Source organism: Macaca fascicularis, chromosome 10 (genome assembly GCF_037993035.2).
Source record: "Macaca fascicularis isolate 582-1 chromosome 10, T2T-MFA8v1.1".
Classification (NCBI taxonomy): domain Eukaryota; kingdom Metazoa; phylum Chordata; class Mammalia; order Primates; family Cercopithecidae; genus Macaca; species Macaca fascicularis.
In genome coordinates, this window is record NC_088384.1 from 5,571,946 (window position 1) to 5,704,675 (window position 132,730).

General features: G+C 58.2%; 1 protein-coding gene and 2 long non-coding RNA genes across 4 annotated transcripts; 2 read left to right on the forward strand and 1 right to left on the reverse strand.

Annotated features, from left to right (window-relative positions):
* Nucleotides 1-7,897: 7,897 nt before the first annotated feature.
* On the reverse strand, nucleotides 7,898-9,982 carry LOC135965400 (uncharacterized). The gene is made up of 2 exons (XR_010578300.2): nucleotides 9,917-9,982; nucleotides 7,898-9,498 (listed from the first exon to the last, which is right to left on the reverse strand). It is a non-coding gene; the product is annotated as an uncharacterized lncRNA (long non-coding RNA).
* LOC135965401 (uncharacterized) lies at nucleotides 9,262-10,222 on the forward strand. Its single transcript, XR_010578301.1, has 2 exons — nucleotides 9,262-9,399; nucleotides 10,063-10,222. It is a non-coding gene; the product is annotated as an uncharacterized lncRNA (long non-coding RNA).
* A 31,682-nt stretch (nucleotides 10,223-41,904) lies between these two features.
* On the forward strand, nucleotides 41,905-96,934 carry WNT7B (Wnt family member 7B). Of its 2 annotated transcripts, none has more exons than XM_005567007.5 (4): nucleotides 41,905-42,377; nucleotides 68,849-69,075; nucleotides 87,518-87,789; nucleotides 95,341-96,934. In XM_005567007.5, the coding sequence occupies exons 1-4, from the start codon at nucleotides 42,307-42,309 to the stop codon at nucleotides 95,818-95,820; spliced, it is 1,050 nt and encodes a 349-aa protein (XP_005567064.1). In that variant the 5' UTR covers nucleotides 41,905-42,306; the 3' UTR covers nucleotides 95,821-96,934. The 2 variants fall into 2 exon arrangements, with proteins under 2 accessions (XP_005567064.1, XP_045219387.1); XM_045363452.3 differs by lacking the exon at nucleotides 41,905-42,377 and adding an exon at nucleotides 46,526-46,912.
* Nucleotides 96,935-132,730: the final 35,796 nt, after the last annotated feature.

Sequence of the window (132,730 nt, forward strand, 5' to 3'; positions counted from 1 at the left end):
TTGTACTCCTACTAGTAAAATATAACTTCTGAAATGAAATTTATGTCACGATGGATGGATCTTCACTCCCAAAGACATGTTTGCAAAACAAACAAAAGCTTTAAAGGCTGCAGTCCCAGGGTGACTGCGGTGCTGTCAACCTCACTGACACATGGGCACCTTGGAGAGTCGGAGCTGGACAGGGCCCTGGTTTCTGGTGGACAGAAGGGGAGACTGAGGCTCTGGGGTTCTGGTCTAAAGTCAGGATGGGCCAGAGTGAGAACCAGTCTCCTGCCTTCTTGATCTTTCCACTACTTCACCGGATTCCTCGGATATTAGCAATGGAAAAGCCATCCCACGTTTGGGAAGGATCGAGTCATACTTTCCATCCTGGCTTCTTGCGAACACCTGGGTCTCGGTGAGTCCCCCACCCATTCCACCCAGAAAAGCTGGGCTGTGTCACCCAGGGGGCAGTTAATGAAGATGCTTTGGTGGTACTGACATCATGGACAGGGCTCCTGCATGGATCGGCCGCCTGGGCTCCAGCTGGCAGCAGTGTGACCTGCCCCCTTGGCTGCCACCGCCCTAGGGTGGGGCCTTGGGCAGAGGGGCTGGCTCAGTGGGCAGCTGCCAGAGCTGGTGAGGGCTGGCCGGAGGGTATTGAAAAAGTCTTAGAGGTTTCTGGGCCCAGGAGAGAAGGAAGGGAGTGTGGACACTGGGCTCCTGTTTCACAGCATCCTCCCACCTTTGACCTCAGTGGTATGAGGGGAAGGAACCAACCCTGGAGCCGCCTGCCTGGCTTGACCCTGGCTCGCTACTCCTGGTCCTGTGTGCCTAGACAAGCTGATTCACCTCTCCGGCCTCAGTTTCCTTCTCTGTGAAATCAGATAACAACCGTAGGGTGTAAAGTGGAAACTGCAGGGAATTAGGAATTAGGATGGTGCCGGGCACATAGTAAGTGTTTAGTAAACACAAGGATCCTGGACTCTCCCTCCCTCCACACCCAGGCTGTTTTGACCTGTACTCTGTACTTCTGTTTGTCAGGCCTGAGGTCCCAAACTGCAAACTGCTCCGTGTGGATGGGCTGGGAGCTTCCTTTCTCCCTTATTCCCTCCCTCCTCCTTTTCTTCCTTTCCTTCCTTCCTTCCTTCCTTCCTTCCTTCCTTCCTTCCTTCCTTCCTTCCTTCCTTCCTTCCTTCCTTCCTTCCTCCCTCCCTCCCTCCCTCTTTCCCTTCCTTCCCTTCCCTTCCTCTCCCTCCTTCCTTCCCTTCCTCCTTTCTTCTCCTCCTTCTTCATCTCTCCCGTCTCTCTCTTCCTCTCTCTCTTCCTTCCTGCCTTCTTTCTGTAAACTTGATTACTGTCTGCTTCTGTGCTGGTCTCTATGCTACTTTCTAGAGACAGAAAGTAAAATTAGACAGATATCGACTCTATTATTCTGTGCTTACATTCTAGTACAAGGCAGCGGGCATTGGCCAAATCAGAGCAGCACTGTCCAACAGACCTTTCTGTGATGCTTGAAATGTTCCGCAACTGGACTTTCCAGTGAGGCAGCTGCCAGACACGTGGGACTGTTGAACACTTGAAAGGTGGCTCGTGTGACCCAGGAGCTGAATTTGGAATTTCATTTAATTTTAATTAATTTGCATTTATATTTATTTATTTTTGAGACAGGGTCTCACTCTGTTGCCCAGACTGGAGTGCAATGGCATGATCTTGGCTCACTGCAACCTCCGCCTCCCAGGCTCAAGTGATTCTCCTGCCTCAACTTCCCAACTGGCTGGGATTACAGGTGTGCACCACTACCGCTCAGCTAATTTTTGTATTTTTAGTAGAGATGAGGTTTCACCATGTTGGCCAGGCTGGTCTTGAACTCCTGAGCTCAAATGATTCACCTACCTTGGCCTCCCAAAGTGTTGGGATTGCAGGTGTGAGCCACCGCCTCACTCGCAGCCTGCATTTATATTTAAATAGTAACACGTGGCTAGTGGCTACCATATTAGATGGCACAGATCCAGAGTTACACTCCCACCACATCACCCTGTATTATTTCTCCATAACACTTATTATACTTATAATAAGTGCTTGTTTGGGTACACATTTTTTTTTTTTTTTTTAAATAAGGGATGGATGGAGCAACAGGCAACCATTGAGAAAGATGAAATGAAATTAGATCCATGTCTCTCTTCTTGTACCAAAATAAATTTGAGATGGGTTAAGAATCTTAAGGTAATAAAAAAAATTTAAAAAAAAAGAATCTTAAGGTTAAAAAAAATGAAACCATAAATACACTAGGATGAAGTATACATACATATTTACCTAATTTTGAGGTTGAGCAATATCTTCCTAAGCAGGGAGACTCAGATCAGGGCCACAAAGAAAAGAATGGAGAACATATATACGGTTTTGTTTCCATGTTGGTAGGAAACAGTATAAGCAGAGTGCAAAGGCAAACAACAAACTGAGAAAAACTATGTGCTGGACAAAATACTTCTGACATAACTGTATTCGTCCGTTTCCACACTGCTATAAAGAAATACCCAAAACTATGTAATATATTCTTTATCTATTTATTTGTTTGAGATGGAGTCTCACTTTTTGCCCAGGCGGGAGTGCAGTGGTGTGATCTCGGCTCACTGCAAACTCCGCCTCCCAGGTTCAAGTGATTCTCCTGCCTCAGTCTCCCGAGTAGCTGGGATTACAGGCACATGCCACCACGCCCAGCTAATTTTTGCATTTTTTAAGTAGAGACAGGGTTTTGCCATGTTGGCCACGCTGGTCTCAAACTCTTGAACTCAACTGATCCACCCGCCTCGGCCTCCCAAAGTGCTGGGATTATAGGCGTGAGCCACTGAGACCGCCCAAGACTAGGTAATTTATAAAGGAAAGAGGTTTAATTGACTCAAGTTCCACATGACTGGGGAGGCCTCGGGAAACTTACAATCATAACTGAAGACAAACCGGAAGCAGAGACCTCCTTCATAATGCAGCGGGAGAGAGAGTGCAGAGTGAAGGGAAAAGAGCCCTTTATAAAACCATCAGATCTCGTGAGAACTCACTCAGTATCATGAGAACAGCACAGGGGAACCACCCCCATGATCCAATCACCTCCCACCAGATTCCTCCCCCCACCACATGGGGATTATACTTCGGATTACAATTCAAGATGAGATCTGGGTGGGGACACAGCACCAGACCTTATCAGTAACATATGAAAGTCTCTTTGTAAGTAAATAGGACAAAATATTTGCAAAGGATATGGGAAGGAGATTTACAGAAGAGAAACTTCAAATTGCCAATATAACTGTGAAAAATGTTCAATTTCAAAGGATCCAAATTAGACTAAGATAAAATTTTCAGCTATTAGATTGGAAAAACTTATAAAAAGATCATTAAAAATACTTATAAAAAATTATAAGTACCAGTAAGTGTTCAGGGAATGAACATACTTATGTGTTGCTGGTGAGACAGCAAATTCTGAAAATGTAACATTCTTACATTTGCTGGTGAGACAGCAAATTCTGAAAATGTCCTCAAGGCAAAGTGGGCAACATTAATTCATTAAACAAATATTTATTGAGCTCCTCTGTGCCTCAGGCATGTGGTAACAACATACAGCCTGTCCTAGCTCTCATTTCCTTTCCAGTGTAGTGCAGGAGATAGACATTAAAGAAGAAACTATACAAACAAGTTCATAATTGATGCAGTTGTAGAAAGTACTTATAAATGTGTTTGATAAGGGGTCCTAACCTGGTCAGGGTCATTGGAAAGACTTCCCTAAGGGGGTGATTCTTAAGCCAAGTCTAGCACAATGAGACAAATTTGGGGAGGAGAATAGTGAGGGAAACTGTCTGGACAGGGAAAGTGGCAGGGTGAAAGCTCTGATGAACTCTGGGATGGTTCATTTGTCTACCCTGCCATACCTGTCATTCCTGGAGTGCTCTGGCCCTGGCTGGTTTTCCCTGATTCCACTCCTGATTCCAAAGCTGCTATGATATATTAGCTACAATACCCAGTTTTCAACGGAAAATTACTAGATGAAGAAACAGGAAAATGCGTTTCATAAAGAAGCTGACAGTTGTAATCTCTGGGCCCAGAATTTAGATTTAGCAGTTACAGACTTCAAAGTACCTGTTATAAATATGTTTGAAGAATTAAAGAAAAATAGGTTCATAGGAAAATATGTTCAAGGAATTAAAGGAAAATATGATACCAATGAGTGAAGAGAGAATTTGCACAGACAAATGGACACATTAGTGAGAATTCTAGAGCTGAAAAGGACAATAACGAAATTTAAAAAATTCATTAGATGGGCTCCAGTTCTGGAGATGGCAGAAAAACAAAGGACCAGTAAACTTGAAGACACATCAGCAGAAAATATTTAACTCGAAGAAAAGAGGGAAATAGAATTGGAGTAAAAAGGCTGGGCATGGTGGCTCATGCCTCACTTTGGGAGGCCAAGGCAGGTGGGCCACCTGAAGTCAGGAGTTCGAGTCCAGCCTGGCCAATATGGTGAAACCCCATCTCTACTAAAAATATAAAAATTAGGCCGGGCGCGGTGGCTCAAGCCTGTAATCCCAGCACTTTGGGAGGCCGAGACGGGTGGATCACGAGGTCAGGAGATCGAGACCATCCTGGCTAACACGGTGAAACCCCGTCTTTACTAAAAAAAAATACAAAAAAATTAGCCCGGCGAGGTGGCGGGCGCCTGTAGTCCCAGCTACTCGGGAGGCTGAGGCAGGAGAATGGCGTGAACCCGGGAGGCGGAGCTTGCAGTGAGCTGAGATCGCGTCACTGCACTCCAGCCTGGGCGACAGAGCGAGACTCCATCTCAAAAAAAAAAAAAAAAAAAAAAAAATATATATATATATATATATAAATTAGCCAAGTGTGGTGGCAGGTGCCTGTAATCCCAGCTACTTGGGAGGCTGAGGCAGGAGAATTGCTTGAACTCAGGAGATGGAGGTTGCAGTGAGCCAAGATTACGCTACTGCACTTCAGTCTGGGTGACAGTGAGACTCTGTCTCGAAAAAAAAAAAAAAGGAGAAAAAAGAAAAGAATGTCAGTGTCCTCTTGGACAGTACCAAGCACCACAAATACATGTAGTTGGAGTCCCAGAAGGAGAAGAGAGAGACATAGGGGCAGAATAAATTTGAGGAAATAATGGTTGAAAACTTCTCAGTATTAATGGAAAGCATTAACTTGCAGATCCAAAAAGCTCAACAAACCCCAAGCAGAGTAAACACAAGTAAAATCACTCCTAGGCCAATCACAGTCAAATTTCTTTTTTTCTTTTTTTTTTTTTTGAGACGGAGTCTCGCTCTGTCGCCCAGGCTGGAGTGCAGTGGCGCGATCTCGGCTCACTGCAAGCTCCGCCTCCCGGGTTCACGCCATTCTCCTGCCTCAGCCTCCCGAGTAGCTGGGACTACAGGCGCCCACAACCGCGCCTGGCTAATTTTTTGTATTTTTAGTAGAGACGGGGTTTCACCGTGGTCTTGATCTCCTGACCTTGTGATCCGCCCGCCTCGGCCTCCCAAAGTGCTGGGATTACAGGCGTGAGCCACCGCGCCCGGCCAAATTTTTTTTTTTTTTTTTTTTTTTTTTTGAGACGGAGTCTCGCTCTGTCGCCCAGGCTGGAGTGCAGTGGCCGGATCTCAGCTCACTGCAAGCTCCGCCTCCCGGGTTCACGCCATTCTCCTGCCTCAGCCTCCCGAGTAGCTGGGACTACAGGCGCCCACCACCTCGCCCGGCTATTTTTTTGTATTTTTTTAGTAGAGACGGGGTTTCACCGTGCTAGCCAGGGTGGTCTCGATCTCCTGACCTCGTGATCCGCCCGTCTCGGCCTCCCAAAGTGCTGGGATTACAGGCTTGAGCCACCGCGCCCGGCCCACAGTCAAATTTCTAAAAGTCAAGGGCTAAGGAAAAATTTAGAAAGGTTTGGAAGATAAAAAAAAAATGACTTGTCCAATAAAGGGGAATTATGACATAACAGCAAGTAGCTTCCTAAAAAAGAGGGAGTGCAAATTCAGAGGCTGCCTCGTTTATCTAATCAGAGGCCCAAGAGTAGACATTAGTGAGAAGGAAAGATAATTAATATTTAGTGATATATTACACACGAATCCCCTAGAACTGAAGGAAGAGGTGAATCCCTCAGATTGGAAGAGATCAGTGAATGCCAAGTAGGACAAATGAAAGAACAAAAATTAAAATCTCAACATTCCACTAGAAGGTACCTCATAATGGAATTTCAGAACATCTAGGAAAGAGAGAAAAGAAATCTAAAGCTACTAGTAAAAAAAAAAAAAAATCATAAATCTACTAATAAATAAAAGCTACTGCTTCTAGAGAAAATTCATCAGATTGACATCAGATCCTCATCAGTCATAAGCAGTGTTCCTGTTTACCAGCAATTGCAAGTTAGAAGATGTAACAAAACTTAAATCTCCCATTTATGGTAATGCTAAAACATACAAGAAGCCTGACACGAAATCTCTCAAGGAATATGTTAAAAAAAAAAAAAAAAAAAAAAAGATGGGATTTCTGTGACAAGCTGATTCTGTAATTCATATGGGAATGGAAATGTCCAAGAATAGCCGGGGAAAGCAGAAGAAGAACTAGATGGTGAGAACTTGCCCTACTAGATTATAAGATGTACACAGGAATTAGGCCGGGTGCAGTGGCTCATGCCTGTAATGCCAGCACTTTAGGAGGCTGAGGCGGATCACCTGAGGTCTGGAGTTTGAGACCAGCCTTGCCAACACAGTGAAACTCTGTCTCTACTAAAAATACAAAAATTGGCCAGGCGTGGTGGCAGGCACCTGTAATCCCAGCTACTCAGGAGGCTGTGGCAGGAGAATCACTGGAACCTGGGAGGCAGAGGCTGCAGTGAGCCGAGACCATACCACTGCACTCCAGCCTAGTTGACTCCACTTCAAAACAAAACAAAACAAAACAAAACAAAAACATAAGAAAAGCAATACTTTTTTCTCTTTGTTTTTTTCCTTTTTTTTTTTTTTTTTGACACGGAGTCACACTGTGTCGTCAGGCTGGAGTGCAGTGGTGCAATCTCAGCTCACTGCAACCTCTGCCTCCCGGGTTCCAGCAATTCTCCTAACTCAGCCTCCTGAGTAGTTGGGATTACAGGCGCCTACCACCATGCCTGGCTAAATTTTATATTTTTAGTAGAGACAGGGTTTCACCTTGTTGGCCAGGCTGGTCTCAAACTCCCGACTTCAGGTGATCCGCCTGCCTTAGCCTCCCAAAGTGCTGGGATTATAGGCATGAGCCACCGCACCCGTGCAAAAAGCAATACTTTAAGTCAACTTGCAAAAAATTGAGTGTGTTTCTATATGGGTTGCGAAGATGCCTTCTACAAGGTACAGAAAACACAAATCACAGATGAAACCATTGGTTAATGATAACATCACTTCATGACAAAATATAGCAAAGTGAAAAGGTAAGTGACATAGAGGAAAAAAATGTCATAGGCTTGGAAATGGGTTTACGGGGGGTGTCCTTTCAGTGGTGTGCTGAGTGGCTGAGTGGTATCTGTCTAGTGACCCCGCTGGGAATGATCTGATTCCATGGGGTCCTTCTTCAACTGCTATGCTATGGACTAAGCTATTTTACAGCTCTGTCAGGGGAGAAGTTAACTTATAGAAAACCAATTATAAGGCCAATGATCCAGCCCATAGAATGCAAATGAATTTTGCTCCATAGAGATTGAATTGAATTCTGTCCCATGGAAAAGATAATCCCAAACAGTACACTTTATTGCCCTCTACGATATTAAGCACTTTGCACCAATAAGCCAATCTGTTTCGGCTTTCCTCGTTGCCTACACAGCTGTCTTTCCGATTCTCCTTTGAACTGGTTTTAACATCTTACTGGTTCCCTTATTAATGAGTTAAATAAAATCTTAGGTGTGTTCAATTTTTATTTTGTATGAGAACCATGATTTTGCCTCTAAACATTAATCTTTATCTACAAGAGTTTGAATTCATAATATATGTAAGAACAAAAGGAGGTCCTATACATTAACAAAAAGACAAAAATCCAATTAAACACGAATGAAGTTTTTATGCAGAGAAGAAATAACCTCATTAGTAATCAGAGAAAGTAAAATTAAAACAACAGCTTCTCATTTTTCACTCACAGCAGGTTTCAGCTGCTCTGAAGTGGTGGCCATTGTCAGGATAGGGCCTGGGAACTGGGGAGCGGCTGGCCAGGGCAGACTTATCTGTGAGGTCTGAATATCTTTAAAAAGAAAGATCCCCTGGGCTCCTGGAGGCGGGGTGTAGGGCCGTAGGGGACATTGGCAGTCGCCCAGGTGAGAGGGTTCAGATCTGTGTACATTTTATTGTAGCAGAGATACTGCAAGGGGGAGGGGGGGTCCGGGTGGCTTGGGGCATCTGGGGCTCTGGCAGTGACATCCCTGGGGGCTGACATCTGCCTCTGCCCTGAGGCCTGCAGAAGGAGTCCAGTCTTCTCTTGCCAACCAGCGAGACAGAGGTCAGAAGTCATGAGGAGCCCCCATCCAGAAGTGGCGGGTGCCCTGGCTCAGCTCCAAGAAGCCCTCATGGGTTGGGACATTGGAGGAGGCATTCTTGATCTCAACAGGGTGACCCAGTGGAGATGTGGGGCTGCTGCAGGTGGCTGGGGGTTGGAGGTCTTTCCGCTGTGTGGACATAGACAAGCCAGAGACCGCGGAGGTGTGTGCCTGTCTCCTGGCCCAGGCCTGCTGCTGCTGGCCCCGTCCTCTCCACCCAACCCCCCTTTGGGCAGGTGGCCTCAGAAATATTGGAGGGGATGGCCAGGCGCAGTGGCTCACGCCTGTAATCCCAGTACTTTGGGAGGCTAAGGCGGATGGTTCACTTGAGGTCAGGAGTTCGAGACCAGCCTGACCAACATGCTGAAACCCCGTAAAAAATACAAAATTAGCCAAGCGTGGTAGCACACGCCTGTAATCCCAGCTACTTGGGAGGCTGAGGCAGGAGAATCGCTTGAACTGGGGAGACGGAGGTTGCGGTGAGCAGAGATCGCGCCACTGCACTCCAGCCTGGGCGACAAGAGCGAAACTCTCTCAAAAAAAAAAAAAAAAAAAGAAAAAAAAGAAAAGAAAAGAAAGGAAAAAGAAATACTGGAGGGGACTTGGGGTCCAGGGCTGGGCAGGGCTGAAGGCGTAAACATGTGAGAGTCTGGAGCCGGGTGAGGTCACGATAAGACAGGCGGGACAGGAACAGCGCAGTGGGTGCCACGCGAGACACAGGGTGGGCGGGGCCAGCCAGGCCCGGAGCTGGCTGCCACCGGCTGCGGCAGGAGGGAGCTGGCTGCCGCCATTTCAGTGCAGGGTGGCGACAACCCCAGTCTGGAGGGGGCTGAGACCCGTGCTGGGGGCCGCCCGGGGTAGATCCTGTCTTGAAGGTCCGGCGGTGGGAGGGAGGGAAGGTGGCCGCGGGTGGAGGTGGGCGTGGCGCCAAGGGCGGTGTTCGCTGAAGAGCGAGAGTCGGAGCCCGCTGGCTGCTGCAGGGAAGGGAGCGGCGGAAGATGCGGAGATAGAGGGAGGTTCCCAGGAAGGCAGAGGGAACGGGCAGGCCCGGAGGAGCAGGCAGGAATGTGGAGGGGGGTTGGAACCGCAGCACAGAGGGTTTGGGCTCACAAAGGTGAAGGATGTCCCCCGGGAAGCCAGCGGGCACGGCAGCGACTTGCCCGGGTCCCGGGCCTGACTTTCACACACCCCCACCCTGCACCTGGACGGTGACGATCTGCTGGGCCCGGTGGCGCCTGGGAAGGCAGCCGGGGGGAGGTCCGAGTTACTGGAAAGTGCAAGTTCCAACCCAGAGCTGCGCTGAGCAGGGCCGGGCTGCTGGGGCGCCCAGGGCTGCAGGTCCTGGCGGGGCCTCTGGGAACGCGGAGGGCGCTGACTCAGGCCCTGACTCACCAGGGGCTGCCCTGCGGGGGATCTGGGTCCGCCGGGTCCGCCGGGTCCGCTTAGCCACTCAGGTCTGCCCCCCAGCGACCTTTCTTGGGAATGTTCCAGAGCGGTTCTTACTCCTTTCTGGAGGGTGGCTTCCTTCCTCCTCCCAGAGTTCAAAGCCATTTTCTGCACTTCGCCCCATGGCCTCTGAGCTCAGAGTTCACCCCTCATGGAGCTGGAAGGGACGGTTTCTAGAGAGGCCTCCGTGCTTGGACCGGGATGAAAATCCTTCACCGTCTTCAATGCAACAAAGCTGTTCACGGACCCCCAGTGCCATTCTCTCATTCATGTGTTCATTCGTCCCTCATACAGTCACTCATTTATTCAGCCCATGTGTTCGCTGAGGGCCCCGTGCAGGGCTGGGGATGCTGCCATGGAGGAGGCGGAGGCACCCTTGCCCCGGAGGGAGCTCCTGTGAATTTCACTGCCAGCAGCCAGGAGGGTGGTGAAAGGCTATGGAGCCTGAGTCGGGCCAGGCTGGGGAAGGCCTCCTGGGTGATGAGGGCGGAGGTGGGTGCAGCGCGGCGGAGTCCAGGAAGCCCCGAGAGGAGGCCGCCAAGGTGTGGTGGGTCAGGACAGGTGAGGGCAAGGGAGTGGAGATGGGCACAAGGCCTGGCTGGCGCCGTGGAAGGTGCAGCCACCCAGACCCCCAGAAGGAGGCTGTGTGGGGCCGCAGGACACCTGGGGGCCATGGGACAGGAGGGAGACCCTGATGCAGTGCCTGCCTGTGGGTTCCCTGCCCCTACACACCCCCGTCTTGGAACTCCCTCCAGGGCACACAGTCCTCAGCTGTGGTCCCTTCAGGGTTGGCCCGAAGGTCCTGGCTTCCCTGGGTCAGCCCCATCGATCCTTAGCGTAAGGTCCAGCCCATTCTGCCCAACTCAGGCCAGCTCTGGTCCCTTCCAGCTGCAGAGCTTGCACAGGGTCAGGCACGCACAGGGTCCAAGTGCTGCCCCTGCCCACCCGTGTCCTTCCCCTCAGTCCCCAGTGTTGACTCCAGGGCGGCCCTGACTTCCTGCTGGTGCGAGCTTGCCTCGGAGGCAGCTTTCGGGGGCCCATGTGGCTGCCGGTCATCAGAGCATGCTGCTGCCTGCCCCTGGGCTCTGGGCTATGGGGCTGAGACCCCACAAGCTCCCCTGCGTGGTCGGGTGGTCCAGCCCCAAGTGGGGAAGTGGCACGGGGAGAGGGGCTGGGAATGCCACTGCCAGGGAGCCCACAGGGACACAGACAAGGGAGCTTCTGCAGGCCTGGGAGCTGCTCTGTAGACAGCACCCCTTGCCCTGGGCCCCATCCTTATCTCCTTTCTCCTTAAAATCAGAGCCTCTCTCCGGCAGGCCTGCCCAGTGTCCCTCAGCTCTGGGTCCTTCTAGCCTCAGTGCCCCTCGGCTTCCCATGCTGCTGAGTCACAATGATTGGGATGACAGGGTCCCGCCTCCTCTGCCTCTGAGTTCCAGGACCGCAGACGCCATTGTAACCCACGCACCCACAGAGGCCTCTCTGTGAGCTCCTGTCCTGCTCTGGGTCTCCCCAGAAGCCGGTCCTGAAGCAAAGATTCATGTGAGTGCCCCAGTCCAGGGCACTCTGCTAGTGGAGCCAGCACCGCCTGGCCCTGGGCTCTGTCTCAGGAGCCTGAGCTGGGAGGGCAGGCCTCCGAGTTGCCCCTGTGGAGGGCTTTTGTCTCCAGCCCCATTCCTCCCCCGGGGAGGGCCGCCTCCTGCACTGCACTCTGGCATTCTGGGTTTGCCTGGCTTGGGGCCAAAGACAGCATCTGCCCACAGCAGCAGCAAAAATATCCTTCACACATGGGCCCAGGACTGGTCACTCTTTGGGGGTGCCCCTTGGGAGGGTGGAAGGCCTACGGGATATGATGCTGCTGAGCCCCAGTCACTGTGGCTGGACAGAGAAACCCTATTCCTTTATCCACTGAGATTCTGCTGTCTTCATTCTCCTGAATGGCTGGGCAAGGGAACTGCGTGCCCAGAGGGCAGAACTGGGGTAGTGCCTGCCCGGGCCCTCCCAGCCTCTCCCCTCAACTCCCTGTCCCCACCACCAGCCCCAGCTTGTTCCCCAAGACCCAAGGGACAGGCTGTGGGGCCTGGCAGCTCAGCCCTGACGGGCCTAGTCTAAACCGATGTTCCGCCAGGGAGGCCCATTTGGCCGCCCGGTTGCCTAAACAGCCCAGCCTTTGTCCGGGGCGGTCACAGGCGCTGTTTGCTCAGTGCCCGGCTTGTTTTTCCCAGGCCAGTGAGGCAGGCAGAGGCACCGGAACCATGGAAACAGCACAGACCACCTGTCCTGCCCCAGCTCCGCTCCCGCCCGGTTGCTTTCTCTGTCTCTGTGGACCTCCTGGTGCGCTGGCCCTACCCCAGCTGGGCCCTAGGCGGAGCAGGACTCGTTGCCTTGCCCCCGCCCGCCCTGGAACTTCAGCTGGGCCCAGCACAGAGAGAGCCAAGGGGTTTCTGGAGCTCTGGAGTCCCTCCACCTGCTCTCAGCACTCACCAAACACAAGCTCTGCGAACCCCGGGGACTGAAGGCTCCTTCCTCTGCCACCCCCTCACTCCTTCCCCCAGCCACTCTCCTGGGGAGGGGCCAGGGATGAGGTCAGCTCAGGGAAATACTCTCTGACCAGAGTTGCCCCAACAGGAAATAGGCTATATTGAAAGGTGGTGAGTTCCCCATCATGTGAGGCATGCAAGGGTAGACTCCTAGGGCTGCTATAAGGGAATCCTTATTGTATGGGGGGACATTAATGGATCAAGTAAGTATAGAAAGAGTTCTTTCTTTTGTTCATTCATTCACTCCATTTATTGACTGACTCATTGATTCATTCAGAAAACACCAGTGGTGTGGCATCCATCCTCCAGCCTAGAACATTCAACCGTGAGACTGTAGTCATGACTCCTGCTTTCATGGCAGGCAGAGTCATGTGGGTAAGAGGATGTGGGGGAGACACACATGAGAATGAACAAGGCCTTCAGGAAGGTGGGGTGGGAGCCGAGAGGGATCAGAGAGATTATGAGTTTTGTGCCGTATTCCATGGGTAGGGAAGCTGCGGCACAGAAGGATCCTCATGCCACACAGAACCTGGATAACTCCCCAGAGCTTCTGGGTCCACAGTCATCCAAGCTGCAAAGGCCTCTGAGAGGAGGGGAGGCTCCTTCCAGGTGCTGGGAGTGGCTCGGGAGTGCTCCAGCAACTCACATGCCCCAAGCACTGCTTATGGGCCAGGTTGGGCTGGGGAATGCAGAGAACACTGGGGAGAACCTGTTCTTGGGACTGACTTCCAGGTTAAGACAATCTTGCTTCGAGGGGTTGTGTGGCTGGCTTTAAGTACCAGGAAGTTCTGATCTTCTCACCTGTTCTAGTTAATTAGTGCTGCATAATTATCTCCTTTCTTATCCTTATCCTTAACAGACCCAAAACAGGAACTAAAACTACAGCCACTTTATTACGCTTAGGAATTCTGACCCGAAAGGGCACAGTAGGGACAACTCCACTCTACTCTGTGTGGTTCAGTGGCCCACCTGAGACAACTCAACTGGCTGGGGGCCGGGACACCTGCCGCTGGCAGATCCACTTCCAAGATGGCTTCTGCATTCGCATGGCTGGTGCCTGGGCTGGGCTGGCCAGAAGGCTGGAACTGTCAACCAGCACACCCCCATGTGACTCCTCATGGTGCTTGGGCTTCCTCACAGCATGGAGGTCTCAGGCTTTTGAACTTCCTTCTTAGATGGCAACTTAGGACTCCAAGTTATAAGCCATATGGCCTTTTATGAGTGAGCCTTGGAAATTACCCAGCAATACTTCTGCCACATTGTCTTGGTTGAAGTAGTCACAAGCCCACCTGGATTCAAGAGGAGAGGCCATAGGGCCCACCCTTCAATGGGAGAAGGACCAAGGACTTTGCAGCCGTATTTAACACTGCCACACTAGCCTCCAATTTCCTCCTTTCCTCTCTGAAAATTCTACCTTCTGCCAAGGTTGGGCTTAAGTTCCAGCCAGAAAAACTTCCTGCTAATTCCTATCCCCAGTAATACTTCCTGCCCACTGCTGCATTCTTGGTTAATGGTTGCTCTAATAAGTAATGGGGACAGTCATGAGTGTGATGCCCCACACTTGGCAACCATGCCCATGCGTTCACACATGTATGTTCTTCTTTGGTTCTTAGAGCAATCCTGTGAGGCATTTTAGATGGGAGAGTGGGCATCTCACATGGAGTTTTGCGGGGTGAGTAGGAGTTTTCCTGATGGACAGGGTTTGGGAAAGGGTATGATGAGCTTGGGCACATGTACAGTCGGGTGGGGCTGCAGGACAGTGTCACTGACTTGCGGCAAGGGGCTTCTCAGTGGAGAAGTGTTCCACACAGTCCTCTGTTTTAGGAAGACTCCTCTGGCCCAGACAGTATGAAGACTGGAGGATGACCTGGGAGAGCTGGCACTGAGGCTCACTCATGGACCCCCACAAGTGCCTGTCTGCCTGTGCCTCCTATGTGGTTTCATGAGTCCTTTCAAGCATTATCTGGGGTGGGTATTATCAACCCATTTTATAGATGAGAAAGCTGGGCTGGGCGCAGTGGCTCACGCCTGTGATCCCAGCACTTTGGGAGGCTGAGGCAGGTGGATCGCTTGAGCTGAGGAATTTGAGACCAGTCTGGGCAACACAGGGAGATCCTGTCTCTACAAAAACGAACCAACAAACAAAAATTAGCCAGGCATGGTGGTGTGCACCTGTGGGCCCAGCTACTCGAGAGACTGAGCGGGGAGGATTGCTTGAGCCCAGGAGGTAGAGGTTGCAGTGAGCCATGATCTCACCACAGCACTCCAGCCTGGGTGACAGAGAAAGACCCTATCTACAAAACACACACACACACACACACACACACACACACACACACACACACACTCTGCAGATGAGAAAACTGAGGCACCAAGAGGTGTTTCTGGAATCCAAACTGGGCAGAGCAGGGTTGGGAGCAGCCCTTGTCTCCTCCACAGGCAGGAAGCTCGTCCTCCCTCCCCAGCACCTCAGCTGCCCCTGCCGCCTCCACCCCTCTCAGCCCTGACCCTGTGATCCAGAAAGGCCTCTGGAGGCTGGCTGCAGGTGGCAGGGCCTCTGGCTTACACCAGTGGGCAGCAGGGAGTGTAGTCACCTGCTCACTCGTGTCTGGTGCTCTTTGTGGCTATAGGAGGCAGAGGACAGGTGCTGGGGCGAAGAGGGCTGGCCTGAGGGGAAACTGAGGCCTGGGACTGTGGGGTCAGGGCTTAGTCTCTGCCACTGAGTGTGCACCTGGCTCCCTTCATGCCTGGCTATTTGGTTCTGGCTCTTGAAACAGATCCTTTGCCCACCTGGTAGCTGGCCGGCCACGGGCCGTGCCACGCCACCTGCCTGCTGCAGCCCGGCCCGGTCACCCCGAAATGCTGACAAAAGCCAGCTGCTCTCCCAGCAGTCGCTCAGCAGGCAGACACCCGGAGGCGTGATGCCTGCCCTCGTCTGGCACCGAGGCTGCCAGGAGGGCGCTGACGCAGCTCTCCCCACTCCCACTCCCAGGGGCTCCGCAGCTCCTTTCTGGAATGGCTTCCCGATGAGGTAATGCAGCTCGGAGCGCAGGAGGAGGCCACTGGGAAGCGCTGCTGGCCAGGCCCCAGCTCCCCGGGAAGATGGCTGCCGCGGCCTCCCTGCCCTGCTGCCCGACGCCACCGCACAGGGGCCGGGCAGGCTGAGAGTGGGAGCCGGACTTCAGGCCGGATGCTTGGCAGCCTCACTCTGGCGTGGCTGGGGGACCCAGACATTTACTCATCTCCCGGCCGAGGGGGTGCAGGCCTCAGCCTGGGCCTGCGGCCTCGCTCTGTTCCTTAGAGGCCCCTGCCCTGAGAACACGCCGCCCCCATGCACACGCGGAGAAACAGAGGCCGTGCCCGTGGTCATAGCAGGAATCAACGTCTGTTCTCGCCCGCGGCCCTGGGGGCAAGGGCAGGCCTCCCCCCACACGCCTCGCATCGGGTCTGGGAACAGCACCATGAGCTTGCTCCGACCTGCCAAGCAGCTTTTTCCTGGAACATGAGTCTTTTCCGGGCACAGAGCAGAGCACTCAGGCCACCGGCCCTCCTATGCTGGTACCAGGGGGAGATGCCAGGTGGCCGAGCAAGGAGGCCCCTGGGGCTGTCCACCCAGTGTCCCTCTCAGTGCCTCTCTTGGCCCCATGAAAAGGTGGCACTCCCACCCCTTGTCTCTCCTAGCGCTGCCGGGCCCCCCCTGCAGGTGTGACCTGCCTGGTAGAAGCTGCTGAGAGGCAGGAACTGAGTAGGGAAGTGTCTCAAAGGGTGAGTCACTTCCCTCACCCACGTTTCCCCCCTCCCTGCCAGGCCCTGTGCTGGGCGGGCCCTAGGGCCACAGGAACCAGCATGGCCCGGCAGCCCTGGACCTCCCAGGTGAAAGGAAGGACCCGGAGAACTGGAAACATCCTTGCACAGCAGCCTCTGAGTCGGAGGCAGCCACTCGGCACCTGGCGCCCTGCCCAGGGGGGCCTCCTGCGGACTTACGTGGGCTCTGGGAGGTGGAGGAGGGTCACCTCCCCCAGGGGAGGGCGGAGGGGGCTGGCAGGACCCCGCTGTGGGTGAGACTGGGACTGTGCTGGGGCCTGCGTTGGCCAGCAGTGTCCTGAGTGGGCCTCGGCGCCAGCGGGCCCAGCTGGGCCTATTTCTGACTCGAATTTGTTGCGAAACGTCGGCCAATCCCCTGCCCTGGCTGGGCCTCAATTTCCCCATCTGCAGACAGGAGGCGCGCAGGAGGGCCTCATGGACTCCAGGGCTGCAGCTGAATCTCCGGGTTGGAGATGGCTGGTCCGGGGCAGCACGCCCTGCGTGCACAGAGGGCCGCGCTGGCTGGCTCGAGGCATGCGGGAGGCAGCAGTGGAGCTGGGATCAGAGTCCGGACTCCTCTGCTGGCCTCGAGTGACCCCGTGGGCCTCCTTGTCCCCCCTCCTTGCAGGAAGCACAGGCTCCAGCTCCTGAGAGCGGAACGGCTCCCCTCTGCTGCCCCCTAGTGGCTGCACTGACACATGGCGGCCCAGTCCAGAGCCGAGGCAGCCCCAGGGCCACCCTCAAAGCCGTGAGCTCCCGGGGGCAATGGGTGTCGTAGGGCTGGGGCCACCCTATCTGGGAGCCCTGGGTGAGAGTGTCACTTGTGATATTTCACTGAATCTTCACCCCTCCCACACACAAGAGAGGGATGGTCATGACTGCCACTTCATAGCTGGGTTGTCAGTTTCAGGGGGCAGGGTCTAAAGGAAGCAGGGGCTGGAGAGGTTTGAAGTCAGACTTCCAGTGGACAGTGTCCCCTCCCCTCCAGTCAACAGTCACCTGGGGCTTCAGGCTGTAGGAGGGGAGGAGTGGGTGGGGAAGGGCGAGGCGTATTATTCTTTGGGGTGTGGGGGGTGGTCACTAAAATGGGACCTGGCAGCTGGGCACGGTGGTTCACGCCTGAAATCGCACACTTTGGGAGGCCGAGGCAGGCAGATTACTTGAGGTCAGGAGTTCTAGACCAGCCTGGCCAACATGGTCAAACCCTGTCTCTACTAAATATACAAAAATTATCTGGGCGTGGTGGCACACATATGTAATCCCAGCTACTTGGGAGGCTGAGGCAGGAGAATTGCTTGAGCTCAGGGGATGGAGGTTGCAATGAGCTGAGATCGTGCCACTGCACTCCAGCCTGGCTGACAGAGCCAGACTCTGTCTCAAAAAAAAAAAAAAAAAAAAAAAAAAGTTGGGACCTGGCTTCCTAACTGAGGGAAACTGAAGAGAAGGGCCCAGTTCACGGGAACGAGGTGCCAGTTTGGGATGCCCCTGCAGGGCCCTAGGTGCAGGGGACAGGGCTGAGGGGGCGGGGGGAGGCGCCAAGATGGCCAGACCCCCAGCCGTTCTCCTGGGGCAGAGGGCCAGTGCCCACGCCCACACCTTGGGTCCCCAGGGCAGCCAGGTGGAGCCATACCACCTCCTTGGGCTTCGCCTGCGGGCCTAGGCCCTGTGCTCACTGAGCCCCTATGCCCGGCAGGCCACTTCCAGAGGCCATGCATGCCCTCTGCCCGGATCTAGGAGAGGGGCTTTCACACAAGGAGGGAGAGGCTCAGAGCCCTGGCAACCTACCCAAGGCATAGCACATGGGGCTACACGGGTGGACTGGAAGCTGGGTTGGCCACCTGAACCCCTGGGGTCCTGGTATTTCCAATGTCACCATCAGAATGGAGGATGGGGGCCAGGCGTGGTGGCTCATGGCTATAATCCCAGCGTTTTGGGAGGCTGAGGTGGGTGGATCACCTGAGGTCAGGAGTTGGAGGCCAGCCTGGCCAATATGGTGAAATCCCGTCTCTCCTAAAAACACAAAAATTATCTGGGCATGGTGGCGGGCGCCTGTAATCCCAGCTACTTGGGAGAATGAGGTAGAAGAATCACTTGAACTCAGGAGGCAGAGGTTGCAGTGAGCCAAATCATACCACTGTACTCCAACCTGGGCAACAGGGTGAGACTCTGTCTCAAAAAAAAAAAATAAATAAATAAAAAGATAAAAGAATGGAGGATGGGAGGGCCGCACCATACGGGTCCTGGGGTCCTGGCATTTCATTTTCAATGTCACCATCAGAATGGAGGATGGGAGGCCACCCTGTGAATGGAGGGTGGGAGAGCCATGCCATGCCAGTGCTGCCTGCGTGGGTTCCCGTGCTGGGACTTCCTCTCTCATCTATCACCTCGCACCTCCATCGCTGTGACACCCTTCACCCGCCCGCTGGGCCTCCACAAAGCATGTTTGGGCTCTGCAGCCAGACTATCCTCCCCCACCCACTGTCCGACTCCTGGAGCCCTTTCCTGGACCCCCAGCGCAGTGCGTGCGTGACAGGACCCCGCAGAGCCACTTCCTGTTAGAATCAGAAGGGCCGTCAGCCACTAAACCCAAGTGTCAACTTTTGGTGATGGAGAAACAGATCCAGATAGAGGGAGGACTTGACCAGGCCCAGGGTGGCCAGAGACCCTTTGGACCGGGAGCGGAATCCCAGTGGCCTGTCGCCGGCCTAGCATCTGAGGTCCTGAATCCCTGGAAATCAATGAAGGCAGACAGGTGGGAGGCTGGAGGCCTCGCAGCCCACTGAACCCACATCCACCAACATCTCATGGAGCCTCCCCAACCTGGGAAGGGGAGTGAATGACCCCAGCACACTGGTCTGAGGGATGAGTGAGCGGCACCTGGGAGGCCGGAGGTGGGAGGCTTGGCCTGGCCAGCAGGGAGTGGGCACCTTGGGCTGGGACCCGGTTTCCTGCTCCACTCTGTCTAGGCTTTTCCTGGGGGATTTGGCCTTGGAGGCCAGCGCCTGAGGGCCTGGCAAGGCAGTCAGTCTTGCTGTCACTCCCAATGCCATCTTGTGTCCCCTCTCCCCAGCCCCCTCTGCTGAATGACTCGAATGAACAAGAACCTGGTAAGTGAGCACCTCGGGAGGTGCATCCTGTGTGGGCAGGATTCTGACCATGGAAGGAAAGAATGCACACTCAGGCAATCTGGGTGTGACCACCTTGCTGTCCTGTGATCTAGGGGATGCGAAGAGGTGACAAGGCCCAAGGGGGTTGTGCTGCAGACATGCCCAGGCTCGGCCTGCGTGGTCAGCCGAGGGTCCGTTAGCTGCCGATCTAGTGTCCTCGGGTAGGATGCCTCGTGCCGGGAGCCCGGCCACCCAGCACCCCTCCAGCCTCTGCTGACTCCAGCTGTGTGTCGTCAGGCAGCTTACTCAACCTGTTTCTTGTCCTTCTGTGCCTAGGGTCATGACAGACCTTGCTTCCCAGCATGCATGGAAGAGGCTGCGAAGAACAGCTGGTGCCCAGGAAACTGGAAAGCACTGGTAGGTCTCAGTGCTGTGGCTGTTGGTGTTCACACCATTGGCCAAGGCGAGGGATTCACAGAGACATGGGATGGGGGCCCTGCTCCAGGGGCCTCCCAGTCTGAGGGCAGACATGTGGCTGATGTCAACTTTCCTGGGTGGCCTGGGGTGAGAGTGACTCATCCCTGGTGGTCTTGGGGACGGCAGCCCTAGGAGGGGACTCCCCTGGCCCTGAAGAGGTGCGTGGCATCCCAGGTAGAAGGGCTGGAGGGGTACAACCCACTGCCATGCTCCGAGCATGCTGACGGCTTGGTGTGGGGGTGTGGTCTGAGTTTACCCTGTGGGTGGCCTGAGGCCCGAGGACTAGGAAGGACCATTTATCTGTCCCTTGGCAGATGGCTATGGTGCCCAGGGCAACAACAGGGTGAGCTCTGCTTACATGGGTCCTGATGCAGATAGGGGGTGTCTGGGCCCCTGTCACCCCTGTGGAGTCTTCCTTGCCTTCCTCTGGGCCAGTCTTCTCAGGTCTAGTTCGGGGGCATCTGGGAGGGGAGGTGGCCTGAAAGCTCGGAGGCCCTACAAAGCTGGCTGCAGTTAGGAAAGCTACTAAGTCATTATTTTGGGGTTAAATCAGAACTAATCTACCCAAGCCAATGGCCGGGTCCCCTCAAGGGAGGACACCCATGACTCAGCTGCTTGAGCCTGGGGAAGTTGTGTCCCTGAGGTCCAGGAATGTGAGGGAGGATGACACCATCCACCAGGCCTGGCCCTGCGGGAGCAGCTGGTGTGGCTGCCTCTCACTGTGCCCACCCCACCCTCAACAGCCACCGCCGTCCACCTCTGGCCGAGGCCCACTCTGGGCTGCACTGCTGTCCCGAAGCCCTCCACGCCCCAGCGAGAGCCTCCCGCCCTGGCCTCTGTCCCTCCATTTCTCCATCAGCGGCCACCACGGCAGTTTTCTTTTTCTTTTCTTTTCTTTTCTTTTTTCTCACTCGCCCAGGCTGGAGTGCGGTGGCACAATCTTGGCTCACTGCTGTGTTTAAGCAATTCTCCTGCCTCAGCCGCCCGAGTAGCTGGGACTACAGGCGAACGCCACCATGCCTGACTAACTTTTTGTACTTTTAGTATAGATAGGGTTTCACCATGCTGGTCAGGCTGGTCTCGAACTCCTAACCTTGTGCTCCGCCTGCCTCAGCCTCCCAAAGTGCTGGGATCATAGGCATGAGCCACTGCGCCCGACCCACCAGGGCAGTTTTCCTAAAAGGGGACCATGCCGGGTCATGGTAATGGCTCTCCTGCTGCCCCTGGGGGCGGTTCAAGCCTTCAGGGCAACTCTCAGGGCTCCCAAAGCGCAGCCCCAACCCTCGTTTCTCCCCCCACTGCCCGTTCCCCTTTGACATTCCTTGCTGTGCTGGGCTGGGGATGTAGGATCTGAATGTGCCATCTGGACCTGCCAATCCCTCGCCCAGGCTGTGCACCCGAGAGGCCGCACTGTGGGACACAGGAGCCAGGGTGAGGAACGGGGTCGGGGGCTGCAGCCATCTCCACTGAGGAGTACGGCCCCACCCTTGGCCTTGAGCAGCCCCCAGTCCGGCGTGTGGGACAGCCAGGCTGCAGGGGGCCTGGACCCATGGCGGTGGCTGTTGATTCAGCTGTCTGGTTGGTGCCGGCTCCCCCGCTGGGGCCGAGTCTTTCTGGAGTTAGAGCCTGCAGCCCTGTCCCCACTGAGCCAGTGCAAGGGCAGTGACCGTCTCAGAGCAGCTCTTCTCTGTGGAAGTCTTACGCGGCCCCTTGGCCGGAGACCCACGAGTGACAGCTGGTGGCCCTCTCGGCTCCCGGGGAAGCAGACGGTGTGGCCCCTCAGTTTGGGCCACTTGAGGAGCGTTTAAAAACAGGACAAAGGCGTGGGCCCAGCTCAGGAAAAGCTAGGAGGGAAGGAGCCATTCTCCGGGGCTGGTGGCCAAACGGGGAGGGAGCTGCAGCCGCTGGTGGCAGGGACCCTTAGGCTTCCTACCAGCGCCTCGAACTGGCAGAGGCCATGGGCAAGTCCCAGCACAGGGAGCTGGCGAACGTGCCCACAGGGTCGGCCTCTGGGCCGGCTGGAGCAGGTGCAGTGAGGGTCTGGGAAGGCATAGAGAAAAGCGGCAGCGCGGCTCCGAAGATGCAAGCCTGGTGGCTGCAGCATATTCCAGCGAGGGACAGGCAAAGTGGCCAGGGCAAAGGGCAGATTTCTTGTTACAGAAGGAGTGGAGGATGCTTCAGAAGTGCTGGCTCTCCCATCCGACGCGTCTCCTAGAGTCTCACCATGCCCCATCCAGGGCGGTGCTAATGCTTCTCCCCTGGGTCGGCTGGGCCTGGGACCACCCTGTGAGTGGGTGGTGGAGGTGCCATGTGAGCCCTGGACTGGGCTGGGAAAGCCCCTGCTTCTGCCTGGCTCTCCAGGGGTGCTGGCTGGTGGAGCCCAGCTGATACCAAGTGAGGAAATCTTGATTCTAGCCCAGCCCTGGGGCTTCCTCCAGCCGAGGCCCCCACTGGGGGGAACAGAAACCCCACTATGACACATGGAGCATAAGAAAGTGACTGTTGTCAGCGTCTATGTTTTGGGGTAACTGGAGCAAGCGCCAAGTCTTCTCTGGTCTCCCTGGATACTCTTGCACCTTCTGGCCCATGTGGCTCGGGGCTCTAGAGGCCACAGTAGGTCAAATGAATGCCACCATCTGTGCTCACTCCAGAGGACCCCGTGTCTTCGGCCTCGATCCACCTGCATCCAGGCTTGGCCTGTATGGAGCCATCATCCGCCCAGGTTGGAAGGGGCAGGGGACGTCGAGGGGTGGGGTGGGGTGGAGGAACTTTCTCTTACAGCCATGTGAGAGGCCTGGTCTGCCCAGCGGGTTCCTGAGCTATTGGTTCTCCAGGCACCTTCAGAGCCACTGGGCTGGGGGTTGACCAGACTGAAGCGACTGGATGCTCAGGACTGTGCTCCCTCCGCACCTGCCCGACCTGCAGGGAGGCAGGAGCCCCGCTGGCCAGTGGTCGGGTGAGGACAGAGGTGAGGGTGCTAGAAGCAGCCACCAGACACAAAACCAAGTCCCTCAGCATAGGCCCCTCATCCAGGAGGCACCTGGATGGGAGGACAGGTCTGGTCAAAGAGGCGCACACACGTGGGGCTGTGGAATGGGGTCCCCGCACAAAGCCAGCGTCTGCATCACAGGGGCAGACGGACCACCACATCCTCATGGAGGGCTGACTTCTTTCCTTCCACCTCCTTATTTATAGGGTTAGAAGAGTGACAGCTGAGACCCCGACCTCAAGTGCCCAGCCTCTTGTGAGGAAGAAGCAGGGGCTGTCACAGGTACGGGCTGAGGGCCTGGCAAGTAGGGGCTGTTAGACCTGGAAGCCCCAGAGCCCAGGACAGTGCGATGCTCTGAATCTGTACAGGATGGGAAGGAATTCCACACGCTCTTTTCCTGTGGCATCCCCAGTCCACCATGGAAGGGAAGCGTCAGGAGTAGGATGTGGTGCCTTTAATTGTACCCATAGAATAGTAATTTGTGTAAACTGCCCCTTTCCCTTTCAGCCTCTGTTGCTGGGAAACTTGGAGCCAAAGCAGTAGGCCCATCTCTGGCTCCACTTAGACCTACCTTCTCTCTCCCTTCCCTTCATCTTTCACTTCTACTTTTAAATACATGTTCTCTGGCATCTTTGTTGCACCCCCAAATCCCTTCTGGACAAGATGACCCCTGGCTCCTTCCTTTGAGCTCCTTGGTTTCTACAACAAGATGATGCCCCCACCCCACAATGGAGAATTTCACTGTCTAGGAAGCGTGGCAGCAGGTGTCTGGGACGCACCCACCCGAGCCTAGGCTTCGAATCCCTGCCCCCTACTCCACGCTGGGTCAATGTCGCCTGGCCGCCTGCACGTCTATTTCCTTTGTGCTCAATGCATTTTCTAAGGCAGGTGCCAGGTGGTAGCTGTCCGTGTCGTTTCTATTTCTGCTGCTGATTTGCTTGTCTGCTTCTCCGACTGCCTGGCCCCCAGGCTCCTGAGCTCAGCAGGCTGGAAGTGCATACAGAACATCCCCCGCCTCTGAGCTGTCCCCTCTCATTGGACAATGCCCCTAGATGGCACCTCAGGCCTCTGTCCTGGGGGCTGTGGGAGTCTGGGGGCTGGTGGAGGCTGTCGGGAGAGGCTGCCCGGGGGAGATGGTGAGACCTGAAGGCTGAGTCGGGTTAGCCAAGGCAAGGAAGGCAGAGGAGAGCAGATGGAAAGGTGGCTGTGAGGAGCGGTTTGGCCAGGTGGGTGGATAGCCCCTCTGAAGCCAAAGAGTCTAGAAGGTCCTTTGAACCTGTCCCTGTGAGCCTGTGCTGATCGGGCAGAGGGGACCGCATGAGCAAAGGCACAAGGAAGGACTCCTATGTGTGCCTGAGGAAGGGGAACAGGGGAGAAATAAGACCCAGAGGCTCAAGTGTGCTGTGCTGAAGAGCAAGGCCTGCAGGGAGGCGATGGGGAGCCACAGAAGGTTATGGGGGGAGGGTGCACAGCAGGCTTTCCGATGCTTACACTGAACACACAATTCCAACGTGATTATTTACTTGAATCCAGTGACTCTTCTGGCAATGGGCTTGGCTGTCCTTGCCTGGTGCGGGGGATGTGACTTTCTCCCCAAGGTTGTACCTCCTCCAGCCCCAGGCAGCTGCATGGTCGAGGGCAGTACCCAGCAAGGGACGATGGAGATGCCGGCCAGGGTCTGAGGTTAAAGTATACTTTGAAAAGCGTGGCGGCCGGGCGCGGTGGCTCAAGCCTGTAATCCCAGCACTTTGGGAGGCCGAGGCGGGCGGATCACAAGGTCAGGAGATCGAGACCACAGTGAAACCCCGTCTCTACTAAAAATACAAAAAAAAATTAGCCGGGCGCGGTGGCGGGCGCCTGTAGTCCCAGCTACTCAGGAGGCTGAGGCAGGAGAATGGCGGGAACCCGGGAGGCGGAGCTTGCAGTGAGCCGAGATCGCGCCACTGCACTCCAGCCTGGGCAACAGTGTGAGACTCCGTCTCAAAAAAAAAAAAAAAGAAAAGCGTGGCTAATGTTTGAAGGAAAACAGCAAAAGAAGATTCTAGAAACCAGATCCCTGGCCAACAGGAGTCTACGTTCCAGTGTCCCTGAGGAGACAAACAGCCAGGGCCCCTGGGTGGGTACTGCTGCCAGCCTTAGGGAAGGGACCAGGCTAAAAGGGCTCTCAGACCCTCAGGACAGGACAGGGTGGGCTCTGCGGGCTGGGCAGGGCTGGCCTGTGCCCACCACCTGGGGGAACTCAGCCCGTGGGAGCCGTGTACAGGTACACAGCTGGGCCCTGGTGAGGGGTGGGGACGAGAAGTGGCAGGTCCAGGAGTGGCCGCAGAAGCAGTGACCCAGGCATGGGTGACCCAGAGGGGCTTGGCCCATTAAAGGGCCTTGGCAGGCCTGCCAGCCTGGAACAAGAATCCCCAGAGGACACCTGCCTTGACAGATGGTGTCTAAGGTGGGCACCCGACAGGGATGCTGTGAACGTCAGTTGCCACTGAGCACTGAACTGACTCAGTTTTCACACCTGAGCAGGATCATACACGTTCAGCTGTGGACAACGGAATCCGTTTCCCACCTTGAGGTTTCACCATCTTTCCTCAAAGGATGAGGGAAGTGTCTGGTGACCCTGGCCTCGTGGGTGGGGTTAGGGAGGGGTAGGGGGTACAGGGTGGTGACTGTAGAGTCAGGCTCAGGGCCCAGCCCAGGGAGGCTGCCGTGGGGACCAGGGGACACTTATGGGTTCCCAGGTCTGACCTCTGCATTCCCCCAGTCCCTGCACCTGAGGTCTGGGGTCCAGATTCCCACAGGGCTAGTGGTGGAATTCTTTTTCTTTGGGGAGGAGTAGGCAGCCAGGCATGGAGTCATTTCCCTTGTAAACTAGGCCTTGGCTTCTCTCTCCTGCCCTCCCTCTGGGCGGAGAGGTGGCCGACATCTAGTCAGGGCAACTGTGGGTCACACACTCACAAGCTGGATAACCAGATGGTCCTGAGAGTCTGCAGGGGACAGGGCTGAGTTGGGTGGGTGGAAGGACAGGGAGGGTTCTGGCCGGGGTTGGGGGACCCGTGCTGGAGGCAGGGTGGGTCTCCATGCCCAGCCTCTGCCCCCCAGGTTCCAGCGGTGGAGGGGGTGGGGCAAGTGGAGACTGGGCGAAGGGCGGGGGTTGGGGGGGCCCAGGCTTCCTCCAGCAGGCTCCGCCTGCCCCGGCAGCTGCTGCTTCCGCCGCTGGCCTGGCAGACAATGCGCTGGCGGGGAGCAGTGGCCCGGGGCCAGGGCCGTCCATCCCCCTAGCTACACAGGAAGACAGAACTCAGAAGACCAGTGTGTCCTGGAGTGAACCCGCTGCCCAGGCGCTGTGATTTAGGCCACAGATTCCCAGAGGAGGTGCCTCCAGTTTGAGTCAAACTGGTTTCTTTCAGCCTTAAAACGGCAGGGCCCTGGGACCCTGTGGTAGAGGGGTCGAGTTGGGAGGGATGGCCCTGGGAAAATCTCTGCCTCATCTCTCCCCTCTCCTGCAGCTCTTGCCTTCGGGCTGTGTGGGTGGCACCTCAGCCCTCCCACTGCAGGGCCTTTGCATGGCTGGGCCCCCGCCTGCAGTTCCGTCTCTTGAGGTCCCTCAAGCCTGCTACATCTGGGGCTCAGCTCCTGTGGTCCCTAGGCACGCTTTCCCCCAGCCCCTGTCTGTTCACGTGGCTCATGCCCCTCCATTGCCTGCACACCACGTCGCAACGCGCCTGTGTGCTTGCCAGTCTCCCTGGCCCTGGAAACACCCTGGAGGGGCGGGGCCACTGCAGGAGCCCACCCCTGATGCCAGACCTGGGCTAAGAGAAGAGGAAGGCTCTGCAGAGAGGTCCTGGGCAGGCAGCATGGGACCCGGGCTTCCCCTTCCTCAGCACAGACCACAGTCAGCCACCAGGCCGTGGACCAGGAGCGCGGCCCCACTGAGCTCCACAAAGTGGAACTGGCCCTCTGAGTCAGTGCAGGGAGCAGAGTCCAGAGTCAAGCAGCCCTCCTTGGAGGGGGGCGGCCTGGAGCTCCCCTCCCTGGACTGGGATGGCCTGGAGGCCCCTCCCTGGGCCTGGGCACCCTGGAGGTCCTGGTGCCTGCCCTGGCCCCACTGCCACAGGCCAGGACTGAGCTCTGTCCCAGGCCTCAGGCCCAGCCCTGCCTGCTGCTGACCTCCTTTTGGCCCGAGTGTCACCCCCGGGGCCTTACATGGAACTTACCCTGTGCCTGCAGGTGGTTCCCAGGGCCCAGCTATCCCCTCCTCACCTCTCAGACTCAGCCAAGTGGCCCCGCTTCAGGAAAGCCCTCCCTGATCTGACTTTGGAGCTCCCTGTTGCATCGGGCGCCTTCCAGCTCGGAGGAGGATGGTCTGTCTGTCTGTCTGGCCGACTGGTCTATCTCTCCTGCTAGACTCTGAGCTTGATTTAGCAATTCATGGACTGAGGGGAACTGCTACACTTTGGTGCTGATTTTGGTATCTTCAGAGCCTCTCAGCACAGGCCTGGCACATAAGGCCCGCAGGGAGCTGCTTGTTGGTTGACACTTGCAGAATGAGTGAGCTCTGGAACCTTCCTTGATGCACCGAGCTCGCCCCTGCCTGCCGACCCACCGCCCCCTCGCCCTGGCCACTCACAGTGCAGGGCTGGCTTCCAGAGCCCTCTCCTTCCTGAGCATGAGCTCCCAGTGGGGGAAGAGCACAGGGTGGGAATCAGCCATGAGAAGGAACGGATCACAGTGCAGTACCGATTCACTGTCCCTGATGCTGCGACAGCAACCGCAGTGAAGAATCATCCAACCGGAGGAAGCAGGGGAGGGCGTGGAGAGATTGGAGCCTGTGCACACGCTTGCGGGTGGGAAGGTGAAATGATGCAGCCACTGTGGACACCAGAGAGAAAGCCAGAGCTACCGTGGCATGAACAGGTTCCCTCCTGCGTGTAAGTCGGGAGAAGCAGCCACAGGGACTCACCAGACACTTGCACCTTGAGGTTCGCAGCCGCACCACTCACGGAAGCTGAGGAGAAACAGCCCCGGCGTGCTCCCAGGGGGATGGAGGAACAGAACGGGGCCTGTCCACACCTCCTCTCTTGACACCTCAGGGCTGGGCCTGGCCCCTTTGGTGTGCTGTGTGTTCTGGGCGGCCAATGGGGTGCTTCTGGGACCTGCAGACCCCTCAGCCCCCTGGGGACTGCAGATTCAAAAACTCACCCGACTTCTCATGGGGACAGCAAGGGCCTCAGGTGTCATGTCCCCACCTGGTCTCAGTCTCCCAACATGGGATAGGGGTGCAGCCAAGTGTCCCCCGGTCCTACCGGGCCCTCCTTGAAGCCCCCCAGGCAGGCAGTACTACGGAGGGACTTGCCAGAATCATATGGCCCAGCGGCCTGGAAGCTGGATCTTTGGAAATCCAGACCCCGCACTCTCCGGCCCTGTGTCTCCCACGGGCGGGTGGGACAGCCTCCCCTTGTCCGCGGAGTCCCGGCTCCTGCGCCCAGGCCTGACGCCGACCAGGTCCTTTCCCTGCCCTTGAGTGCCCTCTGGTGGGCCTGCTGGGCATTGTCAGGAATGAGGCGGAGGAACCAGGGCCACACCAAAGTTAAGGACAGGGTGAAGGGTCAGAGGCCAGGGACTGGCTGGGGATGAAGAGCTGCATGAATCCTGGGGTCCTGGGGGAAAGACCTCCGCTTTCTCAGGAAGCGCTGGTGTCACTGCCCCATTGTGCAAATGGAGCCTGGGACCAGGAGGCCCCGCGTTCAGGCTCGATGTTCGGGGTCTGGTCAGGAGGTGGAAATGGGGTCGGTGGGGTCCCAGGAAGGAGCTTTCAGTGCCCTGAGGCGCTGGATATCACCAGTCTCACCTCAGAGCTGCCCCTGGGTCCTCGTCTTACAGGGAGCCAGGCCATCCTTTGCAGGGGACATGTGGACTCCGGTCCGGGACAGGCCACTTGCTGGCTTGCAGGCTCAGGCAGCCGTGAGAGCACAGGCTGACCTCTCCCACCTTTACTGCCCAGCTGTTGATCTGCAACCCTGGTCCTGACTCTACCCACTAAGGAGAGAATGACCTCTCCCCTCCCCCCACAGAAAAGAGATCCTGGGACTCCAGGACTGAGAAGAGTGCCCTGAGGTCACCTAGCACCCCACTCCCCCACCCCATCACTTCCATGGAAAACTGATGGGCAAGAGGGCAGCTCATGTCCAGAGACTGTAACATGATGAGGGCACGTCCAGATTCCAAACTGGACCCAGTGGGTGGAGAAGAGATTTTCCTCTTTTTAATTCTCTAAAACAGCACCACTACCAACAAAACACCACCATTACTATCACTCTCTCCACCATCAGCCCCCCACCTCCATCACCACCTCCATCACAATCATAACCACCACCTCCACCACCACCACCACCATCACCTCCACCACCATCATTACTATCACCTCCACCATCACCTCCATCACCACCGTCATCACCATCACCACCACCATCATTACTATCACCTCCACCACCATCACCATCACCACAATCATCACCATCACCTCCACCGTCACCTCCACCACCACCATCATCACCATCACCACAATTATCACCGTCATCTCTGCCATCACCTCCACCACCATCATCACCACCACCATGACCACCACCACTACCAGTTCCTCCACCATTAACCCCCTTACCTCCATGACCACCTCCATCACAATCATAACCATCACAACCACCACCACCATCACCACCATCACCCCATCATCATAATCATTACATCACCTCTACCATCACCTCCACCACCACTACTACCACTTTCTCCACCATCAAGCCCCCTACCTCCATCACCACTTCCACCACAATCATAACCACCACTTATGCCATCTCCACCATCATCATTATCACCTCCATCACCTCCACCATCACCTCCACTACCACCACCGCCATCACCATCATCACCATCACCACCACCATTACCACTTCCTCCACCATCAACCCCCTTACCTCCATCACCACCTGCATTACAATCATAACCATCACCACCACCACCACCATCATCATCACCATCACAGCCACCACCATCACCACTACCATTATGACCATCACCACCATCATTACCATCACCTCCACCCCTACCACTACCACTTCCTCCACCATTAACCCACTTACTACCATTATCACCACCACCATTATCACTATCACCTCCATCACCATCACCTCCACCACCACCACCATCATCACCATCACCCCCATCATTACCATCACCACCATCATTACCATCACCTCCACACCTACCACTACCACTTCCTCCATTAACCCACTTACTTTCAGCACCACCTCCATCACAATCATAACCACCACCTCCACCACCACTACCATCATCACCATCATTACCATCACCTCCACCATCACCTTCACTACCACCACCACCATCATCATTGCAACAAGAACAACATTTGCCGAAAAAAGCCCTCTCAATGGTCATCACTGGGTAGCCCATGGCAGCCGTGGCCATGCTTGTGTGTCTCCCACATGTACCTCAGGCACCTCTCTGCACTCGAGGTGTTGGGGGAAGGTAGAGTGCAACAGCACTGGCCCAAGACCTTCCCGGAAGCTGTGCCTGAAGAGACAGAGACAGGCACCGTGCAGTGGGTCCAGGCTGAGATGGGAAGGCAGAGAGCATGTGGAGGCAAGGGAAGGGAGCATCTAAGGTTACCTTGAACAACCAGGAGGGCTCCTTGGAGGAGGTGTCAGCCACCTCAGTAGGCTGAAGAGGAGTCTCCTGGTGAGAAGGTTGGAGGAGGGTGCTCTAGGCACTGTGCCCTAAAGAGAGCATGAGGGGTCACTAGGGACAAAGAGTGGTGGGAATCAGGGCTGGAGCTCAGTGCGGGTGGGTTTGATGAGGGTGGGTGCAGGGGCTGTGCTCCTGGGAGCCCCAGAGAAGTGCCTGTAGGGGCCCTATGGGGGCAAGGCAGGCCCTGTCACGCCATTTTAGAGCAAAAGACTGAAACTTCTGGGAGAAGGCCACTCACCCAATGCTGGTTTGAAGCCGATGCCTGTGTGGCCCCACGCGTGGCTCCGCAGGCTTTGCTCTGCTCACCTCAGTGCTATCCCTCAGCCAGGAAGACGGTTTCTTGGACTGTCTGCCTGGCTCACCCTTCAGGGCTCAGTAATGGCTGTCCTCCTCCAGGAAGCCCTCCCTGAAGACCCCTGTCTGCTGCATGTTTCCTTGGGGCTCTCATGGCACTGGGCTCTTGTTAGTGTCTATGGCATCTTCCTTCGAAGGCAGAGCCACCTCTGATTTCTCCCCAAGTCCCTGGGGCCCGGCCAGCGTGGCCTGCCCAGGGAACATAGTTGATGCCACCCCTCCCTCTCCTGCTGCCACCAGTCCTGTTGAATGAGCCCCTGGCCCAAATGAGTGAGGATTCTGCCTCGACAGGCTAGAAGCTTGCCCATGCTCTCCCCACTGGGATGGAACTGCAGGCCCCTCTGCGTGTCCCCCATCTGGCCTTTTCCATGCTTGCCTGGCCTGTGCCGCAGGTCCCGGTGGGAGTGGAGGAAATCTCAGCATCTCCTGAGTCTGCAGCTCTTTCTCTGGGCTTTTATTTTATCTTGTTTTTTAAAGACAGAGTCTCACTGTGTCACCCATGCTGGAGTGCAGTGGCATGATCTCGGCTCATGGCAACCTCTGCCTCCCGGATTCAAGCAATTCTCCTGCCTCAGCCTCTGCAGTAGTTGGGATTACAGGTGCCTGCCACCATGCCCGGCTAATTTTTGTATTTTTAGTAGAGATGGGGTTTCACCATATAGGCCAGGCTGTTCTCAAACTCCTGACCTCAGGTGATCCACATGCCTCCGCCTCCTAAAGTACTGGGGGTACAGGCATGAGCCACTGCTCCTGGACCTGGTGGAACTTTTAAAAGCCCAGAGAAAGACTGGGCGTGGTGGCTCATGCCTGTAATCCCAGCACTTTGGGAGGCCAAGGCAGGTGGATCACCTGAAGTTAGGCATTTGAGACCAGCTGGCCAACATGGTGAAACCCCGTCTCTACTAAAAATACAAAAATTAGCTGGGTGTGATGGCATGTGCCTGTAATCCCAGCTAGTGAGGAGGCTGAGGCACTAGAATTGGTTGAACCTGGGAGGCGGAAGTTGCCATGAGCCGAGATCACGCCACTGCATTCCAGCCTAGACGACAGAGTGAGACTCAGTCTCAAAAAAAAGTTTCCATCACCAGAAACAGTCCTGCTGGATGGATCCTGTGCAGTAATATATCTGTTTTAATAACTCAGTGGTCCGTGGTGCCCTACGACTACAGCACCAGCTGTAGGCAACGTCATTCAATTCAGTGCCCAGCCAGCGCCCTCTGAGCTTTCAGTTTGACTTGCACGTGTTTTAATCTCCTGGGATCCGGATCAATTTCCTCCTGGCCTGGCTCAATGAGAAGACCACATTTCAGCCACGTTAACCGGTGAGGAAATTAGTTTGATGTGTATGTTTGAGGCATGTTGATTTGTGTCAGGATTCCCACCCCTCGAAATCTTTGCTATATTGGCTCCAGTTCCTGAAAAGTGTTATAAAAGCCCCAACCCCTGCTTTTGCCAGGGACTTACATGTCCCCATTTCCCACCAGGCAGGGAGGGCAAAGGCACCTCGAGCGCTGAAGGGTGGCCCAAGATGCCGCACTCAGGGTGATGTGAAATGCAGCTCAGAGTGCGTGAAAAGTGGGGAGGGTTCGGGAGCTGCAGCTCTTTGTGGTCTCAGGGGGCCAGGAAATAGGGTGCATGGGCAGGACCCCACTGTCCCAGAGGCTAGGCCCTGTCCCTGGCCTTGGCCTGGACTTTCTTACTGCCCACTTCCACAGGGTGTCTCACCTATGCCCTCCACCCAGCGCCCCCCCAGGGACCCTGGGTGCCCACCTGAGGGGGGCGACGGCTGGGCTGCCTCCCCTATGTGCCATCTACTCCCTCCTTTGGCCACAGCAACTCTGAAGAGCAATCAGCCCCAGCCCAGGTGGGATCACTGCAAATGCGGCGTTCAAACTCCAATAACCCTGGCAATGCCCTGGTCTCTACAGTTAGTGTGACTCGCTGGTTTAGCTGAACACTCAGTGTGTGCCAGGCCCTCACTTAGGGCTTCATGTGCTCGAAGATCAAGGTGCCGGGTGCCCTTTCACAGATGGGGAAGCTGAGGCTCAGGGTTACAGAGCCTGGTGCCCCACTGTCCCCGTCTCCAGACTCTGCCCCCAACACCCACTTTCTGTTCACCATGGACCCAGGATCAGCTGTCACAGCTCCCGAGGAGGACCCCAGCACCCTGCTGGGTAGATGGTGTTACCTCCTTAAACCTCCTGGTGATGTGGACATTCACACCTTTGGTTGAGGTGTCCTGGAGAGGAGTGACTTGCCCGAATCCCACGGCGTGTACACAGAGGGCCGGAGTTCGAATTGGACTCAGTCTGAGCGGTTGCCTGAAGCCTTCCGCAGCTGTATAGCCTTACAGCTATGAAGCCATTTTCTGGGCCTGGGTTGGAGCCCGCCCTCACACCCTGGCCACTGCCTGCTGATGGCCTGTGTGCATTCAGGCTGAACTGGGGACCCCTGTGGAGAGGGGCTAAGGAGTCCAGGTCTGTGTGCCAACCTCCCTAGGCCCCTGCAGGGAAGGAAGATGGTGTGGTCCAGCCAGGGACCCCAGGTCATGGGTCTGCTTTTTCTAGCTGCATTGGCAGCCCATTGGATGGTATCCACCCACAGTGTGGGTGGGTCTTCCTGAGGGTGGGTGCTCCCCTCTGTCCACTGACTCAAATGTTAATCTCCTCTGGCAACACCCAGAAAGAATACTTTGCATCCTTCAATCCAATCAAGTTGACACTTAACCATCACAGCAACTGATCAGCAACCTTCATTACATCTTTTGTCACGGACCATAACAAAACCATGGGTGTGACGTCTGTTCATACTCATGGTCCTGGGACTAGGACATGACATCTTGGGATGGTTTAGGATTCTGTCCACCATACCTTGATTCCCTTCCAGGCCCCCTGCACCTGCCTTGGTCCCGCTGGAGTGTGCCCAGTAATGTCATGGGCTCCTCATGGCCTCATGTCCTCTTGCCATAGGACTGGTGGTCCTGGCAGCAGATTGTGAACACTTTACCCCATAGTCCCCATTCCAGGAGGCGGGCCACGCAGTGGAAGGAGCTCAAGCTCTGAGCCTGACAAGCATGGGTTCAAATCCCAGCTCCACCAGCTGTGTGACTTCAAGCACTTCCTTCTCTACCTCAGTTTCCTCATCTGCACAATGAGTCCAGTAGCACTATTTCACAAGACTGTGCCAGGTCCAACAAACAAGCACCTGCTCTTTACCTAGAGGAACCAACATATGCCCAGTGTCACATAAGCAGGAGTTGCTGGGGTTCAGGAAATGCCTGTCAGTCACACCAGTCATAAGATGCAAGAAGGTAGCTGGGGCAGGGCAGCAAGGATGGGGTGACACTGGTGATGCTGGGTTGGGCTCAAAGTGAAGTTCCAAAAAGTCCAGGTCAGGTCTCTGCCCTCTCCAGCTTATAACAATGCTGGTTATGTATGCCAGCTGCTTCCTAGAAAATCGTTCGTTCATTCATTCATTCATTCGTTCATTCATTCATTCATTCATTCATTCATTCATTCATTCATTGCTTCATTGAGTACTGACTATATGCCAGGTTCTGTCTTATGTCTTGGGGATAGAGCAGTAACCAAAGCAGGTGTTGCTATGCCCCCTGTGGAGCTCATGTACTGGTGGGAGACTGACAGGAAAAAATAATGACATAGTGTCCTCAGTGTCACAAAGGAAGCAGCAAGTGTTATGGTAGCAAATATCAGAGAGCGTGTTTGTAGGGAGGAGTGTGGGCCCCCTCTGACGTGGGACATTTAAGCTGAGGCCACATAAAACCAGGGGAAGAGCCCTGTGCTAGAAGGGAGAGCACATACAGAAGTCCTGGGGCAGGAACCACCCTGGACTCGTTCAAGTAACAGAAGAAACAACATGGACAATGAGAGGAGAGAAGAAGCGGGCTCATTTACATGATGAGGCTGGGGGAAAGGCGGGGGCCGGAAGATGCCAGGCTGCAGGCCAGAACAGGACTTTGATTTTATTCAGAGAGCAATGGGGAGCCATAGAAGGTTGAAGCAGGAGAAATGGCCTGATTTGGCTTGCATTTATGGAACACTCCTCCGGCTGCCGGCTGGAAGATGCGCTGCAGAAGGTCAGGAGAGGAAGCAGAGGAGCAGTTGGGGCCTATTTCATCTTCTGGGTGGACTCAGACCAGTAGGCAGCAGCGGTGGAGGTGGGAGGGTAGGAGCACGATCCGTTTTGGAATGAGGGTCAAAGGCCTTGTAAGTGGATTTGGTGTGGGTGGTGGAAAGGATGAGGAAGTGAGGGCAGCTCCTCGAATTCCATCTTGAGAAACTGGGATGAGGCTTTGGAGTGGAGGAATCAAGCTTCCAGCTCCAGTGACAGTGACACAAACGCACCCTGCAGGCAGCTCCTGGGGAGGAGGCTGGGCTACATATGCACTCACCGGTGTGAGTGTGGGCTCGGGTCCCAGGCCCTAGTGACCTCTGTGTCCTCACCTCCCCCTCCAGCCTGCCAGCCCCCAAAGGCGGGGACATGTTCTCTCCACATCCCAGGACCTCACTCCAGACTGGAACATCATGAGTGCTCAGGAATGCCTGTCCAGTGGGAGGACAAATGAACCCAGAGCACGAAGGTGCGGACGGGTCCTGCTTTGCAAGCTCACAAGGACTCAGGGGGATCCAGCAGCGGGGACAGGCCTGGCACAGCAGCTGTTCACTAAATAGGAGCTGTTATTATTATTTAAATCACTTTTAATTGTCCCGTTCCCACACAAAACACATCCCAGTGTGACCAGTCCAGAAGCCCCTTGCCAGGGCACCAGAGAAACTGTCTGTACCCAGGAAAATACTAAAGATGAAGTCATCTTTCCTTTTATAATCTTAGATCTAGGGTGCCCAACCATCCCTGTTCTCCCAGTACTGAGGGGTTCCTGAGATGCGGAACTTTCAATGCTAAAACCGTAAACATCTCAGGCAAACTACACCTAGACCTGATTCCATCATTACAGCCCACACTCGTCCACACCGAGCAGAGTGAGGGTAGGGGGGTGTGCTGTCTCCTCCCTACATCCATCCTGTATTAAACATCCATCCGTCCATCCATCCATCCATCCATCCATCCATCCATCCATCCTGTATTAGATGTCCATCTGTCCATCCATCCATCCATCCTGTATTAGACGTCCATCTGTCCATCCATCCATCCATCCATCCATCCATCCATCCATCCCTCCATCCATCCTGTATTAAACATCCATCCATCCATCCATCCTCCCAGTATTACACATATTCATCCATCCTTCCATCCATCTTTTTTTTTTTTTTTTTTTTGAGACGGAGTCTCGCTTTGTGGCCCAGGCTGGAGTGCAGTGGCCGGATCTCAGCTCACTGCAAGCTCCGCCTCCTGGGTTTATGCCATTCTCCTGCCTCAGCCTCCCGAGTAGCTGGGACTACAGTTGCCCGCCACCTCGCCCGGCTAGTTTTTTGTATTTTTTAGTAGAGACGGGGTTTCACCGTGTTAGCCAAGATGGTCTCGATCTCCTGACCTCGTGATCCGCCCGTCTCGGCCTCCCAAAGTGCTGGGATTACAGGCTTGAGCCACCGCGCCCGGCCCCATCCATCTTTTACTCTCACCAAACCCTCACCTCTGTTCTAGATGCTGGGAACGTGGGGCTAAGTCAGATGTGGCACTGACCTTGAGACGTCTAGCCCGGAAAACACAGATGAGGGCCCTGGCCAAGGGCCAATGTGGTGTCATGGGCCTGACCCCGTTGCTCCCCTGTATGGAATCAGTTCATGGCTCACACCGTGCTCAAGGTCCAGCCCAGGATCCTTGGGTGGGCAATCAAGGCTCTGCCTCCACTCCAGCCACACGGAACTCGCCTCTCCCCACAGGGGCCATGCTCTTCCGGATCTCAGCTTCTTGCAAGTCACCTCCTCCAGAAACCCTCCATGTTCGGAGAAGGCAGACCCCATAGAGGCAGCTGCTTAAAAAGAGAGTCTGGAGCTGGGTGCTGTGGCTCACGCCTGTAATCCTAGCACTTTGGGAGGCTGAGACAGAAGGATCACGAGGTCAGGAGATCAAGACCATCCTGGTTAACACGGTGAAATCCCGTCTCTACTAAAAACACACAAAAAATTAGCCGGGCGTGGTGGCGGGCGCCTGTAGTCCCAGCTACTTGGGAGGCTGAGGCGGGAGAGTGGCGTGAACCCGGGAGGCGGAGCTTGCAGTGAGCCGAGGTTGCACCACAGCACTCCAGCCTGGGCGACAGAGCGAGACTCTGTCAAAAAAAAAAAAAAAAAAAAAAAAAAAAAAAAAAAAAAGAGAGAGAGAGAGAGTCCGGCTGGAGTCCTTGCTTCCCAGAGAAAAGAAAGCGGCCCCGGGGCGCCCGTGAGTCCACCATGGGCCTGGCAGAGGGAGGTGTGGTGGGCTCCTCCCCTACACTCTGTACTTCAAGGAGACCTGGGCAGGACACATGGATGCCTGCCCCAACGCCCCATGCAATTAGGGACTGGTCCGGCTTACGGCCACCCCACAGTCGGCTCCTCTCAGCCCTCTCTGGGAACTGTGGGACTGGCGGAGGGAGGTGGTCTGGCAATGGGATCCAGCACCTGGCTTGCCCTGCTGGGCCAAACCCTACGCTCTGCCTGGCACAGGCCTGTAGGGTCAGGACATAGAACATTGATTGATTGCCCGTGTGCGCTGGGCACTGTACTCGTTTTTAGGTTAATTGTTCGTTTTTTTTCTTTTTTTTTTGAGACGGAGTTTTGCTCTTGTTGCCCAGGCTGGAGCGCAGTGGTGCCATCTCAGCTCACTGCAACCTCTGCCTCCCAGGTTCAAGGGATTCTCCTGCCTCAGACTCCCAAGTAGCTGTGATTACAGGCATGTTCCACCATGCCCAGCTAATCTTGTATTTTTAGTAGAGACTGGTCTCTACTAAAGACCATGTTGGTCAGGCTGGTCTTGAACTCCCGACCTCAGGTGATCTGCCCGCCTGGTCTTCCCAAAGTGCTGGGATTACAGGCGTGAGCCACCGCACTCGGCCAGGTGAATCATTTCTGAGTTAACTCATTCCCCCGTCGGAAGAACCCCATGGGGTGTGGACTCATGATTACTATGCCAGGGCTGGGGACATTGACACTTCTACCTGCGGTCACACACAAACATACATCACACACAACACACACCACACACAAACACACCCCCCACACATCACACACACACACACACACACACACTACACACAACACATACGCAGTACACAAACTTACAGCACACTCACACCACAAACACACCACACAAACACAACAAACAACACACAACACACACATACAACACACATATGCACACACACCCCACACACAAACATATAACACACAACACACAAACACATACACAACACACAAACACACCACACAAGCAACACACACCACGCACAACACCACACACAACACACACAACACAGAAACACACAGTACACACAGGTAAGAAGTAGCTGAGTTCCATGGAGCCCAAAGGTGACCATCCAGGGCCCCAGGCTGTCCTGACTTTGGAGACATCAGGCCTTGGTGGGTCTCGGTGCTGGCTGGGAACCAGAGAGGCTTACACTCCCAGCAGAAGCACAGGCTCCACCTCCCCTCACTCAATCACCCCCTACCCACAACAGGCGTGGGGGCCCTTGGGCCTGGATCCTGGCCACCCTCACATTCGAGATGATCAGAGCTATGATCCCATATAGGGGGACAGTGGACCTGCCTGCCTGTGGTCACACAGACCTCAGAGGCCTGGGACCAGCCTTCAGAGCCCCAGCTGGATGGAGGCTCAGGCACAGCCGCCCTGTTGCCCTGGGGATTCCTGCTGCCTGTGTGTGGTGTGTGTGTGGTGTGGTATGGGTGCATGGTGTATGAATGTGGCATGTGTGTGTTGTGTTGTGTGTGTGGTGTTCATGTGTTGTGTATTGTGTGTGAGTTGTGTTGTGTGTGTATTTGTGTTGTGTATGTGTGGTGTGTCTGTATGGTGTGTGTGTGTTGTGTATGTGTTGTGTGTGGTGTGTTATGTGTGGTGTGTGTGTGGTGTGTTTATATGTTATGTCTAATGTGTGTGTGATGTGTTATGTATGTTGTGTGAGTTGTGTGTTTTCCGTGTTTGTGATGTGTGTGGTGTGTAGTGTGTGGTATGTAGTGTGTGTGCATGGTGTGTTGTATGTATTGCACTGCATGTGTGTATTGTGCGTGTGTGTATGGTGTATGGTGTGTTTTGTGTTGTGTGTGTGGTGTGTATTGTATTGTTTGTGTGTGCTGTGTGTGGTGTATGTGTTGTGTGGTGGCTGTGTGGTATGTGTTGTGTTGTTTGTGTGTTGTGTGTGTTGTGTATTGGGTATGTATTGTGTTGTGTATGTGTTGTGTGCCTGTTGTGTGGTGGCTGTGTGGTGTGTGTTTGTGTGTGGTGTGGGGTGTGTGTGTGTGTCTAATGTGTGGTGTGTGTTGTGTGTGTGGCGTGGTATGTGTTGTGTTTTGTGTGTTGTGTGTTGTGTGCATGCGTGTGTGTGTTGTGTGTGCTGTTGTGCGTGTGCGTATGTGTGTTGTGTGTGGTGTATGTTGTGTTTGTGTGTGGTGTGTGTTTGTGTGTTGTGTGTGTGGTGTGTGTTTGTGTGTTGTGTGTGTGGTGTGGTGTATGTGTGTTGTGTGTGTGGTGTGGTGTATGTGTGCTGTGCGCACGTGGGCTGTGAGCGCCTCCCACCCCACATTTCCCCAACCTTGGAGTCATTCAAAGACCTTCGGAGACCACCCGGTGTTGGAAGCGACTCGCTGGGGTCGCGAGCCGCCGGGACCCCGCTCAGTCCCGCCCTTCTCCGCGCGCCGCCTCTCCCCGCGGCCGGCAGGGGGCAGCACCACGCCGCGGTCCCTCTGCGCTCCAAGGCGCGGCTCCGCCTTCCGCTCTCCCGGGGAAACCGAGGCACTGAGACGCAGCCGAGGCGGCGAACGAACCCGGGCATCCCGCTCGCCCACCGTCACCCCCTCCTCTCCCGGATGAACCCCGCCCGGCCGGTCCCAGAGCCGTCCCCACCTCGGGCCGGAAGCAGATCCGGTGGGGGTCGGCGCGGCCGGGTCGGGGGTCGAGCGCCCAGACCCGCAGCGGGGAGGCCGCCGGTGCAGTTCTTGTGGTTCCAACTCCGCCACAGCCCGACAGCTCCTGGCGATCCGCCCCATTAACGGGCGCCGAGACCGAGGCTGGCGGCAGTGGGGGCAGGAGTCCCGGGCTCCGGGAGGGGATGGGGTTCCTGCCCGCCTCGTGGCCGTGGGCCCAGCGTGGCTCCGCCGCCCGCCACCTCCAGCCCCTGCGCGCCTGAGTCCGAGAGCCCTCAGTGCCGCCGCCGGGTGGCAGCATCTGCCCGCGCCCGAGCTGCGCGCGCGCCCGTCACTGCCTGCGAGAGCCAGGCCAGACTCTCCTGCTCCCCGCGTCCAGCTTCCAGGCCGTGAAATGGGGGTGGCTGCCCTACAGTGGGGCTCTGGGGAGCAGGGGTCACCCAGCGGGTGGAGCTGCTATTGCCATTTCACTTATTCCTGTGCCTCGGTTCCCCTGTCTGTGCTGATCGCCAACGTACGCCCTTTATCTGGGAACCCTCCCCATCGGCGCACGGGGCTCGGGGGCACCGGGGGCCTCAGATCCGGGGGCCCAGGAATGACCTGCATCGGGGTCGTGGCAAAGGTTCAGGGATTTGGAGGGATTAAGAAGGGATCAGAGGCAGGGGGTCTGGCGGGACTGCGGGAGGGGCAGGGGAGGCAGGCTCTGAGCTCGAGGTCCCTACCCAGGCTTGGCCAGGTGGGAGAGGGCAGCCGGATGCACACACAGACTCTCCCCTTGGTGGCCTCAGTCCCTGCTGGTCCTCGGGGACTGAGCTCTTCCCTGTCCCGTGTGCCTGCAGCACCGGGAGCCATCCAGGGTTAAGAAATCACAGAACAGGCGGGGAGCCTGGCCTGGACAGCGATCTGGTCATGGGTCTGGGTCCTGCCCCCTGAGGGAAGACCAGGCTTGGCGCAGCAGGGTCTGCGGGACTCTGGCGCTCGTTCGCCCCGGGCTAAATCAGGCTAGATGGGCTCTGGGTGTGCGAGGCACAGAGTCAATCTGACTTCGGGCTCTCCTCAGGGAATCTGAACACAACTAGGCGCTGCAGAGGAGTCCACGAAAACCGTGGCGCAGGGGCAGGGATTCTGGGGGCCAGTAGCCTCCCAGTGCCCGGGAAGCCCCTCAGCCTCCTTCCACAGGCCTCCATCACGGTGCTTGGCCAATGGGTTCTGCAGGAGGTCACGCATGCCATCTCCCGGCATGTGGCCAGGCTAGCCTGTCTGTCATCGGTCAGGTCCCAAAGCTGGACTAGCGCAGGTGGCAGCAGTGCTGGGACCTGGGGTTGTGGGAATCTCCCATTGAGGTTTGCTGGAGTGGCAGCGTTGCCTGGACTAAGAGTACGGCCCCAGAGTATCCCATTGATGCGGATAATTTTTGGGGGTCTGGAAAGTGCACTCGGAGAGGCAATGGGAGTGGGTGGTCTCTCCTTCCCTCACCGGAAACTGGAAGCCAAGTGGCCACTGCGACCTGTACCGGTCGTTTCCCGCCCCCACCTGTACCCCCGCCCCTACCCCCGCGTGCGCGGAGGAGCGCAGGTGTCTCTTCCGAGCCGCACCCTCCCCACACCCCCACCACCCGTCACCCAAGCCCGCTTCCCCCGCCCAGTCCCCGGAGGGCAATCGGAAGGGAGCTGGCCTGGGGAGGGGGGGCCCAGGGGGTAGATGCGTTTGTGTGTCACGGGGGAGGGAGGAGAAAAGGGAGGGGAGAGCCAGGGAGCGAGGGAGAGAGAGCGCTGCGAGCGAGGAGGGCGGGCGGGAGGCGGATCCTCCTACCTGGGGCGCGCTCGCTCGCTCGCGGCTCGCTTGCCGGGGCCGCGAGTCACCTGGGGAGGCCGACAAGTGCGGACACATTGGCCGTCGCTGCGCTCGGCGAGGCGCGCACGGCCTCAGGCGGCTGCGCCCAGTGGAGGCTGCACCCGCCCGCCAGCCGCGCCCGGGCCCCCGGCCCGCGCTTGCAGAGGCCCACGGTCGCTCAACCGGGCTTCGAGGTCGCGGCCCCCAGCCTGGGTCATTTCCCCGGGTGCACGCGGCGGCGGCGGCATCCCGGGCTCACCATGGTGGCAGCGCGCGCCGAGTGCCCGCGCGTCGCCGGCCGCCCGAGCCGCAGCGCCGGCTGAGCGCGCTCTGCCCGCAGCCCCCTGGCCCCTGCCCGGCCCTGCCGGGCCCGCGCGTCCCCTCCGGCCGCCGCTGTCTATGGCGCAGCCCCCCTCCCTGGATCATGCACAGAAACTTTCGCAAGTGGATTTTCTACGTGTTTCTCTGCTTTGGCGTCCTGTACGTGAAGCTCGGGTGAGTATCCCGTGGGCGGGGGCGGCAGCCGGGGGCCAAGACAGCACGAAGGGGCTGCCTCCAGGGCGTCCCCACGGGGACGTGGGGACGGGAGGGGGCCACGGCAGTTCTCTGGGCTCCGGGGCTGGCCCGTGTGTCAGACCCTCGCCCCACGCCAGCAGAGACGCAGCCCAGCCCCCTGAGCTCCCGAGGGGCGCTGAGCCCAGCGCGGGAGGAGAGAGAGCGGGGCGCGCGGGCGGCCCGGCCGGGCTCGCGGGTAGCGGCGAGCGTGCCCGGCGCGTACTTTCACCTGTTTGGGCTCCAGGCCCCGGGGGTGGGACGCGCCTTCCCTCCCCCGGGCTGCGCTGGGCGCCGAGCCCGGGCCGAGCGCTCGCCGCCTGGAGGGTGCGCCGGGGCGGGGTCGGGGGGCGTCCGGCGCCTGGGGAGGCCCGGGAGGGCGGGGGGGCGCGCACCCGGCCGCGAGCGCGCAGGCCGGGGCACCCGCCGCGGCCCTTCGTCTCTATCCATCACCCAGACGTGTTGAAATTACCTTGACAACTCGTCCGGCTGGCTCGGGATGGGCCGTGGGGCCTGCCGGGCCGCCTCGGGCTCGGTCCGGGGCCTGCGCCCCGCCCGCCCGGGGCCCTGGGCCCTGGGCCCGGCCCCCTCTCGCCGCGCTCCCCCTGGCGCGGCCCGGCGGGCGGGCGCCCGGCGAGCCGCGCTAGCTGCTCTCTGCGGTAGCTGCTCCGAGTCGTATTTCCACATTCCTGAACCCAGCCGAGTCCTTACCTGTTGAGCCGCGATCTCCTTTAGACAGAATCTGTCTCGGCCTCGCTCGAAGTGGGGGTGGAGAAACGGCATGACGGAGAGGGGGTGCGGTGCACCTCGCCGGGGGCGCCCACCGCCAGTTGCCTGCCCCGCGCTTATCGCACCTGCGGGGACCCGCGCCCCGCCGCGCCCTGCACGCCTACTGTGCGCCGCCCGCTGCCCCGAGGCAAGCCCCGTCCAGGCCACGGGCAAGGCTGTGAACAGACCCGCGGGAAGTGCAGGTCCCGGTACCACTGCGGGGAGACGCGGGCTACCAGGCGGAGAGGTGGAAGAAGGCGCTGGAAATCGTCTCTCCATCACCCTCCATCCCATCTCTACTCCGCCATTTCACAGGTGGAGAAAGTGAGGCCCAAGGCCTGCAGAGACTAAAGCCAGTGGCCTCAGAGGCAGGAATGGAAGCCCCCGTCCTAGCCTGAGCCCTGCGGGTCTGGGCGGGCGTGCCTGCGGCTGCCGGTAGCCAGTAGCCCCGGTTATCATAGGTCTGTGGGTAGGCTGTGTCCCAGGGTGTTTGTTTATGGAGGTGAGGGGTGCGGGGCATTGAGCCTGCTGGGCTGGGGGTGGAGTGGGCAGGCTGCTCTTTTCCTGCATCTCCAGCAGTCCTGCAATGACTCCCGCTGGGCCCCTCAAAGTGATGGCAACCCTTAATGAGACTTTGTCCCTGCAGCCTGATTCTCAGCGCTGAGGCCTTTCCCCTCCTGGCACCCCTAGGGTTAGGCGCTTTTACTGTCTCGGCTTCAAGGATTAGGAAACTGGGCACAGGACCTAAGTCACTGTCCTCAGGATTCAGTGACAGAGCTGGAACTGCAGTTGGTTGTGGCCCCTGCCCCTCCCCCCCCCCCCCCCCCCCCCCGCCGCAGGCCGCTTTTCCTAGTGTCCATTCTTCTGAATCAGTCATCAGAAAGCAGCCCTTACTCCCACGAGTGAGCCGGTGGGAAGAGCTCTAGGAACCCCCTTAGGCAGCAGCAGGAGCCGAGGGTCCACCCCAGCCCTGCTCCCGGGGCTGCTTCCAGGGCTTGAGGTTTGTGTGCTCTTCCCAAGCCTCCTGGTCCCTTCTGTAAACAGGGATTGCAGCTCTGGCCATCCTGAACAGGATGGTGGCCAGTGTCTGAGAGGGGTCTGAGTGAGCAAGACCCCACCGGGCCTCCCTGTAGCCCAGCCTGAGCCCCAGGCACCTGTGTCAGCCTCCCTCTGGGGGCGGGGGTAAGAGCCAGGCAGTGGCTGAGCTTCCTTCTGTGTGGCCCTGGCTCTGCCCTCAGGTCCCACCCAGGACCCCTGGAGGGGAAACTCCTCCCCCTGGTGTGCCAATCTAAAACACACGCTCCTCACCTCCAGGATTTCCACAATGTGACCTCCCAACACCCTGTGGAATGGCAAGCAGGAAAGCCAGAGATCTACCCTGGGATCTGCTAAGGGAAGGAGAGCCAATCCCTCCCCCGAGGCTCAGCCCCTGCTCCCAGGATTGGAGAGAAGGGCCCTGCTTTCTTGGCGAGCCATCTTGGCTACATGCAGAGGTCGAAGGGGGAAGCTGGGCCCAGGTGTATCCTAAGGGGTTAAATGACCTGGAAGCCCATTACATTAAGGAGGAGGTTTGGGAGTCTGGGACCAATGGGCTGTGTGTTCTGTCCTCTTGTCACTCCTAGCCTGTGGCCTTGAGTGAGCCCTTTAACCTCAGCCTCCCTTTCTTCATCCAAAATATGGGGTCACAACACCCCCTTCACTTCATGCTGCCTGTGTTAGTCCTGGGGGCCTTTGCCCTGCGGGTGGTGGAGATATGTGTCCCAATGAACACCTGTAGACACCAGGAGAATCTTTCTTATTGTTAATGACTATGATGTCACCGGGACTGACACCCTGGGGACTTCTCCAGATGGTGTATTCCAGGGTGTCTGCATCTCAGGAGTTGGGATTTTCAGGGTCATAAAGTTCTGACCAAAGATCAGAGGTTGTATATGCATGGGGGGGATATTCCAGGATCACTCCCCTGCCTGCTGCCTGTGTTTCATTACACAGGGGGCCACCTGGGCACGTGCGGCCATCACACACATGTGCCCCTAAGCCTGGTGCAACTCACAGGTACAACCTCTGGAGGAATCCAGTACCAGCAGGAACCAGAACTCAGCCCTCACAATCCCCTTAGGGGTCACGGCCTTAAGAACAGATGCACCTGGGATTTGGAGCAATTTGAAAACCTGATGGCTTCAGGGAGTCACAGTTCCTCACCCAGGGCCCTTTTTGGACTGAGCGGCCTTCACCTCCAGCCCCGGAGGAGGCCAAAGCAGAGCTCAGAGGAGCCCGTCTGAAGTCTGGACACCCTCTGCTCACTGGAACTGGAGTCACTGCAGTTCTAGGACAAGCCCCGTTGCAAGCCTATCCCTGCCTTTGGGGCCAGAAGCAGAGGGGCCTGAGAGCCCTGGACTGGGAGGGATGAAGATGGAGGAAGTGGCTGCTTTCTCCTGGGTGATGAGCCTCCCTACTGGGTCTAGAAGTTAGAAAATCCTCTTCCTCAGGACAACGGGCCAGACCACCCAGCCCTCGCTTGTCTTGCCTTCTTCCTGCTTTGCACTGTGATTCAGATGTAGAGGGATGGTCAAGTGGAACCAGGATTGGCTAACAACAGGAGGTGGGACACTAGACCTATGTGTCCGGGCTTAAAAATAAATAAATAAAACGAACTCTAAGAGGGAGAATGTCCTTGTAGGTCTACTTCTCCCCAAACCCATCCCCGCCAACCGGGATGGGGAAGCCAGAGTGGGGACGCCTCTGTGTGAGGAGAGCAGCACCTGCCGGCGATGCCTTCCCACTGGCGGCCTCTTCAAAGAGGTGCCCAGGCAGGGTCCTGCCGTCTCAGCATCAGCTCAAGGCTGGGCTTGGTTAACCATGGCAGTGCCTGTGTGCGACCCACAGCCAGCCTCACTAGACCCAGGGCACACGGGGCCAGAGGCTCAGGACACTCAGTGCATCTGTGCACACACACCTGTCCTCACAGACCGCCCATGCTCCTGCAGGCACACGCAGGCACATGCAGGTACATGCATGCACACACGCGCATACGTTGCTGAGCACAGCCCCCAAGCACACACCTCCGCGCAGTTCCCCCGCGGAGGCGCCCCCAGGTGCACCTTCCGGAGCCAGGCCAGAGCTGTGTGGCTCCCTAAAGATGGGGGTGCGGGTGTCCCGGCCAAGGCAACTTGGGCAAGCCCTGGAGGCGGCTCCCACCGCACGCTCCGGTCAGCCTCCCCTTTAAAAAAACCCGCCGGGGGAGGAGGCGGATGTAGGGACTGCCCGTCCAATGGCAGCTGCGTGCCTCGGGAGACTTGGAGACGTGAGCCAGTGCGAGCGACAGAGCCGGTTCGCACCGACAGACGGACGGAGGTCCAGACCGCAGCCAAGGCGCGCCCGCTGCCCCCGGCCGGGTCCCCGCCCCGCACTCCAGCCCCAGCTCCCGCCGCTGCCCCAGATCCAGCGCCATGCACGGCCCTGGCGGCGGGGCACGGGCGACAACTGCGCCCGGGTCCACGAGACCCAGCCCCTAGCGCCTGGCGCCGCCGCCCTGCATCGGGGAGCTCTGCGGGGACCCCGGCCTCAGCTGGCCCAGGCGCCCTGCCCGTGGAGCCTGCCCAGCCCCGCCAGGCGCGCCGGCCCACCATGCTCCTACTGTCGCCGCGCAGCGCGCTCGTCTCCGTCTATTGCCCGCAGATCTTTCTCCTCCTGTCCAGCGGCAGCTACCTGTGAGTGCCGCGGGCGGCGTGCGGGGTGGGCGGGTGGGCTCCCCTCGGGCCTCCAGCGCTGGAACAGGGTGGGCAGGGAACGCGGCAGCGAGGCCCCTGGGCGGGGCACCGGGTGACCATCGCGCGCGGGAGCCGGGACTTTAGGTCGCCTCGCTAGCGTAAGCTGCCGAGGTGGAGCACTTGGCGGCCAGCGACGTCAGTGAGAAGTCCTGGCTCTGGGGTCAAAGAAAGGATGGCCTGAGAGCGGCTCGACTGCCGGAGTAGAGCAGGCTGTGCACGCCCAGCGCTAGGGCTCGCGGGCAGCAGGCGGTGCCGAGAATCCCTGCGCGTCCCAGCAGAGTCCTGGACCAGTGGAGGACCCCTCCCCATATTAGCCCACGAGGCGCGCAAGACCATGCCACACTTGGGATAGCCGCACGCACACACCGGCTCCCTCGTGCAAACACCGGCACGCACGTGCACGCCACGCTCCACCGTACAGCGTCCGCACTGCACCCCGAAGTCGCTGCGGCTTCTTGCGCCTTCCTGCAGCACTGGGTGACCTGATCCCTGCCCCTGCCGAGTCCTCACCTAGGGGCGAGGTGGACGCGCTTTGCGCGCTGGCGACCGCGTTCGCCCAGGTGTCTCGGCCGAGGGAGAGCACGGAGCGTGGGTCCTCCTGTGTGCGTCCAGCAGGGCAGAGCCCACTGGGCTCTGAGAAGCTCCGGGCAGGGCCGAGTCCAGCCCAGTGAGCCCAGGGGGGGCGCAGTGGTGGCTTCGCTCGATTCCTAATGGGACTCATATGCTCTGGCCTCTGACTCAAAAAGAAGTTTGATTTATGGAACCGCCGTTTGGGGGAATTTAAGCTGGATGCTACTGATTAAACCTCAGCGCCTGCTCTCCCTCTCCTTCTCTTCCCTTCCCCCTCCCCGTCCTTTACACGCGGGCCACGTCCGGGGTCGCCTGACGCGGCCAGAGGGGGCAGCCGCTGCCTTCCCGCTCCCTGCGCCACCCCCTCCCCCCATGCGGTCGCAGTCCTAATACAGCGCCGCGCCCCCACCCCCATTTAATAAAGACGCAGCCAATTTCTCCTCTTGCTCCTAGGAAATTACTATCCTACCAGTTTTCCTTCTATAAATAGTCGCGCATCTTGAAACAAAAGTTCGCAACCGCAGCCAGATGCTGCGAGGCCCGCGGTTTCCCGGGCTGTGGGACATAATTACAAGGTCCGGGCACAGAGAGCGCTCCAGGCCCGGCGGGCAGCCCCGGCTGCGGAGGCATCGCCTGAGGGGGGCGGGGTAGCAGGGCGCATGCGGGTGGGGACCGCCTGAGCAGTGGGGACCCAGGCTATCAAAGTGCCAGGGTCCCTGGGTCCTGCTTCTGGTGTCCTTCCCAGGAACTGCATCAACAGGGGGCCTTGGAATTTCAGCCTCTGGCGGTTGGAGGTCAGGAAGCCTCCTCCTCCCCAGAATCCTGGCATTTCAGCCTTAAGCCTTGCTAGAGAATTGGCAGCTCTGGTGCTTGGGAAATCATTTTTGGAGCTGGCTGGCTAAGGTTCGGTGTTCATGGAGAGGTGTCCGGGGTGGGAAACCAGGAGTCCTGGGGAGGTGGGGGCGAGGGAAGGGGGGATTGGAGGGTTGGCGTTAGGGTCTGAGAGAGGGAGGTGCACAGGGGCCCCAGAAGCCTGGTGGGAGTTGATGCCAAGGCAGCAGTGAGGGGCCTCTGGGGCAAGGTGGTGCCCAGTGTACCTCTGCAGACCCCAGGTTTATCTCAGGGCTGTCCTCCTCATCTGGGTCTGCAATGACTACAGCCGCCAGGCTTGTTCCTGGAGTGTGCACTGCCAGCTGTGTTGGCAGAAATTCTCCTAAGGAAACAGCTTTTCCAGACATCCCTGGGCCAGTGCTGGGGTCCGGCCTGGGTCGTGGGGGACAGGAAGGCAGGCTGCATCGCTGACTTGCCCTCAGCAGCTCCTGCGCCACAGGGAGGAAAACGCTGACGCCAGCCTTCCCCAAGCAGAGAGGAACCCAGACACGTTCCAGGATCGAGGGGGGGCGGGTCTCAGGTTTCCCCTGCCCCGTTTGTTTGGTGGGCACAAGGCTGACCCTAGGTGGGAGTAGGGCCTGCGCAGTTCAATTTGAATGAAAGCATGCAAAGGGAGAAGACCTTGGTTTCGGTGTTTCCGACCCAATGGCTGCACTTGGGGGAGGCAGCCAGGACGCAAGTCCTTGGAGAGCTGTGAGAGGTGGGGGTCAGTGTCAGCCCACCCTCAGCACTGCAGGCACAATTGATGGCGTTGGCCTTTGGATCTGAGGATGCCTGGGCTAGGAGGGTCGCTGGGTGGAGGCTTCATTCTGCTCCAGAGAACTTTCAGGAACTTTCCAGATCCCATTGCTGGGATCTCAGACACTGGCCGACTCCTCCTTTCATCTGGGCTGCTCCCCTAGCTCCCTGTCCTGGGCTGTGGTCTGTGCACACCAAATCCCAGACGCATGCCTGGGCCCCTGCCGCTGATCAGGTTGGACGGGTGTGTTGGCCTGGAAGCGCCCTGCGCCCCTGCTACAATGCTGACTTGCAGCGGTGCTAGGCGGCTCTGGCCAGCCCTCACCTTCTCTGTGCAGAGCTCTGTTGTCAGTGCAGGAGCTCCCAGGGCCAGCGGGGATCAGTCAGGGCCCAAGGGAGGGCAGGTGGGGGACCGCAGGCCAAGAGGAAGGCTTGTGGTGTTGGGTCAGCTGGAACGGGGGCCTGGCTGAGGCCTTGACCAGGACCAGGCTCAGCTTCTGTCCCAGGCAGGTCTCTTCCGGTCTCAGCCTTCCTCTCCCAGATGTGGGGGTTGGCTCTGACGACCCCCCCAGGTCTTCCGGTAGGAGCCTCTCATGGTGACCGCCCGCTCTGGGGAGCCAAGTGAGTCATGGGTGACGGGGCGGTTACTCACCGACCACCTGGCTGTGGTAGGATGGGGGGGCGCTTACCGCTGTCCTGCCAGGCCAGGCCTCTTCCCGGCTTTGTCAGCGGTGCCAGCCACAGTCCCAGAAGTGCTGTGGCCATGACCCTCGGTGGGGAGGAGATGAACCAGGCCCAGTCCCATGGTACCATGGCCTGTGTGGGGACAGGATGCGCCCCTTGGCTCAGGTGTGTTAAGGTTGCCCTTGGGGGAAGGGCAACTCCCAGCCTGGAGGGTCTGCGTCTATCCAAGTCTGGGAGGGGCTCTGCTGTGTGCCCTGAGCAGGTCCATGGACTTCTCTGGGCCTCAGTCTCCTCATGGGTCACTTGGGATGGTGATCCCTCCCCCAAGGCTCAGACCAGGCCATGTGTAGTTGGAACTTGAAAGTGTAGAACGTTCCAGAGAGGGAGTACATGTGGAATTCGAGCTGGGAAATCTGGTGAGATCTCATCTGGGGACCCTCCACTGGAGTGGACAAGTGGAGACCCCCTAATCACAAGAAACTCCCCAGAACTCATCATCATGTGGACGAGACCCACCAACCATTGGCTAAAGGGGAGAATGTGCATCGTGGACTGTCTGTCTGCGGAGGGAGGACGGGAGGTGCTGGGATGGCACTGGGTGCCACAGTTGTGTGCAGAGGCCTGTAGGATAATGTGCCATTTTCTAATACGGTTTCCCTTGAGTCTTCGTGAAGCCAAGGGGCATGATAGTGACTCAGATCTGGGTCCTCATCCTGACTCCACAGGGCCCTCACTGCCTGGCTGTGTCCCCAGGCCCAGCTCTTCCCTCTCCAGTGCAGATGATGGGAGCACAAACCTCACTGGGTGGCTGTGGGAAGCTCTAGCTTGATGTCTGGTGCGGTCAGTGCACGGGAGACTGGCCATTCTCAGCTATCAGGAATAGGGAGGTTGGCCACAGGCAGCACAGAGGGAGGCCCAGTGGCTGTGTTCATTCAGGAAGGAGTGATGGACGCCCTAGGGCATCTCAGAGGGCTTCCAGAGGAGATGACTCTCAGACAGGGTTTTGAAGGATGGATAGGAGTTGGCCAGACGAAACAGGCACGTGAAAGAGACCCCTAGACGAGGGAACAATACTGTCAAACACATTCACCAGGGGTTCCACTCCAGGGAGCCTCAGAGCATCTTGCTGAGGTAGATCAATGGGATGCCAGGATCCAGAGAAGACGCTGTTTCCCAAGGTCACCTTGGAGCCCAGGGGTTCAGCCTTCCTAGTTCCAGCTCCTCACGTGGTGCCAGCACTGCTTCTGAAGGGAAGTTCCGCCTATGCAGTCCCACAGGGAGAGGAATCGGGGTCTCCCAGCGCCTCAGGCTCCAGCCAGTGGTTGGAGGTGCTGATGGGAGGCGAGGTGATGATCATGAAGTTGGTGATTTTTGAGGCGCCAACAGCACATTATTGTTCCCTCATTCACACACTTCCGTGAACTCCTCTGGGGACAATGGCCAAGCAAGTCACACTCCCGCCCCTTCCCCTCCCACCCACCTGGAGCCTTGAGTCACCCTGGCAGGGCAGGTGGATGCCTGTGGGGAACCCAGGGACCCTGCTTGGGTGTGGACCAAGGCTCTGTTCTCGGAGCACCCTGACAGACTCTGGGGTGTGGCGGTGTTGGATGAGGTAGAGGGCTCAGTTGTGGGCATCCAGGCCATCAGCCCAGGGCCAGGGTGCAGAGCCCCTGGAACTGAGAGCCACATGCAGCAGAAGCTCGAGCCCTCACTGCTCACACCGCTCCCTGTCATCCCGGGCAGATGGAGCGGCTGTAGCAGGCTCCTAAGGCTGCCGCCCTACACGGCCCTGGGTCCAGCTCAGATGGGGCTCAGCTCCCCTCCCAAAGGGACAGGAGGCCAGGCGCCCTCCCTTGTCAGATGAAACCCCGGCCCAGGGCTCCTTCAGCCTGATGAAAGGGTCATTGTGTGGTACGGGCCGCCCGCTGGCCAAGGACAAAACCACCGTTTGTCCTCCGTCCCTGGCGCGGGGCTGGGGGCCTCACCTCAGGCTGGCCGGCAGGGTGGGGGTGGGTACAGGTGCGCTCCCTCCTCCCTTCCTTGTCTTCCCACTCAGCCCTCCTGGGGCCCCTCCCCCATCCCTGCCCCTCACCCAGGGCATTCTCGTCCTCTGAAGGTGGGTCCTGAGGCTTGGGTCAGTTCCGCTGTTGGCAGAGAGGCAGTGAGTTCTCCAGCCCCAGAGGCATACAAGCAGATGCAGTAGGAGTGAGGGCCGGGGATGCTGGGGAGGGTCCCTGCCTGGGCAGAGAAGCCGCGCTCACAGTTTCTCTGTGCAGGCAGCCAGTGGAGTGGTTGGCCTTTCCACTGAGGCCATCCCACAGTCTCAGTGGTAGAGTGGCAGGTGAGGCTTGGCACAGGGCCATCAACACTTCCTCCATCCCCAGGCTGGAGCAGGTGGCAGCTGAGGTGCTGGGGCTGCTACGAGGCTGGGTCTGAGGCTGTGTGCAGACGACACTAATGTCCTACTCCCCCAAGTGGCCTTTGCAGATTTAGTATGTGAAGCCTGCAGGTGCCCGGAGATGGGCCTGGGAGGAAGTCACCCACCCGCAGAGCAGCTCACTGGGTGTCAGCAGTAACGGAGAAGAGCCTGAGTGAGCATGCCCTGGAGTCCCACCCCATGACCCCTGCGGGCCTCCATCGCTTTCTGGAACCCTCCCGCACTGTGATCCCTGCTCCAAGCCTTCCGTACCCAGTTGGAGCTTTGAATGGACCAGGCCCCCTGGAGGGAGCGAGCCCGGCCACAAGGACTGGTGGTGTCTCAGCCGGCCTCCGCGCAGTGGGTATTGCTGTGGCCAGGGTGAGGAGGTGTCCAGAGCTGAGACTTAGGCCTGTGCAGTCCCAAGCGGTGAGACAGATGGCAAAGCCCCATTCCAATGGGAAGTCCTCCAGAATGCACTGCCTGCCCCGCAGACCCCCGCTTAGGGAACACAGGATGAGGCATTCCCACTTCTGGAGGACTTGGGTTCCCCGAGAAGGCCCTCCCTGGCAGGACTGACGTGTGCACAGTGCCCAGGGTCTGCTTGGGGATCTGTGTCCCCCTCGGGCTCCCAGAGAAGGGGAGCTAGGAGAGGCCTGTCTGCCGTGCTAGGTGGTGGAGTGAGGAAGACAAGGTCAGGGTGCAGAGTCACTCACCCAGGTCAAGCAGCTGAGCCCAGATTTGAGCCTGGGGCCTCCTGGCTGTCGGGTCCATGCCACTTGTCATGGTGTCTTACCAAGGCGAGTTTTCAGCCTTGGGTGAGCCCTGTTGCCTGTCCCGTTTCCCGCCTGTCCTCTCCAGGCAGAAACCAATGCCTCCAGTTGCTTAGAACTGTGTATTGACCAGGAGTCCCCGGGGCCCTGAGCGAGGGTCTCAAGGTTGCAGGGGCTGCCTCCAAGGTTAGCTTTGGGACCAGAGGTGCAGCTCTCCTGTGGGTACGGGAAGCCCAGAGACCTTCTGTTCTGGGCCTTGTCCTGCTTCGGTCCCTGAGCCGGGAGCTCTGAGACCAGCCTGGCCAGCGTTGTTGGGTCAGTGTGAGTGTGGTCCCAGATGCCCAGGCCCTGTTGCTGCCTCAGCTATGGGCTTGCGGCAACCTTGAGGCATCCCTCCACTTCTCTGGGTCTCAGTTTCCCCATCTGGGTGGTAGGTCTGGATGCTTCCCCAGATCCTCCTCCTCCCTCCTCCCCCTCCTGCTGGCCCCACCACCACCCTGAACTTTCCCTTCATGCCCACAGAGTGATGGCAGCCCCCATGGGTGGGTGATCAGGGCTGGCCGGGTGTGCAGGTGTGGCTGGAAAGGAAAGCCCCTGCCTCCCTCCCTTCCAGTGTCGTTTACGCAAAGCCCTGTGGGACCCACAGCAGGAGCTCTAAGCTCCTGGTCGAGGGCGGTCTGGGGAAGACATCTCAAGGAAGGCAGCCTCTGACCTTGGCCCTGAAGGACCTGCTGGAGGGAAGGAAGGTGGGTTCCTGGGAAAGGGACAGACGTGGGCAAAGGCCTGGAGGTGTGAAGAGGATGTGGCGACTGGGCATCAGAAGTGGGGAGCAGCAGGTTAGAGTGGGCTGGGGCAGGGGAAGATGAGGTGGGGGTGGTGCCAGAGGCAGTGATCTCAGGTCTGGGGACCCCAGGGCAGGGAGGAGTGGCTTCAGCAGAGCTTTAGAAAGACCCTTCTGGGCAATGAGGTGGAAGATGGGGAAGCAGGGAGGAGGCTGGTCCTGCCCACCAGCCGCAGATGCAGGACCCGGGCCACTCCGGGGCTGAGGAGAGGGGATGACTGAGTCTGCAGGACTGTCTGGTGGCAGGCGTGCCAGGGGAGTGTGCTTGGCCAGGTCTGGGGTTGCAGGGTCGCCTGCCTCCTCCCCAGCACTCAGGGCAGTACCAGGCACTCACTCAGTCGGTACCCAGCACATCTGTCAGAGGGTCTGATGGCTGCTTCTGGGTCTGGGGCCCCACGAACTCCCAGGTCAGGGCCCATCGCCCAGGGGTGGCAGAGCCTGTGGTGGCCCCAGGTGTGCTTGGCCCCCAGCGGCACAGGTGGGAAGGGGGATTGGGTGACCGGGGGCTGGATGACTTCCCGGCTCCCCTGACTCAGGTCTTCCCAGGATGACTTCACCGCTGGCGGGGAAGTGCTGGGAATTTCCAGGTATGGCCGACACTGCCCCCCCAAGGAAGGCAGATCCATCCTGGGACTCCTCCTGTGTGCCCCATGGCTCCCCTCAGCCTGGGGAGGGCTGGCCTTCAGAGGCCACACTCCTGTGGGCTGAAGCACTTGCTCAGCCCCATCACTGCCCCAGCAGGGTTGTCACCTGCCTTGGTGGCACTGCCCTGGGGATGGAGTCGCACGTCGGGCATGCCTTCCTGAGCCTCAGGGTGTTCAGGGAGTGTTCCTGGGGGTGACAGGCCCAGGATCCCTGGATGCCAGGCAGGCTGGTATTGTGGACAGAGCACTGGATGGGGAGTCAGTGACTCTGGACTCCAGTCACTCCATGTCTGCAGTAGTCCAGAGTGCACAGGGACGCAGGGCCTGAAGACCTGCGGGACATAGCCCCTGAAGTGGCCAGCCTGGGATGCTGTGGACCTGCACCTGGGGAGGGGCACTGGGCTGAGGGCTGCCGACTGCACATCCCCATCTGCTCTCTCTCAAAACCTGCCTTCCCAGCGTGTGGCCTGTGGGCTCCCCTCCAGGCTGCAGCTCCTGGAGGTATGGGGGATCACCTGGTACCCTATCGTGCTCTTGTATTTCCTTCTGGCATCTTTAGGAGTCAGGCAGTGTGTGCGGTGTGATGCTTCCCTCTCCTGCAGGAGACCTCCTGTGGTCTATCGCTGCTTTGGAGCAGCCTCGAAGATGTGGCTGGGGCTGGTCCCCTACCTTCAGAGGCTGGGGAGAGCCCGGCTTTGCAGTCAGCTCTGACTGTGAGCCCAGAGCCCAGCCCGGCTTCCCCTTACCGCCTTCCTCGGTGGAGATTCCTGTGGCACGCAGGACGGGAGGGTGGGAAGAGGCAGAGCTCAAATGTGGGGGAAAAGCCACGGGGTCTGGTCTTGCTCTTGTCTCTGATACCAGATCACTGCCACATTGCTGTGTGGCCTGGCCCGAGATGTTGCTCCTCTCTAAGCCGCCTCTGTAAAATGGGAATGACGAACTCCAACTGCGGGCTCACCGTGGGGAAGGCAGGGATGGCGCTCAGGACCTCGGGCCACTTCAGTCAAGGGCCCTGGAGTTCTGAAGGCTCCATAAACACTCACTCAGCCAGGCTGATGAGAGGCGGAGGAGGCCGCCCCTGGGGAAATGGGCACTCTGGGCCACGAAGCATCCAAGCTGCGCAGTTGGCTAGGAGGCCGTGGCAGCCTAGGAATTCTTGGAGGGAGCATTCCAGAAAAGTGGGCTGCTTGAAAGGTGAGGGGGATGTGGAATTATGCAGAGGGGGCTTGTGGCCCAGAATGGGTCCCCTGCTTTGGAGAATGCAGATGGCCTATGCAGGGCTGGCCTGGCTCGGGCTCACCCTCTGTCTGAGACGCTGTGTGGCCCAGGCATGGACTGGGTGTGGCTCCCATCTGTTCCTAGAAGGAGGACCCTTCAGGACTATGGCCTGAGGCTCAGTCTCAGGGCCGGGAGCTCAGTCCTATCTTGCAGTCTGCAGAGAAGTGATGGCTCGGCCCCCAGACTTGCCATTCAGCCAAGTTCAGAGCAGCCAGGAAGGCCAAGGTGCTGGCCCAGCCACAAAGTGTCCAGACTCCTATCCTGGCCATGGGCCAATGGGGCCTGCCAGCTCCCTCCAACTTGTTCCACTTGTCTGTCCACCCACCCATCTGTCCTGAGGTTTCAGGTTGGCATCCTGGTCACCCAGGCCTGCAAGGCGCCCCTGCGTCCAACAGATCTGTGGCATCAGGGCCAGGGCTGGGGCTGGGAGTCCCATCCTTGCTAGGATCTTAGCTAGCTGTGTGGTCTCAGGTGCTGTGGCATCTCTGGGTGTTTCTGTCCCCATCTGTACTGTGGGAAGCAAAGAGAAAGGCCAGGATAAGACCTAGGGAAGGGTATAGCTGAATTTCAGTCCCAACGGCTTCCTCAGGAGCCCAGTACAGATGTGATCCTGTAGGGAGTGGAGAGGGGAGAATGGAGAGAGATGCTAGTGGACTTCTTGGAGGAGGAGGCACTAAGCTGGGTCTGGAATCTTGCCTGGCTGCTGGAGGGGGCAAGCTGCCTGCCCCTGGATGGGGAGGAGCTAGCCCAGTGTGGCCAGCACCTGGTGCATCGTGATGGGCCCTGGGTGCCGGTACAGATCTGGAAGGTTCTGAAGTCAGAGGTCAGTGTCCTGTGGTTTGGGGATCACAGTGAGTGGGTGAGGCTCTCATTTCACAGATTTAGCAGATATGGTGGCTGGGAGTGTCTGCCCTTGACCTCATTAGCTGTGGGCTCCTTGTGTTGGCCAGGGGTGCAATGGATCCCCTGGCTGTGGCTCATCCACCTGCAGCAGCCTCAGCCCTGCCTGGGGCCCCCAGCTCTTCGCCAGCTTTTTCCCAGGCGGTCTGGTTCTTCTCCAGGGTGGGGTCCCAGGCTGCCAGGCCAGGAATGCCAGCTATGTGGGGAGGGTGGGGGGGCAGCCGCCCGCCGGGGGCGTGAGGGAGCAAGTGGACGCTCTGATCCCTTCCCTGGGAACACTGTGAGCTGAGAGCTGAGCAGAGCAGTGGCGTGGAAAGAGTGGCAGGTGGGACCGCAGTGGAGGCAGCCTGCAGGATGCCCCACCCACCAGCAGGGCGTTTCTCCCCATTGGACAGACAGGCAAACTGAGGCTCAGGGAGGCCAGCGAGAGCCAGCAGCTGAGCAGAACTCGAACACAGGACCCCAAACCCAAGCAAACGAGCAAACCTCTTTAGTACACAGCTGCAGGTACCCAGATTGTCACCTCAGCCCCTCACTACACAGATGGGAAACTGAGGCCAGGAAGGGCAGGGAGGGGCAGAGGGATGGCCTCATTCCTGAGCTGGGCCCTGGGGGTGTCAGCCCTCTGCTCTCCCCAGCCCCTTCCTTGCCCACCCCCCACCCGCCCAGCTCCCTTTGCCTCCTCTAAGGATGCACTGTCCCAGCCCCCACCCACACTGCTTTCTTCTGGCTATTGTCTCTCAGCCTCAGTTTCCTCATCTGTAAGGTCAGGCTGGCAAGGACCAGCCAGGGGAACCAGAGTGGGGAGAGGGTGGGAAAGGGTGGGAAGCGGTTCCAGGGCCCCACATACCATGAACCCTGCTTGGAAAGGGGAGCGCTTTGGGCCTGTCCCTTCCCCACAGGTGTAAGGCCCCTTCCAGGCCTCACCTGCCACTTGCCAAAGGAGGGCTGATTGTCCCTTGCTCTCAGATGAGAAAACTGAGACTCAGAACAGCCTTGGGGTGGCTGGGAAAACCCCTGACCCAAGCCCCCCGACCCCCATCCCACGGAGCGGGGCCCTCCTCCAGGAAGGATGGGGCACCAGCTGTTGAGCCCAGACCTGTCCTATTCATTCTCTCTGGCTCCTTCCCACCGGCACGCCCAGCTCTGGGCTGCAATGCATCCCCTCCAGCTTCCTCTGAGGGCAGCGCTGGAGCTGCTGTGGGGTCCAGGCATTACGGGGCAGGTGCAGGTGGAGCTGTGTTCTAGGTGAGTGGGGGTGTCTGACCAGTCTGCAGCCTGTGGTTCATGGGGTCTGCTGAATGACCCCAGACCTGGCCCACATTCTTATCCCCATTTGACAGGCGGGAACACTGAGGCCACCACCAGCCCCTGCCCCATACTCAGCCCCAAGGAACCCTGCTGGGCTCCAAAGCCATAGACGAGCCCCTATATGGATGGAAAGTTCCGGGCCAACCCTCTGCCCACCTGAGGAAGAGGCTGGCGAGGACTCGGCCCTGGGTGGGCACAGGGGCCAGGCGCTGTCCTTCTGGGTATCTGCTGAGTTACTTCCTGGATGGGTGGATCCAGACCCGCCTCCCTGGCTGATCACAGATAATTGGAGCATTCTTCAAATATTTTTGCCAGAAGATGCCTGAGAAGGAAGAATTACAAAGCGCCCCGGGCCAGGAGCGTGGGCTGTAGGAGCCCGGGGCAGCCCAGCAGCCAGGGCCAGGGGCCGGGAGGGAGGCCGGAGATCAGGCCCAGGCTCAGCCGGCCTGTCCCTGCCACCCAGAGAGCTGGGGAGGGGGCTGCCCATGCTCCCTCAGCTGGGGGGGTGGGGTGGCTCATGCCCATGTTGAGCTTAGGGCCTGGCCAGGTGCTGGGCAATGCTGGGGACCCCTGCCCTGGGGAGTCTGCCGCTGACACAGTGGCTTTAGGACAGCCTGAGAGGTCAAGCATAGAGTCTGGGCGCTCCCAGAGGGGGCTGGTGGGTGGGAATGACTCCCCAAGGAGGGGTCTCTGCAGTGGAGAGCTCAGCAGGTCAGGCGCCAGCATGCTAGGAAGGAGTGTGGGCAAGAGTGAGGACTGAGGGGGCAGGCCTGGGGCCACCTGGCCAAAGCGGCCAAGGAGGAGCAGCCTGGGCTGGGGCCGGGAGGTGGCTCAGGCAGGCCCTAAGGCCACGATCCTGCTGGTGTCAAGGTGGGGCGTGGACCCATGCCAGGGGTAGGATGGTGGGTGCCCTGGGGGCAGAGCAGGGCGTGCTGGGGAAAGGCTTTCTGACCTCCATGAGCTGTTTGAAAGAGGTGCATGTTATCTGCGGGGGAGGGCAGGCAGCCCCAGCGTCCGCTTCTGGTTCCTGTAGCTCTGGGGGGTCTGGGATGCTGAGTCCCGGGCGGGCTCCAGCTGGGTTCCAGGAAGAAGTCAGATCTCGTGTCTCCCCGACGGAGCGCTGCCCCGTCCTTCCCGGGGATGCTTTCAGCGGCGGGGTGGGGGCTGCTTCCACCCTGAAACTGGGTGGGATGGGCAGCACTAGGACTGCTTGGGTGCCGTGCTGGGAGCTGGTGTCCAGTCCAGAGCGAGGTGGGAGAGCAGGGGTCCAGCCAGGCTGCTGTGGGGCCATTTGCGCCCCCCCACCCACTGGCAAAATGGAGCTGGGCTGTGGTTTGTGGGGTTGGTTTTTGGGAATTTGGAGGAGAAATGGGATACTGAGGTGGAGGTGCCTGGCTCCCAGGCCTCCTCAGGACACGAGCCCACATCTGTGTCATAGCATAGCCGATTTCTCCCAGGCCTCATCACCAGAAAGACACAGCTTGTCCTGTTGCTGGCGGGGAGCTGTGCCCTCTCGAGGGGTACTTTGGGTGGTTTCACCCCCATACTCCTCACCACCCCATCCCCCAGTTTTAAACGCTGGGCCCTGACATGGACTGTGGGCATTTTCTCAACCCTATGTGAAGTGGGGGTACAAGCTGGTTTCAACTGACCTGTAACACAGTCTGAGTGACAAGGGGACGCCCCACGGCAGCCTTGCTGCCCACCCAGCCTGCAGCCCTAGCCCCTGCCTGCACAGGCAGGGCCTGCTGTCGGGGAAGAGTGTCTCCTGCAAGTGTCTATCAGCCACTCGTCACCCACCATTCATTCACTCATTCTGCGGTGACAGCTGAGGCTCTGCCATGCCTGGCCTTGCACCAGGCCCAGCATATCGTGGGGAGTAAGACAGGGTTCTGCCATCCTGGACCCAGCTACGGGGGCTCAGACCTGTTTGGGGAGGGCCCATGACTCAGTCTGGAGCCTGAGAGAATACTTGCAGCTTGGTGCATGTCGGGGGGCTTCCTTCTCCCAGAGCTCCTCAGGGAAGGCCCAACCCCACACAGCCTGCCCCCAGATGCAGCCTCCTGCCCCTAGAGACTTGCATGGGAGGGTGGCTCTCCAGGAGGACAAGTGACCACACTCTGCCCATCCTGCCCCCGCTGTCTTTGAGGGTCAGGGATGGGGTATGTCCCAGGGGAAGGGTTGATGACAGGGCACTGGGATGGGAGGGGTGAGTCCCTCAGCTACCAGGAAGGCTGCTGAAGCTTTCTGGACCTCCGATTCCTGTTCTGAGGGAAGAGTAATCATGATTATTGTCACCATTCTAGCCCTTGGCCCCCCGAACTTTGAAATAGCAGCCCTGAGGGGACTCTGAGGCCAGTCAGGCACGCAGTGGGTGTTCACTCTGCCTCAACCACTGAAAACCCTGACAGCACGCGGGATTTAGGTTAGACGCCTACCTGCTGGGGGAGGCGTGGAAGCAGGGGTTACTCCTGACCACAGCAGGGGTGTCAGGGAGAGGACAGCATGGCTCGAATTCCGGGCACAGGTGAGATGCTGCCCACCCCCTGCCACCTGGGCTCAGGGTACCCAAGAGTGAGATGATAGGTTACCCCAAAGCTCCTAAGAATGTTGGAGGAGGGAGCCCCCAGGCTGGGTCTTGGCAGAGATGGCGCCGCCCAAATGAGGGTCTTGGCCAGAGGGGCCACGTCCCACAACCCTGTTCCTCCCCATCACTGCTGATGGCCCTGCTCCTTTGGGAGGAAGGATGGTCGCTATGTGGCAGCTCTGTCTACTGCCTGAGTGCCAGGCTGGGCATAGGCAGAGCAGGAGGGCACTCCACCAAGGGCTATGAGCCCCCACAACTCCCTGGGGTCTCCTGCACTTAACCTTCTCACTGCCTGGGAGCTGCTGCGGTGGGCTGTTGTCCACATTCAGGGTCCATAGAGGCTGAGGGCCTGGTGGGGACAGGCTGGCTGATGGGCACAGGCTGAGGCAGAGGAGCCCTGGCAGGGCATTCTGGCTCAGCCCAGCTCTGCCTTAGGTCGGTGGCTGGCCCAGCCCAGCGGCCCCATGGAGCATGTGTGCAGGAAACGCTAGCACCCGCAAGGCGGGCCAGGCACACACAAAGCACACGGGCATGATTTTTGATGTTGGCATTTGAATTTTGAAGTGTGTTTTCTGGGTTTTTTTTGTTTGTTTTTTTGAGATGGAGTCTTGCTCCCTCACGCAGGCTGGAGTGTAGTGACGTGATCTCGGTTGACTGCAACTTCCGCCTCCTGGTTCAAGCAATTTCCTTCTTCAGCCTCCCAAGTAGCTGGGATCACAGGCGTGTGCCACCATGCCTGGCTAATCCTTGTATTTTTAGTAGAGATAGGGTTTCACCATGTTGGCCAGGCCAGTCTCAAACTCCTGACCTTAGGTGATCCACTCGCCTCGGCCTCCCAAAGTGCTGGGATTACAGGTGTGAACCACCGTGCCCGGCCTGTTTTCTGTATTTTAATTATTGTAAGAAGCCTGGAGTTTCCATTCCTGCTTTGTTATTGCCCTATTTCAATAAAGTCACATACTGTAATACTTTCCTTTTATGCTGAGATATAATTTACGTAAAATGCGGAAATCTCTAGTGCACACCTTGATGCATTTTTACATATGCGTGCACTCATGCGACCACCACCCAGCTGGGGACAAAGAACATTCTGGTATATCTGCAGGCTCCCTCTGCTCACTCCCAGTTGGTGCCACCCACCCAAGGGTAACTATTCTGACTTCTCTCTCCAAGATGAGGTGGGCTTGTTCTGGGTATTTTTTTTTTGAGATGGAGTCTCACTCTGTCACCAGGCTGGGGTGCAGTGGTGCGAACTTGGCTCACTGCAACCTCCAACTCCCTGGTTCAAGCGATTCTCCTGCCTCAGCTTCCTGAGTAGCTGGGATTACAGCCTCATGCCACCACACCCAGCTAATTTTTGTATTTTTAGTAGAGATGGGATTTCACCATGTTGGCCAGGATGGTCTCGATCTCCTGCCTTCGTGATCCACCCACCTCAGCCTCCCAAAGTGCTGGGATTACAGGTGTGAGCCATGGCGCCTGGCCGGAGATTCTTAGAAGTGGTGGAATCCACACACCCTCTTTCCTGGCTTCTTTCACGCACCGTGATGTCTGTGAGGCCCATCCGTGTTGACGCGGGTCGGCAGTTTCTTTGCCGTGTAGTCACGCTGCATGAATGGACCACACTTAATTTCTCCATCCTCCTGTTGACAGACGCCTGGGTTGTTCCCCATTTATGCGATAGACCCATGTGCGTATCCTTGGGTGATCACAAGCACAGGTTTGGGTACAGGAGAGAGATTGCTGGGCCACAGGGAAGGGCTGATCTGGGCATGGACCCACTGGTGGTAGGTGCAGTGGCTGATGTGGATACCCAGTGGCTTCACAGTTGCTGGTCTCGGGCTTGGGGCCACATAGACGCTGGTCCCTGATCTCCAGGGGGAGGCTAGATCCTGGGGGTCAGACATTGTGCGTCCAGTGAATGAGTCAGTAATGAACTTTGCAGTCTCAAGCTTCAAGGGTTAATGATGAGGGCTCTCACTGCAGACCAGCGGCCCGTGCTGTGGACGTCACAGGATGGGCCCTCCCAGCGGCCCTGAGATGGATATGGGCTGTTATCACTCCCATTTTACAGAAGAGAAAACGGAGGCACAGTTAAGAAACTTGCCTGAGTCTCACAGCTAGGAATTTGCAGACTCAGGCGCCCCAGGGTTGTGGGGCTGGCCTGGCACCTGGCTAACACTGCCGCCAAGGACCCGTCTTCTGTCCAATTCTGCTCTCATCTGTCACCTGGCAGTGGTTGAAGGGGCTGGAGTGTCCTTACCTTCCCCTCACCCCCACTGCAGCCACCTCCTCCTGAAGGCAGCCCCACTCCCTTGGGGAGACTCTGCCAAAGAGCAAGGTCGTCCCGCTACCCGGCGGCAGCCCCTCCTTGTACACGGGGCTGGCTCAAAACCTGCACCGGGATGCATCTCAGGAAGCTCCTGAGCCTCTGCTGGCCCCTGGCCTGAGACTGCAGGGCCTTGTCCACAGTCCCTGGGGAATGAGGAGGAGGCTTCTCGTCTGCAGGGCTAAACTCTTCTCCCATAAGCGCCTTCCCTGCAGCGGGCTGGCCCAGGCTGGGGTAAGGAAACTTTCCCAACTTGCAACCTGCCCATCCCACCTGGCATCTCGCCTGTGTCCCGAGGCCCCATTCAGTGCAGGGGGATGAGCCGGGGGCAGAATTTTTCCATGGAAAATGTCAGCGACTGAAACATGAACGCCCCCGCTCCCAGCATCTCTGCACTCACAGCCGCTCAGAGCTTCCCTGGCCAACCTTCCCTGGGCACCCAGGAGAGCAGCCGAGGACGAGGGAGCCACCCCTGAGAGTTTTCACACTTGGAGCGAAGCTGGGTCTGCTCCACAGGGTTTGCTGAGGGTGCCCATGGCCAGCCCACGCTTCCCAGTGGCCCCATACCCCGCAGTGATCCTGTGCTTCCCAGTGGCCCCATGCTCCCCAGTGCCCCCACGCTCCCCAGTGCCCCCACGCTCCCCAGTGACCCCATGCTCCCCAGTGGCCCCAGGCTCCCCAGTGCCCCCATGCTCCTCAGTGATCCTGTGCTTCCCAGTGCCCCCACGCTCCCCAGTGCCCCCACGCTCCCCAGTGACCCCACGCTCCCCAGTGGCCCCAGGCTCCCCAGTGCCCCCATGCTCCTCAGTGATCCTGTGCTTCCCAGTGCCCCCACGCTCCCCAGTGGCCCTGGGGAGAGCACGCTACCCGCATGGCTCTCTGGCCTCCTCTAAATCGCTGGCTATTTAGTTGGTAGATATTTTTCCCCCACTTCCCACGCCAACCATTCTCTAAGGAGGGCCAGTCCCAGTCACCCCTCTCCCCAACCCCTCCCCTCCAGGTGGAAGGAATGGCATGGGCCAGGTCTGGGGTGTGGCAGGGCCAGGCCAGCTCCGGGAGGGCAGGGGTCAGACTGGACAGTGCCTGGGGCAGCAGTGGGAGGGCAGGGATGGCAGCTGCATGGGAGCCGCCTGTGCACCTGGAGTGAATTGCTGTACGGCCTGAAGGATTTTAAGCAAAGGAAGAACTCAAGCTGTTTTGAGAGTGAAAAGCCGACCCAGTGCCTGCTCCAGGCCACATTCCAGCGTATGTCCCATACTTACTACATGGCACTCCTTCTTCTACCCGAGTTCTGGACTCAGAGACTGGGCTCCAAGCCTGGCTGTGCAGCCCCAGGCAGGTCCCCTAGCCTCTCTGAGCTCCAGTCTGCACACCTGCAAAATGAGGATGGCACCACTCACCTAGCAAGGTGAGGATTAAGTGATACACCGGTGAGGTCGGAGGTCCCAACGGCCCAGAGTCGACCCTCAGAATGGGAGCACCTGGTATTGTTAGTGGAAACACAGACACCCCCACTTAGTAAGGGGGACAATTTTGAAATTATTTCTGAATTATCAACCACATCTAATTATTTATACTCCTGGCACAAAATACAGTGCAGGAGCCTGTATTCTATTCCCCGATGCCTTTACTTCCCCTTTCACCTGTGCATGGGCACACAGGGGGCTACTGGGGGCTCTAGTCCCCCTGCTCCATGAGCCCCACACACCCCGGGTAAGTGTGCAAGGCAGCAAGCAGGGCGTCGGCTGGGTGGGCCTCTCACTTCCCCTTCAATTGGGACCTAATCTTCACTGGGGTGCAGAAGTCCTGTGTAAAGATAGAGTTTTTAAAATCGTGGTTAAAATACGTAAAATAAAATTTACCACTTTAACCATTTTTAAATGAACAATTCAGTGGCATTTAGTCCATTCACAATGTGGTGCAATCACTACCCCCAGTTCCAGAACTTTCCATCACCCCAGATGGAAATTCCATACCCCTTAGGCAGCCACTCCCCATTCCCCGTTTCTCTACCCAGCCCTGGCAATCACCTTTCTACTTTCTGTCTCAATGGATTTGCCTATTCTGGACATTTCATATCCCTGGAACCACACAATATGTGGTTTTGGAGTCTAGCTTCCTTTATGTAGCATTGTATTGTTGAGGTTCCTCCACACTGTGGCATAACCCAGTGCTTCGCTTGTTTTTATGGCCACATAATGTTCCACTGTATAGATAGATCCCATTTGATTTATCCACTCAGCTGTTGACAGGCATTTGAATTTGTTTCCACTGTTTGGCTATTGTGAGTAGTGCTACTGTGATAATTTGTGTACAAGCTTTAGTCTAAACACCTGTCTTCAGTTCATTTGAATATATACCAAGGGGTGGAATCACTGGGTAACTCCAGGTTGAACTTACTGAGGAACTGCCAAACCATTCTCTACAGTGGCGATACCATTGCATGCTCCTATCGCCAATGTATGAGGGTTTCAATTTCTCCACATCCTTGGCAACACTTGTTTCTTTCTTTCTCTTTCTTTCTTTCTTTCTTTCTTTCTTTCTTTCTTTCTTTCTTTCTTTCTTTCTTTCTTTCTTTCTTTCTTTCTTTCTTTCTTTCTTTCTTTCTTATCATGGTCATCCTAGTGGGTGTGAGGTGGCATCTCATTTTGGTTTTGGTTTGCACTTCCCCAGTGATTACCGAGGCTGAGCATCTTCTCCAGCTTGTTGGCCATGTGTATATCTTCTTTGGAGAAATGTCTACAAGTGCTTTGCTCACTGTCACACTGGGTTATTTGTCTTTTTGTTGTTGAGTTGTAGGAGTTCTTTCAGATGTGGTTCTTAAGTATTGACTTGTTCATGTATTCATTTATCTATATCACAAACACTCGAGATGGCTACACCTGGCAGCCCCGAGACCTGACTGAGCAGACTTGACACTGTCCTGGAGGGGCCCACCGTCTGGTGGGGAAGCCGGGCATGGACACAGTGACTGTGAGACTGGAGAATGGGCTGTACACCTACAAAACCAGCGGCCACTGTGCTCCCCCTCAGTGCCAGGGAATAAGGAGCTTGAGCACAGTGGGGCTTTCACTTGGGCCCTGAAAGGGAAATGGAATATGTCAGACAGGAAAAACAGAGAAGGAGCAGCACCCAGGGGAGGGACCAGCAGACACAGCTGGGAGGCGGGGTCACCCGAGGCCAGACCCCAAGAGGCCTCTAGTTCTAGGCACAGAGGCTTGGATAGTCCCCTGGGCAACGGGGACCTAGGGACGGGCTTTGAGCAGAGGATTGACATGGTCAGATCTGGGTGCTGGCAGGGCTGGTGGTGGACAGCTGCCTGGAGGTGGGAGGCCAGGGCTTTGGCCATCGCAATGATCCATTGCTGCCCCAGGGTCCACACTAAGTCCTATCAGGGTCCCCCCAGCAAGGGCATCTACTGCAGATAATGGGGGTTTCTCAGCCCTGAGGCTGCGGGGAGAATTTGGGACTGGAGAGTGTCCCTCAGGCCAGGACTGAGGCGGGCTCTGTCCCCCGGCAAGCAGGGTGCCCGGCAGGGTTCCCATCCATCTCATTTTCCCAGCTCGGTTTTCCGAGGATCTACAATTACTTTGGGCTGAATTCCCCGGATTCCAGCCCGCTCCCAGCCCCACCCATCCAGATGCTCTTCCTCCATGCCAGCCTGGGGCTTTTCTGCCCATTGTGCCCGTGGGAGACCCAGGAAGGTCTTGGCCAGATTAGTGGGCGGGCCGGGCGGGCCTCGGGGATTGAGTGTCGCCCTGGCGGCCCGGCTGCAGCACGTGCTGTGGGCTCAGGCCACACGGGGACTTTCCAGCTGGCTGTGGGTGCTCGGCTGCCCTGGAAAATCACTGACTTGTTTCCCTCAAGAAAAGGGCGGGCGGGCAGTAGGTAGAAGGGTCCCCAGCACACTAGGAGCCCAGGGCCATGGGCATCAGCTTCGGGGGCCCCTGGCGGTCCCCCCAACTCCCACATCTTTCCCCCTCATTAAACAGGCCCGATCTGTTGTTTTGAAGCCAAGCACTGTGCTGAAACCCGCTGTTGCCTAAAGGTCGGCCTGAATCCAGCCGCCCCACTCCTTCCAGCTTACTGCCCCTTCCATGGGTGCTTCAAGCCAGATGACTGGGGCAGCCGCTGTGGAAGGCGGTCCGGCAAGTCCTCAGAAAGCGAAGGGACCACCTGACCCAGCAACTCCTAGGTCCGTGCCCCAGAGACTGAAAACAGAGGCTCAAACACAAACCTTACCCGCACGTTCATGGCGGTATTACTCACAGTAGTCCAAAGATGGAAACAGCCCAAATGTCCACCAGCCATGAACAGATACACAAAATGTGGTCTATCCACACAATGGAATGTCATCAGCCCCTTGACCTGTGACCACGCAAATGACCCTTGAAAACATGACGCTAAGTGAAAGAAGTCAGACACCAAAGGTCACGTGATGAATGATTCCACCCGTAGGAAACGTTCAGAATGGGCAGATCCATGGGAACAGAAAGCAGACTGGTGGTTGCCGGGGTCGGGGAGGGGAGGACGGGGAGTGACTGATGGGTGTGGTTTCCTTTTGGGGTGGTGGAAATATCTGGGAACCTGATGGTGCTGGAGGTTGCACAACATTGAATGTATTAGATGCCACAGAACTGTACGCTTCAAAGTGGTTCATTTTATATTATGGGAATTTCACCTCATTAAAAAAACACACAAGGCCAGGTGCGGTGGCTCACACCTGTAATCCCAGCACTTTGGGAGCCCGAGGCAGGTGGATCACCTGAGGTCAGGAGTTCGAGACCAGCCTGGCCAACACGGTGACATCCCGTCTCTACGAAAAATACAAAAATTAGCCTGGTGTGGTGGTGGGCACCTGTAGTACAGCTACTCGGGAGGCTAAGGCAAAAGGATGGCTTGAATGCGGAATGTGGAGGTTGCAGTGAGCTGAGATCATACCACTGCATTCCAGCCTGGGCAACAGAGTAAGATTCTGAAACTCTGTCTCAAAACAAACAAACAAACAACGACAATCCCTCTTATAACACTTGAAGTAGAGTGAGTGGGACCTGCAGATTCCTGTCTAGGGCTTCAGGTCCTGAGAGTTGCTAGGAGATTAGTGACAAAGGACCCCTGGGGGACCACTGCGAAGCTGCAATATTGCAATAAGGCCCCTGCTGAGCCCAGTACACAGTAAGTGCTCAATTTGCTGCAGGCCTAATTTCTTCCTCTGCATGCACCCAGTCACCCCAACAGGAGAGAAAACAGCCACAGCTGCCATTCCCGGTGCAGCCTTTCTCCCTGTGGTCGTCTGAGCCTGGGGATGGGTGGTTTATACCCCCATTTCATGGGTGTGGAAACTGAGGCTCAGACAGGGAGTGCCTTCTCAAAGGTACACACAGGTCAGAGCTGGAGTCAGTACTGGGTGGGCTTGGCTGCTGTTCTGCTCAGCAGCCCACCTGGCCCAGGTGCCACGGAGGGGCCATCAGGGAATTTATAAATGAGGGGGAAGCCCCGTTGGTCGGGGAGTTGGGGTCTGCCGCTTGGAGACAGCTGCAGACAGTCCCGAGTGGGCGGCTGCCACATCCCAAGCATGATCCTGTCTAATCTGAAGGGGCTGTGTATCTGATTCAGCGGCCTGGAGAGCTGTAGGACTTGCGGTTACGTGATTCTTGTATTCTGAGGCTCAGAGGCCTGGGTGTATGTGGCTGGGGTTGCGCGTGTGAGTTGGGGTGACACGTGTGGTCACCTGGGGTCATGCGTGTGAGTTGATGGGAAATGGCCCCTCTGATGGCAGGGATCTGCTTGTGCCCTGGTGGGCGGAGCTAGTGCAGGGCTTGCGACTGAGAGGCCGAGTGGGGGAAAGGTGGTGGGGGTGAGGAGGGGCGCTGGCCGCCGCTGTCTCACAGCCTCTGTCTCCTCCCCTCTGCAGAGCACTGTCATCAGTGGTGGCCCTGGGAGCCAACATCATCTGCAACAAGATTCCTGGCCTAGCCCCGCGGCAGCGTGCCATCTGCCAGAGCCGGCCCGATGCCATCATTGTGATCGGGGAGGGGGCGCAGATGGGCATCAACGAGTGCCAGTACCAGTTCCGCTTTGGACGCTGGAACTGCTCTGCCCTCGGCGAGAAGACTGTCTTTGGGCAAGAGCTCCGAGTAGGTAAGGGCGCCTCTGGGCTCAAGGGGCCCAGCCATCGCGGCCGGGGCAGTGGGCCAGGCCACCCACTGAAGGCCAGCCCAGGCCACTGTTCCGCACACGCCTCCCGGGGGGTCGATTTCTTTGCCTTCCTGTGAGCCCTTCCGCGTGCCTGGCCTGGCCCTAGGGGGCGCTGCCGCGTCTGAGGCCTCGATGGGAGCCAGGCTGTGTGCAGATGAGGGTCCTTGCTCAGGGCTGGAGGACACTGTCGTGACGTGGCCGTGGGTCCATAGGCTGGCGGCGTGGCGGTGCTGGCGGTGCTGGCGGTGTTGTGCAGTGGTTGGGACGCACTGTGATGCTGCCTAGCAGCTGTGTAGAGGGAAGCACATTGCCTCTTCTGGCAGCACCTCCATTCCTCTTATCTGGAGAATAGCGAATAGTAATGCTTACTGCAGGGGGTAGCTGGGGCACAGGAAGTGCTGCGTGAATGCCGTGGATTCTGAGAGTGGAGGGGCTTCCAGGTAGAGGGAGCCAAGTGAACTGTGCAGGATGATGCTCCAGCATGACACATGGAGCACGGAGAATCCGATGGCCGGAGGGCAGGGCGGGTGGGCGGATGTGCGGAGTGCGTGGGCCTCTGGTTTGATGGACACCAAGAGATCACTGAAACCTGCCAGGTGGGCTGGCAAGAACCCTGCCGACTATGCACAGCCCCTGAGGCCACAACCCCTCCCTTTCCTCACAGCCTTGGGGATAAGGCTTCATCATACCCATTTTACAGATAAGGAGACTGAGGCCCAGAGAGAGGCTTTAAAAAGTGACTTTTGGACTGGACCTGGTGGCTCATGCCTGTAATCCCAGCACTTTGGGAGGCCGAAGTGGGTGGATCACCTGAGGTCAAGAGATTGAGACCATCCTGGCCAACGTGGTGAAACTCCATCTCTACTAAAAATACAAAAATTAGCCAGACATGGTGGCATATGCCTGTAATCCCAGCTACTTGGGAGGCTGAGGCAGGAGAATTGCTTGAACCCGGGAGGCGGAGGGAGGTGGCAGTGAGCCGAGATCGCACCATTGCACTCTAGTCTGGGTGAAAGAACAAGACTCTGTCTCAGAAAAAAAAAAGGAAAAGGGATCTTTGGAGCCTGACCTGGGTTTGAATCCAGCTGTGTGACCTTGAGCACGTCACTCGGGGCTGCTCAGGGCCTCAACTTCCCCACGGGTGACGTGAGCTCCAAGCCAGTAGGCCCTTGTGTGGGTCCCCGTGGCTCTCCCAGGTGCTCAATAAATTGCTGTTCTGTGCATGAGAGTGGGGCTAGTGATGTGCCCTGCCCTCCAGGCTGTGGCGAGAGGCAGAGGAGGGGGGATAACTCGGGCACAGTGCCAGGCTTGCAGGGATGCCCAGCCCATGGGCATAACATGTCCTTCTGATGCTGGAGCTGAGCAGAGCCGCAGCTGCCGGGACACAGGCCAGAGCTAGGTTCTGCAGGGCTTGGAACGCTGGTGTGGGGCTGGGGGTGGCGCAGGGGAAAAGCCCCTGGGGGCCCCTTTGTGGTGAGCAGCCTGTGGGTGGCGCCTGGCACAGAGAGGAGGGTGGCACCGCCCGCTCCCTGGGGCCCCACCACCCAAGTGCAGTTCCCTCCTTCCAGGTGCCAGCTGTGGCAGGCAGGGCTGCCCATCCACCCCGGTGGGGAGGGTGTCGGCACGAGTACTCACTCATGCTAGGGCCCATCTGCCTGCCTGGCCCCTCAGCGCTGAGCTGGCGGGCTCGGAGGCAGCTGTGGGTGCCCCTGCCTCCCGGCCGAGCCCCCGGGGAGTTGTGGTGGAGCTGAGCGTGGATCAGGTGTCCCTCACCGCTCCTGCTAATCCTCGCTGCCTCACCGCGCCAGGAGAGGGGCAGACGTGGAAATTGTCCTGCTGCTCGACAGAGGGCTGGGAGCTTGAACTTTATTTGGGACCGTGAGACATGGGGTGAGGGACATGTGGGCCGCCCTGGGCATCTCTGTGGGATCCCTGAGCTCGCCTGGGAATCAGGCTGTGTGGCCATGCGGCTGTGTGTGCTGTCCTGTTCCTCGATCCTGGAAGTGCTGCATCCCGTCCGAGTCTCTTCTGCTGGGGAACTCACCTAAGACACCCCCCTTGCTTTCCCAAGTGTTTCAGAAGCAAACTTTTTGGCAGAGCTGTCCACACCCACCATCCTCATTTCACACCCTTGATCGGGGGCCCCCACTGCTCTCGGTCTGGACCTCTCGTGGCCTTCCTGGTATCAACTGTTCCCCCTTCTTCCCTGGCTTCTGGGCCCTGGCTTGTAGCCTGGACTTCTCTGCCCAGTCCCAGCTGGGAAGTGCCGGCTCTTCCAGGTGCCCCTTGGCCCCCTTGCCCTGCTCTGCCCTGTCAACTGCAGGCTCACTCCTGCCCACGGCTTCCGTTCCCCGCGACCCATGCGAACATCTGGCCCCACACACTCAGCACCCTGTTACTTAAATCTCCTGTCCCCAGCTTCCCCCAGGCCATTTGTCTCAGCAGAAAGCTGGTATCATTTCCCCCCACACCTCAGGGCTCTGCCCCATGGCCACAGCACGGTCTGCTTTTCTGGCCCTCCTCTGGCAGCTGTCACTGCCTCCTGCCCACACCAGCCCTAGTTGTTGAGTTAAACAGAAGCCCTTCCTCCAAAACCTGCAGTAGCTCCCTATGGCCTCAGGATAAAGTGAACTTCTTAGCCTGGAATCTGAGTAGCTGCCTCTCATATTCACCCTGGTTCCCCACATCCCTTCTGAAAACCAGAGCTTCAGGCATATCTGGCTCCTCTCTCCTCCCCAAGCACGCCAGGCCCTGTTCCCCTTCCAGGGCTCAGCTGTGGGGAGTCATGAGCAGGAAGAGAGGCCGACCAGGGAGACTAGCCATGTCCGAGGCCAGCTGGGTGCCCTGGCATGGGCTGGGAGCTGGGCCATCGGTTGGCAGGCTGCTGGGACACTTGTGGGAACAGCCACTCAAGCAGTGCCAATTAATGATTGGCCCTGAGAAGGGGCTTGGCCTGTGTGGGTGGGACAGCCCCTTTCAGGCCTTGACCTCAGGCTGTGCCTAAATCTTGAGGGCTAAAAGGGTACCCCTTAAAAGGGCAAATCAACCCGCTGTGCAAAGTTCCAATCCCTTTTCCATCACCCGGTGTGGGTGCTTGTATGCCTCTGGGGATGGAGCGCTCCCTTCTCCCCATTAGACAGGTGTTTCTTCTAATGACCCTGTGCCGGCTTTGCCCTGGGCCCCTGGGTTCCAGTTGCTCTGCTCCCCTCAGAGGGTCAAGGCTCACACTAGGCCCCCCTCCACTGCTGTGGTCCCCCTCATGCCTGGAGGCCTCCTGAGCCCATCCCAGGCCTATTCCTCATGCGTCGAGAGAGGCTTGTCTCTTGTCTCTTCTGTTGACTAGAAATGAGCTTAGAGGTGACTGTCCCCAGCTGAGCAGTCTTCTGCCACGGTTGGGGGAGGAGAATAAAGGGGCGGCGTGAGCATCAGGAGAACCTCGTATCCCAGGAAAGTCTGCTGGAAACCTGGGGCCCCCCAGTAAGGCAGGGAGTTTCAGACCCGCACTATCATCAAATCAGGGTTGTCAGCAAGGGCTTCCCGGAGGAGGTGACCCAGGCCAGCCTGGAGGTGAGCGCAGGGAAGGGGGCGCCAGGTGGATGGAACAGCATCTGCTGAGGCTCCAGGACCAGAAAGCCGAAAGCACTTTTCCAGGAATGACAGGAGCTTCCAGGGCCAACAGGAGAGGCTGGAGGGTGAGGGCAGGGCTGGAGCACCAGTGAAGCTCTGGAGGGCCCAGAAGGCATAGGAGATTCTGAGCAGGGGAGGGCCTTCCCTCTGCGGGCCGCTTCCTTCCAACTACGGCGCCGCCCCCACACCCCCGGAGCCCGGAGTCCCCCAGGACCACAGGCCTGGGCCTGGGGCAGCGGCTGAGTGCTCTCGGGCCCCTAGCCCCACCCTTGAGCTGCCAGGGAATGCGGAGTCCTGCCCATCATGTGCTGGCTTCAGACATGACCAGGCATAGGGACTGCCCCTAATCCACGCTCACATGAGCGGCCGGGGACACCAGCACAGCTGTCGCCTGCTCCTGTTTGCTTTGGGGGCGAGCTCTGCATGGGGAGTGTCTTCCTGGGCTGCACATAGCGGGGGCTCAGCAAGGGCTGTCGGCTGCTGGACAGTCTGAGGGGCCAAGAGACCCATCTCGGGGTATCTGAGAGGCCGGGGTTGTGGGGTGAGAGGGTGACTTCCAGGCCAGGTGCATCTACTGCCCTGCAGGGCTTTGCAGGCCAGGCCCAGTGACCCCCAGCAGGGACGAGGTCTCGAGGGCTGGACTCTTCACCTGTTCACTCTGATGGCCCCAGGCCACCTCTGGCAGGGAAGCGTTCATAATATGGTATGGGCCAACTGAAATGTGCTGTAAGTGTAAGATACACATGGATTTTGAAGACTCAAACCCCAAAAGCAAATACAGTATCTCTTGAATAACTCTTCTACTGATTACATATTGAGATGGTAAGATTTTGGATATATTGGCTAAATAAAATATACTATCAAAATTAAGTTCACCAGCCAGTCACAGTGGCTCACACCTGTAATTCCAGCACTTTGGGAGGCTGAGGTGGGTGGTTCACTTGAGGTCAGGAGTTTGAGACCAGCCTGAGCAACATGGTGAAACCCCATCTCTACTAAAAACACAAAATTAGCTGAGTGTGGTGGCACATGCCTGTAATCCCAGGTACTCGGGAGGCTGAGGCAGGAGAATCACTTGAACCTCGGAGGAGATTTCAGTGAGCCAAGATCATGCCACTGCACTCCAGCCTGGGCAACAAGAGTGAAACTCCATCTCAAAAAAAAAAAAAAAATAAGTTCACCAAAATTATTTTCACTTTTCTTAATGTGGCTACTAGAAAATTTCAGCTGACACCTACAGCTTGCCTGAGACTTCCATTGAGTGGTGCTGCACCCATAGGGGACAGGAGGGAGTGGCCCCAAGTCATCTTGTCAGAGACAGACGGGACATTTGAACCTGGATCTGTCACTCCCGGGACATTGTCCTCCAGCGTGGGGTGGGGCAGTCTGAGGGCAGAGGGTCACTGAGCAGCCGTTTTTGGAGGAGAGTCAGCTTGAGGGCAGGAGGGCAGCCCCCTTTATCAGGCCTGGTTGTTCTTCAGCCTGCATTCATTGAGTGCCTGCTGTATGCCAGGCCAGGGCTTGCACCCAGGACACAATGGGTGAGCACAGGCCAATGGGGCCAGGCCGGGAGGCAATGCTTGCTGGGCCCAGTCTCATGCTGGCTGCACCTTGGTGGTCTGCAGGCCTCAGGCTGACAACCCCGGTCACTCCCACCTCCACCCTCATCCGGGGGGCCCAGCCCAAGGCAGCTCAGTGGACGTTTCTGAGGCTCAGGGGCCGGGCAGCCAGGACTGTAGGGGCTACTGGGGCCTTGACGGTCAGGGTCAGAAAGACTTTCCCGGAGGCGAGGCTGCCCGAGCCCACTCCTGGCTCGGGGTGGGATGAGGCCGGGGCTGCCCCACCCCAGGAAGGCAGCTCACAGGCACCTGGGAGGATAGAGCCCGAGGGGCTGTGGCAGTGGTGGGGCTGTGGCCTTTCCTGGGGGTGGCATGGAGGCCCTGTGAGCTGGGTGGTGGCTGGTCCTCCGGTCCCAATCCTTCCACACAGCCCCTCCAAGGCCACCTGGAACTCATCCAAGTTGGGAATTTTCCATCCTCCCGGGCAGGGCCCTGACAGACAGGACAAGAGTGGAGTGGGGATGGGGTCTGGCTGTGGAGAGGCCACTGCCAAGGACACAGGCCCTACCTGCCCGGGTCCCGCTGTGTGACCCTGGGTGCAGCCCGGTGCCCTGGGGGCCTTGGTGCCCCACCTGCCTCAGGAGGGGCCGAGGCGGGGGCTGGGACTCTGCCAGGATTTGGGGTCTCTCCTCAGAATAAGGACATGGAGGTCCCCACAGAGCTTCCCACATGAGTTCCATGGGCAAAGCCTCCAGAGCCCCGGGCCACTGAAGCAGGACGCAGACCCCAGGGTGGGTAGGGCCCCTCCCTCAGCTTCATAGGGGCACAGCAGCCTGGCCCTCAGCCATCACTCAGCCCAACTCCTGCCACCTTTTTAGGAGGGTCATTTCTTTCATGATTGTAGCCCCCGCCTGGGCTGGGCCCTGTCACATGACCACCTCAGGTCCTGTCGTCCACACGTCACAGATGGGGAGACTGAGGCTCACAAGGAGACCGTGTGACTCACCCAAGGCCACGTGGCCCCCAAGGGCCAGAGAAGCCCGCAGGCTCTCAGGGAACCACCCGCCAGGATCCAGGTGCTGAGAGGCCCTGGGGCAGCCCCGGGGAGGAAGGGGTGTCTGTGCCACCTCACACAGGCGGTTGCTGGCTTTGCCAGAGCGCTCCCGAGGGCAGGCCACCTGGGCTGGATGCAGGAGGGGCCTCCTGGGCATCCCTGGCACCTCAGGGCTGGGGAAAAGCTCCCGGAAGGCCAGGTCCTTCCCACTCGGAGCCTGCTGTCCCCACCTGGGGGGCTGCCGCTTGGCGTGTGAGGGCCTCCGCTGGGTCGGAACAAAGGCCTCAGGCGCATGGGCGCCAGCGTGTTTGGTCCTGGCATGACTTTTTCCAATGATCTGTTTATGACAACGGCAGGGAAGAGCTTAGTGTGGAGACGCTGACTCAGCCCGAGCCTGGGCGGGGGCCGGGCGGGGCTGGAGAGAGATAGAGGGACAGAGAGGGACAGAGAGGGACAGAGGGACCCAGAGGGAGAGGGAGAAACAGAGAGGGAAGGACAGAGACGTGTGGAGAGACATACAGCAGTACACCTGGCACACACACACGTACACACATAAACACATGCACACACATGCACACACGTGCACATTGCACACACGTGCACATTGCACACACGCACACACACACATGCACACATACATGCACACACATGCAGCACCCACTCAGGCTGCACCCAGGCCAGGACCATCGGGCCTAGGGTCCAGGCCTGCTCAGAGATGGGTAATATTAATCAAAGCGGCCCACACGCATCTGGCACTTTTATGTTCCTACCCGTCCTGAGCCCTCCACTGCCTCACCTCTCCCACGTGGGACCCCACAAGGTGTGTGCTGCTATCACCTTCGTTTAAGGTGCAGAATTAGGAGCAGGGTGTGAGGCAGCCTGCCCAGCCCTCCCTGGCCAGAGCGTGCCTTGGCCCCGGGTGGTCCAGGCCAGGATTGCAGCACGGCCAGGCAGGCCAGGGCTCTGGGCTTCTGATCCTTCAACTGCACAAGCAGGGATTGGGGCCAAGCTGTGGCCTGGAGGCCTCTCTGCCCATGCCTTGGTCCCTGCCTCCACCCCGATGTCCCCAGCCTGAGCTCTGTGTGTGTCAGGGATGCAGATCCCAGACTAGCTCAAGCGGTGACTTGTCCCCCTGTGACTGAGCCCCGGCTGGGGTCAAAGGGCAGGCTGGGGCGTGGACAGCCACAGGGGGCCATTGTGGGGCCCCACCTGGGGCCTGAGCTTCTCTTCCAGCTTCTGTGCCCAACAGCCACTTTGAGCCCTGTCTAGACCAAGACCCCCAGCCTGGACACGGGCACCACACCAGCTGGGCCGAGTAACACCAGGAGCTGTGGGTGTGGCCCAGGGGTGTCTCCTCACCTCCCTCAGTCTCAATCTCTACACCAGTAAACTGGGGAGGAGGGACAGTACTCCACCGTGCAGCTCAGGGCTGTGAAGAGCCTGGGAATCAGGTGGGGTAGGGGGCAGACGGGGGCTCAGATGACCAAAGAGCTCGCCAGCCAGCTATGTCCCAGGGACCCCTCCCCAGCCCGGCCTCAGGGACCCCACCCCACCCTGCATCCCTAGTCTACCTCAGCCCCAGCAGCCCTCCCCTGACCCATTCTTCAGGAAAGTCTATCTCACAAAAGCTCCCCTGCTAAAGGAATTTTAAAGAACCCACAACACCAGGCCTCATCCCATGGTAATGGGGAAGCTGAGGCTCGAGGAGTGAGGGCCTTGGCCAGGGTCACGGAGCCCAAGCCCCAGTTCCATGGGGGGTTGGCCCCAGGAAGTAGGGGCTGGGCAATGCTGGGACATCTTCTCAGTGCCAGGCTTGAGTTCCCACCTGCCCCTCGCCTCCCTCCTGCCATCCCTGGGCACCTTAAACCACCCGTGGCCGAGGCAACTCCTTCCGCCTGATCCTGTCCTGCTTCCTAGTAAGCAGCACCCACCAGCTGCCCTCACTTGCACTGGGGCCCCTTCGGCGCCCTTTTTTTTTTTTTGAGACAAAGGCTGGAGTGTCGCCCAGGCTGGAGTGCAGTGGCGCGATCTCAGCTCACTGCAACCTTCACCTCCCAGGTTCGAGTGATTCTCCTGGCTCAGCTTCCCAAGTGGCTGAGATTACAGGCCCCCGCCACCACACCAGACTAATTTTTGTATTTTTAGTACAGACAGGGTTTTGCCATGTTGGCCAGACTGCTCTCAAACCCCTGATCTCAGGTGATCCGCCTGCCTTGGCCTCCCAAGGTGCTGGGATTACAGGCGTGAGCCACCGTGCCTGACACTTCTGCACTCCTTTCTCTCTAAACCGCCTCACCCGGTCCACTTGCTAATCCCGTTAGCTCTACCCCAAGACTCTGTCCCATTAGCTGGACCCTGAGACTCTGAGCCCTGGCTACTTTTCACCTCCTCTGCCTGGCGGGTCATCAGCATTTCTTACCCAAACCCTTGCACAGGCCTCCCAGTGGGTGGGGTGGACGGTCCCTTTCAATGTAAGTCAAAGTGACACCTTCCAGGGCCTTCCATCTTTTCAGAACAAAGTCCAAAGTCTTCTCCGAGGGCCACATGGTACAGCCCCCAAGGGCCGTCCCCCACTTCATCCTCACTGATCTCTGCTGGGACAAACCGCTCGTGCTCAGCTCATTCTCACCTCGGGGTCTTAGCATTGCTGTTCCCTCTGCCTGGAACACTGTTCCCTGCACCTCTGTGTTCCTCACCTCTCCCATCCTTTGGGACCCACCTTCAGCATCCCTTCCTGAGAGAAGCCCTCACTGGCCACTCTGCACCCCAGTCCCTCCAGCCACTCTGCCCTGCCGGCTCCTCTGTGGCTGTGATCCCTGGTCTCTGGCTGCACTGTCTGTGAGCAGCTCCCGGCCTGTCTGCCCCCCAGGTTCGGTGTGTTGGTCCTGCCCTGCTGTGTGCTAGGCCTTGCACTTGACCTTGGGCAAGTACTTGATGGATGGGAGGCTGAGAGCCTCACCCCTGGGATTCTGGGAGGTCCAGCCAGGAGGGAGGCTGTCCTTGGTGCCGGGGACACACAGGTGGCAACAATGTGAGTGTTACAGGCAGTGTCGCACGTGTGTAGAGTGTCAGAGGCTGGCACAGGTGAGTGTGGTGTCCAGCTCAGTGAGGTGCAAAGCAGACTTTGCAGGTTTCCCTGTCCTGGTGGGTGGGGAGTGGGCTGAGCACGAACTCTGGGGTCCCATCAGATCCCAGCTCAGTGTCTCACTTGCTGTGCCACCTTGGGCCAGTCGCCTGCCTCTCCTGAGCCCAGTGTCCTAATTGTGAGGTGGGGGGATCTTAGTTCATACCCATGGGGCCTCAGGGAGGGTGTAAATTGAGTAGGACATGGGTCTGAAGCCCTCTGAAAGCCACCCAGTGTCCTATGTGTCCATCACAGCTTCACTGAGATCTAATTCACATACTTTACAATTCATCCATTTAATGTATACAAGCCCATGGTTTTTAGTATATCCTGAGTTGTGTAGCTATCCCTGCAGTTGATTTTAGAACATTTTCATCACCCCAGAAAGATACCCTGTGGCTTAATCAGTCCCAGTCCTCTTGCCCCTGGCAGTACTGAGCCCAGTCCTCTTGCCTCTGGCAGTACTGAGGTACTGTCTGTCTCTCCAAGTCCACCTCCTCTGGGCATTTAATAGAAATGGAATCACACTATATGTGGCCTTTGGTATCTGGCTTCTTTCACTTAGCATGATGTTTTGGGGTTTTTGAGGTGGGGGTTGAGATAGGGTCTCACTTTGTTGCCCAGGCTGGAGTGCAGTGGTGTGAACATGGCTCACTGCAGCCTTGACCTCCTGGGCACAAGTGGCCCTCCTACCTCAGCCTCTTGAGGAGCTGGGACCACAGGCATGTGCACCACCACACCTGGCTATTTGTGTGTGTGTGTGCGTGTGTATTTTTTTTTTTTCTTTTTGTAGAGACAGGGTTTTGCCATGTTGCCCGGACTGGTCTCAAATTCCTGGGCTTAAGGGATCCACCCGTCTCGGCTTCCCAAAGCGTTGGGACTACAGGCGTGAGCCACCGTGCCCAGCCGATATGTTCGAGTTTTATCCACACTGGAGCGTGTAGCAATACTTCATTCCTTTTTAAGGCTGAATGATATTCTGTCGCATGGATAGAACACATTTTCCTTATCCTTTCGTCCATGGATGGACACCTGGGCTGTTTCTACCTTGGGCTGTTACAAATAAGGCTACTATGAGTACTTCTGCACAAGTTTGTAAGTGGGCGCCTGTTTCATTTCTCTGAAGTGCATGCATAGGAGTGGCGATGCTGGGTCTCATGGTGACCCTACATTTAAGTTTTTGAGGAGCTGCCCAACTTTGCCACAGAGGCTACAGTGTCTCACACTGCCACCCGCACACCGGGGTTCCCATTTCTCTGCATCCTCACCAGCACTTGTTATTGTCAGTCTTTTTTACCTTTTATTCCTAGTGCGTGTGAAATGGCATCTCATTGTGGGTTGGATCTGCATTTCCTTGACAGCCAATAATGCTGAGAAGCTTTTTGTCTGCTTATTGGATGTTTTTATACCTTCTTTGGACAAATGTCTGTTCAGGTCCTTGGCCTATTATTTTTTAGCTTTTATTTTTTGATTGGAAATTAATACATAATATTACACATATTTATGGGGTCCATGTGATATGTGGATATATGTACACAATGTGTAACAATCAAGTCAGGGTATTTAAGATTTCCTTCCTTTAGAATATTTCTGTGTGTTTCTGTGTGTTAGGAACATTTCCAGTTCTCTCTTCTAGCTGTTCTGAATACACAATATATTGTTGTTAACTCTAGTCACCCCACTGTGCTGTCAGGCACTACACCTCACTCCTTCCACCTGTGTGTATTTGTACCTCTGTTTTTTGTTTTTTTTTTCAAGATGGATTCTTGCTTTGTCGCCCAGGTTGGAGTACAGTGGTTTGACCTTGGCTCACTGCAACCTCCACCTCCCAGGTTCAAGCAATTCTCCTGCCTCAGCCTCCCGAGTAGCTGGTATTACAGGTTTCCACCACCACGCCTGGCTAATTTTTGTATTTTTAGTAGAGACGGGGTTTCACCATGTTGGTCAGGCTGGTCTTGAACTCCTGACCTCAGGTGGTCTACCCGCCTCAGCCTCCCAACATGCGGGGATTACAGGTGTGAGCCACTGTGCCCGGCCATCTTTGTACCTCTTAACCCACCTCTCTTCATGCTCCGACACCCTCCCCAGCCGTTGGCATCTGTCATTCCATTCCCTACCTCAATAACATCAACTTTTTTAGCTCCTCCATGTGAGTGAGAATACGCGATATTTGTCTCTCTGTGCCTGGCTTCTTTCACTTAACACGATGACCCGCGTGCCACTGCAGCAATGACAGGGTTTCATTCTTTTTTATGGCTGAGTAATATTGCATTGTGTATCTATACCACCTTTTCTTTACCCATTCATCCGTTGGTCTTTGTCCTTTTTAATCGAGTTGTTAACCATTTTATTATTGAGTTGTAGAAAATGTCATTTTTTTTTAAGACGGATTCTTGCTCTATTGCCCAGAATGGAGTGCAATGGTATGATCTCGGCTCACTGCAACCTCTACCTCCCAAGGTTCAAGCGATTCTCCTGCCTCAACCTCTCAAGTAGCTGGGATTACAGGTGCCTGCCACCATGCCTGACTAATTTTGTATTTTTAGTAGAGATGGGGTTTCACCATGTTGGCCAGGCTGGACTCAAACTCCTGACCTCAGGTGATCCGCCTGCTTCAGCCTCCCAAAGTGCTGCTGGGATTACAGGCGTGAGCCACCATGCCTGGCCCAAAACGTCCCTTTTTTTAAAAAAAAAAGAGGGACAAGTACAGGTTGTCAGGGAGGAGGAGAATTGAACTGTGTGGGCCGGAAGCACAGATCCATGAGCACAGGTTCACACGGCCGCTCCCAGGCACTGCCTCCAAGGGTCAGCCCAGGTGTACGCCCAGGGACACGTGCAGAGGTGCACACCTGCTGCCCAGAGATGCCCAAATGTGTGTCCGCCCACGAAGATCCCAAATGTGTCGTATGTCACACCTGTAGGCATGAAGCTTAGGTCAACCTGTCCCCAGGACTGTATGTGCCCTTCTGACTGGATTGGAGCAGTTCTCTCATTTTGCAGGTAGGGAGGCGGGGACACAGAAAGGCCCCTTCACCGGTCTGAGGTCACTCAGCTGGCAAATTTCAGAGTCTAGACTTGAAGGCAGGGTGTCAGACTCTGAGCCGCCCCCTTGCTTCCAGAAAGCTCCGGGACCATGTGTGGCCCCCAGACCTTTGCCTTCACCTCATTCACTTGAGAACCTCAGATCCCGGATCCCCCATTTCCTGAGCTGCTGTGTGACTTTGGGGAGCATGCTGCCCGTCTCTGGGCCTCAGGCTCCTTGCTGGGATGGAGCCGCACTGGATGGTCCCCGAGGGCCTTCTCAGCACTGAGGCTGCAGACTCCTGGCTCTCCTCCTAAGAGGGCACCAAGCACCTCTCCCACCTCTGCCTCCATGCAGTTAATCAGGTCACTAGGAGCTCAGCCACGGCTTGCTAGTAAAAGTGCCCTGGCCCCTGTGGACGCTAGGAAGTGGCAGGGAGCGTGAGTGGATGGTGAGGAGTGGCAGCTGTGGCTGGGAGGGTGGACTCAGCCCTCAGCTCTGCCCTGAGGAGGGGAGTGGGAAGCCCCGTCCTGCCCAAGCCCCAGCTTTGTTCAGGAGACACGTCTGTTCTTTCTAGAAGCTACTCACAAAGATCTGCCAGGGTCCCCAGCGTCCTCCTCATGGTCAGAGTGAGATGACTGTGGATGAGGGCCCGGCTCTGCCCTAGCACACCCCCTTTCCCTGGACATCAGGGTCTGGCTGGCACCGCAGGGGCAGGGCAGGGGGCTGCGTCTCCTCCCTCTCAGGCTGTCCTGGGCCCAGCCAGGGGGTCTAGTGAGGGCTCGAGTTCAAATAACTTATGGAAAAGAGAGCAGAGCTGGATGGCCCTTGTGTAGCCAGACCATTCCTGCCCCAGCAGCCTCCGTTTACCCACATGCCTCTGAGGACTCTGCTGCTCTGATACTCTGGATTTGAGGGGACAGCTGGGCAGGGCTGAGGGGGCTGGCCCTGGGGAGGAGGCTGTTTCCAGCCCAGTCTGCATGGAGCACAGAGAGACACCTGGGCCTGTCCTGGAGTCCTTTGCTGCATCTGGTCCACCCTCAGCCGGCCCTGGACTGCCCACCATCTTGGTGATGTGGGTACCGTGCCCTCTTGTCCTGTTTGCTCTGAGCTGGCAACTAGGGCTGTGCAGCAAGGTGAGGACTTTGAGTTCCATGTGGCAAATGGGAACACAGGCTCAGAGAGGGTTGGTGACTTGCCGAGGCACCAGAGATAGATTGCACTGGAAACAGTGAATCCTGCAGCGGGGCTGGAAGCTTCGGGACCATTACTCAGAAACCCGCCCAGTGCTCTTGAGGGCTGTGGGTTGAGGGGTGGCCAGAATATAGCCTGCTCTGGCATTTTCTAGGGATACGGCTGGCTGCTGCTGCTGGCTCTAGAGTTTGAGGGTACAGACCTGTGCTTGGGTAAGCTGTGGGTCTTCAGAGAGGCCCCTAGGCCTCCCGAGCCCCAAGTGTATCAGCAGGACAGCTGCCGGCCCCAAACAGAGCATCCATGCTGCCCTCATCCAGCTTCCCCATCACCACACACATCTAGGGCAGCTGCTGAGCTCAGATGACTGTGGTCCCTGCCATGGGTCTATTGCAAATCACTTCCTGCTTTGAAGGCTCAGTTTTCCCATCTGTGAAATGGGTCTGATCAGAACGGGGCTGTCTTGGAGACAAGGTGGTGGTAGGGAGGTGACCAGCCCAGACCTGCTCATGCATGGGATTTGGGAAACAGCAGTGGGTGGGTGGGGGGTACACAAAAGAATCTGACGTGGATCCTGCCCACCATCCCTGCAGCCTGAGGAGCACCTAGTGAGAGCCCAGAGGAGGGCGTGCCCACCACAGTGGGAATTCGGGGAGCAGGGAGCAGCCCTGCCTGCGTCCAGAGCCTGAGTAGTGCATGGATATGTGGGAGAGCGGGCAGGTATTCCAGGAAGAGAAGGGGCTGCTGTCCCCAGGGCAGGCGGCAGGAAGCCAGCAGGTCCTTTATTCAGGAGTAGTTACTGTGCGCCGGAGGTGGCTGCCCAACCTGCAGGCGGGCCACACTGGGCTGCAGACGATGGTGGGCGAGGACTGGTGGGATCAGGCCTCTGGGACCTTGGGGGCCAGGCCAAGTCACTGGAAGTCATCTCAGAGGCCTTGGGGGCTACTAACAGCTGCTGAGCAAGGCGCATGGGTCCAGTCTGTCTGCGCCCGCTTAGAGGACCGGCTTCTAAGTCTAAGCGCTAGCTCGCTGTCAGCCTGGAGGAAGCATGGTGTGTGCATGGACTGGCAAGGTGCCCCAGTCACGGCTCCAGGGGTGACTTGGGGAGAGACACGGGGGAAGCCTGCAGCCCTTCTGCCCTTCTCACTACACACCCAGGCACTCCATGACAAAGCCCTTGGAGTGGGCGTCTAGGTCAGTAACATCGGGTAACGGGCCCTCCCCTGTGGGCTGCTGCGAGAATTTAACCGGACAACACAGGCAACGTGCCAGGCGCACGGGAGCGACTCTTGCTGGACCTAACGTCATTCTTATTGATTCTCCCAAAACTACGACTCTCTGCAGCTCACCTCCTGCTTGTCTCCATGGGAGACCAGAGAGTTTGGCTCATTAAAAGCAAATAAAAAAGGAATTAGCGGGAGCGGCAGGCGATGAGTAACTGGTGAGTAACTGAGTCTAAGCCTGGGGCGGGCATAGCCGGGTGAGAGCAGGCGCTTGCGGGAGGCTGGAAGGGAGGCTTGTAGGAAGCGTCCTCCAAGTGTGCAGACTCCACTGTGGACCTGCCAGCCTGCTCAGGCACTTCAGGACAGTGGCATCCTCTGACCCGCTCTGCAGCCTTGCCATGGGGGAGGAAGAGGAGGATCACAGGCTGTTGTTCCAGGACCTCTGAGGGGACATCCACATCTGTCCTCAAACTCCACCGGCTGGGCCCACACAATCGTTTGGGGTTCCTAGACCCCCTCCGTCAGGTGACACGTGCCCACTCCGAAGCCAGCTCAGGCTCCCTAGAGCTTCCCACCCAGAGCCTGCCTGCAGCTGCCCCTGCCCCCCAGGTCCACAGACTGTTCACAGGCAGCATCTTCCCTGGGGGCTGCACAGCCCACATTCGCCCTCTCCTGCTGTCCCAGGTCACCTTAGACTCAGACAGGCCAAGGTGGGGGCAGAAGAGCTTCCAGCGCCCCCGACCCTAGGCGCTTTGCTCCTCCGTCAGCCTTCCTGGTCTTTGAATTCATTCCCTGGGTCTGAATCTTGCTCCAGCCACTCTCTGTGCCTTTGCTTCCTCCTCTGTAAACTGGGACTCATGGCTGGACGCACCTCACCCTAACGTCCAGGTGAAATGGGAGCGCGTGTGAGGGCTGGGTGCGCACCCCGTGCACGGGGAGAGCCCTGAGGATGGGCTACACTGGTGCTGGTGTCAACCGGCCTCTGAGTGTTCCAGAATCCACACCTGTGTGGCCAGGCAAGCGCCCTGACATCCAGCCCTCCCTAGCAGCTGGCCCTGGCACCTGGACAGAAAGTGCCACCTGCTTGCAAGACATGCTCCCCCTCCTCTATGGCCACTCATGACCTCACCATACCCTTCCACAGCTCAGCATCTTTGCCTCTGTGTGACCATGCTGGGAGTACATGCCTACCACAGCCACACATACACATCACACACACACACACACACACACACACACACACACGTGAATCCATGCTTCTTGTTAAGACTGTACCTACTTAAAATGTCACCTCCTCCAGGAAGCCTTCCTTGACTCCACTCCACAGAGGCAGGCAGTGAATCCTTTGAGGTGCCGTGACCCTTCTGTGGCCCTTCTCGACCCTTTACTGGGATCCTCCTCTTGGTTTATTGCCCCCTACCCCTACCCCCATGAGATATTTCCGAGGCTTTCTTGCCAGCAGGCCCTGCTGTGCTTGGGTAATGCAGACAGGATGGGGCGTTTAATACCCCACTTCACACATCATGCAAGGGCTTCCCTTTGGGTCATCTTGACCTAATTTAGACTTGGGGAGGTGAATTCCTAAATCTTCCTGGCCCTGGCCCAGGCAGAGAGTGGGCAGTGTGGGTGGACAGCGGCCAGAGGAGGAGAGGCTGGCAGGATGAGGCCCTTCGAAGGCAGGGGCCGTGCTGCCTGCAGCTCAGAGGAGGCTGATCATTGCAGTCTCGAACCTTGCTGGGGAGGGAGGGATGCTGGACACTACCCTCCCCTTAGTTCTTCTCAGGAAGGAAGTTCCTAGGAAGCCGTGGCTCCCTCCATGACAGCAGACAGACAGCCCACCAAGGTCTTCTCCTAACGCTGGTGGGTCCCACCCCAGTTCTCACCCTGATGGAAGATACCCTAGGGAAGAGGGACCCCACCTGGCTGAGCCCCCAGCTGGCTGCGGGCAACGAAGTGGCCCCAGAGCACACACATAGCCCCTAGCACAAGGCTGGGCATGCCGTTGGTGCTCAATGGTTGTTCATAGAACAGACCTGACTTGACTGTGTCTCAATCTGTGGGCTGTCACCTCAGCCCCAATAACAGGCACAGCAGTGGGCAACTGAGGGCTGTGCGGGTGCTCGCGGGTGCTGGGCAGGGGACTGTGCCATGCCAGCAGTGTGAGTCTCCAGCTGCCCTCTCCTGGGCTGAGCACCGGCCCTGTTCTGCCTGTTGCTGAGATGGGCAGGGAGGTTCCCGCTCGCTGGAGTTTGGGTCTTGGTCCTCCAGCTGGCGCAGTTGAGCCTGCTCGGTGTCCACATGGGCCAGGTGCTGGGGACATAGGAATGACACAGACCCAGGCAGGGGCAGGTTGAGAGGGACCCAAGAGTCCAGGGTCGGGATGGAAGGATGCACAGGGCCTGGCCTGGGGCTGGGGAAAACAAAGAGGAAATGAGAGCTGAACCTGCCCACCTCAGGGGCCTTCGGACGCATATGGAAGTCCCCACCTGTAAGACTCAGCAGGGAGAGGGTGTCCGGATCTGGGTCAGATTTGGAACTGAGGGGTCAGGCACCAAGTGCTCCCTTCTGTCCGGGGGTCTGGGAAGGCTGCCTGGACGGGGAGGCCTCAGACCTGGGCCTTGGAAGGTCCTTGGTATTTGGGTATGAAGCAGGAGGGAATTCCACCAAAAGACCACATAATCCCCAGGGGATGTGGGCAGCGCCTGGAAAGACTGAGTCATTGTTCTGGGCAGAGGATGGGGAGAGAGGGCTGGGGCAGCCAGCGGGCATTGACCTGGGACCCTCCCTTCCCAGCTCAGCCGTGGGCTTGGCTCTACCAGCAGAGGGAATCAGTGAAGGTGCCAGCGAGGGCCCTGGCCAGACAGCCCTTGGAGTGAACCAGCTGGTGGCTGGGGGGATGAGGGAGGCAGGGAGGACTGTTGCCCAGGTCCAGGCAGTTCTGGGGCCCCTGGGTCAGGCAGGGGTATTAGGAGGAGGTGAGGAAAAGGGGCCCAGGATCTGGAGATGGACTGAAGGTGGGTGGACCAAGAAGGGAGATGGCAACAAAGGGCTTCTGAGCTGTGTGACTTCTACCTGGGTTCCTGGCTTGGGGTGGGGGTGAGGCCCCCCATGCTCCCCGTGGCCCCAGCTTCCATTGGCCATGCATAGCTGGTCCCTACGGGGTCAGTGCAAATGCCCGTTCATGAGAAGGGGCTCCTGGGAGGCTGGCAGAGGGGAGGGGCAGAGGCAGGGATACCCATCCCCTCCACGGGTCCCCACCGCTCACTCTCAGGGCTGGGGAAACTAGGCCTCTCCCGCCCAGTCTTGGGAACAGGGAGAGAAGCTGTCGGCAGTGCTGCATGCTGGAGGGCGGGTCTCAGGGTGCACTGGGGCCTGCTGTATTCCAGGCACTGCCCTCACCATAGCCCTGAGAGGTGGCTCCCATCAGCCCTGCTTTGGTGAGTCAGAGGCTCAGAGGGGCAAGCAATGAGCCCAGGGTCACACAACTGGCCAACAGCAGGTGGATCGAGGCCCGGCACTTCATCCCCTGAGCCCACCTGGCCCAGGGCCTGGGGCCTCACCTTGTGCACCTGTCTGTCCCCGCAGGGAGCCGTGAGGCTGCCTTCACGTATGCCATCACCGCGGCTGGCGTAGCACACGCCGTCACTGCTGCCTGCAGCCAAGGCAACCTGAGCAACTGCGGCTGTGACCGAGAGAAGCAGGGCTACTACAACCAGGCCGAGGGCTGGAAGTGGGGTGGCTGCTCGGCTGACGTGCGTTACGGCATCGACTTCTCCCGGCGCTTCGTGGACGCTCGGGAGATCAAGAAGAACGCGCGGCGCCTCATGAACCTGCACAACAATGAGGCCGGCAGGAAGGTAGGGTGCGGGTGCGGCTGGTGGGGGCATTAGCTGGGACTGGTATGTCACCCGCTGACCTCTCGGAGCCTCAGGCTCCTCTTCTAGCAGAAGCAGTTGAGTCTCCATAGGTGTGCAGCAGGTGGGGCTGTCTGGGTCCTCCATGTGCATGGCTCTGAGCCTCCTAATACCTGGAGGAGGCTGTCCCCATCCAGAGACGTGAGAGCTGAGGCTCTGAGTGCTGACGTGATGCGCACAGCCCCCAGCTAAGACGGGGACCCTATTTCCATGCAGGGTGTGAGCTGGGCTTGGCTGGGGACCTGGTGAGGGGAGGTCCCAGGCCACAGCCCCTGTCCCTGCCCTTGGCGTTCCTGGTCCCAGAGGTCACATCAGCACACCAGGAAAGAATTCCTGACAGAGGCAGCCTTTTTACTCAGCAAGGAAGGGATGCCCCCAGGAGGCAGGAGCAGCCTGAGGAAGGTGGACGCTGTGAGCCAGGGTCTGCTGGGGAGCAGGCTGCTCCTGCACAGGGCGGGACGGAGTGTGGTGGGTGGCAATGGAGGAAATTCAGGCAGGGACACACTGGGGAAGAAGTCAGAGCAAGCCGGGCTCCGCCCGCTGGAGATGAGGGCCCCAGATACTGGGCTGGGAGGAGCAGCCGCACGGCGGCAAGATGGCCTGAGATAGGGTGGCCAGCCAAGTGGAACACCCAGCCGGCTCTGGCTCTGAGGCCTGGGGGCTGCACCCAGGGCAGCAGAGCCTAGGGGGCTCCTCAGGTGTGGGACAGACTTGCCATTCCAGGCAAAGAGGAGTTGAAGAATCCCTCGGGCCCAGGGACTATAGCTGAGACCACTGGTCACTCACTGCCCTTTTCTGTGCCAGGTGCTAGGCTGGGCACAGGGCAGAAAGGAATCAGACAAGGCCTTGGCTATGGGAACCGCGTCCACAAGAGGGGTGCAGGGGTCACACCCAGGATGGTGGGGGCCTGGTTGTGTAGGAGAGTGTCAGAGTGAAGGCTTGATGGCCACAGGACTTGGGAAGCAAGTAGGGCCTGGCACAAGAAGTAGGGCCTGTTCAAGAAGAGATCTTGAACACCAGGCCAACGACTTGACTTTCTCTTGTAGATGTGGAGGTTATTATACAGGTGGTTATTAAGTTATTGTTAGATGGATGGATGGGTGGATGGATGAATGGCAGGGTGGATGGGTGAATGGATAGGTGGGTGGATGGATGAGCGGATTGATGGGTGAATGGATGGATGAATGGATGGATGGGTAGATGGGTGGATTGATAGATGGATGGGTGGATAGATGGGTGGATGGATGGGTGAGTAGATGGATGACTGGATGCATGGATGGATGAAAGGATGGATGGGTGGATGTATGAGTGGATGAATGGGTGGGTGGATGTATGAGTGGATGGATGGATGGAAGAATGGGTATATGGGTGGGTGGATGGATGGATGGAAGGATGGATGGATGGATGAGTGGATGGATGAGTGGATGCATGAATGGATGGAAGTATGGATGAATGAGGGGATGGATGGATGGAAGGATGGGTGAGTGTGTGGAAGGATGGATGGAAGGATGAGTGGGTGGGTGGAAGGATGGATGGAAGTATTGGTGGGTGGGTGGATGGATAGATGAGTGGATGGGAGGATAGATGGATGGGTAGATAGATGGGTGGATGAGTGGGTAGATGGTTGAGTGGATGTGTGGATGGGATGCATGGGCGGATGGAATGATTGATGGATAAGTAGATGGATGGATGAAAGGATGGATCGGTGGGTGGATGGTTGGGTGGATGGATGGGTGGATGGATGAATGGATGGATGAGTGGATGGATGAGTGGATGGATGGATGGATGGAAGGATGGGTAGATGAATGGATGGATGGATGGGGATGGATGGATGGATGGATGGATGGATGGATGGATGGATGGAAAGATGGGTGGAAGGATGGGTGGATGGGTAGGTGGATGAATGGGTGGATGGATGGGGATGGATAGATGGAAGGATGGGTGGGTGGATGGGTGGATGGATGGGAGGATGGAGGGATGGGTGGATAGATGGATGGATGAAGGAATCAGTGACACAGCCTTTGCCTCCAAGGAACTCACAGACAGCATGTGAACACTAGTCTCCAGCTACAGGCAGATCACAGTCCATGCCATAAATGGAGGTTCATGAACCTTGAGAGGCCAGAGGAAAGTGTGGGTCACTTACCTGGACTTCCTGGGGGAGTCCCTGGAGGAGGAGGAGAAGTAGGAGGAGAAGGCGAGGCTGAACCCTCATGGGAACCACCACCACCCTTGAGCCTGTGCAGCTGCTTAGGTTCTGAGCAGAGCCTTTCTCACACCCCCGGGGAAGAAGTTCTCACTGTCCCCATTTTAAAGATAAGGAGAATGAGGCCCAGAGTGAGCAGCAGACCTGACTGAGTGGCTCAGGTCCCTGCTCGTGGGGAAGTGTACACAGCAGAGAAGCGGGGAAGGACGCTCCAGGCAGAGGGAATAGCACAGGTAGAGGCATGGGGGACCCAGGTCGTGGTATGCAGTGTGGTGAGACCAGGGCGGGGATGGCCGGGTAGGGTGTTGTTGGTCTCTGGGCTACAGGTGTCATTGCAGGGCAGTGACACTGACCAACTCAAGGGCCAGAGTTGTGTCTGATTTAGCTCTAGGGTGCCGTGTGAACCCCAGGGCTGACTTGGTATGGGACTTGGAGGTGTCTGGTGACTCACAAGTGATGGAAAGGCAGAAGGGAAATGGAGGCAGGTAGGACTGGCCCCTGGGGAGACAGGAGGTGGGAAAACAAGAAGGCTGGTGATGGTCCCCACAGGTGGGCAGGGGACAAAGAGGACAGCCACAGGAAAGGGCTCTGACAATGCCACCAGTGGCCAACTCTCCTACCAGCCTTGTCTCGGATAGTCGGTGAGGCCCTGGTTGACCCATGCTTCTGCGGAGCCTTGGCCTTCTTATCTGCATAGCAGGTGCAATGCACTTTGTCCCCCCGACTCCTCACTGCCCCTCCAACAGCCCCCACCCTGTGCACCTGTGGGGCACAAGTGTGGCCTGAGCCCTTGGAAAAGGCCAAGGGTGGTGGTGTCATGGTGACCCTCAGGACAGGGTCCTTTTAAAAGAGCACGGTGCTCATCACGGCGGTGGGGGGTGAGTGTAGGGTAGGGCTTCTGGAAATTTCCATAAGCACTGAGTCCAGCCCTTCCTGGGTTGATGCTAGGACCCTGGCCCCATCACAGAGTACCAGGCCCACCTCTGCCCCCCCACTTCCTCAGGACCCCACTGCGCAGTGAGGTGGGTGGAGAGCAGCTGACTTGCTGCCACAGACAAGTGGCGCAAGTGGGGCCTTACGGCAAAGGACATCTGTTCTCTCTCAGCGCTGGGGCCCCAAGTCCAAAATTGAGGTGCTGGTTGGCAGGGCTGCACTCCCTCTAGGCACCAGGGGAGGATGCTTCCTGGCTCTCCCAGCATTCCTCAGCTCCCAGTGTTCCTCCGCTGCGGCCACCTCCCTCCAGCCCCTGCCTCTGTCTTCACCAGGTCTCCTCTGAGTCTGAGTCTTCTTCTCTTCCATCTCTTTTTTGTTTGTTTGTTTGTTTGTTTGTTTGTTTTGAGACGGAGTCTTGCTTGGAGGCTGGAATGCAGTGGCCTGACCTCTGCTCACTGCAACCTCTGCCTTCCAGGTTCAAGCAATCCTCCTGCCTCAGCTTCCCGAGTAGCTGGGATTACAGGTGTGTGCCACTGTGCCCAGCTAATTTTTGTATTTTTAGTAGAGATGGGGCTTCACCATGTTGGCCAGGCTGGTCTTGGACCTCCTGACCTCAGGTGATCCGCCCCTCTTGGCCTCCCAAGGTGCCAGGATTACAGGCGTGAGCCACTGCGCCTGGCCCTCTCCATCTCTTGTATAGACCCTCTCATTGGATTTAGGGCCCACTTGGACAACCCAGGGTGACCTCCTCTCCATCCTTTCCTTAATCATATCTGTAAAGACCTCACTTCCAAATAAAGTCACTTGCCAAGGCTCTGAGCAAACGTGAATTTGGGGGGTTACTGTGCCATTCCCCAAGCTGGCATGTGGCCCAGGCTGGTGTCCCTGGTGGGCAAGAGTGAGATGGGCAGAGTCTGAAGGCCCGCCCCCGCCCTGCCCCCACTTCTACCAGACCAAGGCCCTGACTGCCCTTCCCCAAGCTCCCTGGTGGGCTAGAGTGGCCTTTAATGGGCTGCCACAGGGTGCCTGTGCAGAAAGCTCTGAGCAGCCCCTGAGGTTTTGGAGACCTGAGTGCCCAGTGCCCGGCGCTGGCTCTGCCCCTGGTGCATGGTCCCCACTGCTGTGTGGGGCAGGTCAGCAGGGCAGACAGAGGCCATGCCCCCAAGACCAACCCAGTGAAGGCAGGAGATTGTCCATCTGCAGAGGCCTGGGGGCTGGTGTCAGGACAGCTGAGGGCACCTCTCTTGGTGACATGAGGTTAGAAGCCATCGCTGTGGAGTGCCACTAGCTCCTGGAACTGGGGGCTGGGAACCCCATTAGCTGGCCGTGTCCCACATCTTGGCACAGCTCTTCCCTGACTGAGGGTCCACAGCGTCCTGCTGGGTGGCCATATCATTCACACCATCCTAATGGGAGTGCCGGATCCTGGGAGGGGCACACCCTCCACACTCTCTCCTCGGCCAGTGGCTCACGACATAACTTCACTTGAGGCCACACTCAATCCACTCTGTGGGCTCGTGGTCAGAGGGTGAAGCAGACATGGGCTATGTCCCTGAGGGGCTCACAGGTCAGGGCCACACTTAGGGGCAGGGACCAGCAGGCATGGGAGGTGCTGTGGAAGTGGGTGTGAGGCACCTCGTTCCACAGCCCCAGGCCATCGCCAGGATCCGGGGTGAGATGCCTTTTGTCGGCCCCAGTGGCTGGAATATCGGACGCCAGGCTCCTGGGCTGGTCAGCCTCCCTCTAGAAGGGCTTTAGTCCCCCAACCCCATGACGCCCCTGCCTGGCTATACCTGAGCACTGCTTCCAGGCTACACCCTTATTCGGGAAAGAACATTGAATCGGCCCTTTCCTGGAGCCCCTTCAGTCCACCACCCCACCACCCAACCAGGCCCCCAGGGTCAAGGAGGAACCAAGGCCTGGAGGAGCGGCCCCTGCTGCAGCCTGCAGCTCCTCTGAGCGAGATGAGCTCACTCTGCGCCCTGCCAGGTGGTCTCCTGGGGCAGGGGGCAGGTCTCAGCGCTGGCACCACCGTTGCTGTGGCTCGAATAGCCAGGGCACTGGTGAAGGAAATGGCACATTCTTGAACCCTGTGATCACTTCCTGGGAGAGGCTCTGACCCAAGGGACCCAGCCAAGCGAGGATGTGGCCCCTCACTCTGCAAACAGCGGCCCATTAGGCTTTATCTGCGGATGGTCACCGGCCTGGCCCTGCAGGGGCCGATTGTCCCCAGGCGGGCAGTAGCATACAACTGGGCTCCCTGGCCTTGATAAAGACTGGGAGACGGGTAGGCGAGGGAGGAGGGGGAGGGATGCCTAGCACAGTACCAGGGGCAGCCATCCTGGGCTACAGCGGGAGCACTAGAGGGCAGCTTGAGCCTGGACCACGTGGCCTGCACACCCTCTAGTCTGGACAGGCCTGCCAGGTCTCCAGGCCATCCAGGCCCATCTGAGGAGGGTGAACAGCCAGGGGTGGGGTGAACTTCTCCCAGCTGGGAACTCCGAGAGGGGCCACCATCAGGGCAGCTCCTGGAGTGGCGCCCGGCCTGGGGAGCATCCGGGCAGGCCGTGTGGCCAGGGCCAGCAATGCTTCCAGGCTTGAGGGGCAGGTTAGTGGAGGGAGGGGCTTTTCCGGGAGGGGACAGATCCCAGCAGAGATGAACAGGGAGCTGGGGTGATGGACAGGATGGGAGAGGGGCAGGAGACAGGGAGGAGGTCCCAATATACTCTCTGGGGGTTGCCCAGACACCCAGTCCAGGCTCTGGCCCACGACCTTGGCCCAGACGCCCCTCAGCCCAGCCTCTGAGCCCTGCAATTCCCCAAAGCTGCCCCACCCTCTTCTCAGGACTCCTGGACTCCTCCCACCCTCAGCCATCCTGGGGGGGGCATCAGCCTCGCTCTGCCACCTCTCCCCAGTCTCCCCAGTCTCCCCAGTCTCCCCAGTCTCCCCAGTCTTTGCCCAAGGGCATCACTGATGCAGAGCAGAGGACACCCCAGCTCCAGGCTGCCAGCCTAGGGCCCACCCAGCACCCACCTGCTGAGCCTTTGGGCCCAGTCTTTTCCTTCATGCTTGGTGATCTCCAGACCTTTGCTCATGTTGAACCCCTTCTGGAATGCTGTCCCCTTTTCTATGAGCTCCGACACATCCATCAATACCCACATCTCCTCCAGGAAGCCCCTACCTCGAGCACCCTGACTCCAACAGGATTAGACTCTCCTGGGTTCCTGCAGCACCTTCGCTGTGTCCCATGCTGAACTGCGAGCCCCAGAGGACCTCATGCAGCCAGGCCAGGGAAGCTGCTCGGGGCAGTAGCCATCTCTGTGGAGTTGTTTCTCTCCCTCTTTTTCTTGTACTCATTCATTCATTCGTTTCCTGGGGGACTTCTCCACTGGGGAGAGCTGGGGGCCAACAGCAGGTGCCCCATGACTGTGAGTTCTGGCCCGAGGGACAGGGGGTGGCCAAGCCCCGGCAGGGCTGGGCTGCCGAGCGAGGCCAGCAGAGCTCTGACAGCTGACAAATGGCCCCTCTGCAGCTGCGGGGCGCCAGCTAATAATTCCCCATCTTCAATCAGGCCCGGCTGGCAGGGCCCTTTCGATCCGGGTAAATGAGTACCTGGGGTCAGGGCTGGCTCTGGGAATTAGCCTTCTGGGGCCATGGAGGGAGGCCCAAGGAAAACACTGCACCCGTGGAGGGCCCTTGTGGAGCTGAGGAGGAAGAACAACAGCGGGCGGGCCGGGGCTGTTGGCTTCTCAGCACGCCCGGGCCTCACTGACCTGTGTACTCGCCTCCCCTGCTCACCCTCCAGCCTTGGGCAAATGTGCACCGAGGGCCACCGGCACTTCAGGCTTCCATTAAACAGCCATTTGTTAAGCACCAACTGCATGCCAGACCCTACGCCAAGCCCGAGGGTGGGGAGCAGGAGAGATGGCAGGGTGGGGTAATGAGCATTTATTAAGTACCTACTGTTGCTGGGCGAACCCCACCTGTGACCTGCAGCAGGTCCCACAGCCCCAAGCCTCAGTTTCCTCACCAGTGCATGACCAGGACATAGCATCTCCTTGAAGGGCTGTGAGAGTCTAACAAAATACCTTCGATAAATGTACAGCAGGCTCTGCCAAGTCCCAAATATTCTCACTGCACCCTTACACCCTCCTATGCAGTGGAGACCTATTGTTAGCAGCTCCAAGTAATGGGTGAGGAGGCTGAGGCTCAGAGAGGGAGAGACACTTACCCGTGGTCACACAGCTGCAAGTGAAGGAGCGGGCTCCAGGGGTGGGCTGGAGGCAGGGGTAGGGGAACTTGGAGGGGCCCAGCTTGGGCCGTGCCGTGCCAAGCAGCTTCCCTGTCGCCCTCAGGTTCTGGAGGACCGAATGCAGCTGGAGTGCAAGTGTCACGGCGTGTCTGGCTCCTGCACCACCAAGACCTGCTGGACCACGCTGCCCAAGTTCCGAGAGGTGGGCCACCTGCTGAAGGAGAAGTACAACGCGGCCGTGCAGGTGGAGGTGGTGCGGGCCAGCCGCCTGCGGCAGCCCACCTTCCTGCGCATCAAACAGCTGCGCAGCTATCAGAAGCCCATGGAGACGGACCTGGTGTACATCGAGAAGTCACCCAACTACTGCGAGGAGGACGCGGCCACGGGCAGCGTGGGCACGCAGGGCCGCCTCTGCAACCGCACGTCGCCCGGTGCGGACGGCTGTGACACCATGTGCTGTGGCCGAGGCTACAACACCCACCAGTACACCAAGGTGTGGCAGTGCAACTGCAAATTCCACTGGTGCTGCTTCGTCAAGTGCAACACCTGCAGCGAGCGCACCGAGGTCTTCACCTGCAAGTGAGGCCGGGCCCAGAGGCGGCCGCGGGCACCCCAGACACCCAGCGGCATTTTGCACATCCATCCTCGCCTTCCCTGCCTTGGTGCTGCCAGCGGCAGGCAGAGGCGGGTGCAGAAGCGGGGAGCTCCACGTGCAGGAGGACACCGGCCGGGGCCCACGCCCTCTACCCACCTCCCTGGGGCTCCTTCCTGCCACCTCCTCCCATCACCTCCTGCGGCAGAACAGCCCCCGTGACCCACCGAGAGAGCAAGGCCAGGGGCCTTGTGCTCCCCGACGCGGCCCAGCAAGTTCCCTTTCTTCTCTCTGGGAAAATGAACCTCCAGGACACACGTGTATCCCAGAGAGCAAAGTGACGACGAGACTGAGCGTCCCCTGCCCCACCTGGCAACATGGACACAGAAAAGCTACGCCGGCTGGCCCCTCAAGACCGATTCCCAGGCTGGGTCTGCTGCTGGGCCCTGGGGCGGTGGGGACAGATGTTGACACAAATTATTTATGTTTTCTTAGTATCAGAAGAGGATTCTCAGCACTAATGCGTAGCCAGTCGTAACTCCGTACTTTGTGTCAGCCCATCCCCTCAACACCCTTTCTGTTTCCTTTCCCAGCCCCACCTGGCTGGCCCTCTGCCCCTGCAGAGCGGAGGCAGCCTGGGGTTGATGGGGACCACGCAGTGCCTGCGGGTTCTAGAAGTAAGCTGTGCAGGGGCGCGTCGGACCACACAGCCCTGACCAGGCCTTGGAGGAGAGCCATGGACAGGCGCCTCCAGGCCATCTTTCCTTCTTTTGAAAATCCTATCAATGGCTGGGCGCAGTGGCTCATGCCTGTAATCCCAGCACTTTGGGAGACCGAGGCGGGTGGATCACCTGATGTCAGGAGTTTGAGACCAGCCTGGCCAACATGGTGAAACCCTGTCTCTGCTAAAAGTACAAAAATTTGCTGGGCATTGTGGCGCGCACCTGTAATCCCAGCTACTTGGGAGGCTGAGGCAGGAAAATTGTTTGAACCCAGGAGGTGGAGGTTGCAGTGAGCTGAGATTGCGCCACTGCACTCAAGCCTGGGTGACAGAGCGAGACTGTCTCAAAAACAAACAAACAAACAAAAAAATGAAAAAAGAAAAGAATATCGAGCAAATCAAAATGTCACCCACATCAGGTTCCAGGAGTGTGTCGTTCCCTCCCTCATCCTGTCGCCCTCCTGGCCTGGCACCTCCAGTTTACAGAGCCCCCCTTCCCCCTGGAGCCAGCCTGACCCCTGGGACAGTGCCGCTGCGGGGTGGGCAGGCAGGTGGTGAGTGGTTAGGGATGTTTGTCCCATTTGACAGATGGGGACTCTGAGGCCCAGAGTGGCACAAGGACCTGCCAGAGACCCTGCAGCTGTGAGTGGAGGCTTACACCTTTCTCCTGCCCAGCCTGGGGCTCTGGACCCAGGAGAACACATCAGGATGCCCAGGGTGGCAAGAGGTGGCTCCCATGCCTTGAGGCACTCGGCTGCTCCCTCCCCGCCATGACAGCCTCACTGGGGCTTGCACTCCCCTCGGTGCCTTTGAGGGTTTGTCTGGCCCTGTCCTAGTCCTTTCACCTTGACTGCAATGTTGAGAAAATCTGTATCCAGAGCTGGACGTGTCCTTTCTGGACGCTCCCACCCTTGTCTCTGAGGAGCGTGAGTGACAGAGGGAGGAACTCATCCGAGGCCAGAGGGGATGGTCTGCCGCTGGCTCCTGGTGCACCCTCCACTGCCCACGGCCTGGCCCCCATTTAGGGTGTGTTCTCTTGGAAGCCTGTGGGAATGTGTTCTTGAGCAGCCGACAAGCCAAGGGCCTGGGCCCAGCCTGGGGCAAGTGAGTCCCTCCTGGGCTCTGACCCTGTGGTCCAGCCCATGTGCCCCTAACCATGCCTGGATGCTGTGAGTCTCTGGGCCACCATGAATACCCCACCCTCAGCCTGGCGCCATCCCCTCACCTTCCCCAAGTCCCAGAACACCCCTGAGTCCATAGGCCCGGCAGCCTCTGCAAGGAACCTGGTTAACTTATGATGTTATATAGCGTGGAAATGTCTATAGTGTCTTTAAATTATTGTGACCTACACTGGGTACTGGAGTGGGGGATGGCTGCGGCCCCATCCCCCATCCCCCATCCCATCCCCCATCCCTATCCCCCATCCCTATTTCCCATCCCTATTCCCCATCCCATCCCCCATCCCATCCCCCATCTCCCGAACCAGGCTCCTCCTTCTGCTTGAACAGACCCTCGGGGCCCCTGATGCCACCGAGCCACTCGCACTGTCCCTTGGCTGCTGGGCACCCCACTGAGCCCCTGCCCACCCCGAAGTCTGTCAGCAACAGGCCCTTTGCCTGGGTGAGACGGGGTCAGGGTGGCCCAGATGGGGGTGATGGCGACCAAGGTGCTGCGTCCCGCCCTTCTGACGGCAGCCTCCCCTGGAGGGGAGCGCTCAGCCCAATAAAAGCTGGAATCAGAAAAGTGAGTGTGTGTGGAGTCCCCATGCGATGCGCCTGCAGCTGCGGCCCCACCAGTGGGGACACATGCTCTGCCCACCAAGGACGAGCCCCTGAGGCCCTCATGTGCCCCCAGCTATCTGGCTTCCCCGTGCCCCTCTGTGGGCCGTCCTTCCCATCCTCACACCAGAGAACCTTGCCCAGAGCCCACCCTGGAGCTCGAGTCATGCCTACCTGCCTCCAGGCACCTTTGGGCTGGCCCCACCCAGCCAGGGGCACTGGGGCACTGGACACAGACCCTGAGGCCTTGCTGGACAGCACCAGGCTCAGGCTGCAGGGACAGGAGGGCTGTGGGCCTGGCACCTGGTTACCGGGGGCTGGGCCGGAGCTACTGTAAGAAGAAGGGACAGCAGGCCCCATAGGCCCCTGTGCCTCTGCTCCACTCTGACCAGGGTGGCGTCTGGCTTTCAGGGTCCCTGTAGGTCCATCCAGCTGAGTCTGGTGGATTTTGGCTCCACAGCCCTGGGGCCTGCCTTGATCTCACCAGGCCTGGGAAGGTGACATGAGGCCCCCAGAAACTCAACAGCCTGCGGCTGGCCACAGGCTCCACTGCTCCTCCCCAGAGCCCAGCTGTGGCAGGGCCTCCCAGCCTGCAGCCTGCGAGAGCCGTGCACACGGCAATGCACAGTGCTCCCCCGAGGGGCGGAGGCATGTGGCAGGGCCGGTCTGGCCACTGCCTGCTGTCCCAGCAGCCTGGCATTGGGCGAAACTGCTGATCAAACAGACCCCATCCTTGCTGTGCCCAGCCTGGGCACCCACGGAACTGGCCCCAGACCCAGATCCCAGTGGAGGGGCTTCTCAAGGGGAATGGATCCCTCCAGGGTGCGGAGAAGGGGCGACAGCCAGAAGAGTGTTGGACTCACAGCCCCAGCCCTGTTCCTTCCTGATGCATATGGGCAGCCTCTGGGGCGACCCTCCTGGATGTACAGCCTCAGTCTCCCCATCTAAGAGCAGGGGGTAGCCTGGGGCCAGGACTTGGTGGTCAGTAGGGCCCATGGGGCTGGCGTGCATGGGGCCTGGGCTGGGCAGTTTGGCAGGAGGCCCTGGTTCCCCGTGAGACAGTAAGTGAATCGGCGGCGGCAGCGGCACGCTGGGGTCCGGCTACTCCCACAGGGCCAGGAATGAGGAAGCCTCTGAGATGCCCGGCCCTGGTGCCCAGACTGTACTGATTTCTTGGCTCTGGTTCAATCCCCGCCCAGTCCCCTCGGGCTGCCCTGCACATCCTCCCAGGGGGCCCGCTGGAGGCCTCGCCCTTGCCGCTAGCCTGGCCTGGGGGCCCACCTGACCCCAGCCCCAGGCTCCCCCGCTAAGGCTTATATTTTGGGAACATTTCCACCTGGCCAGCCCCTCGCACCCCCACTCAGTGGCTCACTGCTACATGGGGTGGTGACCCCACGTGCTTAGCCCTGGCCAGCCCTGCCCTGCAGGTGTCGCCCACACCAGGCCTGCCACCCGGCTGCTCCCACACATAGGCCATTCCTGTGGGCTTTGCTGGGTAAGGTGTGGGGACCGATGGCTAGAAGGGCCAGAGTTCTGGCAGCCCACCTCTACCCAGGCTCGCTGGCCAGTTCCTTTGCAACTTCAGTGCTGCCCTGGGCTGGCCCCAACTTCTGACCCCTCACCCTTCTCCCCACTTCCCCTGCGGTGCCTGTGCCCACAGCTGCCAGTGAGGCTGGCGGCCCATCTCAGGGTATGCAACAGCTGACGACCGAGGCAGCAGCCTCTGGGAGCGAGGAAAGGACTTTCTCTGCACTCACACCTCCGGGCCTCTGAGCCTGGGCTTCCCGCTCTGTAGAATGGACGTAAGGGAACAGAGCCTCTGCCCTGCTGCCACCTGGTCCCCTCCGTCCCCTCCTCCTCTCTTGGAGGATCCACGTCCCTCCCTGGCTCACAGCTGAGCTGCCGCCCTGGCTCCCACCCTGCCCTGCCCCACAGGGCTGCCTGCACCCTTCACTCGGCACTGTCTGGTGGCCAGAGCACACAGGGGCCCTTTGGCCCTCGAGGGCAGAGGATGTCTCACTGGTGTACCCTTAGAGTCCTTCCTGACCCACTGTGGTGCCCACAGCACATTCCCTCCCTGCCCCCCTGCAGAGTGAGCCCCAGTCCTGCCTTTGCTCCCACTGGCTTTTCCCAGGATGCACCTCACACCCTTCCTTCCCTGATGCCGGCTTGCACCAAGCTGGCTATAGTCTAACTCTCTCCTCCGCTGCCTCAGCTCCCACCCTTAGGGGCAGGAGTCCTGTTTCTGTGATGGCCCCTGTCTCCCAAGCTGGCTGAGGACCAGCACACCCCTGTGCCAGACTTTGGGCCTATTCCACACGTGTCCACAACCTTCACAACACCCCTTCCCCAAATAGGTCAGCGCTAGTTCCATTTTACAGATGGTGAAACTGAGGCACAGAGAGTAAGGGGACCTGTCCAAGCTCAACAGCCAGTGAAAGGCAGAATCAAGATTTGAACCCAGGCCCTCTGGTGTCTTCCTTCTACCCAACTCATATGCCTCCGCCCACGAGGGGACACAGAGGCCCAGGGACCTTGTCCAAGTTCACAGAGAGATGAAGGAGAAAAGAACGGCTACGGCTGGTCTCAGAGAGATGACAAGCAACACTGTATCTTCACCAACAGAACAAGAAAGACCCAGTTAAAAAAGCAGCAGGCGGCCGGGCGCGGTGGCTCAAGCCTGTAATCCCAGCACTTTGGGAGGCCGAGACGGGCGGATCACGAGGTCAGGAGATCGAGACCATCCTGGCTAACACGGTGAAACCCCGTCTCTACTAAAAAATACAAAAAACTAGCCGGGCGAGGTGGCGGGCGCCTGTAGTCCCAGCTACTCGGGAGGCTGAGGCAGGAGAATGGCGTAAACCTGGGAGGCGGAGCTTGCAGTGAGCTGAGATCCGGCCACTGCACCCCAGCCTGGGCGGCAGAGCAAGACTCCGTCTCCAAAAAAAAAAAAAAAAAAAAAAAAGCAGCAGGCAAGATCTGAGTTAGATATCTGGGTGAACTTCACAACTCCCAGAACTGGGAGGTAAAGGAGGGGGATCAGGAAGGAGGGGCCGTGGGCCACCTTCTCCCCGAGCTGGGCTAGTCCTGCTGGCCCCTTGGGAGGGGCCACGGTCTGGCGGGTAGAGGGGCAGAGCGGTGCACAGGGAGGGGTGCCTGGTTCACCGTGTGCCAGACACACAGGACAGCCTGAGCTCCCCCAGCAGAGCCGCCAGCTTGCTCCTGGGAGAGTCCGAAGCTGGAGTAGGTGCTGCAGACTCCTTCCGCCACGGGAACTGGGGAATCCAACTGGCGGTCCCCCGGGCCTCGTCCTCGCCTGTTTCCCTCTGAGTCTGAGCTTGCACTTGCCTTCCTTCCCTGGGGTTCTCCCTGTCTGTTCATCAGGTCTTTGCACTTGATGGACCTGGGGACTCAGAGCCGCTTGGCCTGGGTGCCCTAGGACCCTTGGGAATCAGAACCTGTGAGTTTTGGGGATCCAGGGAGTTGCGTGTTGATGCCCACAGCAGTGCCCCATAGACAGACAGTGCCCAGTGGGCAGGCAGGCGGCCAGCAAAATGCAAAGGAGAGGGGATCCCAGGACCCAGAGCTCACCTACAGCCTGCCCTGGGCAGGTGCTCCTGCTGGGACCCTGGGGTGAGCAGTGCCTCCAGTCAGAACTGGAGACCCAGCTCTTTTTTGAGTCCTCTGCTGACCCCACCTTGGGACACATGGAGGTTGGGCCAGGGGAGGCAGCCTGGGCCTCCAGGCCACTGTCCTGTCCTCTTGTGGTCTGGGCCACGTACCTCTCACAGTTGGAGTCCTGTAGCCACAGAAGGAAAAACCCTCCCAGCCTCACTCGGAAGCAGCGGGGAGGAGATGCGGGCAGAGGCTCATGAGTCCTCTTACTCCACCTGCAAAGTCCTGGGGCCATCAGGGCAAGGCCTGGAAACCTTCTGGGTCCAGACCCAGGTGTCCTACTAAGGCCACACTGGTCTCCCTGGGTGGCAGCCCACCCAGCCTGAGGCCTAAGGGTGGCCTCACAAGCACAGTGCCAGGACAAGCCCAGTGTAAGGTCTTGGACAGGACCCCTGGAGAGGCCCCTGTGGTGTCTGCAGCTCTAGAAGCCCCCGTCCGAGCTGCTGGGGCCAAGCCACAGCTGGGGCCACTTGCCAGCTGGGTCTGTCTGTGCACACCATTCCACTTTTCCAGATGGGTGGGGGGCCTGCCCATGGTTCCTCCCTGGCCCCTGGCTCCAGCCCTCCCTCTGGTTCCCACCAAGCACAGCCCATGGCATCCACCCAGTCACACACTCGTTTCTTCACTCATGTCTTCACGTGCCCATCACTGCTGGGCACTTGAGTGCCTGGAGTGTGGTCGGGTGTTGTGGGGTCTCAGAGCTGAGTCTCAAGTGGGGTCCTCTCCCAGTTAGCCCCAGGACGAGGGACAGAATAACAAATGAACAGTTCCCCTCAGCCTCCATGACCAAGTCTACCACGGAGGGAAGTAGGGGCCAGCAGCGCAGCCCAGCCTGGGCACTCAGGGACGGCTTCCTAGAGGAGCCGTGTGGAGGGTGAGACCAGAAGCAAAAGTAGGAAAGGAAACGGGGGAGACAGTGGGAGGCAGAGGGAAAGGAAGCGGTGAGCCTGGGGCAACTGAAGGGACAGTGGAGATGGAGTTAGTGGGAGCTGGGGCAGGGGCCAGTGGAGCTTGGAGACAAGGTTTGAGAAGATTCTGGAGGGACAGAGGGGACTCTTGCTCTCGAGCCCCATGGTTTCTAGCATTCAGCAGGAATTCTCACCCCCCATCCTGCCCACCTGTGACCCTGCAGCCTGGTGCCCTCTGGACAAGGCCTGGGTGCCAGCTGCTGCCTAGCCACCCCCAGCTGCCTGCCAAGCTCCCAGGTCCCAGGATGAAAGTGTTCCATGCTGTCATGGGGCTGTAGGGAAGTGGGGAGTGAGGGCTGGGCACTGGGGACACTCTTGGTGCTATTCCTAGCCCCTTCCCACCTTCTTGGTGCTATTCCTAGGCCTGGTGGGCTAGGGCAGTTGGCCTCAGGTTGCCCTGGGAAGGAGGCTGTTTCCCCAGGTCAGTCTAGCCCAGCAAAAGCCCTCCAAGAGAGGCCTCCACATTCCTCCTCTGGACCTCAGTTGCCCTATTTGGACAGGCTGATCCCTGGGGTTCATATTGGACCCCAGGAAAGGCTGAGCTTGGGTGGGCACAGAGCAGGCTGCTCCTCCAGGCTTGTCATACCTGCCTGCATTGCACCAACAAGCCAATGCCAAGGGCTTTGAGCTCCTTGTCAAGTAGCCCTGCAAGGGGGGCACCTTGCCTGCTAAGGGGGGAGACAGGCTGGCCTGTCACAGACAGGGTGACTAACATCCACTTCCCCTCCTGGTTCCCAGGGAAGAGGGATTGATTAAATCTCAACCACAGACACTCTGGGAGGGGGAGAGCAGGCAGTGACAGATCTGAGTCACCAGGACTATCTCAGGGAGACAGGGAGTGTACTCTGCAGGGAGGGGCGCTCCTCTATCTCAAAGGGCTCTGCTCTGTGGCAAGGGTTACTGCTATGTGGATCCACCAGCACCTCTCATTCTAGACACTGCAGGGGGCAACCCTAGGAGGCCTAGCAGGGACAGGCCTCTGGCTGCATTAGAAAGGCCTTTTTCAGTCTAGCCAAGCCACTAGGAAGAGGAAATTCCCCACCACTAGAGGAATTCAAGCATGGTTTGATCTCCGTGATGGAGAGGGAGGTGTGCAGCCCCCGATGTTCTGATTCCACAATTCTGAGATGCTGAGAGGCTGTATGTTTAGTTGTAGGTACCAGGAGACTTTGTTCTGTGGTTGGAAGGGGTTGCAGTTCTGGGCCAAGGGTCTGGGGGAAGCCTCTCCTCCTGTGCCTGACACTGGGAGTTCCCTTCAGAGATGAGAAGCTCTGTCTCACCCTTGTTCATTGGTTCCACAGACGTTCTTGCTACTGCCATGTGTCTGGCAAAAGTCCTGCCCACAGGGAGGTGATAGTCTGGAGGGGGATGTGAGACCATAAACACCTACTGTGAAGGCAGCAGGAGTGATAAATCATCAAGCACTTAGCAGGGAAGGAGGTCATCATGGTTCAGGAAGAGCCAGAGGCAGAGCAGGCCACACAGAGACAGCAGCACAGGAGAGGAGGGAGTGGGGTGTGGAGGGTGTGGATGGAGTTCCAGGCCCAAGGCTGGGAGGCGTGAGAATGACTGATGGCCAAGAGCTGTAAGGAGGCTGGTGGCTGGGACAGAGCCGGGGCAGCGGGGGGCGGGGTGGGGGGAGAGAATGCAGAGGTGTGGCTGGGTAGAGAGCAGGGTCCTTTTGACCCACCAAGAGGATGTGGCCTTTCCTTTCAGTGACTCAATGGGCACTGCAGGGCTGGTGGCAGACAAGGACATGGTCTGCCTTCATTTCTAAGACGGTCCCCAAGCTGCAGGGCAGGGAAAAGCCCACAGGGGCAGGGGAGGAGGCAGGGAGATGGCAAGGAGGCCACTTTCAGGTCAGGGCAAGAGGGGCACGGGAGAAGCATGGGGTTCCGGAGGCATTTTGCAGGGAGACCAGGGGCGTCCCTGCACAGAGGTTAGGCAGGCCCTGGACAGGGACCCCAGGATGGGGAAGGCCAGAGGAGGCAAGGGTGTGCCCGGCCCAGGGTGAGCACCCCAGCTATCCTTCAGGTGTGGGGGGACTTGCTCCAGGGCCCCCTAGGGATAGGGAAAGGAACCAGGACACAAGCTCAGTGGGGAACTTGGGGTGGGAGGCACCTACCCCTCACTGACCTGGCGTGGCCTGTGCTGGAAGGACTGGCCAGCCCGGCCCAGGAGCAGGCTGAGAGCAGGGGTTCTGGGCTGGACAGCCACTCTCTGGTGGGGTCTACCTGTGTGACCTTGGCCTCGTGCTACCTCAGTTTCCCCTGTAAGCTGGGTTGAGAGTGCCTGGGTAGCAGCGGGGAGGCGCACTCTGCAGAAGCCCCTCCCCCCGCCCGCCTTGGGGGCCGAGAGACCAGCAGAGAGCAGCTGTATCCCTCAAGCTGGCAGCCAAGCCAGGAGCCCTGGGAGGTCTCTTAGCCACCCGCCCTGCTCAGGGCCCAGCAAAGGTCCCTCCCCTCCCCTGGGCAGACCCACGGGTGGAGGGGACATGGAGGTGTGGGTGCAGTAGGGGTAGGCAGGGTTGTGTCCCCGGGAGCTCTGCAGACCTGGGGGGCAGCACAGGGCTGGCTTCTGGGAAGTCGGGGCTCTGGACGGGGATTTTCATGGCAGCTGGATCGCTTCCTGGTGAAGATTCAAAGAGCCCCTTGCCCTTGTGTCGACAGCACTGTACAGTTTATGAATTGCCCCTGTGACCATTATCTGGCTCAGCCTTCAGGCCCAGAAGCCCCGTGCCCCAGCCTCTCTGCTGGTTTTCAAGGGCCCCTCAGCTGGTGTCTCTCACCTCTCTTCAGTTCCTCCCCAGGGCCCTCTCTCCCTTCACTGGCCCCTGGGTCCCCTCCCGTCCCCAGCCAGCCAGAGGGCTCCTCCCTGATCCCTCCATCCCCTCTGTACTTACCGTGATCTCATAAGAGCTGCGCCTTCCCTGAACTGCCCCTCCCTTCTGGGGATCGCCTGGGGCCACGTGCCCTGGTCTCCCCCTGCACCCTACAGGCCCCTTTCCTGGGGGTGCCTATGTTCATGCCAAGTTGCACCCCCACGCTGTTCTGCCCGTCGCAGGCACTCAGGGCTGCAGTGTCCCCGTCCTTCCCAAACCCTGTGAAGTGGCTGACCATCATTTCCCCATGTCTACCCTGCACCCCACACCCCACATCCTCCACAGGCCCTGCAGACTTCCCATCCTCCGGTGGTCCCTGGCTCCCTCACCAGCCCCCTCGGTCTTCACATCAGCCCAGCCGGGGCCAGTAAGTCCAGGACTGTCCCAGCCTGACCTTGTCTCTGCAGTTCCCTCAGGCAGAGACACAGCCCCTTCACCCGGTCCCGGTCACCCTTCAGGCCTCAGTGGGCACGATGCCTCTTCCAGGACAGGGTCGATGCCACCCGCCTGGGAGTGGCCCGCCTAACCTTCATCTCATAATCATTTTCTGCCACCTTTCCTACACCCATCGCTGGCGGTGAAGTCAAAACTTGGCACAAGACCCGGAGCGCCAGACCCGGACTTGCACAATTCTGGGTGGGGCGGGAGGAATCCCTGCGGGGACAAGGAGATGCACCTATTTTTAGCCTTAAGAAGAAAACTCAACCCCAACACACACACTATGCAACACAAGTATTTGTTTTTACTCCTAAAAGGGCTCGAATGGAGGGTTTGGGGCCTGAAGCACACGCTTGGTTGAGTCACCCCACAGGCCCCACCCCGCACAGCCTCCTGCTCCAGAGAGCCTCCCAGGGTCCCCACCCTCCCTGAGCTCCCCAGCCCTTCCTGAACTCGCCTGGCAACTTCCCCCTCTCGCCCTTGTTCCGGCGCACCTCCTCTCGGTGTGCTGTGCAGTGATGCTCTGCATCGTAAGATTGGCTGGAGCCCTCCCTGCTTCCCAGGGGATGCCCTTCCCTGCCCAGGACTCCCTGCAGCCATTTGCGGGGCCTCCATGAGCCATGTGGGGGCCGACGTCCTCCTACTGGTGGTGCTGCTCTGATGGCCCCATTTTGGCCCCTGAGCTGTGCCCCAAGAAAGCAAGATGCCCCCCAGGAGCTCCCAGGCTTGGAGAGGCCCGGGAAGGCTGGCTGAGCCACCAGTGGGGACAGCAAAGAGGCCTCCATGCTGGGGAACTTGGGGTGGGAGGGCACGGTTTCCTGGGGCTGCTGGAATGAATGACACAAACGGGACTTGAAATGACATTTATTCTCTCACAGTTCTGTAGGCCAGAAGTCTGAAATTGGCATCCCTGGGTCCAAATCCAGGGGTGGGTGGGGCCCCACTACCTCCAGGCTCCAAGGGAGGGCCCAGCCTCCGATGGCTGCTGGCGCCCTCGGCTTGCCGCGGCATCACCCGGTCTTGCAGGGCAGCATCTTCAAATCTCCCTGCTCTCCTCTTCCCACGGCCTCGGGGTCGAAGCTCTCTGCCTCCCTCTTGAAAGGATGCCTGTGATTGCATTAGGGCCCACCCGGATCATCCGGGATAATCCCCCCATTTCAAAATCCTCAACTCAACCCCATCTGCCCTGCAGGGCAACCTCTCCAGAATCCAGGGACCAGGGGCTGGACATCTTTGCAGGCCATCATTCAGCCTCCCGCAGGCGGCCCAGGTAGAGAGGCTCAGAGAAGACCCCAGGGACAGCTCCTCTGGAGCAGGGGACAGAAGAGGGTCCATCGGGGCTGGCTGCAGCTGGGCTTCCAGAACTGGGGTTTGGGGAGAAAAGCAAGGGTCCTGGTTCATCACAGCCCACAGGCGTGATGGCTGGTCGGGTGGGTGATGGTGTGCACCAGGCCTGGGTGAGGGGCGACTGACACTTGGAGCTCTGGGTGCAGCAAATCACCTGGCCCTGAGCCTGGCCCAGGTCATCCTGGCCCCTGCTCGAGGGCTCTCGTGGGCATCAGGAATGAGGTGTTGTGCAGAGTGGATGTCCAGTGACCAGTGGCTCTTACCTTTCCCATGCCCTGCCCCAGGCCTTCCTGCCAGGGATCATCTGACCCTCCCAGCCCGGCTGTGCTCAGGTCGCTAAGAGAACACGAGCTCAGGTGCACCTTCGTCCATTGAATGTATTTATTGAGCACCCCTGAATATCAAGACTGCCCTGGGAAGAATGTACTGAGTGTCAGACCCAGGAACACTCTGGGGCTAGGGGACCCCGATGCAGCCCTCAACCCATGCACCCATCCTTAGGGTCTGGAGATCTTTCTGGAGAAGAACGGAAGGCTGGACATCTTTCTGGAGTGCCCTGGAGCCTGCAAACAGCAGGGCTCAGTGAATACGTTTTGAACCAAATCACACAGGACAATTGGCCCCAACAGATTAAAAGGACATATCTGCCCTCACACTGGGTGGGGCTTTGGGGGAGCAGCCAGGCGGCAGAAGCTACAGGGGGGCAGTCAAGTGGCAGAAGCTGCAGGGGGGCGGCCAGGCGGCAGAAGCTGCAAAGCCTCTTCCATCTCATCCTGCATGTGTTGGAGGGAGAGGGGCTTGGGGCCTGGATTGCTGGCATGGTTGACTCAGAGGCCACCAAGTCACTTCGGGGTGCAGAGTGTGGGAGGACTTTGGGGCATTGGGGGGACTTTGGGGCGTGTCTGATGCGGTCTAGGGCTCGGGGGGCGGGTGTCCAGGGCCGGCTCAGGCAGGGTCTGTGGCCCTCAGACCCTCCTCCACAGGGCACTTCACCTTGATGGTTTTACAAGTCAGGGTCCCACAAAAGAGTTGGTTTGACAAAGGGGCTCTGCTGCTAAAAACCTTTGAAAACCATGAAGTGAGTCCAGCCCTGAAGTTTGACTCAAGGCTCTGGAGCCTCCTGGGTACTGGTTGACCCCTGGCCATACAGGCTGCACTGCTCTCCTGGCCACATTTGCCCAAACCCAGGGGCTCAACTCCAAACAAGGGCTCCCTGAGGCTGGGCTGCTGGCTCCTGCAGACCCGAGGGGGTGGCGCAGTTACCCACACTCAGCCCTGGCGAAAGCCAACCCCAGGAGACTGTGCTAGAATGCTCCTAATGAGACCACCACAGGAAAGAGAAGTTCCAGAAATTCTCTGAGAGCTTTTGGGCATGCTAGTTACAGTCGCCGAGGTCCCAGGTGAGGGTGGGCGGCACAGGGAGCCTTGTCACCAGGCTCAGGTTGGCTCACCTGGGGTTAGGAAGGACTGATCCACCTGCCACATCCCAGGAGGCCTGGTTGCTGCTGTGCCTGTGGGTGCTGCTTTGTGGGGAACAAGACGAGTGGGCAGAGTACGCCTGTGCCCCTAGGGCATTCAGAGGCCCCGTGTGACCCATCTTATGAGACCGACCTCACACCACCCAGCCCCGGGCCTCCCAGGTAGACCCTGCGAGGTGAGAAAGGTGTGGACCCTTCCAGAAGGAGCTTCCTGACAAGGAGACCAGACAAGGAGCCCGGGCAGGTCCAGGGCTCAGTGAGAGGCACGGAGGTTAGTGGGCCACAGAGAAGGCAGTGCTGCCCCCGCTGCCCAGGGCAGAATCGGACCTTCCCGGCCTGACTGGTGGTGACACGGGAAGGACCCCAGAGAGCTGGGGCCGGCTGGCTTCTGTCCTGGATGCCTGCAGGGGAGGGGGGCTCTGGGAGGCCTGAGGGTCCCCAGCAGCAGGGCCAGGAACACCATACCTGGACCACTGCCTGCCCCACCCCAGGGCCAGGGAACCACCTGGGCAGGTCCCACCCGCTGGGTGCTCTAAAACCCCTCACACAGGCCTCACAGCTGCTGTCTGCCACTGCTCATCACCTCCTTTGTGGAAAGGTCCCCCCTCGTGAGCCCCACACCGGCAACTGCCAAAGCCTCCCAAACAGTAAAATAATGGACTGAACCCAGGAACGAAATGCAAGTGGAAGAGTGAGTGAGTGAATGAATGGAGAGAGTGGGGTGAAGGAGAAACCACGAGGGAATGAAGAAATGAATGAGCAAGTGAATGAATAAGTGAATGAGTGAACACACGAACAAGAACAAATGAAGGTAGAATAGACAAACAGAAGAACAAGTGAATGGATACGTGAGTGAATGAATGAATTCATGAAGCTCCAATTCTGCCTCAGAAGTGAACGGGAGCATTCTCCAAAGAGCAGCCCGCCCCACTCCCCTTTCCACGCCATGCAGGACCACACAGCGGTCAGTCCGGGTCCTCCTCAGGGCTCCGTGGCTACTGGGAGCCCAAACATCCCCCAAGGTTCCCTGTGAATTGGGCCAGAGAGGCCCATGCTCAGACCCACAAGATCTCAGGGCCCTTTCTTGGGGCCACTGCTCCCAGCCGGGTCTGCCGGCTCACTACCTCTTGCCCAAGGTGACCATCCAGCCTTCTCTGCCAGCTAAACTGTACATCCTTCAAGACCTGCTCACATGTCACCTCCTCCAGGAAGCCCCAGCACTGCACAGACGAGCTCAGGGGCAGGGGTTCCAGGGCCCAGTCCCTGCTGACCTACTTCAAGGCCTGTGAGGGGCCGTGCCGTGCAACCGCCCAGCCCAGTTCCACGACCCCACCCCTCTCCCGGCCCAGAGCTGAGCCTAAACTCCTGAGGGGCTGGTGGGACTCCGCACCGAACGGGGCTGGCCAGAATTTGGGGCCTGGCATGGCCTTGATGTCAGTGCCCAGCTCCCTTGCTCCCGCGTGGACCCAGATCTGGGTGTCCTAACATCTCCGAGCCTCAGTTTCCTCATCTGCAGAATGGGGCTCTCTCCCTTACAGCCCCATCATGACCACGTAGCCTGTGTGGCGTGTGCAGGGCACAGAGGCCGGCCGGGCGTCTGCTGCTGGCAGTGGCAGCGTGGGCAGTACAAAGCCCGGACACGGATGGGGCTGAGCGTGTGCCTGCACCTCTGTGGATGCGGAGGCTAACTCCCCCTCACCTCGGGGAGAGCCTGGCTTGTGCATATCCATGGCTACAGCTGGGGTCGGTCCCACAGGAGGGCATCTTCCTCCACCAGCCCACCAGTCTCAGCTGGGCCCTGAGGCTCTGGGGGCAGAGCAGGGATCCCGTCAGCCTAGGGCACTCACACACCCACGGGGGAAGCCACCAGTGACACGGACCTGACAAGGCTGACCCTGGGCAAGTTCCTTCACCCCAGGATCCTCTGTTTCTTCCTCAGTAAAACAGGGCTTGGGCCACCCTGGGGAAGACCTCAGGGCTGGAGGAGGCCCTGAGAGCTCAGCAGTCAGTGCGGCTGGCACGCAGTGGACAGCAGCCGTGCTTCGCTCGTGTTAACAGCCAGCAATTTGACTCCTGTGATCTCACGGCATTCCTTTGGCAGCAGTGAACATTCACTGCCCTCCTGGGAGCTCCGTGGGGCTGGGCACGGGTGTGGGGAGCTCACAGGCTGGACCAGGTCCTTAAACACTTGTGGACCTCACTCAGCATGACTGTTCGGCAATGGCTGCCCCCCAAAGGTCCGGTGGGGACCAGGAAGTGGCCTGTGGTCAGGGCTCCAGGAGAGGCCCCGGGGCCTCACTGTGGATCTCAGAGCCCTTGTCAGTGCAGCTGTCAGCTCCTGCCTGAGGGGCTGGGAGAGCCAGCACTGGGGGCCTCCTGCCTCGGGGCAGGAGCTCCCTCTCCCTCCATGACCTTAGCGGCAGCCCTCACCGCGTTGTCAGGGGCACCGGGGAAGATTCCCCAGCTGGCCCAGGGGTCAGATAAAGAAGATCCCCAAACCATCAGCTTGAGCTGGGGAGGGCAACCCTGGGGTTTTCACCGGTTGCCCCGCCCTTGGGGTAATTGAGAAAGCGGCTTCCTTTTAATTAAAGTTCTGCAAAGGGTCTGAGCTCCCCGAGGAAAGGAAAAGTGTCCAAGCAGAATAATTAGCCGGACAAAAGGCAAATCCTCTTAGCATCTCCCTGGGCGATTACAGGTTAATTGGTTGACACTCCTGCCCGCCAGGGCCAGACGCCCGGCTTTCCCGTGCCTCCCGCCGCTTACTGACCCCAAGGCCACACCTGCCCCACTGTCCGGCGTGGGAACCCAGCAGGACTCCGTCGCCCTCTGATCTGCCCTGCCCCGCCAGGCCCTCTGCTCAGCCTCCAGCTCCTCCCTTGTTCCCCCAGAGTCCATGAGCCTTCGGAGCTCCTGTGCAGGGACAAGTGTCTCAGCACTGCCCCAAAGGCACACTTGTCTGTGCCCCACGTTCCAGCCACAGCCACCTCTCCACCTTCGCCCAGCTGCCTCTCCGTCCTCACCCACACCCACCCCAGGATAACCCCTCTGCCGGGCACAGGAAGGCCTCATTGTCCCAGGGAGCCTCCATCTTCCACCCACGTGGCTCTTATGATGGTCACCATGCCGCTGCCCCTGCTTGAGCAGCAAATCACATTTCTTCAAAAGGAACACTTGTGCGCCGCTGGTGGGAGCATAGATTGACACAGCTGGTGGGAGTGTAGATTAACACTCGTGCGCCACTGGTGGGAATATAGATTAACCCTTATGCACTGTTGGTGGGAGTATAGATTAACACAGCTGATGGGAGTGTAGATTAACCCTCGTGCACCACTGGAGGGAACGTAGATTAACCCTTGTGCGCTGTTGGTGGGAGTGTAGATTAACACAGCTGGTGGGAGTGTAGATTAACCCTCGTGCGCTGTTGGTGGGAGTGTAGATTAACACAGCTGGTGGGAGTGTAGATTAACACTCGTGCGCTGTTGGTGGGAGCGTAGATTAACACAGCTGATGGGAGTGTAGATTAACCCTCGTGCGCTGTTGGTGGGCGCGTAGATTAACACAGCTGATGGGAGTGTAGATTAACCCTCGTGCGCTGTTGGTGGGAGCGTAGATTAACCCTTGTGTGCTGTTGGTGGGAGCGTAAATTAACACTTGTGCACAGCTGGTGCGAGTGTAGATTATCTCAACCCTTGTGGACAATGGTGTGGCGATTCCTCAAAGACCTAAAAACAGAAATACCATTCAACCTGTCAATCCCATTCCTGGGTATACACCCAAAGGACTGGAGATCATTCTATTATAGAGACACACGCATGTGTGTGTGTTCACTGCAGCACTATTCACAATAGCAAAGACATGGAATCAACCTAAATGCCCGTCAATGGTAGACTGGATAAAGAAAATGTGGTCCATATACACCATAGGACGCTATGCAGCCGTGAAAAAGAACGAGATCACCTCCTTTGCAGGAACATGGATGGAGCTGGAGGCCATTTTATTATCCTTAGCAAATTCATGCAGGAACAGAAAACCAAATACCGCATGTTCTCACATATAAGTGGGAGCCGAATGATGAGAACTCATGGATACATAGAGGGGAGCCACACACACTGGGGCCTACTTGAGGGTGGAGGGTTAGGGGAGGGAGAGGATCGGGAGAAATAACTAATGGGCACTAGGCGTAATTCCTGGGTGAGGAAATAATCTGTACAACAAACTCCCATGACACAAGTTTACCTATTTAACAAACCCGTACAGGTACTTTAAAAACCTGAACTTAAAAAGTTAAATTTAAAAAAGGTTGCATATCTCCAATTCATCCCTGCCCTAATCTGTTCCCTTCGCGCGACCAGGCTGAGTTTGAGTCATCTCCAAGGACAAGGGGCTCAGCCTGGCACACACAGGTGCTCTTCATTAAGGCCTGGCAGGCGCCTGGTAAGCTGCAGTGCAAGGCTGGCTGTAAGGCTCTGAGAAGCGGCCTGGAGCTTCAACCAAGGGTCTCGGAGAAAAGGGACTGCCCCCTACCCATGGCCTCCACCCACAGGAGGGAGCTGGCCTGGGGACACTGGAACGTATCCGTGGAAAAGAAAGAAGGCTTGAAGGATGAGTGCGGGAGGCATGGGAGACTGATGGGATCAGTCAGATTCCCGAATGATCAAGGCGCCCAGGGATGCAGGTTTCCATTTCCACCCTGCTCTACTACACGAGGCCTGGCTGCGGCCCCAGGGTGGACCCCTGACCTCAGCCACCGTGCTCCTCCCTGTTCACAACCGTGGACAGAGCAAGAGATGCTCCAGCCTGCGTTTGGGCCGATGAGGCCCCTGGGGCCAGGAGAGGTCAAGGCCCTGCTGACAAAGGTCACACAGTGTCCAGAGGAAGAGCAGGGTGATGTGGCCGAGCTTAGGAGCCCTGAGATGGACATGTCCTCCCGTCCCCCTGGCACAGTGCACAGAAGGGTCACCACAGGGCTCCTCAGGGCAGCCCCGGCCCCTTCTCTCTGCCCCCGCCCAGGGCGGGCAGTGAGTCAGCCCCACGGCTGGGCCGAGGCTGCGGCTGCGGTGGTGTTTCCAGTCTCAGAGAGCCGGGACAGCTGTTTGTTTTTCTTGCAGTAGAGGAGGGGCCGGGGCAGGGGCAGGGGCGGGGGCGGGACCTCAGGAGCTGACCCTGCTGGTTCTCACACTTGGCCCAGGCTCCCTGGGAGCCCCCGAAGGGAAGGGGGGCCTCAGGGCTGGGGGGATGGGGGCCCAGGGCCTCCCTGCCACACTCCTGGGGCGCCCAGCCAAAGCCGACGCCGCAGGCCAGTTCCTGGAGCGGGATGTTGGGGTTTCCGAGGTCGGGAAAGAACTGGCACAGCTCAATCCATGATGTCACCACCCAGCCCCGGCCCCGGCCCCGCCACCACCTCTGGGAGGACTCAGGGTACCCTGGGGTAGCTCAGAGATGCTGAGATGGGGCAACCAGAGGGGACGTAGGTGTCTGTCCCAGCACGGGCTCCGGGCATCCCTGCCCCTCCATGCCTTCCCAAGGCTGGGCCACCAACCTGGGACCCCCTCAGAGGCGGGAACTGAGTCCCCCTGGCTTCTGGGCCTGGCTGCAGTGGCATCGAGGGGGTGCTTCCTGAGCCAAGAAAATATCCTTCCAAGACGCCATGATTCACACATTTTGGGAGGCTCTCCCGAGGGCCACTGACCCTCCTCCCGGCTGGCCCTGTGCTCAGCTGTCCCCAGTGAGGAGGGAGTCCCCCAGCCTGGTCCAGGACCAGGGTCATCTGCAGCCAGACACCCCCTTCGGCACTGAGTAGCTGAGGGGAGGCATCTGCCTTCTCCTTTTCTGGGATTTCCAGTTTTCTACCGCAAACACTATTTTTTCTGGAACTCCTCAGTGAAGTGTAACCCACAGGAAAGCGGACGCAGTAGAAGTATACAACCCAGCAGATTTTCAGAAACCGAACCCTCCATGTCACAGGCACCCAGGCCAGAGGCAGGACGTGGACGGTGGCCACGGTCCCACCAGGGACCTCGCTCCTGACCGTGGCACCGTGGGTCCCCGTCACCTGTTTTCACACCACACAGGAATGCCTCATCCCAGGAATGGCTCAAACAGCCCATCTTCTTTTCTGTCTGGCTTCTTTGTTCAACATTGTGTTTATAAGACTCACCCATACTACTGGGTTTTTTTTTTTCCCCTTTTTTCTTATTCTTTTTTGAAACAGGGTCTCACTCTCTCGCCCACGCTAGAGTGCAGTGGCACAATCACGGCTCGTTGCAGCCTTGACCTCCTGGGCTCAAACCATCCTCGTACCTCAGCCTCCTGAGTAGCTGGGACCACAGGCGTGAGACACTGTGCAGTGTCTGCCCATGCTATTGTGTGTTTGTAACTCATGTATTACTTTTAAAACAAAATAGAGCTGGGCCAGTGGCTCATGCCTATAATCTCAACACTGTGAGATGCCAAGGTGGGAGGATCACCTGACGTCAGGCATTTGAGACCAGCCTGGCCACCATGATGAAACTCCATCTCTACTAAAAATACAAAAATTAGCAGAGCATGGTGGCACGTGCCTGTAATCCCAGCTACTGGGGAGGCTGAGGCAGGGGAATCGCTTGAACCTGGAAGGTGGAGGTTGCAGAGAGCCGAGATTGCACCATTGCAATCCAGCCTGGGTGACTAGACCGTCTCAAAAAAAAAAAAAAAAAAAAAAGACTTTAGTTTTTTAGAGCAGTTTTAGAGTTACAGAGAAATTAAAGGGAACGTACAAAGCATTCCCTCATGTTCCCCTACAGTTTCCCCTATTATTAACATCCTGCGTTTGTGTGGTGTATTCCTTGCACCTGAAGAGCTAACAGGATCCATTACTAACTCAAGCCCATGGTTTACATTGGGGTCCCTCTTGGTGCTGGGCATTCTGTGGGTCTGGACAGATGAATAACGACACAGTTCCTCCGTCACAGAGTCACACAGAACTGCTTCCGCGCCTGAACACCCTCTCTGCCGGTCCACGCATCCCTCCCGCCCCAGCCCCTGGTGGCCACTGATCCTTTCACTGTCTCCAGAGTTTTGCCTTTACCCGAATGTCATCTATTTGGAATCACGCTGTAGCCTTTTCATACTGACTTCTTTCACTCAGTGAGATGCATTTACATTTTCTCTGTGTCAGGCTTGGCGTGGCGGCTCATGCCTGTGATCCCAGCAGTTTGGGAGGCTGAGGCCGATGGACTGCTTAAGCCCAGGAGTTTAAGACCAGCCTGGGCAACATAGTGAGACCCTGACTCTATGAAACATTTTTAAAAATGAGCCAGACTTGGTGGTGCACACCTGTAGTCCCAGGTACTCGGGAGGCTGAGGTGGGAGGATTGCCTGAGCCCAGGAAGTCGAGGCTGCAGTGAGCTGTGATCACATCACAGTGTAAGGTCTGTGCCTAGGTTTGTTCTTAATGCACGTGGATGTCCACCTGTTCTTGCACCACTGGTTAAAAGACTGTCTTTGCTCCTTTGTCAAAGAACAGCTGAGGCCAGGCACGGCGGCTCACACCTGTCATCCCAGCACTTTGGGAGGCCGAGGTGGGCAGATCACTTGAGGTCAGGAATCGAGACCAGCCTGGACAACATGGTGAAACTCCGTCTCTACCAAAAACACAAAAATTAGCTGGGTGTGCTAGCACACGCCTGTAATCCCAGCTTCTTGAGAGGCTGAGGCAGGAGAATTGCTTGAACCAGGAAGCAGAGGCTGCAGTGAGTTGAGATCGGACTACTGCACTCCAGCTTGGGCGACAGAGAGAGACCCGGTCTCCAAAAACAAAAAGCAAAAACTAAAAAATAAACAAAGGCAATTGACCTCATATAGGTGGGTCTATTTACTTCTGGGTTCTCTATTTTGTTCCATTGATCTGTCTATTGTTTTACTGTCTCGATGACTGCAGCTTTCCAGCAAGTCTATGTATTACTATATTACTCTTTTTAATTAAGCAAAACAGCGTCTGCCGTTTTTGAGAGATGCCATGGTTAGAAGGACTTTACCTGTCGCTGTCCCGCTGCTTGCCGTGTCTTCTCTGCTGGGCCCGTGGTCTCCAGGGTGCCTTCTCGCCCAGGAAGGCCACTGCCTCTGGGTGGCAGGCAAGTGGGCAGAGAGGCCCCATCCTTACCTGCCCATCATGGGCGAGCTTGTTTTTCAGGTACTCAGTGAGTCTATCTACATGGGGCGGGGGCGTGTGGAAAGGTAGGAATTCCTGGCTGTGGTTTGAACACTAACCATTTCACCAGCCAGACCAACCTGGATGGCAGCCTGGGCATGGTTCCCAGTGCCACGAGGTGGACATCTCCCACCACTGGGTCCCCAGAGCCATCCTGGCAAGAGGTCCCCATCGATGCTCTGGGGCAGACGGGAGGGGAGCTGGGGTCCCCGTGGTACCTTGGGCAAGTCACCTCTCTTGTCAGGGTTCGTTTCTTTGCCTGAACATTAGGGGCAAGGACCACAGCCCTGCTCAAAGAGGGTCAGGTCAGACAACAGGCAGAAAGCTCTTTGCAGACTGCGAAGTGTTAGGCAGACATGTGAGTGGAAAGTTCAGCCGGGGCTTGAGCTGGGCTGCCTGGCCTCCTGGGGTGGCCCCTGCAGGAGGAAGGGGCCAGAGGGAGGTTTACCAGGCACTTCTGACCAGACTTTACAGATGAAAAGAACAAGGACCCCAAGGGATGCAGACGTAAGTCCCCAGGTACACAGGTGTATTTTGTGTGTCTATGTGTTTTCCCCTCATATAGTAACGTTTTGACATATTAAACCTTTATGCCAGCCTGGACAACATAGTGAGACCCCATCTCTTAAAAAAAAAAGCCGGGCACAGTCGTGCAAGCCTGTGGTCCCAGCTACTTGAGAGGCTGAGGTGGGAACATTGCTTGAGCCCAGGAGGTTGAGGCTGTAGTGAGCTGTGATTGCATCGTTGCATTCCAGCCTGGGTGACAGAGCAAGACCCTGTTGTTTTTTGCCTAAAAACAAAATCAAAAACAAAAAAACCCACAAAACCTTTCTGGTTGGGGGGAGAGTGACCCTTCCCAGGCTAGCCAATCCTTAGAGACCACAAAGGGCCCAGCTGGATCAGGCCTTGGGTACGCAGACCCCCAGTCCACAGCCCGTCCTCCTCTGCCTGGCACGTAGCCCCTGGGGGGCGATGTTCCTCGGCCATGATCGCCCCTGGGCCAGGGACCAGGCAACTGGACACCACCCCTATGTTTAGAGCCCACAGAAATCATTCAAAGTGGTCAGACCTCAACTGCTGGCCCTGCCCTGCCTGCCACTAACTCAGACTCCTCGAGGCCCTGCGTAGAGGGTTCTAGAGTTACCCCCAGTGCAGGTGTAGACAGGAAGCCTGAGGCTACCTGGAGCCAGGTGCCAGTGAGGCCACCTGCTCCCACTCTCTGTGACCTTGATCCAGGCCAGTGGGGAGCGTGGCCTTGATAGCCTCTGGGCAGCTTGGTCTCTGGATAGATTGGAAAACCACTTCTTGTCACCTCCCACCCATTTTTTTGTTCCTTTATTCATTTGCCTTTTAAGAACATTTGATGGGCCCTGTGTGAAGGACCATCTTCTCCACAGCCCTGTAGGGTATGTATTGGGGAATAATCCTATGTCTGGATGGGGAAACTGAGGCACTGAAGCTTTAGTGGCCTGGCCAAGTCCACAAGGCCAGAAAGGGATGGTGGGGGCCACGCAGACCCCCACTTCAGGGCTTGAGCTCTGACACCTGGGCTGCTGGTGCCTCTGCCCAAGGCCAAAGTCTCCACTTGGGGCCAGGCCCCTCCCATCAGCCTCTGAGCCCCCTAGACCTTCCTGCCCAATCTCTGGATAATCATCCACTCCCAGCAGACACACCAGGCCTTCACCCCCACCCTGGAGTGGGCACTCCCAGAATTAAGGACTCCCCTCCTCCGAGAGTGGGATCCCAGGCAGCCCAGGGCTCCATTAGGCCAATTTATAGGGAATAAGATTGGAGCAGGAGGAAGAGCTGTGTCCCAAGACATCTGAAACTCCAGGCCTGGCCGTTTGGACTCTGGCCAACGGAGAGTCATGGAGTGTTCCTGGGCGGGGCTGGGGTGGGTGCAGGAAGATGACTCCGGTGGGCTGCTCTGGTTCTCTATCACTTACGAGCCCCTCTTGGGACATACGCTCCCTTGACTGGGAGACACTTTCCCCCATCAGGGGCTGGTTCTCTGTCACTTACAAGCCCCTCTTGGGACATACGCTCCCTTGACTGGGAGACACCTTCTCCCATCAGGGGCTGGGGTGAGGCAAAACCAAACCTGGAGGACGCAAGATCCCTGCCGGGTGCGGGACAGGCGGCCAGCGAGGGGTCAACATCGTGCTCCTTCTCCAGGGCCCAGCGCCAGGCCGAGTCCGGGATGTTAGGACCACAGGGGCTCTCAGCGACTGCCGACAAGTCCTCCTGCTACAGGCCTGGGAACGAAGCCCGTGGGGGAGGCCCCTCCCCACTGTAAGGCCCGGCCAGCGCATAGCGCACAGTAGGCCTGGGAGAATGGCTCAGCCACAGTGAGCCTGAACCCAGGTTCTCAGGGAGGATGTTAAGAACTGGTCAAACCGGTTGCAGATGAGTTTCCTGGCAGCTTTTCTTAGGTTTTTACAAGAAGCTGCATGGTCAGACAGGGCCTGCCTTCCTCCCCTCCTGCCTCCTCCCTCTACTCTCCTCCATAAGAAGGAGCCACCACCAGGTTCCCTCCTGAGAAGGGCTCTGCCCAAAGGCCCCTCTCCAGCCCCAGGGACCTGGCATCTGGGGAGGCAGCTGCCCTCCTTGTGGTCTCTGGCCAGCCAGCTGCATCTCTCTAGACCTCAGTTTCCATCTGTGTAGAACAGAGCTGGGAGGAGCCAGCTCTTCCCAGCACCCACTTCTGCATCCCCAGGGCCTCCACCTTGGTCAACTATGGGTCCCCTGTGGGACGACAGGAGCAGCTTGGCCCTTGATGGCTGAGGATGCAGTTCTCAGTGTGAAGGGCAGAGCCCTGGAGGATGGGGGCTCAGGACCCCTAGCTCAGTGCTCTGTCTCCAATCTGCTGCTACTTGAGCCATGCACCTTGACCTCCATGGCTCCATCTATAAGACAGGGGCACGCAGTCACGTTTTTCTCCACCCAACGCTGCCCGGACGGCTGTGTGGCCCCACTCCCTCCCTGGGCTAATGAAGTTTCATCCACAGCCAGAGTCTGCACAGGCTCTGCTCCCAGCACTCCCACTGCCAGATCTGCAGCATGGAAGCCTCCCTGGGCTCTGGGGACAGAGCTCAGCATCCTGGGGAAGACGCATGGAGGCAGGACCATGGCCGGCAGGATGGCTGGGGTCAGAGCCTGGCTCTGGTACCAGCTGGCTTCTCCCTGTGGCCTTCAGAGGCCTGTCCTTCCCAGGCCTGCTGCAAGGACAGGGGCCACCAGCCTCAGTGCTGCTGAGACCACAGCCCTCTCTCCCCAACCATGTCCTCCACCCTCCAGCTTCCCGGCCTGACCTCAGACCCCACCTGGATCCTCATCTGCCTTCTCTGCCAGGCAGACTCCTGCTTACCTCCAAGACAAAGCTCCAGGCCTCCTCGTCCAGAAACATTCACTGCCTCCTAGCAGGGCAAGGCCCTGATGAGGGAGGTCGGGGGCCATGGAACCCTGCCTGGGTCCTGGGAAGGCTTCCTGGAGGAGGTGATGATGGACAAAAGTTTGTCAAAAGGAGGCAGGAAGGAGCTATCGAGGAAGGCAGGTTGGAGTCTGTCAAGGGCCCTTGCCACCCCGAGGTGTCGACCACTTTATACTGTGGCCCCTGCAGGGGCTAGGCCAAGTCCCCTCCAAGAGCCTGGCATGCACATGGTGAGTGCCAACAAATTGACTATCTGACCTTTGAAAAATAACATGTGGAATATTGAGTCTTGGTCAGCCTCACATTTTTGAGCCTATCTGTCTCTGTGTCCACGGTATTTCACAGTACAGTGTATTTTTAAAATATGGCCTTACTATTTTTAAAGTTTCCATCAATTTTCCTACAATCTTCAAAGTTTGAATTAATCTTTTTCTTTTTCTTTTTTTTTTTTTTTTGAGAGGGAGTCTTGCTCTGTTGCCCAGGCTGGAGTGCAGTGGCGCAATCTTGGCTCACTGAAACCTCTGCCTCCTGGGTTCAAGCGATTCTCATGCCTCAGCCTCCTGAGTAGCTGGGATTAAAGGCACCCGCCACCGTGCCCGGCTAATTTTTTGTATTTTTAGTAGAGACAGTTTTACGATGTTGGCCAGGCTGGACTCGAACTCCTGACCTCAAGTGACATGCCCACCACGGCCTCCCAAAGTGTTGGGATTACAGGCATGAGCCACCTTGCCCAGCCTGGATTAATCTTCATTAATCCAAAGGTCACGATCTACCCAGAAGTGTCCACTGCTAGCTCACATTCACATTTTAAGACCCCAGAGTGTGAAGCTGTGCTGTCAATGGACACTTCTGGGTAGATCATGACATTTGGATTAGGAAAATCGTCTCTCTCTGCAGGGCTGGGGTACCTTGTGAGCACACGGCAGGTTCTCAGTTCTGATATTTTACGTTGATATGTGTAAATATTTCAGCCCAAAGGTTGCCACAGGTGCTGTCTTTTGGCCTCCGTTCGGAGCACAAATATTTAACAAATATTTGTACAAGACAAATCTCGTCAAATAAATTGTTTCTATGATGATTTTTAATGATTCTTCAAACGTAGGTGCTGCAAAACCATAGGCTTACTTCATTCCATTCCATTTCAATCCAGAATATAAATTTATCCAATTAATAGTAGGAACTCCACGAGCTGATGCTTTCCAAGGGTAAGGATATTCCTAAGGACACGGGTACGATTTCCAAATGAAATCTTGTCGCTTTCTGAGCCTTCACTAGTGAATGTGATCAATTCCTGTCTGGCTTCTGTAGGGATGACTGAATTTTAATGTCTTTTGGTTTGCAAGCCGTGTTTCCCATCACTGCAATTCTACATTTCAAAGCTGAAGCGTTTTGGTGCTTCATTTGTTGAAGCCTTTGATTACACTCCGTTTTTTTCTTTCTTTCTTTTTTTTTTTTTTTTTAACGAACCATAAGCAAAATTTAGAGAACCTGCTTCCAAAGACATGCATGAGCATGGCAGGCCTCCTGGGCTTGTCATCGAAGCAGCGCTCTGGAGGCTTCTGTGCTCGGGAGACACAGGCCGGCAAGGCTGGAGTCTCTGAACCAGAGCAGCTCTTTGAAGCTGACGCCGCATCATCTCAGATGCATTGCTGTGCAGCTCCTGTGACTGGGCACATGGGAAGACAGTGGCAAAGGTGAATAACCACAGCCCCTGCTTTGCCACTTGGTCAGCCGCAGTTATGAATTCTGTGAGTGTTACCACCAAGCTCGTCTCTACCCCATTTGGTGTCTGACTTTAATGAGAACATCACTTTTACCACAGAATTTCTATGTCTATCATCACTGCAAAAACAAACAATTTTGCTTGCCTTCATGCTGAACTTTTAAACTGAATTTGCAAGAGCATTCACGATCATGTCTAATGAGTCACTCTAGACAGAATCGACTTCTAAAAGCTTTACCTTGATTGCACAGATCGGGTGAAAAATCTAGCTGCCATTGGAATTTGCAATTTGCTGGTGATGTCTCAGGAGTAGGGGTGGTCCCAGCTGTCCCCAGCCAGGGTGGCTGCAGTTCCAACCCAGGGTTCGCCTCAAGCTGCCCTGCCCAGCTTCTGGAAGCACAGGCTGCTACGGCCCAGGAATCCAGGTACCTGCCCAGGTGCAACCAGCCCCTGGGAAGCCAGGGTCTGAGAGGTAGGCCCCATGAGGACATGTGGGCTTTTTCACTGGCCATGCACAGTCTCTGGTGGTGGGTGGGACTTAATCCCCTGAGACACAAGTGGGGAAACAGAGGCTCCGGGCCAGCAGGTGCCTCACCCAGGTCGAGCCAGGGTGGAACGGAGACTGAACCCATGTCTAGCCATGCCTGCCTGGTGGGCAAGGCCGGGGGCATGAGGGTGTGCGGGTGCTGTATGTGGGGAAGGGGCCACAGGGCCCTGGCTGGAGGTGGCTCCCCAAGATATCTGGTTCCAACGCCACTTCTCTCACCAGCCTGAAATGCCACTGTTTGGCTCCATGCCATGGCTTGATGCCTCACATGGCATCTCCTGTCCTCCCTGGCCCCTGAGCCCTTCTGTGGTCAGGCATGTCCTATCTCGTGGGGTTCCACGGGACACTGTTTGGGAATCGCTTGGTGATCCGTGCATTAAAAGCAGTTGCACTGAGAGGGCTTCCAGGGGCCGGCGTAGCCTGGCCCAGCAGAGAGGGCCTGGTCTATGGGTAGTTGCCATGTTTCTCAGCCTCACAGTGCTGCTTCCTTCCTGTTCAGCCCCAGCAGGTCCCCTCCTCCACCTCAGTTTCCCCACTTGTAAAATGGGGTGACTGACCTGCAGGATGCTCTTCCTCATGTTGTCAGGAGCTGATTCCCCAGGGCCTTGAGCACATGAGGCAGGAAGGGACCTGCCAGGCCAGAGGCTGCTCATACGTCCCAGCCAGGCCCCAGTGGGGCCCCAGCCTTCTCACCACAGACCACAGCTGCCAAGGCCTCCTGAGGCGGCCCCCGCAGCCCAGGGTCCTGCCCAGACAGGGAAGCCCGGGAGCAGGGGACAGAATCGGTTCCACATGGCTTAGGTGTTCCCAGGAAAGGCAGCTCCGGGCAGCCACTGCCAAGAGGCCAGAGGGCCACCTGAAGAGGGATGCGCCGGGCTGGGCGGGAGCTCTCTCCAGAGGCTGCTGTGTGTGGGCGAGGAGTCTCTGGGCTGTTCAGGTCTGGGGCTCTGGGCCGGCCCTTCTCCTTCCAGAGAAGGTCCCTGCAAATGGCTGTCTGCACGGGCCTCGGTGCGGTGTGACCACACACAGGGGTGCGGGGGCTTGAGAGTGTCCGGGGCCCAGGTGTGGCCGAGGAGGCGGAGGGGTCATTACCCACTTCAGTCCAGAGAGTCAGGGCAAGCCTGGAGGCACCCCGGTCGGCACACCCCCTGGGGGGCTGTCCGGTGAGGCAGCTGAGGCTGGAACTCTGCTGGTTCTGGTTGCTACAGGCACTGACCCCCCAGGGCACAGGCTCAGCCTGCTCATTTGTTCATTCCACGCCCACAGACCACATCTGAAGGTAGCCCTTGGGGTGTCGGGCCTGGCGTGGGGGCCACAGGGGCTCACAGCTTGGAGGGGAAGAGAGGCAGAGGGAGGCAGGCAGGGGGCTGCTGGGTGGGGAAGGGGCGCCGTGCACACAGGTGTGGCCGATCCCGGGGGTGGGGTGCTAGGTGTCCACTCTCACTCCCAACAGTACTTAGCTACTTTCCGTGGGGCGTGGGCTCGTGTGGGCACTGGGCCACCAGAGTGAACCAGACAGACCAAAGCCTGCCTCCCTGGCCGGCTGCTCCAGCGCAGACACAGAAAACGAAAGAGGAAGGGAAGTACTGGGCTGTGATGAAGATCCTGCAGGGCCACTGGGCTGGCACAGGGCGGGGCCCTGAGGGATGGGGTGGAAGCGGGGCTTCACCAAGAAGGGGCCCCACAGCCAAGACCTGAAGGCCGGGAGGGAGTGGGCCCCAAGGTGTGGGGGGCATGGGAAGAGCAGCAGAGGCTGAGGGGGACTGAGGCTTAGCAAACATCTGTGGCTGGGGTGGATGAGGCCAGGTGTGAGGGTGCGGGGACGCAGGGGTGAGCACTGCCCCTAGCAGAGGCTGTGGGAGGCTGGGGGGACGTGGGGCAGGTGCTGCTGCAGCTACCAGGAGAGGGAGGGAGGTGCTGGGACCCGGGATGGAGACGTCTGGTTCTGAACACGCCACGGAGGTGGGGCCAGCCGGGTTTATTGAAGGACAGACGGTGGGCTGGGAGAACGGCTGGTGTGGGAGATCCCAGGGCTGCGGCCTGAGCTCCTGGGAGGAAGGAGGCGAGGGTATGTGGGAAACTGGGAAGGGGTCAGAGCAGGGAGGAAGACGGTTTCTCAGACAAGGACCGCTGGAGAAATGAGGCTGCTCTTGGGCTGAAAGTTGGTTTTAAGTCTGACGGGACATGGAGGACCCTTGCTCGTGGGGTCTCTCAGTGCCTTCCTTTCTCAGTCTGGCAGCCTGATTACTGCACACATCCCAACGCACCTCCCCTGCCCCTCACACACATGCCCCCCCCACACCACACACACACACCCCACACACACACCTCATACACACACCTCACACACACCCCCCCACACCACTCACACATGCCCCTCACACACACGCCCCTCACACACACCTCACACACTCCCCCACACACCACTCACACATGCCCCTCACACACACACCCCTCACACACGCCCCTCACACACTCCCCCACACACCACTCACACACACACCTCACACACCCCACACACACCCCACACCACTCACACATGCCCCTCACACACACGCCCCTCACACACACCTCACACACCCCACACCCCCCCACACACCACTCACACACACCACTCACACACACACCCCCCACACACACCTCACACACACACGCCCCTCACACACACGCCCCTCACACACATGCCCCACACACACGCCACTCACACACACGCCCCTCACACACGCCACTCACACACACGCCACTCACACACACACGCCCCTCACACACCTCACACACATGCCACTCACACACACACCTCACACACACACCACTCACACACACACCTCACACACACGCCCCTCACACACACGCCCCACACACACGCCACTCACACACACGCCACTCACACACACACCTCACACACACACCACTCACACACACACCTCACACACACACGCCCCTCACACACACGCCACTCACACACACACGCCCCTCACACACATGCCACTCACACACACACGCCCCTCACACACATGCCACTCACACACACACCTCACACACACACCACTCACACACATGCCACTCACACACACACCTCACACACACACCACTCACACACACACCTCACACACACACGCCCCCCCACACCTCACACACATGCCACTCACACACACACCTCACACACACACCACTCACACACACACCTCACACACACGCCCCTCACACACACGCCCCGTACCCTGTGCAGCCCGTGGGGCACAGAGCACCCCCGTGGGTGTGGGAGGAAGGGCTGACGGTTCTCCAATTCTTACCATGTGCCAAGCTCTGGGACTGGTGGTCCCACCCAGGCCTCGTGACCCCCTGGGACGCTAACATGATTTATCCCCAATTTTTGCAGCTCTAGAAACTGAGTTGAGGCCAGAGGGAGGCAGTGACTTGCCCAGAGCCTGGCGCTGGTTCCCGGGGAGAGGGGAAGGGCAGAGCTCATGAGGGTCGCAGGACCCTGCCTCTGGGGTGGGCCCCTTGTCCTGGTTTCCGATGGAGAATCGGTCCCTCGCCCGGGCCACAGAGCCAGCACCGGAGTTTGGACAGGAGCCGCTGGAGGCCAAAGCCGCTGTTTTTCCAGGGCTCTTGCTGCCTCTGGGACCTGTGGGAATTTTCTCTCCTGAGAGCCCTGAAAGGCCATGGGGGCGGGGTGCTGAGTCCCGCTGATGGAGGCGAAAGGGCCACACGCTTTTTGTGGTCGAATTATCCAAACAGTGAATGGCTGCATCCGCCCGGGCGGCTGTGAACCGGGCGGCTTTGTCCGGCCCTGAGAACAGCGGCGCGGAGGGGCCAGACAAAGCCGGCGCTGACGCCGCCTTTTCCATGGTCCGGCAGAGAAAGAAAGGCCGCGCGCTCAAAGCCAGGCCCAGTCACCGGGGCGGGCGGGGGCGCGGGCTTTAGTCACGGCCCGCCGGGAGGGCGAGGGGCCCCACCGGAGCTTCCCATCAGGATGGGAACAAAATGCGGCCGGCGGACTCGCTGAGGGTCCCCTCCATCGTTGAAAGGCTCCCCAGCCCCTCGAGGAGGCCTGAGACGGACAGCAAGAGACACTCAGGTCCCTGCTGCCATCAGCACCCACCCAGCCTGGCCCCAAGGCTGGATGTCATCTGCCAGATGGTGCCCAGCTACTCACATGGACCTCAGACCCCTGGCTCTCCATGCCTGAGTGGGCAAGACCCCTTTAGCCCGATGGCCAGTGACCCCCAGAGGAGTCCAGCCAGCAACGCTAAAACCAATGTCTCCTGAGTCCATGTGCTTCAGGGGAGAGGGGACAGCAGGATGGCGAGGTGGGGTAGCAGGTAGTCCTTGGGGCCACGGCTGGGAGCCCCTCATCCTCACCACTCTGTTCAGGGACGGCCTGTCCTGGGGGCTCAGTGCTGCCCCTGGCATAGGTGACCAAGGAGTGACCACAGGCCAGAAGCCAAGCCAGGCTCCCGCCAGGCCACCTTCTGCTCCAGATGGCAAAGTGTCCCTCTGCCAGGGGTCAGAGTGAGGCCTGAGATGCAGGGAAGGGTGAGGTGGAGGGCGGCCCAGAGGAGGAGCCTGCAGTGGGCAGCAAGGACCTGGAGCCCACCCTGGCTTGGACACCTGGAGCTGGACCGTACCCGGAGGCCTCTGGCTGCCCCAGGCTTAGCCTGTCTGAGGGTTTTTTGAAGATCAGAGACTGAGCCCTGGGCCTGTCAGCAAGCAGGCGACCCCATACTTGTGCCCAGGGTCCACAGCCGACCTGGGCAAAGAGGGACTGCGGGTAGCCTCGGGCCAGCAGCAGGTGTGGGGCTGTGAGGGGCCAGGCAGGGAGAGGGAAGGAGGGAAGTCTTGGAGGGCACATCCGAGTGGGCATGGGGTGGGTGGGGGCCCTGCCATGAGAGCAACCAGGGGGCTTGGAGAGAGCCTGGGCAGAGGGCACGGGCTCATTTCTGCATTTAGAAAACTCTTCCCAAGCTATCCAGAGAGCTGGAATGGAAGTGCTTGGTGGGCCTGCGAGGGCCGCTGCAGCTGTTCTAAGAGCTGGTGTCTATTCAAGAGGAGAGACGGTGGGGAGCTGGGGTGCCCAGGTGAGCTGGCACAGGGTGCGGGGCACGTGTGTGAGGGGCAGGGAAGGTGTGTTGGGATGTGTGCAGTAATCAGGAAGGAGGCCTCCTCTGGGAGCTGGGGTGCCTGCGTGAGCTGGAAGAAGGGTCAGGTCTAGGGCTGAGCAAGGGGACCATGCCGGGGAGGGGCATGTTCCGGAGACCAGAAGAGCAAGCCCTAGGAACTTGGGTAGCCCCGCCGTCTGCCAGCCAAGCCCGCAAAACTGCCCCTGTGGGTGCCGCGTCACTTACATCCAGGGAAACTGAGGCACAAAGGGACTCACCAGAGCCAGAGCTAGGACCAAGGTGGGTCCCACTTCCGCTGGGACTGACCCCACAGCTCATCCTGAGACCTCATGCCATCCTAAGGGAAGCTCACACTGTCCCCACGGGGACTCCTGGCCCTGTCCCACACGGGACCCGGGTACAGAGCCTGTGGGGAAGTGCCCGGGCCTTGGCCAGGACTGGGTCATCTTCCCTTAGCCAAAGTGGGGCACCCCCCAGGCAGAAGCTGGAGCCTGCAGTATCACTCGGCCCTGCCGCCCTCCGACGCCTGCTCCAACTCCCATCTGGGGCCCATCAGCTCTGCTCATGGCCAAGAGCCTGTGGCAGCCGTGGGGGCAGGGAGGACAGCTCTGGCTTCACCCCAGTGAGGAAGGCAGGTTCTGATAAAGAAGCAACTGGGTGGATCCAGCTGCCATCAAGTGGTGCCAGGGGAGGCTGTCCAGGCACCTGCCTGGCCTGGCCACCGGGCTCCGGCCACAATCTTCCACCAGGATGTGACTAAAGGCCTGGCTGAGGTCTGCGGGCCGCCTGGAGGGCGCTTGGAGGGCCAGGAGTGTGTGTGCGTGTGTGAGCGTGTGAGTACGTGCGAGAATGTATGAGTGTGCATGTGTGTATGTATGAGTGTATGAGCGTGTGTGTGAGAATGCATGTGTGTGAGTACGTGTGCGTGAAAAAGTATGAATGCATGAGTACATGAGTGTGAATGTGTGTGAGTGCATGTGTGAGACTGTGAATGTGTGTGTGTGCGAATATGCATGTGTGAGTGCGTGCATGAGAGTCAATGTGCGTGTGCGTGCGTGAGTGCATGTGTGTCAGTGTGTGTGAGTGTATGTGTGCGACTGTGTGTGAATGTGAGTGCGTGTGTGCGTGAGAGTGTGAATATGTGTGAGTGCGTGTGTGCGTGAGAGTGTGAATGTGTGTGTGAATGTGTGCGTGTCTAGCCTGCCTGGGCTCCGGCCCCATGGGGACCCTATGGTCAGGTGTCTGCTCCCTCAGTCTCTGCTCCTGGCCTTCTCTCTGAGCCTCCATCTCCCTGGCTCTCCAGTGGGGGTGAAAATGCTCACAAAACCATTATGAGCAACAGGAAATGAGGTGATTTGTACAAATCAGCACTGCCCTTGGCCCATAGCAGTTGCTCAAAAAATGGTAACTTGCCCTTTGCATGACCCGGAACCTTTAGGGGCCTGGCCACGTTGTCACAGAGAAGCAGCTGCTGTCTGCACCATTGCAGGCTCCAGATACTCCTGGTTCTCAGCAAACATTTCCCGAGGTCCTACAACAGGCCCTGGGTCCGGCTGGGGCCAAGGATCCCACAGTGATCAGAATATGGTCCCTACTGTTAGTGAACTCTGGTCAGCTCGGGAGATGGGAAACTTCGCCTCCCACCATATGGTGGCTGTGGGAGGGGAAGTGAGTGTGTGCACGTGTGAGCATGTGAGTACGTGTGTGTGCATGTGTTAAGTGTGTGAGTATGTGTGTATGCATGTGTGAGCATGTGAGTACGTGTGTGAGTATGTGAGATTTGAAGCATGGCCAGCCCCTAGGCTTGCTGGGCTGGGGTGCAGTCAGGGAGGGCTTCCTGGAGAAGGGAGCATCCGACCGATAAGTGTAGAAAGAATATGCATGGGCCTGGGTGACAGAGAGAGGGAAGAATTGGCGGGAGCAGGGCGGGAAGGAGGGTGGTGTGGTGGGTGGGGCCAGGGGTTGTACCTGAACAAGACACCCTGAGTCAGGCAGGCTCTGAGTCCTTCCAGGCCCTCCCTCCCAAGAACCTGATGTGGAGGGCCTGGGAGCACATGGCCCCCTGAGGCCCTCCTTGGGTGGCACCAGAAGATGCATCAGGCCCTAGTGTTGGGGACAGGCCCGGTGCAGGGTGCCCTGGAGGGCAACCCAGTGCTCGTCAGTGCCCTGGGCCCTCTCTGCCCCCTTCCAGATGCAGATGGTAGCACCGGGCTTGCATTGGGCAGAGACCGCCGAGGTCTGGGGCTGGGACCTGCCTCAGCGGGCGTTCAAGCAAAGCGCGTCTGGCCCGAAGCCACTTGCGAATGGCATTTGTATCGTGAATGATGAGGGTGGGGGGGACCATGTGTCTCTGGCAAGCCCACTAATGTGTTTGGAGAGAGCCAGCGAGTAGCCCCGGATGCCCGGGCACTGCTGCTCACCCGGTCGGCCGCCTTTGTTCTCCCGGGCCCCTGGGCACTGGAGTCGCTGTCACGTGATGTTGTCCCAGTCAGCAGAATCTGATTCTGCTTCCGAGGCAGGTCCTGTTCAGACTGAAGTGGGGGATGCACCACAGGCCCAGGACCCCATGGCCCCTGCCGGCCCCTCCTGGCCTCGCTGCCAGGCTCCTCCCTCCACACCTGACGCCCCCAGCTCCCCCAGCACAGGGAGAAGGCACACGCCCACTCCTCCACCCACCCCAGCACCCCGAGTTCACACCTGGCAGGGAGACCCCCAGGCGGTGGGAGTGGTGAGCTGAGATGGATGAGGCAGGCTGTGGTGGCGAGGGGACAGTCAGGGACAGAGGGGGTACCCCGAAGATGAGCGTGAAGAGCAGGGGAGGCATGGGGGCTGGGGGCCAGTGCGAGGCGGAGAGGGTGTGGTGGGAGGGGCTGTGGCGCCGGCCCCCTCCTGCCTGCCACTGCCCTGGGCTGTGTCTCCTGGACCCACAAGTCCCCGTCCCTGGGGAGTGGGGCCCTGCTCAGCCCCTGTGGGAAGGGAGCCATCTTGGCCAACTCTGTGGGCCCCATGGGGTAGTGGGAGGCAGTCACCCTAGGCAGGGCTCCCCACCTTTGCACTGGGGGTGCAGAGGAAGTCCCCCGTCCAGCTCCACTGACGCCCACGAGGCCCCCGAGCAGGCTCCTGTGAGGGGCAGAGGCCGCTGGCTGGGGCCAGGAAGGCTGTGGGGCGGTGCTCAGACCCAGCCTCAAATGAAGCATGGGAGCAGGTGGGTGGGGAAACAGACAAATTTGCTGAGGGGCGGCCACATGCAGGCTGCTGGGAGTGAGGCTGAGCAGAGAGCCCAGGCTTCGGGAGGGGAGCCCCTGTCAGCACAGCTTGGTCCAGGCCGTGTGTCCCAGCTCCCAGGCAAGGGTTTGCGGCACCGAATCACCCTTCCAGAAATTGCTGACATCTCTACTGTCCAAACCTATCACCACCTTAATCAGAGAAAACATACAGCCCATCAACACACCAGGGAAGCCAGCAGCTGCTTCTCCTGCCCACCACCTCCTGCCCAGCCCCCTTCCCGCACTGCCCTGCCCACAGCCTGGGCGTCCTCTCCAGCTGTCAGTGACAGGGACAATGACAGCCACGTCCTGGTGGCCTCTCGGGGACAGCCACGTGCTGAGGGAGACCATCCTCTTCTGGCTCATCTCGCTGTCACACCCTCACTGACTGGACCGAGCGCTCGGGGCAGGCACCACTGCTACCCAGTTGCACAGCAAACCCAAGCGAGACCATTGCAATCCCCAGGCTGGGCCTGGCCCTTGCCCCCGTCCCCACGTGAGGGACAGCCTGGCTCAGCGCCTTTGACCGCACCATGCAGCCTCCAATGAGATAAGGGTGGGGAACTCCCTGCCAGCTGCCAGGGGGTTCTAGGCTGGTTTACTCCTGAAACATGTCTGCCTTCCTCGAACACACCCCCTAGCTCCCCACGGACCACGAAGTGCAGCTAGTGTGAGCGGGGGCCCTTCTCAAGCTGTCCCTGCAGCCAGCGGCCTTGCATCACTCCGGGTCAGGACCCTGGGCTCCCTCTAAGGCTTTGTTTGCTTGGGGACCTGAGGTGTCCACAGCCTTCCCAGTCACCAGCCCTCACCAGCCCTCATCTGTGCCTTCAGTGGCGTGGGCCGCCGGGCATCTCATCCCTCCATGATCACTGAGGTCAGAGGCAGCGCTTCCCCACCACCCAGTCTCGGGTGGAGACAGGCGCTTCTCTCGACTCAGGCTTCCGGAGCCCCGCTGCACGCTGCCATGCAGAGGTGTGGGCTGGACAGGAGTTGGTGTCAGGAGTTCACCTCCCGACTGGACACAGACACTTTTAAACCCAAGGCCGCGGAGGAACCGGGTTAGCGGTCACGATGCCACACTCCCCATTGCATTGAGGGAGGCCTGCAAGCTTGGAATTATGGTTCTCAAATATGTACTTACTTGGGTTTGCTTTTGAAAAGGTTAGGATTTAAGTATCACCCAATAACACACACATGCCAGCTACATCTGAAATTACAGGGCCGCTGGGCTCAGGGTCTGGCCTGTGCCCATGGCTGGGTGAGGAAGTGCCCACCGCAGCTGGGCCACTCCACCCAGGGCGGGGCGGGTCTGAGGGGTGCCACATACCTGAGCTGCCA

Excerpts from the sequence above, each read along its gene's own strand:
- WNT7B (XM_045363452.3), top strand. The coding sequence starts at position 46,830 with ATGCTCCTACTGTCGCCGCGCAGCGCGCTCGTCTCCGTCTATTGCCCG. Across the intron at positions 46,913-68,848 it reads CTGTCCAGCGGCAGCTACCT|AGCACTGTCATCAGTGGTGG; the intron begins GTGAGTGCCGCG and ends TCCCCTCTGCAG. Across the intron at positions 87,790-95,340 it reads ACAATGAGGCCGGCAGGAAG|GTTCTGGAGGACCGAATGCA; the intron begins GTAGGGTGCGGG and ends TGTCGCCCTCAG.